The sequence below is a fragment of the Rattus norvegicus genome, assembly GCF_036323735.1.
Source record: "Rattus norvegicus strain BN/NHsdMcwi chromosome Y unlocalized genomic scaffold, GRCr8 chrY_unlocalized_41, whole genome shotgun sequence".
Classification (NCBI taxonomy): Eukaryota; Metazoa; Chordata; class Mammalia; order Rodentia; family Muridae; genus Rattus; species Rattus norvegicus.
This window is the reverse complement of record NW_026947402.1, coordinates 45,490-189,668: the sequence shown is the minus strand read 5'-3', so window position 1 is coordinate 189,668 and position 144,179 is coordinate 45,490. Positions and strand designations below refer to the sequence as shown.

Here is a 144,179-nt window from a genome sequence, read left to right as displayed (position 1 = left end):
CTTCAGTCAACATACCTGCTCAAGATGTTTTGCAGGTAGGCCATGGCAGGTCTCAGTGACATCATCATTAGGCCCTCCTGGAAAAATCTCTTGTATCCTGGAGGGCTCTAGCTTCTTCTGTGATGTTACAGGTGTTGTCGTGAAAGCAACTGCCTCTCAGATATTCATTCATTACCTCTAGGGTTTACTAAATGGCCTTTGATTCAGAGCAAACAGCCATTTGGGAGGGAGAAGAAAGAGGATGAAGATATCAGAGATGGGGAGAAGAAGCTGGCCTTCTGCCTTGGTATAAAAAAAATGAAGAAATATCTTGTCCATGGTAAAGCTCAGTGAATCTTGTGTAGGGTTTAGTTGGTTTGATGAAAAGATAACATTGATCAGAGCCTTCCTCATATGGGAATCAGGAGCTGGGAGCCTCTCAGCAGCTGGACTTCCCTGCTTGTTATGGTTCCTGGATGTCAGAGAGTTTATAACATTAACTTGTTTATCCCAAATCTGAGTGTTGGGAAGGGTACAGTAGTTTTCTTGAGAACTCATGGCTTTTGTTCTTTTTGCCCAGAAGAAAATGTCCTAAGGAAAATGGAAATATAAGCATTGTGTCCTAAGCTCGGTATAAACTCCTCCATGCTTTGGATTCCTATAGTGCAGTTTGTGTCTGACACTGATATCTGGGAGAGAGAAGTGCTTCTAGTTGAGACTTCACCATCTCAGTCTTTCACTAGTATTACTCTACTACCCTTCCCTGATAGTGATCCTCTAGATTTCCGAGTTAATGGATGTGATTATCTGGCAGTTCTCTTTTCTTCAATTTCTTCCATTTTTTTTTATTTTTTAGCAAATTTTATTGCTTTTTTTAACTGGATGTTTCTATATTTACATTTAAAATGTTTTTTTTTCCTTTCCCAGTTTCCTGCCCATAAGATCCCTACCTGTTCCCTTCCCCTAATCCCCCTTAAGTCCTTCCTTTAATCCCCCTTAAGTCCACTTGGCATGCCCTTGAACTAGGAGAGAATCCTAGGGAGGACCAAGGGCTTCTCCTTCCATTGGTGCACAACAAGGCCATCCTCAGCCACATATGCAGTTGTAACCATAGGTCTGTCAATGCACATTCTTTGAATATTGGTCTAGTACCAGAAAGATCTAGTTTTTTGGCATTGTTGTTTTCATGGTGTTGAAAGCACCTTCAGCTCTTCTAATCCTTTTTCAAAATCTTCCAACAAGAGGTCTGTTTCAGTACACTGTTTGCCACTAGCATTCTTATATAGAGTTGAACGGCTCTAGATATGTCTTTCAGGAAATATCTACATCTGGTTCCTGGCAGAATGCACTTCTTAGCTTCATCAATCTTCTCTAGTTTTGGTGGCATATATATATATATATATATATATATATATATATATATATATATATATATATATATATACACACACAAACACACTTTTGGTTTCTCCTACAACTATGAGGGTAGGTGGAATGTTGACATGGATTCTGCATAACTTTGTCAAGAATGTAGAATCCACAAATGACAATGCCAAATAGACTACCTCCTGTTCTTATGAACCTATTGAACTTGAGGTTTCACTGGACCTCAAGCCATTCCTCTCCCTGTACATCCTCCTGAATCTTATGATTGGCCTGAAGTAAGATCATGGTAGAACATCCAAAACCCTCAAGTCTGGCCATGGGAACACAGGAAGATACATTTTTGAGAACTGATATCTAATGGGACTACAGAACCACATTCTGTAGTCCATGTTGTCCTTTGCTTTACTGATGTCTGAGAAATTTTGGATAAAATGAGGATTTGGGAGTTTATCATTTGAAGTAGATACACAATTTTAAACTTATATTCACTCTAAAGCTGGGCCTTCTTTGAAGCCAAAATCATTGCAAAAAATTGAATTGGAAAACAGAATTTTTGAATACACATTCAGGAATATATGTAAAGTCCACTATCAAGGAATGTACAGTAAGAAAATGTAATACAATATACTTTCAATTAAAGGTCTGTTGGGAGAATACTGCCCTTTGAGAAACAGAAAACCCCTAGGAAACTGAATTGTCTTTCACAGGAATGGTCCAGTGAATAAAATTATTATCCAGAAGATTCTCCTCCACTCCAAGTTCCTAGTTCTTTTCTACCCATGCCAAGCCCCTAACTAATTTTCACCATTCAGAGCATGTAACCACTAATGATGCAAAGAGAGGTCTCTTTCTTTATGGAGATGGAGTATGTAAAGATTTCCACTGTTTCAAACGACACACTCCTGGAAAAGACACCCTCTAATCTTGGCAATGTAAGGAAAGCTGCTCAGCAGGAGGCCATGGCAATTCTCAGTTACATCATAATTAGGCCCTCCCTGAAAAATCACTTGTGTCAGGAGAGCCCTACCTTCTCCTGTGATGTCACAAGTTTTGTTGTGTCTGCAAATACCTCTCAGATATTCTTTCAATACCTATAGGGTTAACTAATTGGCCTCTAGTTCAGAGCAAACAGCAATTTGGGAATGAGAACAAAGAGGGTGAAGAGCTCAGCGATGGGGAGAACAAAGATGGCCTTCTGTCTTGGTAGAAAAAAAATGAAGAAATATGTCGACCCTGGAAAATTTCACTGAGTCTTTGGTAGGAGTTGAGTAGGTAAGTTGAAGAGATAGAATTGATCTGAGCCTTCCACATATGGGATCAGGTGTTCAGACTCGGTCAGAAGAATCTGGACTTCCCTGCTTCTAGTGATTCCTGTAAGTCAGGGAGTTTATATCATTAATATCTTTATAACAAAAGCCATTTGTTGGGAAGGGGGCTGTCCTTTTCCTTAGAGCTCATGGCTTTTATTTTTTTGCCCAAAAGAAAAAAGTCCTAAGGAAGAAGTGAAAGACAAGTATTATGTCCTTATCTCAGAATAATCTCCTCGATTATTTGGATAACCTTACTTCAGTTTGTGTCTGATACTGGTATTTGGGAGTGAGACATGTTTTTAGTTCATCATATCAGTCTTTTCAATAATATTTCTCTGACTCCTGATCGTGACCCCTTAGATTTCTCAGTCAATATGTGTTTAAATGGCAGTTTTCTTATCTTTAACTTATTTATTTTTTTATTTTTTAGCATTTTTTTGCTTTATTAATTTGATTTGTCCATATTTCATTTCAAATATTTTTGCCTTTCCCTGTTTCCTGCCCATAAGATCCCTAACCGGTCCCCCTACCTTTTTTGTATAATCACTCTTACTGCATTTTGACATTCCCTTGAATTGGTAATAAAACCTCATTTAGACCAAGGGCATCTCCTTCCATTGGGGCCGAACAAAACCAGTCTCTGCTACATATGCAGTTCGAGCCATAGGGCTATCCATGTACAATCCTTCAATATCCATATAGTACCAGAAAACTCTGTTTCGTTGGCATTGATTTTCTTTATTTTTTTTGTTTGTTTGTTTGTTTGTTTGTTTTGTGGTATTTATTTCCCTACTTTTCTTTCTTTTTTTTTTATTAACTTGAGTATTTCTTATATACATTTCAAGTGTTATTCCCTTTCCCGGTTTCCGGGCAAAAGTCCCCCTCCCCCCTCCCCTTCCTTATGGGTGCCCCCCTCCCTACCCTCCCCCCTTTGCCGCCCTCCTCCCATAGTCTAGTTCACTGGGGGTTCAGTCTTAGCAGGACCCAGGGCTTCCCCTTCCACTGGTGCTCTTACTAGGATATTCATTGCTACCTATGGGGTCAGAGTCTAGGGTCAGTCCATGTATAGTATTTAGGTAGTGGCTTAGTCCCTGGAAGCTCTGGTTGCTTGACATTGTTGTACTTTTGGAGTCTCGAGCCCCTTCAAGCTCTTCCAGTTCTTTCTCTGATTCCTTCAATGGAGGACCTATTCTCAGTTCAGTGGTTTGCTGCTGGCATTCGCCTCTGTATTTGCTGTATTCTGGCTCTGTCTCTCAGGAGCGATCTACATCCGGCTTCTGTCAGTCTGCACTTCTTTGCTTCATCCATCTTGTCTAATTGGGTGGCTGTATATGTATGGGCCACATGTGGGGCAGGCTCTGAATGGGTATTCCTTCTGTGTCTGTTTTAATCTTTGCCTCTCCCTTCCCTGCCAAGGGTATTCTTTTTCCTCATTTAAAGAAGGAGTGAAGCATTCACATTTTGATCATCTGTCTTGAGCTTTGTTTGTTCTAGGGATCTAGGGTAATTCAAGCATTTGGGCTAATAGCCACTTATCAATGAGTGCATACCATGTATGTCTTTCTGTGATTGGGTTAGCTCACTCAGGATGATATTTTCCACTTCCAACCATTTGCGTACGAATTTCATAAACTCGTTGATTTTGATAGCTGAGTAATATTCAATTGTGTAGATGTACCACATTTTCTGTATCCATTCCTCTGTTGAAGGGCATCTGGGTTCTTTCCATTTTCTGGCTATTATAAATAAGGCTGCGATGAACATAGTGGAGCACGTGTCTCTTTTATATGTTGAGGCATCTTTTGGGTATATGCCCAAGAGAGGTATAGCTGGATCCTCAGGCAGTACAGTGTCCAATTTTCTGAGGAACCTCCAGACTGATTTCCAGAATGGTTTTACCAGTCTGCAATCCCACCAACAATGGAGGAGTGTTCCTCTTTCTCCACATCCTCGCCAGCATCTGCTGTCACCTGAGTTTTTGATCTTAGCCATTCTCACTGGTGTGAGGTGAAATCTCATGGTTGTTTTGATTTGCATTTCCCTTATGACTAAAGATGTTGAACATTTCTTTAGGTGTTTCTCAGCCATTTGGCATTCCTCAGCTGTGAATTCTTTGTTTAGCTCTGAACCCCATTTTTTAATAGGGTTATTTGTTTCCCTGCGGTCAAACTTCTTGAGTTCTTTGTATATTTTGTATATAAGGCCTCTATCTGTTGTAGGATTGGTAAAGACCTTTTCCCAATCTGTTGGTTGCCGTTTTGTCCTAACCAAAGTGTCCTTTGCCTTACAGAAGATTTGCAGTTTTATGAGATCCCATTTGCCGATTCTTGATCTTAGAGCGTAAGCCATTGGTGTTTTCTTCAGTAAATTTTTTCCAGCGCCCATGTGTTCAAGATGCTTCCCTAGTTTTTCTTCTATTAGTTTGAGTGTGTCTGGTTTGATGTGGAGGTCATTGATCCACTTGGACTTAAGCTTTGTACAGGGTGATAAGCATGGATCGATCTGCATTCTTCTACATGTTGACCTCCAGTTGAACCAGCACCATTTGCTGAAAATGCTATCATTTTTCCATTGGATGGTTTTGGCTCCTTTGTCAAAAATCAAGTGACCATAGGTGTGTGGATTCATTTCTGGGTTTTCAATTGTATTCCATTCGTCTGGCTGTCTGTATCTGTACCAATACCATGCAGTTTTTATCACTATTGCTCTGTAATACTGCTTGAGTTCAGGGATAGTGATTCCCACTGAAGTCCTTTTATTGTTGAGGATAGTTTTAGCAATCCTGGGTTTTTTGTTTTTCCAGATGAATTTGCAAATTGTTCTGTCTAACTCTTTGAAGAATTGGATTGGTATTTTGATGGGGATTGCATTGAATCTGTAGGGCGCTTTGGTAAAATGGCCATTTTTACTATATTAATCCTGCCAATCCATGAGCATGGGAGATCTTTCCATCTTCTGAGGTCTTCTTCAATTTCTTTCTTCAGTGTCTTGAAGTTCTTATTGTACAGATCTTTTACTTGCTTGGTTAAAGTCACACCGAGGTACTTTATATTATTTAGGTCTATTATGAAGGCTGTCGTTTCCCTAATATCTTTCTCGGCTTGTTTCTCTTTTGTATAGAGGAAGGCAATTGATTTATTTGAGTTAATTTTATACCCAGCCACTTTTCTGAAGTTGTTTATCAGATTTAGTAGTTCTCTGGTGGAACTTATGGTATCACTTAAATATACTATCATGTCATCTGCAAATAGTGATATTTTGACCTCTTCTTTTCCGATCCGTATTCCCTTGATCCCCTTTTGTTGTCTGATTGCTCTGGCTAGAACTTCAAGAACTATATTGAATAAGTAGGGAGAGAGTGGGCAGCCTTGTCTAGTCCCGGATTTTAGTGGGATTGTTTCAAGTTTCTCTCCATTTAGTTTAATGTTAGCAACTGGTTTGCTGTATATGGCTTTTACTATGTTTAGGTATGGGCCTTGAATTCCTATTCTTTCCAGGACTTTTATCATGAAGGGGTGTTGAATTTTGTCAAATGCTTTCTCAGCATCTAATGAAATGATCATGTGGTTTTGTTCTTTCAGTTTGTTTATATAATTGATCACGTTGATGGTTTTCCGTATATTAAACCATCCCTGCATGCCTGGGATGAAGCCTACTTGATCATGGTGGATGATTGTTTTGATGTGCTCTTGAATTCGGTTTGCCAGAATTTTATTGAGTATTTTAGCGTCGATATTCATAAGGGAAATTGGTCTGAAGTTCTCTTTCTTTGTTGTGTCTTTGTGTGCTTTAGGTATAAGAGTAATTGTGGCTTTGTAGAAGGTATTCGGTAGTGATACATCTGTTTCAATTTTGGGGAATAGTTTGATAATATTGGTATGAGGTCTTCTATGAAGGTTTGATAGAATTCTGCTCTAAACCCGTCTGGACCTGGGCTCTTTTTGGTTGGGAGACCTTTAATGACTGCTTCTATTTCCTTAGGAGTTATAGGGTTGTTTAACTGGTTTATCTGTTCCTGCTTTAACTTCGGTTCCTGTTATCTTTCTAGTCCATTTCCTGATGATTTTCAGTTTTGTTGAATATAGGTTTTTATAGTAAGATCTGATGATTTTTTTAATTTCCTCTGAATTTGTAGTTATGTCTCCCCTTTCATTTCTGATTTTGTTAACTTGGACGCACTCTCTGTGTCCTCTCTTTAGTGTGGCTAAGGGTTTATCTATCTTGTTGATTTAATCAAAGAACCAAGTTTTGGTACTGTTGATTCTTTCTATGGTCCTTTTTGTTTCTACTTGTTTCTACTTCAGATTTCAGCTCTGAGTTTGATTACTTCCTGCCTTCTACTCCTCCTGGGTGTATTTGCATCTTTTTGTTCTAGGGCTTTTAGGTGTGCTGTCAAGCTGCTGACATATGCTCTTTCCTGTATCTTTCTGCAGGCACTCAGCGCTATGAGTTTTCCTCTTAGCCCAGCTTTCATTGTGTCCCATAAGTTTGGGTATGTTGTACCTTCATTTTCATTAAATTCTAAAAAGCTTTTAATTTCTCTCTTTATTTCTTCCTTGACCAGGTTATCATTGAGTAGAGCATTGTTCAATTTCCATGTTAATGTGGGCATTCTTCCCTTATTGTTATTGAAGACCAGTTTTAGGCCGTGGTGGTCAGATAGCACGCATGGGACTATTTCTATCCTTCTGTACCTGTTGAGGCCCGTTTTTTGACCAATTATATGGTCAATTTTGGAGAAAGTACCATGAGGAGCTGAGAAGAAGGTATATCCTTTTCCTTTAGGATAGAATATTCTATAAATATCCGTTAAGTCCATTTGACTCATGACTTCTCTTAGTCTGTCGACATCACTGTTTAATTTCTGTTTCCATGATCTGTCCATTGATGAGAGTGGGGTGTTGAAATCTCCCACTATTATTGTGTGAGGTGCAATGTGTGTTTTGAGCTTTAGTAAGGTTTCTTTTATGTATGTAGGTGCCCTTATATTTGGGGCATAGATATTTAGGATTGAGAGTTCATCTTGGTGGATATTCCCGTTGATGAATATGATGTCCTTCCTTATCTTTTTTCATGAGTTTTAGTTGAAAATTGATTTTATTTGATATTAGAATGGCTACTCCAGCTTGCTTCTTCTGACCATTTTCTTGGAAAGTTGTTTTCCAGCCTTTCACTCTGAGGTAATGTCTGTCTTTGTCTCTGAGGTGTGTTTCCTGTAGGCAGCAGAATGCAGGGTCCTCCTTGCATATCCAGTTTGTTAATCTATTTCTTTTTATTGGGGAGTTGAGGCCATTGATGTTGAGAGATATTAAGGAATAGTGATTATTGCTTCCCTTTATATTCATTTTTGGATGTGAGGTTATGTTTGTGTGCTTTCATTCTCTTTGTTTTGTTGCCAAGACGATTAGTTTCTTGCTTCTTCTAGGGTATAGCTTGCCCCCTTATGTTGGGCTTTACCATTTAATATCCTTTGTACTGCTAGATTTGTAGAAAGATATTGTGTAAATTTGGTTTTGTCATGGAATATCTTGGTTTCTCCATCTATGATAATTGAGAGTTTTGCAGGATACAGTAACCTGGGCTGGCATTTGTGTTCTCTTAGGGTCTGTATGACATCAGTCCAGGATCTTCTGGACTTCATAGTTTCTGGCAAGAAGTCTGGTGTGATTCTGATAGGTCTGCCTTTATATGTTACTTGACTTTTTTCCCTTACTGCTTTTAATATTATTTCTTTATTTTGTGCGTTTGGTGTTTTGACAATTATGTGACAGGAGGTGTTTCTTTTCTTGTCCAATCTATTTGGAGTTCTGTAGGCTTTTTGTATGTCTATGCGTATCTCTTTTTTTAGGTTAGGGAAGTTTTCTTCTATGTTTTTTTGAAGATATTTACTGGTCCTTTGAGCTGGGAGTCTTCACTCTCTTCTATACCTATTATCCTTAGATTTTGTCTTCTCATTGAGTCCTGGATTTCCTGTATGTTTTGGACCAGTAGCTTTTTCTGCTTTACATTATCTTTGACAGTTGAGTCAATGATTTCTATGGAATCTTCTGCTCCTGAGATTCTCTCTTCCATCTCTTGTATTCTGTTGGTGAAGCTTGTATCTACAGCTCCTTGTCTCTTCTTTTTGTTTTCTATATCCAGGGTTTTTTTCCATGTGTTCTTTCTTGATTGCTTCTATTTCCATTTTTAATTCCTTCAACTGTTTGATTGTGCTTTCCTGGAACTCTTTCAGGGATTTTTGTATCCTCTCTATGGGCATCTACTTGTTTATTTATGTTTTCCTGGAATTCTTTCAGGGATTTTTGTGATTCCTTTCTGTAGGCTTCTACTTGTTTATTAATGTTTTCCTGTGTTTCTCTAAGGGAGTTCTTTACGTCTTTCTTGAAGTCTTCCAGCATCATGATCAAATATGATTTTGAAACTAGATCTTGCTTTTCTGGTGTGTTTGGATTTTCCATGTTTTTTTTTTTTTTTGGTGAGAGAATTGGACTCCGATCATGCCATGTAGTCTTTGTTTCTGTTGCTTGGGTTCTTGCGCTTGCCTCTCGGCATCAGATTATCTCTAGTGTTACTTTGTTCTGCTATTTCTGACAGTGGCTAGACTGTCCTATAAGCCTGTGTGTCAGGAGTGCTGTAGACCTGTTTTCCTCTCTTTCAGTCAGTTATGGTGACAGAGTGTTCTGCTTTTGGGCATGTAGTTTTTCCTCTGTACATGTCTACAGCTGTTCATGTGGGCCTGTGTCTTGATTTCACCAGGCAGGTCACTTGCAGCAGAAAGTTTGTCTTACCTGTGGTCCTGAGGCTCAAGTTCACTCACAGGGTGCTGCCCACGGGCTCTCTGTGACGGCAGCAACCAGGAAGATCTACGCCACCCTTTCCGGGAGCTTCAGTGCATCAGGGTTCCAGATGGCCTTTTGTTTTTACCTCTTGCTTCCGAGATGTATGTGCAGAGAGCAGTCTATTCTGGTTTCCCAGGCTTGTCTGCCTATCTGAACGTTTAGCTCTCCCTCCCACAGGTTTCGGGTGAAGAGAACTGTTTATCCAGTCTGTTTCCTTCAGGTTCTGGTGGTGTCTCAGGCAGGGGTCCTGCCGCTCCTGGGCCCTCCCTCACGGGAGCCCAGAGGCCTTATACAATTTCCTCTTGGGCCAGGGATGTGGGCAGGGGTGGGCAGTGTTGGTGGTCTCTTCAGCTCTGCAGCCTCAGGAATGCCCACCTGACCAGGCGGTTGGGTCTCTCTCTCACGGGGTCTGGGAGCAGAGTCACAATTACATTCTTACACAAACACACACACACACACACACACACACACACTCACACACACACACATGCATACATTCTCATAATTGCATACTTACACAGACATCAATACTTACATATGCATATGGTGCAAAAGACCAAGGACCAGTACAGAAAGATGAACTCCAATCTTTATTACAGAGAGAAAGAAATCGCTTCTACCCTTTTAATGCTAAGTGATTTAAACCCAAGTTTGTAAAAGAAAAGGCCTGTTCCTTTTAACAAGACTAATTTTGCATTGCTATTAAGAAATGTCCTTTTCTGTCCCAAGATAAGGAGAAACCTGCCTGCACCTTCTATTCTTTCCAGCTTCTTCTTTTGTCCTCTTTTCACCTGCATTCTCTAGATTGCTCTCTTATGTTACATAAGTTATTCCTCTCTACATTACTTCTCAGCCCAGATCTTTTTGTCTTAGTTCTACTTACCTTTGTTCTCCTTATCTCAAACTGGTCTTTTCAGGTCATCCCCTCTCCTGCTCTGTCCATCTGTCTCTGTCCTTCCAGTTCAGACCCTCTGTCTCAGTCCTTCTGTGTGTCTTCTCTTTGTCTTCAGCACCTAAAAATCTTTCAGAATACATGATCAGGTGTTAAATTGTTCACCACAAGTACATATGAAAGATCAAAGCATAAATAGAAATACAAGTTTACAACCGAGAATGTTTACATGGATATCCATCAGGAGTAATTATCTGGCTAAACATTCATCACCAGTGTCAGCTCTACAGGTTCACTGAATGTCTAAAACCATAGTTGTTAGTGAAGTTATTTACAGATAAACACAGTCAATATCTTATCCCCTGTCCTTGCACCTGTAACAAATCGTTTATGACACTTGATAACTGTTTTTGCAACTTCTTGAATTGTGTTCTGAGTAGGAGAAAGTCTGTTTACTGTCTCAGAATAATTAACTGGTGACACCTGGGAGACTGGAGTTGTCACTGGAATTCTGACTATTAGAAAGAGACTTGTAGGAGTTCCACTATATAAGAGCTTAATAACCATTCATATAATTTTAGGAATTATTGTAGGATCATTATTAAGACTAAAGAATTCATCTATTTGTATGAATAGCATCACTACGGGACAGTGCAACTTCGTAGGCCTGCAGAGATCTGCTCCAAAGGGGTGTGCTCTTACTCAATGATTGCTATATATGTCTAATAATAATAACACGAATAGCATTTCAATAGCAGGAAACTTTCCAAAAATGAATCTCTTACAACCTTGCTTAATAAGGGCAAACCAGTTGTGGATTATAAAATAATCCAAGGCTGTCCATCTGAGGATGATCACCTGTTAGTTATGAGCTTGTCCTGATATGGCTCCTGACACTTTCTTCTCAGTCCTACATGGTACCTTCTACAAAACTGGTAATATGATCCATCACAAAAAAGGCCTCAAAAGATGCAAGAAGATTGAATTAATTCCATGCAAACTATGAAATCACTAAGAATGGTCTTCAATAACAACAAGAACAACCAAAGTCCCACATATACATGGTAGCGTAAGAATGATTTACTTGATGAGAACTTGTTCAAGGAAGAAATAAAGAAAAAAATTAAAGACTTTCTAGAATTTAATGAAAATGAATGCATAAATTGGGAACACAAAAAAGCAATGCTAAGAGGAAAACTCATAGCTCTGAGAGCCTCCACAAAGAAACAGGAGCTATGATACACTCGCAGTTTGTCCGAACACCTGAAATCTCAGAACCAATAAAAATCCAAATACACCAAGAGTACTAGACAGCAGGAAATAATCAAACTCCGTACTGAAATCAACCAAGTAGAAACAAAAGGTATTATGTAGAGAATCAACAAAACCAGGAGCTGGTTCTTTGAAAAATCCAGAAGATAGGTAAATCCTTTGTATTCAAATTAAAAATAACAAAATCAGAAGTGAAATAGAGATATAACCATAGAAAATGAGGAAGCTCAAAAAAATATCAGATCCTACTATAAAAGCATATACTTAACAAAACAGGAAAGCAAGGATCAAATGGATAATTTTCTAGACAGATACAAGATACCAAAGTATCTTGAATGACGATCAGATAAACCATCTAAATACTCCCATTACTTGTAAAGTAGTAGAAGCAGTCATTAAATGTCTCCTAACCAAGAGATCCCAGGATGAGGAAGGTTTAGTACAGAATTCTCTCAGACCTTCATAGAACACCTAATACCAATATTCTCCAAACTCTTCCACAAACTAGAAATAGAAGGAACACTACAGTCTTATTACTTTTCTGACACCAGAGTTATGGTAGATTTTGAGAAAGAATTACAAGAGCTGATGGTGAGTTCAACCACATAAGAACAACAATGTCAATGAACCAGTATGTTCTGGATCTAAAACAATAATCAAAGACTATTCGTGGACAAACCTATGGTTCCAAATGCTTATGTTGCAGAGGAAGGCCTTTTTGGGCACTATTGGAATGAGAAGCCTTTAGTCCTCTCTAGGTTTGACTGTTAGTTCAAGGGACAGTAAGGCAGACCAGTTAGGGATCTTATGGACAGAAAAGTGGGAAAGGAAATAACATTTGAAATGTAAATATAGAAATATCCAAATAAAAAAGCAATGTATTTTTTTAAAATATTAAAAAAAATGAAAGAAATAAAAGAAAAGAGAACTTCCAGCTAATCACATCTATGGACTCAGAAATCAAATGGGTCACTGTCAGGGAATGGCAGTCAGAGTAATACTAGTCGAAATATTGAGATGATGAAGTCTGAATTAGAAGCACTTCTCTCTCCCAGATATCAGTGTCAGACACAAACTGCACAATAGGTATCCAAAGCATGGAGGAGTTTACTCTGAGCTGAGGACACAATACTTGTCTGTCTCTTCTTCCTTAGGAGGTTTTTCTTCTGGGCAAAAAGCGTAAAAGCCATGAGCTGTCAGGAAAACCAGTGTGCCAAGATGAAAACCTGTCTTTTGGAATAAAGAAAGTAATAATATAAAATCTCTGACTTCCAGGAACCATAAAAACCAGGGAAGTCCAGATGCTTCTGAGAGGCTACAATCTCTTTATTCCTATATGTGGAAGGCTCAGGTCTAGGCTATCTCTTCAGCGATTCCACTCAACTCCTACACAGGACTCACTGAGCTTTCCAATGGGCCACGTATTTCTTCCTTTTTTTAATAACAAGACAGAAGGCCAGGTTCCTTTTCCCCATCTCTGATCTCTTCATCATCTTTGTTCTCCTTCCCAAAGGCTGTTTACTCTGAAGTAGAGGCCACTATACAAATCCTAGACGTAAGGAAAGAATATCTGAGAGGCAGGATACAAGAGATTATTCAGGGAGGGACTGATGCTGATGTCACTGAAAGCTGCCATGGCCTACCTGCTGAACAACTTTCCTGACCAGATTCAAGGGAGCCCTTTCCAGGAGTGACACCTGGTACACAGTGGAAACCTTCATTTACTACATCTCCCTAAAGCTAGAGACTTCTCTGTGCTTTATTAGTTGTTACATGCTCGGAATGTAGAATGTTAGTCAGGGGCTTGGCATGGGTAGAAATGATTTAGGAACATGGAGTGGAGGAGATTCTTCCAGATAATATTTTTATTCCCAGTTTTATTACTGTGACATACAGTTCAAATTTCTAGGTCTTCTCTGTTTCCCAAAGGCCATTATTTTGCATACAGACCTTTAATTGGATGAATATGTATTTCACTTTTTTATTGTACAATCCTTGATTGGGGACTTTATAAATATTCCTCAATGTGTACTCAAAAATTCAGTTCTCCAATTCCATTTTCTGCAATGGTTTTGGCAACAAAGTGGGCCCAGCTCTAGAGTGAGCATAACAGTGTAAACATTGTGTACCTACTTCAAATGATAAACTCCCAAATCCTTAATTTATCCAAAGATTACTAGATACTAGACATCAATACTGCAAAGGATCACATGGACTATAGAATTCAGTTCTCTATTCCCATTTGATATCAGTACTACAATAGCAACCTTAATGTGTTCCTGTGCAGGACTTGAGGGTTGGATGTTTTACGATGATTCTTTGTTAAGGCCAAACATAAGATAATGGAGGATGAGCAGGGAGAAGAACGGCTAGAGGACCAGTGAAACCTCATCTTCCATAGGTTCAAAGAACAGGAGGGAGTCTATTTGACATTGTCATTTGTGGATTCTACATTCTTGACCTAGTTGCTCACAATCCAAATTAAAATTCCACATGATGTCACAGCTGTAGGAACCAACAAATTATATATATATATATATATATATATATATATATATATATATATATATATATATATACTAAACCAATATTCAAAGACTATACATGGGTAGACCTCGGACTCAATTGCATCTGTAGCAGAGGATGACCTGTTTGGGTCCCAATAAAAAGAGAGGCCCTTGGTCCTCCCTAGTTTTGATCCCAGTTAACGGGAATGTGAAGGCGCAGTAAGTGAGCCTATAGAAGAAGGAGAGTGGGACCGATTAGGGATCTTATGGGCAAGAAATAGGGAAAACAAATAATATTTTAAATGGAAATATATAAATATCCAATTAAAAGAGCAATATAATTTGTTAAAAAATGATAAAAAATGAAAGAAATAAAAGAAGAGAATCTGCCAGCTAATTAGAACTATTCATTCAGAAATCTAAAATGTCGTTGTCAGGGAATGGTAGAGTAATACTAGTGGAAAGACTGAGATGATGAAATCTCAGGTAGAAGCACTTGTCTCTTCCAGATATCAGTGACAGACACAAACTGCACTATAGGAATACAAAGCATGAAAGAGTTTACTCTGAGCTCAGGACACAATTCTTGTCTTTCCCTTCTTCCTAAGGAACTTTTCCTCCTGGCCCAAAAGGACAAAGGCCATGAGCTCTCAGAAAAACAACTTTGCCCTTTCCAACACTTGGCTTTTGGGATATGGAAATTAATGATATAAACTATCAGACTTTCAAGAAAAATAACAACAAGGGAAGTCCAGATGCTTCTGAGAGGCTCCCTGCTCCATATTCCCATATGTGGAAGGGTCAGATAAAGGCTTTCTCTTCAGTTATCCCACTCAACGCCTACCCATGTCTCACTGAGCTATCCCATAAACCACATCTTCCTTCCTTTCTTTATACAAGACAGAAGGCCAGCTTCCTTTGCCCATCTCTTATCTCTTCATTCTCTTTGTTCTCCTTCTCAAATGGCTGTTTACTCTGAATTTGAGGCCAATTAGTAAACCCTAGAGGTACTGAAAGAATATCTGAGAGGCAGTTGCAGTCACAACAACACTTGTGACATCACAGAAGAAGCTAAGGCTCTCCAGGTTACAAGAGATTTTTCAGGGAGGGCCTAATGATGATGTTACTGAGAACTGCCATGGCCTACCTGCTGAACAGATTTCCTTACATTGACCAGATTTGGAGGTGCCCTTTCCTGGAGTGTCTCCTGTGACATAGTGGAAACCTTTACATGCTACATCTCTCTAAGCTAGGGACTTCTCTCTGCTTCATTAGTGGTTACATGCTCTGAATGGAGAAGTTCGTCAGGGGCTTGGCAAGGTTAGAAAAGTAATAGGAACAAGGAGTGAAGGAGATTCTTCTGGCGAATAATTTTATTCCCCGGTCCAATCCTGTGACATTCAGTTCTATTCCCTAGGTTTCCTCAGTTTTCATGTGCCAGTATTTTCCCTACAGACCCTTAATTGAGTGAACATTGTTTTGCATTATCTGATTGTACATTCATTGACAGGGGACATTATATATATTCCTGCATGTGTACTCAAAATTTCATTTTTCCAATTCCCTTTTTTTTTTTTTTTTTTGCAATGAATTCGGCAACAAACTTGGCCTGGCTATTGAGTCAATATAGCAGTGGAAATATTCGTACATAATTCTAATGATCAACACACAAATCCTTATTTTATCCAAAAATTACCAGACATCAATAAAACAAAGGACCATATTGACTATAAATTCCGACCTCTAGTCACATTTGATATTTGTACGACACTATCTACCTTCCTGTGTTCCCATGGCCAGACTTGAAGGTTTTAGATATTTTACCATGATTCTTTCTTAAAGCAAAATATAAGAAACAGGAGGATGGGCAGGGTTAAGAAAGCTTGAGGAACAGTGAAACCTGAACTTCAAGTAAAGGAGAGAGTCTATTTAACATTGTCATTGTAAACTCTACATTCTTGACCTAGTTGCACAGAATCCATGTTAACATTCCACCTAACCAAATAGCTGTAGGCACCAAAAGTGTGTGTGTGTATATATATATATATATATATATATATATATATATATATATATATATATCTGTCACCAATTATAATTGATGAAGCTAAGAAGTGCATTCTGCCAGAAAACTGATATAGCTATGTTGTGAGAGACACAGCTAGAGCATGTCAAATGCAAAAGTGTATGCTATTGGCAAATCTGTGAACTGAAAATGGACCTCTTGTTGGTAGATTTTGAGAAAGGCTAACAAGAGCTGAGGGGACTTTCAACACCATAAGAACAACATTGCTAATGAATCAAAGTTTTCTGGTATGAGACTAATATTGAAAGACTAAACGTGAACAGACCTATGTCTCCAACTGCATATGTAGCAGAAAACGGCCTTGTTGGGCACCAATGGAAGAAGAACCACTTGATCCTCCCTTGGTTTGATTCACAGTTAAAGAGAATTAGAAGGGACAGTAAGGGAGTTATAGAAGAAGTGGAGAGGGACCAGTTAGTGATCTTATGGGAGGAAACTCTTAAAGGAAATAATATTATAAAGGTGAATATTGAAATATACATTAAAAAAACAAATAAAATTTGTAAAAAAAATAAAAAAAATATAAGAAATAAATGAAAAGAAAACTGCCAGCTAAACACAGCTGTTGACTGAGAAATCTAATGTGTCAATGTCAGGGAATGGTAGTCAGAGAAATAATATTGGAAATAGTGAGATGGTGAAGTCTCAATTAGAAGCACCTCTTACTCCCAGATATTGGCAACAAAGGGGGTAGAGCTATAGAGTGAACAGAACAGTGAAAATATTGTGTGCCTACTTCAAATAATGAACTCTAAATGCATATTTAATCCAAAAATTATGAGACATCTGTAAAGCAAAGGACAACATGGACTTTAGAAAGCAGATCTGTAGTCCCAATAGATATAAGTTCTATAAATCTACCTTTGGTTTTCCCAGGGCCAGACTTGAGGTTTTTGGATATTTTATCATGGTTCTTTCTTCAGACAAAACATAAGATTCATTTGGATGGGCAGGGAGAGGAATGGCTTGAGGTACAGTTAAACCTCAACTTAATATGTTCATAAGAACAGGATGGAGTTTATTTGGCATTGTCATTTGTGGATTCTACATTCTTGAACTACTTGCTCAGAATCCAGGCTAAAATTCTACTTAACCTCATTGCTGTAGGAGACACTGTATATATATATATATATATATACATATATATATATATATATATATATATATATATATATATATATATATCACCAAAACTAGATATGATTGATGAATGAAGTACATGCTTCCAGGTACCGGATATAGATCTTTCCTGGGAGACACAGCTAAACTTATCAAATACAGAAGTTAATGCTAGTGGCAAACTAGTTTACTGACAACTGATCTGTTGAGATTTTGAGAAAGGATTACAAATGCTGTGTAAGTGAGCGTTCTGAAGGTACCTGGAAGAGAATGTGGGACAAAGGACGCAAGAAGGATGCCAAGACAAGAGCCTGAAAAAGGCATCGATTTTATTTTTCTCCAAGGCTGAATTTATAACATCACAGGGGTTACAGAGGGAGGGGGAACTAGGAAACATTTACGCAGGGCAAGAACACAGGATTCATTTGGTTATGGAACTGATGTTGAAAGGACGTCAGAAAGTTCACAGGTTTGTCGTATTATTAATCAGCAGGACAACATTATCATATTATTATTTTTCTTGACCACCAGATTTGTATTAGTCTTCTTCAGCTGGCTGGGGATTTTTCATGAACCTAGTTAATTGTTAACTAGGTTAACATGAACCTATTGTTAATTCTAACAATAATAATAACATCTACACAATGGAGGGCTTCAAGGGCATTGCAATGGGTTTCTAGAGGGTCCTCTAGATTCCTTTCTCCTCCTAGAGCACCCTCTAGGTCCTATGGCCTGTGAAAACTAGCAAGTCGTCCTGTCACAGCCGTAAGCCCCTAACAGGACCAATAGCGACTACCAAGTGGACTCTCAATCCTCTCCAGTGGTGACTCAAACACTTCAGCCATCAGAGGCAGACAACACAAGTCAACATGAAACAAAAACCAGACATGACACAGAGACAAAACAGAAGGTAACACAGAACACAAAACACAGATTTGCTTGAGCTTACCTCTGATCTCTTCGCCAATTGTGGTCTGGAGGGAACAGAGTTCCCTGTGATGGACCAAAATGTTGTAAGACCCCATAGTGGACCACTTCTGGAGCACAATCACGGAGCACAGATTGACAAAGTGAACACTGAAGTAGCATGAGGGTATAAGGTTTTAAATCCACGTACGTGAGGTTGCTCATCCATACAAGGAGAGCCAACCTTGTACCCATAAACCACACAACTTTTATTCATTACAGGGGGTAGACTTCAGTAAAAGGGTTAGCCCATCCATTAAACAATCACTAACTCTGTACTATCTTTTGAATCAACTGTTCCCTCCTGGGGGAACTATGGACAAATATTTTTACAAAATCTAAGATTTTTTTTTAAATTTTAACCCTATTTGTGTCCTGAGTGACTCCCTGAGACATGTCACAAAAGATGACTGTAGAATGCTTGTTCCATCACTCAGCAAAAGCTCTGGGATGGGACGGGGGTGGGAGCAAAAGCTCCAAGGGGGAACGAAGGCTTCCACAAACAAAAAGACAGACCAGCCTATTCACAGTGACAGACGTTCTCCTCAAGAACATCTTCAAAGAGCTGCACATTGGTAGCCATTTGTAAGTGAGAGGTCTGAGGGTGCCTGGAATAGAATTGGGGACAAGGGTCGCAAAGAAGGACGTTAAGATAAGAGTCTGATCAAGGCAAAAATTTTATTTTCCTCCAAGGATGAATTGATACCATAACAGGGGTAACAGAGGGAGGGGAGAAGTATGAAACTTTTACTCAGGCCAAAGATACAGTATTGGTGTGGTCAGGGAGTCAGCTGATATTGACATAATATCAGAAATGTCACAGGTTTGTCATATTATTAGTCAGCAGGACAACTTTGAAATATTATTATTTTTCTTGACCACCAGATGTGTATTAGTATTTTGCAGCTGGGTGGGGATTTTCCATGAAAATAGTCATACTTAATTCTAACCATAATAATAACATAAACATTGGAGGACGTCAAGGACATCACTCCAAAGAAATTGAAGGGGCTTTCAACTCCATACTAAAAGCAATTCCAAAGAAACAGAGATTTCTGTTACTATACCAATATTCTGTGCATGGACAAAACTATGGCTCTAATATCATATGTTACAGAGGATGGCCCTATTGTGCACCAATGGAAGGAGAAGAACTTGGTCCTTCCCAGGTTTGACTCCCAGTTCAAAGAATGTCAAGGTGCAGTAAGGGAGGTTATAGAAGAAGGGTAGTGGGACCAGTTAGGGGTCTTATTGACAGGAAACTGTGAAAGAAAATAACATTTGAAATGTAAATATAGAAATATCCAATTAAATAAGCAATAAAATTTGCTAAAAATGAAAAAAATGGAAGAAATAAAAGAAAAGAAACTGCTAGCTTATCGCACCTATTGACTCAGAAATGTAAAAGGTCACTGTAAGGAAATGGTAGTTAGAGTCATACTAGTGAAAGACTGAGATGATGAAATCCCAACTAGAAGAACTTCTCTATCCCAGATATCAGTGTCAGACACAAATAGCACTATAGGGATCCAAAGCCTGGAGGAGTTTACTCTGAGCTGAAAATACAATACTTGTTCATCCCTTCTTTCTTAGGACCTTTATCTTCATGACAAAAAGAATAAAAGTCACGAGCTCTCAGGAAACAACTGTGCCCTTCCCAATATTGGCTTGTGGAATAAAGAAATGAATGATATAAACACTCTGACTTCCAGGAACCATAAGAACAGGGAAGTCCAGATGCTCCTGAGAGGCTCCCATCTCTTCTAAACCATCAAAAAAATCAATCTGGTTCTATGACTCTTCCTGGGAAACATTTACCATCACCAACAGAATCTCCAGGACCATCAAAATCTAAAAAGGGGTATCTAGAATATTTATCATCTGCCCAAAGGTCTTTAGGATGTTCAGCAACTTCTCCATGATCTTGGTTAAGCCATAGAACTAAAGAACTAAAGCCATCTTCCCAGGGTGTTTTCACAAGAACCACACGAAATTTCAGTGTAAAATACTGTTTCGACCAGTTCAGATCCAGGTGCAGTTTGGACTGCAGGGCTCCTGCAGCTTGACTGCTCCTATATTCATGTGTCTAGAGGCACTATGCAGTTTCCTCTTGTTCTTGGGCTAATGGAATGAATATTTGAAACTCTGCGGGACAGAGAGATGATCACTCAGGAGAGTGGGGAATACTGAGACTTCAGGTAAGGAGAGACTGCCAAAGTGTGTTGGAGAAGACCCCTCTGGTCAAGGGGAGGTACAACAGGCCCCATCAGACAAAGAGGACTGCATAACTTCTCTTAAATGAAATCTCAGTGATTTCTCATATTCCACAAATAGATTAAGTCATGCCCTCTCTCCATATGAGACTTTGGTAACTTTGCCAACTGGCAAAGCAGGGCAGAGAGCTATGTTCACTCACAAAGACAGACAAAGATGTCCCCCATCTCCACCATAGTAACTTATGCAAACTGCTTCGTGTAAAATGAGTTTGAAAACTGATTCTGCTGACAAAGGGGATTTCAAAACTTCCCTATTAAACCAAAAGGACCTTTAAAGTCCTCCACTATTAAAAATGGGCTTAAATCATCACTTATGGACCAAGGGGGATAAATCCCCAAGTGAACCTCATAATACAGAAAACAGTCCAAACAGAGACAAAATTTTTTGCATGTATACCATAAGTTCAAGGATCATTGCCAGCTTCAGAAGGGGCTCTTGAGAGTTCCACACCCACGCATGATGTGGTAGAAAATTCTTAGTCCACCCAAGGAACTCTTGTGCCTTCTGCACATAAAAACTGTGATCTACTACATTCACCATATCCCCCAGTGATTCCAATGTCCCTATACAACAGAGAATTATTCACATATCACTATCACTGAAAAGGACCCTCCTGCCTTGTCATCAGGCCCAAAAGAGTCAAGTTTATCACAACACACAGTCAATGAGCTTTGCAAACTCCATATTGATACAATGTGCAATGATGATAAAACATTCCATACCTACTTACAGGACTCTAGGACATTCTGTCCAAAAGGAGAGGCTCCAAAATTTTCACATATACATCAGAGAAGCTAGAATTTTCCAAAACTAAGCAGGATTCTCTGAGTAGTACTCTATCTCATTAAGAGACGGTGGGACAAGAAACATCTACTAAAGGCATTTTACCCACAGCCATCACTTAGAAATGGCTGGTAGATCTGCACATATACAAAAGATTTTCTTGGACATATTCCATCTGTAGAAAACATTATGGATCAAACCGTATGTGAACCAGGAGTGGTGGAACATGAAATGCAAACACTAGTGGCTGTAGCATCCTTGATATCTGAGGAAATTGATTCCTTCTTTTCCATTTGTGCAAAAGAATGCATATGACCTCTGCAGGATTAACAGGGGACTATTTGAACTTCCTTATCTCCTCAAGATCAGGCCATCTTCCCCAAATTCAGAAGATGCTACGCACTCTTCCAAATATGCACAAATGGTTGCCAGTCCTTTTTTATACCCACAAGCGGGCCCAAAACATCTGCAAAGTACATCAAAGTCTTTGGATTTTACCTTATATTATGAAGGGGCCTTGGACCCTGTTTTGCCTACCAGTCAGGCTTTGGAACCTCCCACTTCTACACGGAACTCTATTTCCACTTCTCCAGCAGAAGAAATTTTTTTGGAACTTCCTCAATTACGCAAAAATATCTAGAAACATCCTTATCTGATCTTGAGGCTCACAGCCCTCTCACATATGTCCATGATGCTCTAGGAGAGGTCACATCTTCTGAGGTAGTTCTAATACCTACCCCCCATTCTGATATCACAGTCAGCATTTCTAAACATATACACAGTACATTAAGACCTTCTTCATCTGAGAAGGATGTCTTAGGATCTACTGCATCTGAAAACCATGCTTTACAACTATCTCCATCTACCCAAGTAGATTTATTTCACATGTCCACTCTGGGGAGAAATAGTCAACATTCTCCCTCTACCAAAATGGACCACAGGCATCCAGTTTCTAGAAACAAAGGGTTAAGATTTGAACCTTCTGATGGACTCTTGAGAAATTTCTCCTCTAAGGAAGACAGTTTCAACATTACCCCTTCTGCCAAAAGGGATCCTTTGCCATCTTCTGCTGCCAAAGAGACACCAAAAGCTAGAATATTCCTCACGTGAGTCCCACACGTTCTCCATCTGTCCAAAGGGTCTTGAAATTTTCCAAAAATGATGAAGGAATTGTGGAAAGCTGCCAATCCTTACAAGGGCATGCTGGATATACCATATTGTCCCAGGATGCTCAAGTACCTCCGCCTTCTACCAAAAAGGCATGTTCACCAATCTGCCCTAGGGTTTCAGGGAATTTCTTCACCCCTCTCTAGGGTTCCAGAAAGTGTTCTCCATCCTCAAAGTAATTTGTCATTGTGAAAATTAGACTCCAAAATACAATAACACTTTTTATATTTCCAAAGGTATGATGGAAAGTCCACATCGAAAAAAAAATCATTTATACCTTGTGAAATTAGCCCAAGTATATCAGAAAAATTCCATGTCCTCTAAAGCATCAAAAAAATCAATCTGGTTCTATGACTCTTCCTGGGAAACATTTACCATCAGCAATAGAATCCCCAGGACCATCAAAATCTAAAAAGGGGTATCTAGAATATTTATCATCTGCCCAAAGGTCTTTAGGATGTTCAGCAACTTCTCCATGAGCTTGGTTAAGCCATAGAACTAAAGAACTAAAGCCATCTTCCCAGGGTGTTTTCACAAGAACCACATAGTTTTTCTTTTCTTTTATGCCAAGACATAAGGCCAGCTTCCTTCTCCCCATCTCTATTCTCTTGACCCTCTTTCTTCTCCCTCCCAAATGGCTGTTTACTCTAAATTAGAGGCCAATTAGTAAACCCTAGAGGTACTGAAGGAATATCCGAGAGACAGTTGCTGTCAGGACAATGTTAGAAACATCACAGAACCAGTTAGGGCTCTCCAGGATACAAGAATATTTCAGGCAGGACCCAGTGATGATGTCAGTGAGAACTTCCATGGCCTACCTGATAAACAGCTTCCTTACATTGACCAATTTCGAGGGTGTCCTTTCCATGACTGTCTCCTGTGACACAGTGGAAACCTTTACATACTACATCTCTCCAATGCTAAGTACTTCTATTGTTTCATTAGGGGTTACATTCTCTGAATGTAGAAAGTTAGTCAGGGTCCTGGTATGGGTAGAAATGATCTGGGAACTTGGAGAGGAGGACTTAATTCCAGGTCCATTCCTGTGATATACTGTTCAATTTTCTAGTTTTCTCTGCCTTGTATAGCCCAGTATATTCCCTACAGACCTTTAGGTGATTGAATATTGTATTTCACTTATCATTTGTACATTCCTTGATAGGGGACTTTATAAATATTCCTGAATGTGTACTCAAAAATCCTGTTTTACTATTCCATTTTCTGCAATGATTTTGGCAATGGCGTGGGCCCAGCTATAGAGTGAGTATAACAGTGTAAATATTGTGTACCTATTTCAAATGATAAAGTCCCAAATCCTTATTTTATCCAAAGAGTACCAGACATCAATAAAGCAAATGTCCACATGGACTATACATTTCTGTTCTCTAGTCATATTTGATATCGGTACTACACAATCTACCTTCCTGTGTTCCCATGGCCAGACCTGAAGGCTGTAGATGTGTTAACATGATTCTTTCTTAAGGAAAATATAAGAAACAGGAGAATGTGCAGGGTGAAGAAAGGCTTGAGGAACAGTGAAAGCTCAACTTCAATACCTTCATAAGTACAGGAGGGATTCTATTTGACATTTTCATTTGTAAATTCTAAATTCTTGATCTCATTCCACATAATCCATGTTAAAATTCTACATAACCACCTAACAAATAGCTGTAGGAGGGAACAAAAATATATATATATGTGTGTGTGTGTGTGTGTGTGTGTGTGTGTGTGTGTGTGTGTGTGTATATATATATATATATATATATATATATATATATATATATATATATATATATATATATACATCAGCCACAAAAACTAGATAAGAGTGATGAATCTAAGAAGTGCATTCTGCCAGGAAACAGATATAGATATGTCCTGAGGGAAACAGCTAGAGCATGTCAAATAAAGAAGTGAATGCTAGTGGCAAAGCAGTGACTTGAAATGGACCTCTTGTTGGTAGATTCTGAGAAAGGATAACAAGAGCTTAAGGAACTTTGAACCCCATAAGAACAAATATGCCAAAAACAGGAGATTTCTCGTACTAAACCAATATTCAAAGACTGTACTTGAACCGACCTATGCCTTCAACTGCATATGTAGCAGAGGATGGCCTTGTTGGGCACCAATGGAAATAGAAGGCCTTGGTCTTCCCTTGGTTTGACTCGCAGTTAAAGGAAATGTGAAGGGAGGGTAAGGTGGTTTTTAGGAGAAGTGGAGGGGAACCAGTTAGGGATCATATTCGTGGAAACTCTTACTGGATATAGTATTTTAAATGTAAATATAGAAATTTAAATGTTTAAAAACAAATAAAATTTGTAAAAAATAAAAAATATGAGAAATAAATGATATAATAGTGGAAAGAGTGAGATGGTGAAGTCTCCACTAGAAGCCCTTCTCCCTCCCAGATATTAGTGTCAGACACCAACTGCACAAAAGATATATAAAGCATGGAGGAGTTTACTCTGAGCAAGAGACACAATACTTTTCCTTCCTTTCTTCCTTAGGTCCTTTTTCTTCTTGTGAAAAAGAATAAAGGTCATTCGCTCTCAGGAAAACAACAGTGCCCTTCCCATCACTTGGCTTTTGCAATAAAGAAATGAATGATATAAACTCTCTGAATTCCAGGAACCATAAGAACAGAGAAGTCCGGATGCTTCTGAGAGGACCCCAGTTGCTGATTCCCATATGTGGGAGGCTCAGATCGATGCTATCTGTTAAGCAATACCACTCAAAACCTACCGTGGCATCACTGGGCTTTCCCAAGCACACATATTTCTTCCTTTTTTTTTTTGACCAAGACAGAAGGGCAGCTTTCTTCTCCCCATTTCTGATCTCTTCATCATCTTTGTTCTAACTCCCAGATGGCTGTTTACTTTGAATTAGATGCCAATTACTAAACCCTAAAGGTACTGAAGGAATACCAGAGAGGCAGATGCAGACTTGACAACACTAGAGACACCAAAGAAGAAGATAAAGCTCTCCAGGTTACAAGAGATTTTTCAGGCAGGGCCTAATGATGATGTCTCTGAGAACTGCCTTGGCCTACCTGCTGAACAGCTTTCCTTACATTGATCAGATTTGAGGGTGCCCTTTCCTGTTATGTCTCCTGAGATTCAGTGGAAATCTTTATGTACTCCATCTCTCTAAAGCTAGACACTTCTCTTTGCTTTATTAGTGGATACATGCTGTGAATGGAAAAAGTTAGTCAAGGGCTTGGAATGGGTAGAAAAGATTTTGTAACATGGAGTGGAGGAGATTCTTCTGGATAGTAACTTTATTCCCAGGTACAATCTTTGAAATACAGTACAATTTTGTAGGTTTTCTCTATTTCCCAAAGGCCAGTATTTTCCCTACTGACCTTCAATTGAATGAATATTGTATTTCACTTTCTTAATGTACATTTATCGATATGGGACTTAATATATATTGCTGAATGTGTACTCAAAAATTGTTTTCCAATTCCATTTTCTGCAAAGATTTTGGCAAGAAAGGTGGCCCAGTTATAGAATGAGTATAACAGTGTAAATGTTGTGTAGCTACTTGAAATGATAAACTCCCAAGTCCTTATGATATCCCAAAATTACCAGATATCAGTAAAGCGAAGGCCAACATGGACTATAGAATTAGGTTCTCTAGTCCCATTTGATATCTGTTCTGTATTATCTACCTCACTGTTTTCCCATGGCCAGACTAGAGGGTTGTGGATGTTTTACCATGATTCTTTCTTGAGGAATAATAAGATAGAAGAGGAAGGACTGTGAGAGGAATGGCTTGAGGTCCAGTGAAACCTCAAATTCAATAGGTTCATAAGAACAGGAGGGAATCTATTTGGCATTGTCCTTTGTGGATTCTACATTCTTGACTTAGTTACAAAGAATCCATATGAAAATTCCCCCTACCCAAGCAGCAGAAGGAGCCACCTACATATATATCACCAAAACCTGATAAGATTGATGAATCTAAGAAGTGCTTTCTGCCAGGAAACAAATATAGATTTTTCCTCAGAAACACAGCTAGAGCATATTATATACGGAAGTGACTGTATTCTTGTAAAACTATAAAAATAAAAAGTAAATATTTGTTTTATCCTGCTAACTCTGGCACCGAAGTGTCTGAAATTCTCTGCTAGATATCTTGGCATAAACACCTTCCCACTCCTCAGCTTCACAGTGTTTCATGCCGTCACACACTCTCCCATACTCAAACCCTCACATAAAAAACACACAGCACAATAATCTTTGATTTAGTTGATTAGATATAATTGCCCACTTAAACACACCACGTAGGGTACTACCCATCCCTTATGAATATTAAAAACGACTTGTAAATACACAGAGCAGAATCTTAAATTCACCTGCCATGGCTTCTCACTCTGTCATCTTACAATCCTCCTTTTTCCTCTAGTGTCCTCCTCTTCCTTCAAACATCTCTACTGACCATTCTTCCTTCTCCTCACAAATTAACCCTCCTTTCTGTCCTGTTCCTGCCACTCACTTATACTTTACACATTCAATGGGGAGGTAGTTCTTGTGAAGTAACCTGAGTTCTGAGTACAGGACTATGCACCTGACTTTGGGGCAGTTGAATTAGCATCAAACACAGAAAACTGCAGGGAGAACCACAACATGAACCCTAGTGGCAAACCAGTGAACTGAAAACGAACTTCTTGTTGGTAGATTTTGAGAAAGATTTAGAAGAGTTGAAGGTGCTTTCAAACCCATAAGAACAACAATGCCAATGAAACAGAGCTTTCTGATAGTTGACCAATATTTAAAGAATGAACATGAACAATCCTATGGCTCTTACTGCATATGTTGCAGAGGATGGCCTTGTTGGGTGATAATGGAAGGAGAACCCGTGGTTCTGCCTAGCTTTGACTCCCAGTTCAAGGGAATATCCAGGGGCAGTAAGGGTGGTTATAAGAGAAGTGTAGGAGGACCGGTAAGGGATATTTCAGTCAGAAAACTGGGAATGGAAATATTTTAAATGAACATTTAGATATATCCAATTAAAAAAGCAATAAAATTAGTTAAAAATTTAAAAAAAATGAAAGACATTAAAGAAAAGAAATCTTCCAGCTATTCACACCTATTGACTCAGAATTTTAAGGGGTCACTGTCAGGGAATGATAGTCAGAGTATTACTAGTTGAAAGACTTATATGATGAAGTCTCATCTAGAAGCACTTCTCCCTTCCAGATATCAGTGCCAGACACAAACTGCATTATTAGAATACAATGCATGGAGGAATTTACTCTGTGCAGAAGACAAAATACTTGCCTTACCTTTTCTGTTAGGACCTTTTCCTTTTTGACAAAAGGATAAAAGCTATGAGCTCTCAGGAAAAACTAGAGTGCCCTTCCCAAAACCTGGCATTTGGGGATAAAGAAATGAATTATATACACTAACTGACTACCAAGAAAAATAACAAGCAGGGAAGTCCAGATGCTTCTGAGGGGCTCCCAGCTCACTATTCCCATATGTGGAAAGCTCAGATCAAGGCTATCTCTTCAGTGAACCTACTCAACACCTACCCAAGACTCAAGGATCTTTCCCATTGACCACGTGTTTCTTCTTTTTATACCTAGACAGAAGGTCACCTTCTACACCCCATGTCTGATCACTTCATCCTCTATGTTTGCCCTCCCAAATGGCTATTTACAATGCATTAGATGCCAATTTGAAGACCCAAAGGTACTGAAGCAATATCTGATAGGCAGTTGCAGTCAGTACAACAATGGTGACATCACAGAAGAAGCGAGGTCTCTCCAGGATACAAGAGATTTTTCTGGGAGTCCTAATGATGATGTCACTGAGAACTGCCATGGCCTACCTGCTAAACAGCTTTCCTTACATTGAACAGATTTGGAGTGCAATTTCCAGGAGTTTCTCCTGTCTAACAGTGGAAACCTTTACATACTCCATCTCTTTAAAGCTAGAGATTTCTCTTTGCTTCATTAGAGGTTACATATTCTGAATGGACAAAGTTAGTCAGGGGCTTAGCACGGCTTGAAACAAATTAGGAATATAGAGTGGAGGAGATTCTTCTAGATAATTTTTGTTTCCCAGGTTCATTCCTGTGATACACAGTTCATATCCCAAGATTTCTCTATTTCCCAAAGGAAAGAATTTTGCCTACAGACCTTAACTGAATGAATATTGTATTTCACTTTCTCATTGTACATTCAATGATAAGATACTTTATTAATATTCCTGTATGTGTACTCAAAACTTCTGTGTCCAATTTAATTTTCAAAAAAGCAAAGGACAAAACAACTATGGAATTCAGTTTCTAGTACTTTTTGATATCGGTACTACACGATCTACCTTTTTGTGTTCCCATTGCTAGACTTGAGGGTCATACATTTTACCATTATTTCTCTGAAGGCCAAACATAAGATACTGGAGGATGGGCAGAAACAAGAATGGCTTGAGAGCAAGTGAAACCTCAACTTCAATTGGTTCATAAGAACAGGAGGGAGTTTATTTGGCACTGTCGTTTCTGAACTCTATATTCTTGACCTAGTTGCTCAGAATCCATGTTGCCTCCACCCAACCACATAGTTCTTGGAGCCACCTAAAAGAGGATATATGTATATGTATATATCCTCCAAAACTAGATAAGATTGATGTCGCTAAAAAGTGCAATCTGCCAGCAACTGGACATAGATATTTCCTGAGAGACACAGGTAGATCATGTCACCTACAGAAGTTAATGCTAGAGCAAACCAGTGAACTGAAACAGACTTCTTGCTGGCAGATTTTGAGAAAGGATTACAAGAGGTGAAGGAGCTTAAAATCCCGTAAGAACAACAATGTCAATGAACCAGAACTTTCTGATACTAGACCAACATTCAGTGAATGTACACGGACAGAACTATGGATCAAACTGCATGTGGCAGAGGATGACCTTGTTCATCATGAATGGAAGCCGAAGCTATTGGTCCTCTCTAGGTTTGTCTCCAAGTTCAAGGGAATGTGAAGGCACAGTTGGGGGTGGGGGTTAGAGAAGAAAGGGGAAGGATACGGGTAGGAACCTTTTGGGTAGGAAAATGGGAAATGAAATAACATTAAATGTAAATATAGAAATATCAAGTTAAAAAAAGCAATAAAATTGCTAAAACATAAAAAAATGAAAGAAATAAAAGAAGAAAAAACTGACAGCTAATCATACCTATTGACTCAGAAAAGTAAAGTGGTGGTCAGTGGAAATATTAGTGGGAAGACTGAGATGATGATGTGTCACCTAATAGCAATGCTGCTTCTCAGACTGCACTATAGATATGCAAACATGGAGGTGTTTATTCTGAGCTAGAGACACTACATCTGTCTCTACCTTTTTCCTTAGGACTTTTTTCTTCTTGTCAAAAAGAGTAAAGGCCATGAGCTGTCAGGAAAACAACTGTGCCCTTCACAACACTTGGCCTATTGAATAAAGAAATTAATGACATAAACTCTCTGACTTCCAGGAACAATAAAAACAGGCAAGTCCAGATGCTTCTGAGAGGCTCCCAACTCCTGATTCCCATAGGTGGGAGGCTCAGATCAAGGCAGTCTCTTTCTCAATCCCACTAAATCCCTACCAAGTACTCACTGAGCTGTTCCAAGGACCACTTATTTCTTTTCTTTTTTTATACCAAGACAGAAGGCCAGCTTCCTTTTTTCTTCCCATATCAGATCTTTTCATCCTCTTTGTTCTCCCTCCCAAAAGGCTGTTTACTCTGAATTAGAGGCCAATTAGTAAACCCTAGAGGTCCTGAAGGAATATCTGAGAGGCAGTGGCAGACACAACAACACTTGTGACATCACAGGAGAAGATAGGGATCTCCTGGTTACAAGAGATTTTGGAGGGAGGGATTAATGATGATGTCACTGAGAACTGCCGTGGCCTACCTGCTAGACAGCTTTCCTAACAGTGACCAGTTTTGAGACTGCCTTTTCTAGAAGTGTCTCCTATGACACAGGGGAATGTTTTATGTACTCTACCTCTTTAAAGCTACAGACTTCTTTTTCCTACATTAGTGTTTTCATGCATTGAATGGAGAAAGTTAGTCAGGCACATGGCATGGGTAGAAATGATCTAGGAACATGGGGTGGAGGAGTTTATTCTGGATAAGAATTCTATTTCCAGGTCCATTCCTGTGACATACACTCAATTTCCTAGGATTTCTCTGTTTCCCAAAGGCCATTATTTTCCCTACAGACCTTTAATTGATTGAGCATTGTATTTTATTTTCGTATTGTACTTTCCTTTATAGGAGAATTTATATATACATACATATATATATATATACACATAGTTGTAGGAGACACCAAATATATATATATATATATATATATATATATATATATATATTCCTGAATGTATACTCAATAATTCTGTTTTGCAATTCCATTTTTTGCAATAAATTAGCAACAAAGCGTGACCAGTTATAGAGTGAATATAACTGTCAATATTGTGTTCCTACTTCAAATAATACTCCCAAATCCTTATTTTATCCAAAAATTATGAGACATCAGTAAAGCACAGGCCATCATGTACTATAGAAGGCAGATCTCTACTCCTATTAGATATCAGTTCTATAACATGTACTTTCCTGTGTTCCCAGGGCCAGACAAAAGGGTTTAGGAGATTTTACCACTATTCTTTCTCAGGTGAAACACAAGACTCAGAAGGATGGACAGGAAGAGGAATGGCTTGATGTCCAGGGAAACCTCAACTTCAATAGGTCCATAATAACAGGAAGGAGTTTGATTGGCATTTCTACATTTTTGACCTAGTTCTACAGAATCCATTCTAAAAATCCACCAAACCACATAGCTGTAGGAGCGACCAAATATATACATATATACATATATATATATATATATATATATATATATATATACATACATATATTTAGATATATATATATATATACATATATTTAGATAGATATAGTATAGATATATTTAGATATATATATATATAGATATAGATATAGATTAAGATATATAAATATAAATATAGATAAAGATATACATAAAGATATAGATATAGATAACAAGAGACAGATATAGAGGTAGATAGATAGATAGATGATAGATAGATAGATAGATAGATAGATAGATAGATAGATAGATGGATAGATAGATCTGCCACAAAACTACATAAGATTGATGACGCTAAGGAGTGCATGCTGCCAGGAAATGGATATAGATCTTTCCTGAGAGACACAGGTAGAGCATGCCAATTACAGATGTGAAGGTTATTGGCACACCAGTGGAATGCAAACAAACCTCTTGTTTGTAAATTTGGAGAAAGGATTACCAGGACTGAATGGGCTTTCAAGCCCATAACAACAATGCCAACGACCCATAGCTTTCTGGTACTAAACCAATATTCAAAGACTGTACATGGACAGAACTATGGCTTCAAATGTATATGTGGTAGAGGATGGCTTTGTTGGATATCAATGGAAGGAGAGGCTCTTAGGCCTACCAAAGCTGGAACCCCCAGTGTAGGGGAATGTCACGGGTGCTGGGAAAGTGAGTGGTTGGTGAGGGGAACACCTTTATAGAAGAACTGGTTGGGGAAAGGATAGGAGTCTTATGACTGGAAAACTAGAAAAGTGAATAATATTTGAAATTAAACAAAATATCCCATTTTTATAAAAGGAAAAATAAAATTTTAACCAACTGAACGGCCAAAGAGGAATCTCAATCCCACTTGAACGGGAGAAGAAATGAACCTCAGGAGGGAAGAGTGAGGGGCCTGTGTGAGAAAGGAGTCAGTAAGGGAGAGGGGAACATGTTCAAGTGTTGGTGGGGAGTTTGACTGAAGTCTTGAGTGCCAGCAGAATGAATGAAAAGAGTCAACCTCATGAACTAAAAGGATGGAGGTGGGGGTGGCTCTAGAATATTCCAGAGACCTGAGATGTAAGAGACTATCAGGACTCAGTGAAATGTCCAGGAGTAGGTAGAGGGAACTTGTAGAGACTAACTCCATGAGGAAGAGAGAGCATCAAGTGAGGGATAAGGTTGCCATCCACAAATCAAAACTCTGACCCATATTTGTTGCTGTCTGAAAGAATTTAAGGGACAAAACCAGAGAGGAGCCTGAGTAAAAGGAATTCCAGTGACCCGCGATATCTGGGAACCAGATTAAGTAGAGGCCCCCAAGGCCTGACACTATTACTCATGCTTTGTCATGTTCACAAAACGGACCTGACATGACTGCATTAGCAAAGAAAAAACAAGCAGCTGAAAGAGTCAGATGCAGACATTTACACTCAGCCAATGAACAGAAGCTGCTAAGCCCTGTGGTTGAATTGGGGAAAAGCTGAGGAAGCTGAGTAGGGGAGCAACGCAGTCGGAGGACCAGCAGTGTTAACTAACCTGGACCTCAGTGATTTTTCAGACACTGAGCCATCAATGCGGCATCATGCACCAGCTAGTATGAGGCCTCTAAGATTGGAGTGCTGGTTCTGGACACAACAAGAGAAGATGCACTTAACCCTCAAGACACTTGAGTTCCCAGGTAGTGGAGAGGTCTGGTAGACTGAGGGTGGAGTGGGAGACAGCTTCATTCAGTTGGGAATGCGGGGAGAAGGTATGGGATGTAGAACAGAATATGGGCTTTGAGAGGAATGAAATCTGAACTCTAAAATTTTATTAAGTAAAATTTTAAAAGAGAAAATATAAACTATAATAAACACTTTCTTCCCCAACTTGCTTTTTTCCCTCCTTGGTCATGGTATTTCGTAAAAGTAATGGAAACTCTGGCTAAGACACAGTATTATGGGCAAAATTGTGCAAATGCTAGTTAGAGAAGTATGACATCTCTGTGGAGTCAAGTTAGTTTATCTGATTCAAACTTCCTTATTCAGAGATAGCAACTAACAGAGAATTTCTAAGACTAAGTTTATTATCATGCCGTAGTGAACATTTTTAACCAAAGCATTATGGGATCTGTGATATCCAAAAAGAAATCAAGAGACTGGGAATACTAAAAGGAGAGAATCTTGTTTAAACATTCTTGGAAGAAATGAAATTCATATCTATTAGATTACCATAAAGGGATTGATGCTTTGGATTGTGGCCTGCTACCAAACACAATCCATATTCTCTTTTATTACTTCCAAAGTAATAATAGATTAATTAATAAGATGTGAACTTAACTCCAAAGATATTACTGTATGTATGGGTGTATTTTGTTTACTACATTTATTATAAAAATAATTTGTGTAAGAATGTCAATTGGAATTGCTTGGAAAAGTTCCTTGAGTTTACAGATATGGATTTACTTAAATGAGATTTTACTCTAGCAGTGAATTCCATTTGTTTATATCATGGTTCCTTCTACATATACTGATGGAAATGACAATAGTTAGATTATTTCTGAAACACCTGGATAAAATTTCACTTACCTAAGGAAATGATTATTGAAGAAGTGCAGCAATTATCTTTCTCACTACTGATGTACTCTCTTCATGTACATTGCTATTGGCTTCTGGAAAAAGAAAGCAAAATTCATTTTTTAATGTCTCAAGTTACCAAAGTACTTTAGAAAAAAGTCTATCTTGTCTTATAAATGAGATATTTATCTAATGCTAAATAAGATTAAAAAGAATAGCTTTTGGGTTCTTTTTTAACTGTCCTACAAGAAATAAAATAAAATGCTTTTAATATACCATTTTTGTATAGTGCTCAGCATCTCTGGTGTGTGTCTCTCACTCCCTCTCTTATCCAGATCTCTTTTAGTTTATGGAGCTGAGATGCCATGCATAGTAAACATCTTCATTCTCTCTCCCCCCAGGCTCCAAACCTCCTGCTTATTACCAGTGTTGAAAAAAACTTTATATTCACTGATATATGCAGGACCAGAAAATACCTGTCTTTTTGCGGTTAACTTGGCATTCTCAGGGTCCTTCCATGCAGGATACACCAAATGCTTGAGTGATATTACACCCCAAGGAGAGCCCACAGCTGATATCTCTTCAAACTAAAACTTTGTTTTTTCCAAATATCAATATTTGCTGATGCCTCTTAAAAGCTTTAACATCCTTTGTAGCCCTCCTCCCATGCAAGTTAAAAAAAGAAGGATGGAAGCATTGGGTTTAGTGGTGGTGGCCCTGTTTAAATAGGTTCATTGGAGCAACTCCCATCTGTGTTGTCTGGATAGCAGAATTACATTACACAGTTTAGCAGAGGCAGCTTGTTCCATTAGCAAACATTTCATGAATACACTAGTAGTTCAATTTTGCAGAGTTGTCATAACAGAGAGGAAACAGCAGCAGTGGCAGAACCTAGTAGAACAGCCAGGCTTCTGTACGTAGCCTGGACAGAGAGAAGTTCTATGCTGTGATTCTCTCAGGGAATTGAAATCAGCAGAGACTCAAGATCCACAAACATTGTTGCTGCTGCTTCATTTGTTTGCCATAGTCTGTGTAGCCAACTTTCCCTTGGAAGAAATAGCATATGTTTGAAATGTTTGCTGCTGCTACAAATACATTACTGTAGCTGAGTAATCCTGTACATTATTTTCTCTTCAGAGTGATTGACACTATCCAAATCCTTTACAGTTATTGCTGCTAATTTTGAAACGGGTAATCCAATATGTGATCAGTTGAGAAAATTCAAAACAGTGTACCTGCTTTGACCATGTTTCCAATATAAAAATTTAAAAACACTTACAACCTATGAGCTGTAATGGTACTGGAAACCCTTAACAACCATCTCAATAGCAGTTACATATTCTTACTCTTGTATAAAAAATAGAATTAATTGGCAAAAGGTGATAACAATTTGTTTTTAAATGGGCTAGCCTGTCGGTGATTTTGGTCAAGATGATAATTATCAAAAGCATGATTTCAAGCAAGTTTATAAAATAATGTGTTTAAGATATGGAGCTCATTTGCAAATTTTCCTATCCTGTTTGGCCAAATGCACATGCCATCTAGTTGTAGGGATTAATCTGGTTTATATTGTAGAAACTCAACCTAAATATACATGTTTTTTCATGCATCTACCAGCAGGGTCACAAACCCACAGTATTATTTCAATTGTCATCTATAAAATTCCATCTGTTACAAACAACTCTCCCATGGTTGTTGGGAATCGGTGGTAGAGTTTTTATTTTTTTTTTTCTAGTTCTATGTTAAATGTAAAGATATGAAAGGTAATAAGTGTGTGGAAAAACAATTTGGAATTGTATCTAAATAATATATTTCCCTTGGATTTTACTTTGTTTTATGTTTTATTAAGAAAATTATTGAACTTGGTGACTCAAGACAGCAAGTATAATACTTTTTTTTCTGTTTTCTTTTTTTCGGAGCTGGGGACCGAACCAAGGGCCTTCCGCTTGCTAGGCAAGTGCTCTACTACTGAGCTAAATCCCCAACCCCATATAATACATTTTTAAAAATGATTTTAAGCAATATATTATGTGAACTTGAATTTTAACTCCAGTACTCCTGATTCTCAAGGGGACTTTTTCACACTTTTCTTTCTTGAATTTGAAAAATGAAGTGTACTTATACCTAAATCGAGTTTTAGAGGAGCAAAATGATATAATTTGAAGGAAATACTTAGAGTAGATTATAGGATTAATAAATAATGATATTTGACTATATCCTCCCTAGATGGTGAAGCCCTTGAAGGAAAGCAGAAACTTCATTTTTTTATAAACCTATTTTCTAGACATGTACTGGAAACATAATAAGTAATCACTTATTTTTGGAGTAAGAGTTTGAATGAGTTAGAGTAGTACATATAATCTCCAATTACCAAAAGTCAGATTTGTAGAACCATCATCATGTTAAAAAAGAAGAAATGAATACTCAAACAGAGTCATTTGACAATAACATCATTTTTCTCTTATTTGACTAAACCATATACATTATGCCTAGGCAATTTCTTTCAAAAGCAAAGTTTTTGGTTAGTAAAGAATGTATGTATGTATATATGTATATGTGTATACATTTGTATATGTGTATGTGTACATAGGGACACACACACACACACACACACACACACACACACACACACACATATATATATATATATATATATAATTGTGTATGTGTACTTAAGGGCATATGTATATATGTTTATATGTATATATGTATATACGTGTAGGTGGACACATTTATATATATATATATATATATATTTGTTTGTATGTGTATATGTGTTTATATATATATTTATGTAACATAAAATGCACTCTACTTTCTAACTTTATGAAACTTTTCACAGCTATACATTAGTACTCAAGATTTTTAAAAGCTGTTTCATAAATTTTGATTCATTGTAAAGTTACAGTTCAGAAAAGAGATTCAAGGTAGCTAATTAATTTTTATAATATCAAATTTCCTCATCTATTTCATAAAACACAAAGATTTAGTTTGGTAATGTGACTGTATTTGGGTTTTAGCATGAGACATATCTAATTAACTTTTCCATCATGTGATGTAATTTCAGGATACTAAAGGACCTATGTGAGTTAGAAAATATAACAAATGGACTGCTATATGTGATAGATCAGAATGATAGAAAGATACATACATACATACATATTTACATACATGAAAGATCACAGATAAGTAGAATAATATCACATACTCAGAATCATCAATCATGAAATAATTATTAAATGTGAAATATCTTCTTATATGAAGCACAATTTTAAATGTGAATTATGTTCATATCTTAATACCTAAAGGAACATTTATCAGCCGTAATTTTAAAATAAAATGTCTATTTAACACTTCCACTCAGGTAATTAACAGAGATGAAATACTTAGATTCCTTTACATTAATCTGTCAAATTCTCCCATCATCTCGTCTTTGTTACTTAAAGGCATAACATCATACTTTGTCTCTATTTGCAAATCTTCAGCTACTTTCCACCCTGCTCTGCATTCTACCTCAAATCTTATCACTATGTTTAAGTCTCTAAGAGATCCTCATGTGCTATCATGAAATTTAATCATGATCCATCATTTTTTATCTTTACTAACATTGCTATCATACGGGTAATTATTATTTCTCTGTCACAAATGAGATCACTACCGCTTCCGTGTTTTCAGTACTATTTTCAACATCAACCATTTTATAATTGCTCTTTAAATGAGATAATAAAATGATCTATTTCCCCCCAATAAATTTTCCACCAACAGTTTGTTCCATTGAATCTTTAGACAAGAAAAACAAAGTTGTTACAAAGTTCTAGTTCTACTCAGATTTAAAACAGAAAGCTGGCTATGTGACAAGAATCATAGGAAGAATACTTCTGGAAGAGAAAGCAGAGCTTGGAGAAGACCTCATGCAGAGAAGTGCTTCATGCAATTTTAAACAAAAAGTGTGAAAGACCTGAACTTGCATATTGAATATTATTTGTTGAATAATATTTACAAGTGATTCTGAGTGGACTACATAAGCATGTTTATTTATAAATCCATGGTAAATGCTAAAAAAAAATGACATCGACGTGTAATAGAGCAGAAAAGGAAATAAAGTGGAAATTTGGTACAGGTTACATTATGGATGTTATCAGTTTAAACATGCTGATTTCATGTGATGAATATCACAGATATACTAACAGTATTGCATGACTCTATAGTGAAATTACACAGAGTGAGAACACTAACAATAACCTGTGACAAAAATGGCTATATTCTTTAATATTTCTTTTTGAAAACATTCATTTCAATTAAGAAAATTCAATAAAGGAACCAAAGATAACTCTTTTCATCTTTTGCATATCCAATCTTTAAACAGACAGGAGTATACTGGATGAATTTTCTTCAAGCATTTTGCTACTCCAGTTATTATTAATTTAAAACAATATGCAGATCAGGGTGTCATACTTGTGGGTATTGGTTACTAAGACCCAATAATCTCCTCAGAAGGACATCCATATAAAGGAATCTAAAATAATTTCCATTTAAATATTAAAAATCTTAAATATGAAGACTGCTTATCATTTTCACAATACATACACCATTTGTAATTACTTCATTTTTACGTATCAGTATCAGTCACTCTACCTCTCTTATTTTGATATATGACAAGCTTAACAAAGAGCAGACCCTATGTTTCTCAGCAAGCCTCACATTTCACCCATTTTCCACTGCATCTGGGCCATATTACAATCAATATAATTAATATTTTCAAGTAAATGATAATGGGATGCAAATGCATATTTTGATATTTCCTACAGTAAAACAAGTAAAAAGATCCAATAAAAGAATAGGTACAGAATTTGTTTATATGAAAACAGTAGGTTAATAATACCTTATAATATCCACCCTAATTCATATTGAGTCAGTGCTGAAGTATATGTGTCAATGTTTATGAAAAGATTAAATATCTTTTATGTATCTTTCTAAAAACAATTGGACATAGTCAATAAAAAAGTGTCAGGCTCAGATAAGGTTTAGAAATAATTAAAATAAGTTCCAAAAAATATTCTAAAAGACAGTTATACAACATATAAGTTTAATTCTCAGGCTCCATAACTAGATAATATAGTACTGAGCAATTGTATTCAATTTGCACATACAATTTTAATTTACATAGGAAATAAATGTTTAAAATCTCAAAAGCTATATTTATTCAACAGTAAGATTTCAGAAGTGTAAGTTTATTCTTTTTTTTTCATTTTCATTAAATAGGGTATTTCTCATTTGTATTTCAAATGTTTTTATCTTTCCTGGGTTCCTCTTCATCACCCCTAGTCTCTCCCACTCCCTCATTTTAGTGATTGTCTCCTCCACATGGACACTCCCTTCCTTACTGTCCCAGACAACCAAATATCCAAACTTTTAAAATGGGTTAGAGAGCTAAACCAAGAATCCTTAACTGATGTAACTCAATATCTGAGAAACATATCAAGAAATGTTCAACATCCAGAGTTATGAGAAAAAAGGAAATCAAAATGAAACAGAGATTCTACATTACACCAATCAGAATGACTAAGATAAAAAACTGATGCAGTAGCAGAGTGGTCTAGGATGTGGAACACTCCTCCACTGCTGGTGGGATTAATAGCTCTATAGCCACTTTGGATATCAAGGTGGAGGGTCAGAGAAAATTGCAAATAGCTTTACTGAAGACCCAGCTTTACCACTCACTTCAACACATATGCCCACACTTGATCCACATATAACAAGGACATGTGCTTGAACATGTTCAAAGCAGACTTACTCATATTAGTCAAATGCTGGAACCAATCGTGAAATATGTCATCCCCACTGAGGAATAAATAGAGAACGTGTGCTATAATAAAACAAAGGAACACGACTCAGGTATTAAAAATGAGGACCCCAAGAACACTGTACACAAAGGGAAGAAACTGGAAAATAGTGAAGTAACAGAGTACAAAAAGGTCATATCATGGAATGTACTTAGGGACAATTGGGTGTTAGCCACAAAGTTAAGAATACCCAGTATTCAAATCCTTTATCACATGGAGGGTAACATGAAAGAAATCCAATTATGGATGCTTGCAACAAACTTAGAAGGCAGAGGGATGAAGGGACCTAGGTAGAGGTAGAGAAGGATGGACAAAGTGGGGAGGGGGATAGCAACAATGAAAAGAGACAAGAGAGAAATCCAGAGGAAAAGTGGAATAAATAACAATAATCATCAATGGTGGGTGGTGAACTTGGGTATCCCCAGGAAAGTCCCAGATTTCAAAAATGCAAAAGGCTCCTATACACCTACTGGGATGATAGTAGTTTAAATACTAAGCAGCAAAGAGATAGAACAACTAGAGACTGCCTCTTGTAGCTACAAATGACCCAAGTGAAGGGTGCTACCCATGCAGCTCAAAATTTTTAACCTATAAATATGCAAGGCCTAAAAAAAAAGTAAAAGAAAAGAGCAGAGAATGAAGAAAGCCCCTTCAGAGACTACCTCACCATAAGAATCATTTCATCCACAGACCTTAAATCCTCGCACTATTCCTGATGTCAAGATGTGCTTGCAGATAAGACCCTAATATGTCTGTCCTCTGAGGGGCTCTGCCCTCACCTGACTGAGACAGATGCTGATACAGCTAAACATTTGACAGAAAACTGACAGCCACATAAGATGAGTTAGTCTAATGCCTAAAGGATCTTAAGGGGATTGGAAACAAATATGAAACGCAAGAGTATCAATTAAGTTTATCCTTCAGAGTCTCAGGAAATTTACCAACGAGAGTGTACTTGGCCAGTACATGGTTACTGCTATATAGATAGCAAAGCATATGGAGAAGACAACTGTCCAATCTTTAATCTCTGGAAAGGAAGGCAATCGGTCTTGTGGAAATGTCATATCCAGAGAAGGTGGATGTTAGATGGCTAAAGTGAAGTGGGCATGTAGATGGAGGAGCACCATCATAGAAACAAAGAGCATCGGAAAGGCTTGGGGGATTCAAGAAAGAAAGAAGAGTTTGGGAAATGACTTTGAAATGTAAACAAATACATAGATTATTTTGCACTTCCAATGTTTATAATATAAGATATGTATGTTTCCAACAGAGATGTTCACATCTCTCTCCTTAATGACTATACAGTCAGTATTTGTAACATAGGTTTACTGAAAGTTGAAATCCAAAATTGTTGTGACTTACTTATTATTCGAATTTCACATAGATAAACCCATTCACTATTTTATCTTCTGCCCATGTAACTATAGCAAATATTTAGTTACTTGATAGAAAATTGAAAAAAAAATTGTCTTTCTACTCCATTAGTTTTCCATTCAATGCCTCAAATGTCTCTCAATTTAACTGTATGTACTACATTCCCTTCATTGTTGCTCTTTTCCCTGTCTCTTCACAGTTGATATTCCTGTTCCTGACTGTGTCCTTCAGCAATACATAAGTACACTTGCACTTCTCAAAATATATACAGTCTGTTTCACTAGACTCTTACACAAAATGATCATACAGATACACAGTTTAGAGAATTAACATTCAGATTAAAGTGAATATGTAACTCATTTTTTACTTTTTGATCTGGATTAACTCATCTAGGATGGCATTCACAAGAGGAATTCTGATTTATTTTCATTGATATTGGGTTTAAAATACTTGTGCATTATATACTTCCTACCTTGGATTAGTCCGACATACCACACACAGAACAGAACAAATCAATTAATTGTAGGATATGTGCATGTATGTGTCTAGGTCATTCCACAGTAACTCATGCTAAATGTTTGAGAAGCAAATCTGTTCAAAGATAGAATGACCTCCCTTTTTTGCATGTTTCTTAAACATACCAAATCACCTCACATTGCACCAATTATTTATACCTCTGGGCTACAGATTAAATTCATTATATCTACCATTAATCTCTCCATAGGGATTAAGAGCTTATTGATAAATAATTTTGTAGTCTTTAGATTAGAATTTTGTCCCAAAACTCATTAAGTATTTATTGTTCTGTAAATTCAAACCTAAGTGGTATTTCGGAAATTTGAGTTTCATGGTCAGACTTCGTCAGCTAAATGCACTCTGTCCATTGTTGGCAAGTTCAAGCTATGCTTCCTGATTGTCATGTTTGCTGTGGCTACCTAGTTGTACAGTCATGGGATAAGCAAGTGAGTTCTCATATAGTTTTCTCAATACTAAATTGATCTGATCAGAATCTGTGAAGTGACGAATCAATCTCTTTGTGCTGAATGTAGGTTGCCAAACTCCCTCTGGATAATTTTTGAATAGCATCTTGTACTTATGCATATGCTTTTTAGGTGGTTTCTCATTATCTATTAACACTCCACATAGATCTGGAGCATTATATTATTGTAAGTTTCCAAGCCAAGTGATTACCTGTCCTGGATTAGAATCGTCTGTGAGTTTCTAGATCAATGTGTGTAATCCTAAGGGATTCTTCTTGATATATTATCATCTATGGATGGTGTAATATCTACAACGTTTGATACACAGCCTTTGATACACCTTCCTTCTGCTGTGTAAAATAAAATTATTTACAGCAATGGGATCCTGTAATATTTAGGCTACTACATGAATCCTTTAGTAAAATATGTCTATGCATGCTTATTCATGCCCAAAAAGATCCATGGGGAGACCAACCTGGCTAAAAATGTCAATTGCTACTCAGATGTCCACTATGTATACAGTCTGAGGAAGAGTCAGTTCAGTTCAGGTGTGGAACTGAAGAATACTCAGCCATTTTCCAAACGAAAAAAAAAATCAAGTGACTAAGATAAGGATTGTGGGAATGCTTTCATCTATGTAGAACATTAATTTTAGACTCACATACAAATGTGTGATGTGCAGTATTATCAACACTTTATTTCAGTAGGAATTATATACTTTTGGGTATGGTCTCTCTGGACTATTGTATGATATCAATATGGTTTGCTGTGACAGATTTTCAAGTAAATATGAAATATGAGGACTCCAGCAGAGTAACTCTTGCTCAAGTAATACCCTTCATGTTATTTGTGACCCTCACTGGGAACACTTACTGCTATGTATCAGAGTTCTGATTCAATTTTAAGTCTTTTTTTTTTGTTCTCATGCTAACTTTTGATGTTTCCTTTCTCCAATAGAATAGTTAGTCAATGAGCCTGTATACCAGACATCAGATGCAGTATCAAGCATTGGTTGCAGCTTGCCCCTCTGCTGAATTCACAGCTATGAGGAAGTGTTTCTTATGAGAAGTAATTGATCTCTACAATGTAGATTATTGTTGTCTGTGTTTTTCTCTGACTTCCTCAGTACTCTTAAGGGTCATATGAGGGAAGAAATCACAATGAGAGTGAGAAGCGATCTTTCTGGATCCCAGGATAGACAAAATACACCAAAGTTTCCTTGCAAGATATAAGAACATAGTGGACAGGGTTTGTATTCAACTTAGTCAATGAAATGCTCTCCCTTTATACCCTGTATATGTACAAACATTTACACAATTGGATTGGCTTGTTAGCTATGCCTACTTACCCAGCCTGCCCAGTTTTCAGGCTGTGAAGAGGAGACTTTGTTCTCAGCAAGGGATCACCTGGTGGACAAACATCTTACTCTTGCTCACTGTTTCCCTGTTCCTCCAAGTTAAGCAGCTTCTTTCAAATGGATCTCCATTGTCCATATTATCCCTGACTTCAGGTCTGAAGCTATGAGCCCAGTCAACAAGAAAATCTCCATAGCTAAGAAAAAGTAAAATTTTTCATTATTTAGTGCTGAGGTCGAGGGGCAGATACTATAGTGACTTTCTTTATTCTAAGATCTTCTTGAGACAGGGAAGGGGGAAGAGCATTGCAGGAGGGTAAGTTTTGATATATCTAGGGTTGCTTAACAATAATAGTAATAATAATAATAATAATAATAATAATAAGTAGTTGTAGTAGTAGTAGTAGTAGTAGTAGTAGTAGTAGTAGTAGTAGTAGTAGTAGTAGTAGTAGTAGTAGTTTAGACTAGGAAGATTATTCAGCATTTCAGAACACTGCCTGTCTTTCCAAAGGTCATGAGTTCAATTCCAAGTGTACTCATCGTGGCATCCAAACATCTATAATGTCATCTGATGCCCTCTTCTGGTGAGTCTGACAGGTACAGTATACTCATAAAAATCAAATAAAATAAATCTTTAAAATAAATAAAAAACAAAAGTTTACTTATCTAAGTTTAAGTTACTGTGCTTCTGTAGCTGACCAACTTTTTGTGTTCCTCTGAGGACAGAAAATGCATCTCTCTCTATTAAAATCCAGGATGAGAGCTCACACACTGCTTGCCATATCTCGTCTGTTATTCAAACACAGCTTCTGCTTTTCTGAGAAATGAAATAGCTTCCATTACACTCCTATCCTACCTTCAAGTTCTACTTTTGAGAGGCACATCAGAAAAGTGTGTTTGTGCATGAGGACGTTGGAGTTGCAGTTTCTTCTGATGTGAGAATACTGGGTTTAACACAGAGGGGTCAAGACGATCAAGGAATGACTGGGTGTAATAACTATCTTTTGTTCAAATTCTGCTGATGCCATGGGTCAGTATTCCTGGAAGTTTACCCAACTCACAGGTTTTCTTCTTGAGCTCAATAGTCAGTTTCTCCTACTTCTTAATCTGCTGAACTTGCTCATTGATGGTGGAAGGTTGGCATGATGCCTTCCCAGCAGACCCTGTAGATAAACACAAGGGAACATGCATATTAATGGCCCAGTCAGAGGAGAGACCATTCTGAGTCCCCCAACAAAGCATGAGGAAAGGGGAAATCTACAGACACTTTGAAGCACTGAGAGAGTAAGAAAGCTCTTTTCAAGTTGGACCTATTAGCTACTCTCCTGCCTCCAACGATGATTGCTAGACATATGCAGGTAAGTTCTGTAGTCCATAGTTCTTAGGACCACCAAGCCCTAATCATGTATGTTCAAGAAAAATGAGTCTGAAATCTTGATACATTTCCAGGGGAGTATCCCTCTCTCTCTCCTTGTCACAACATGTCAATGAATGTACAATAATCGTCTGTAGATGAAGTCCTATACTCTACCCTGAGAGTAGAAGATTTATCTGTGTGGCTCCTATTGGATATCTTTCTCATTCAGAGTGAAATTAAGGAAATCATAGCAAACTAACTGCATGCTTGTCAATTTCTGGCTGTCTGCCAAATATTCATCAGATATTCTTGACGCTTGGTCCCTTCTTTAAAAGTCCAGATGTTTCAGACCATAAGTCCTGCTCCTAGAAGGTCTGACCCAAGCACAGCTTCTCCAGGAAGTTCCCCAGTACTGGCTCAGGGCTTACTCTCTCTGCTTTACACCAGATTATTTATTTTGCATATTTATAACAAGAAAGAAGTCCTAATATCATTTTTTTCTCTCTCATCTCTCCATGCACTCTGTTTTTCCTGTAAATAACTCGATAATCCTAGAAAACATGTCTGTGTCTAAAACAATAAGCATTAACAAAATACCACAAGGGCAGCTTCTGTTTCCATAACACTAGTGACATCACAAAGAATACCACGGAATTCCAGGCATGCAAAAGTGTACCAGAGGAGTGTCCCCTTCAACAGTACATAACTATCCATTAACCAGATATTCTCCAAATCAACAAGCCAAGTTGGCCTTTCCAGTACCTTTGCTGAGACACAAGGGAAGACTTTCCATCACTCTACCTTCTAAAAATGGAGATATGACTGATTAATTGAATTTTATCCCACCTTCATGTACAGATATTGAAGCCTAAACTTGCAAACAAAGCCCAGAAATTGTTCATCCCGACCTTACTATGCACACTGAAAATGACAATGAAGAAAGGAAGTTGAGAACTTAGGTCAGTATGATTGTCATTTATGCAACGATTCTAAACAGTTAATCACTCTAAGCGGACATCTTCTTTAGCTAAATGATCATTTTATCCAATTTCCTCATCCATTGCTCCTCCTAACTAATGCTGGAGAGTTGGGATTATGCCTTCCTTGTAGAGCTGGTACATAGATAAATACAAGTAAGCAAAGACTTTGGAAAGATCCACAGAGAAGTACAGTTTAGTTGAGGGAGTAAAAAAATTGGAATAATTATGTAAATTCAGGCAAAAACATTGTTCAGAGCCTCAAAAATAACATGTTTAGTCATGAGGTTCTTTATGATGTGAGCAGCAGTTCACAGATCAGGCTACAGGGGCATTGCTTAAGATAGGTGCAATTTGAGACCTCAAAAACAGAGGAAGCATGATGAGTCAACCTTGGAATGCAATTAAGAAGTCATGCTGTACTATGGAGAGGTATCCTGCGGAGGAAAGAGACAGACAGAGACAAAGACAGACAGACAGACAGACACAGACACAGACACAGACACACACACACACTCACACACACACACACACACACACACCAAAACAAAGCATCAGTCATGGGGACAATTATGTTGTAGATCAATCATAAGGAGCTTCACCCATAGAATAAAAGTCAAATTCTTCTGTTGGGTGCCACATGTGACAACGTCTATACTCTTGAAAGGGTGTCACTACTACATTTCTGGAAAGCATCTATTAGAAACATACAGACAGGGAATGGTAAAGTAGGGTAGAGTCTAGGTATTATTAAACTATACATGTTTATTAAAGCCCCATGTAACCTTTGTCATGATGCTGGCAGTCCCACCAAAGAGAAGCCTGACATGCATTTCTTGAATATCTAAAAATTTTCTTTTTATACATGTGTATTGGACTCTATGCTTGTTGGGGGTTGTTGAATATTCTGCATCTTCACAGTTGTTCTTGTCTAGTAGATTTGGAAGTCAACTCTATTTCTAATTGTGGTTCTCCAGAGGACTCCAAGTTCAGATTAATCTGGGGTTTATGAGATAAGGAAGGGCATAAACTGGAAAGAAATACATTAACATTAGTAAAGACTGTTGTAGGATAGAGGAAAAAAATATGACAGAGAGGCAGAGAGAGAGACACATAGAGAGAATGAAAGAATATGCCTTAAGTACATGAAGCCAGAAAAGAATTTGTGAATCTAGAAGACAAGGTATGATAGACTGCCTGTAAATCCCAGTAACTAAGAAAGGACCTTGGATCCAGTTTTGATATTGAGGCTTCATACAGCTTGGCCTTTGCCAATGTGAGACACACGATTTCAATGAGCAAATCCATAGACTGGAAAATGTAGTTATGGTGGTCCAGAAAAAAAAAAAAAACAGAATTGTCCCCTCTGTCTGCTTCTCATTACTCTGGTCTCCCGTGTCACAGGAGGCTGAATGGTCTTCCACATACCCTCAGATGCTGCTCACAAGGAAGAGCAAATTTCTTCAACAATACTTCATCTGAGCCTACCCTTTGCTTGTGGATGGTACTCAGGAAGTGAACTGATAGGTTATACTTTTCCTAGCTGGGTGTTAAAGTTCAGACTTGAGCATCCCACTCTGTGATTTTTCAACAGTTACATGTATCCATTGGGATGGCAGTGTCACAATGACTGCAACTGTCTTGTCACGCCTTTCACATGCTTCATGTGACCGAGTTGAAAGTCTGTCTTAGCTTATTTACAGATCCACGGGATGCAGCTCGGCTTCAAAGGCCACAAGTGTGACCACAGAAAACAAGAAAACAATGACACAGTACACAGTTATAATGTAGACATGTCGGGGTATTTCCTCCAAATTTTGTTTAAAAGCGGATTTTTTTTTCTTTATTATCTTGAGCATTTCTTATTTACATTTCAATTGTTATTCCCTTTCCCGGTTTCCTGGCCAACATTCCCCTATCCCTGCTTTTTTACCCCTAAACCCCTTTGTATATGGGTGTCCCCATCCCTATCCTCCCCCAAATACCGCCCTCCCCCCAACAATCACGTTCACTGGGGGTTCAGTGTTAGCAGGAACAAGGGTTTGCCCTTCCACTGGTGCTCATACAAGGTTATTCATTGCTCCCTATGAGGTGGGAGCCCAGGATCAGTCCACGTATAGTCTTTAGGTAGTGGCTTAGTACCTGGAAGCTCTGGTTCCTTGGCATTGTTGTTTCTATTGGGTCTCAAGCCCCTTCAAGCCTTTCCAAGCCTGTCTCTCATTCCTTCAACGGGATTCTCGTTCTCAGTTTAGTGGTTTGCTGCTGGCATTTGCCTGTGTATTTGCTGTATTTCGCCTGTGTCTCTCAGGAGAGATCTACATCAAGTTCCTGTCAGTCTGCACTTCTTTGTCAAGCATATTCTTTTACTGAAGATTATGCTACTCTTTCTAGAAGGCCACTTTATGGCAGAACATTTGGATTATGCCCCATCCACACTTTATAGATTTCTTACATAGACTTCTTTCAGTGACAAGGTTTCTGTAAATTTCATACAAACTAACCATTTAAGGACACAAACACAAACACATACACACAAAAGATACACAGGTACACAATGACACACACACACACACACACACAGTGTGCAGGGATAATAGAGATGTGCATGTTTAAAAAGTTAGGACAGTGGATCTAGAATATAAAATGTGAAGGGTTCCACTAAAATCTAAGACCATAGGATGGAGGATGGGAAAAAATTGTGAGGTGTGCTTTCCCTACAACTTGAATACATTAGCAATGAAATATGAGGCATCAGAACTGCATGGTCAAACAAAGACCAGAAATATACACAGTCAAATGAATGCAAATACAGCTCATCTCTCTGATCTCTAATGGAAGAGTTCAGGTGTTTCCCACACATCTCCTGCATAGTATTTATTTGCAGTCCAATTCTAGAACACCAAAGGATATTCAAGAACATATAAAGAGCTGAAGCCAGAATGTCAGCATTCCCAGAGATCAGAAGAGAAGGGAGTTCTGTTTTCCTCTGCTTCCCTTAACTATGCTTCAGAAAACCAAGGAGACAGCCTCCTCAGGCATATGCACATCTGCAGAGGTTGTAGTTTGGCTTTAGAACATCTTAGCCTGTAGTTACACAAGCCAGGATGAAAACTACAAACTACATCAGCATACAGTTGATGTGCCCAGGATCACTCCTAAGTCTCTCTAGACCTACAAGTGTAGATAAACATGCCTTATAGGAATAGAACATGGTTGTTTAGTTCCCTCAATTACTGTTCAGGACACGTACAGAAGACAGGAAGGAGCCAGTCCCTCTTCTATTTCTCTAATTGATATTTCTTCAATGTAGTATAAAACTGCCTGCCAAGGAGACTGTCTTTAGGACAAAACAGCAGGGAAAAGATTGGGAAAAGTTCTACACCAATCCTACATCTGACAGAGGGCTATTACCTAATAAACACAAAGAACTAAAGAAATAATGATTCAGAGAGAAAATAATCCTATTAAAATTGTGCTACAGGACTAAGCAAAGATTTCTCAACTGAGGAATATCAAATATCTGAGAAGGATCTAAAGAAATGTTCATCATATTTAGTCATTAAGGAAATGTAAATGAAAACAACTCTGAGATTCCACCACATACATGTAAGTATTGCTGAAATAAAAATTCAGGAGACAGCAGAAGTTGATAAGGATCTCAAGTGAGAGGAATGCTCCTTTTTTTGGTGGCACAAAGAACTGGTTCAACCACTCCTGAAATCAGTCTGGAGATTCCTCAAAAAATTGGAAATTGCAGTGCTTGAGGAACCAGATATACATCTTTTGGCATATAACCAAAAGATGCTCCAACATACAAAAAGACACATCCTCAATTATGTTCATAGCTGCCTTATTTATAATACCCAGAAGCTAGAAGAAACCCTAATGGCATTCATCAGAGGAATTGTTATGGAAAATGTGGTACATTTACACAATGGTGTACTACTCGGCTATCAAAACCAATTATCTCAAGAAAGTCATAGACAAATGGAATGATCTAGAAAATATCATACTGATTGAGGTTACCGAATCACAGAATGGTATGAAATCACACATGGTATGAAATCACCGAAAGTGAATATAGGCACAAAAGCTCAAATTACCCAAGATGCGGTCCTCAGACAACTGGAAGCTCAAGAGAGGACATACAAAATGTGCATGCTCTACTCCTTTTTAAAAGGTGGAACAATAATATATATAAATTTAGAGCAGAGACTGAGGGAATCCCATTCAGAGCATGCCATACATGTGGAAAAATATATACACATCAGTCACCAAAACTAGAAAAGATTGATAGAGCTAAGAAGTGCATGCTGCCAGGGACTGTATATAGATCTTCCCTGTGAGACACAGCTAGAGTATATCAAATACAGAAGTGAATTCTAGAGGCAAATATGTGAACTGAAAACGGATAGTAAGGGGAGTTATAGAAAAAGAGGAGTGGGGCCGGTTAGGGATCATATGGGCAAGTAATAGGGAAAGGAAATAACATTTGAAATGTAAATATAGAAATACCCAAATAAAAAGGAATAAAATTTGCTAAAACTAAAAAAATTAAAGAAATTAAAGAAAATAACAGTGCCAGGTATTCACAGCTATTGACTCAGAAATGTAAAGCTCATTGTCAGGGAATGAGAGCAGAGTAATACTAGTGGAAAGACAGAGATGATGAAGACTCAAGTAGAAACACTTCTCTCTCCCAGATATCAGTGTCAGACACAAACTGCACTATAGGGATCCAAAGCATGGAAGAGTATACTCTGAGTGGAGTACACAATACTTGTCTTTCCCTTCTTTGTTAGGACCTTATTCTTCTTGACATAAAGAATAAAGGTTATGAGCTATCAGGAAATCAACTATGCTCTGCCCATCACTTGGTTTTGGAATACAAAAAAAAAAAAAAAAGGATATAAACACTCTGACTCCCAGGAACGATGAGAACAGGGAAGTCCAGATGCTTTTGAGCTCCCAGCTCCTGATTCCCATATGTGTAAGGCTCACATCAAGGCAAACTCTTTAAATATCCCACTCAATTCCTACTAAGGACTCTCTGAGCTATCCCAAGTATAACATACTTCTTCCTTTTTTTATACAAAGACAGAAGGCCAGCTTCCTTCTCCCCTTCACTGTTGTCATTATCCTCTTTGTTCTCCCTCCCATATGGGTGTTTACTCTGAATTACAGGTCAATTAGTAAACCCTAGAGGGACTGCAGGAATATCTGAGAGGCTGTTCCAGCCACAACAACACTTGTGACATCGCAGAAGAAGTTAGGGGAGTCCAGGTTACAAGATATACTTGAGGGAGAGCCTAATGATGATGTCACTGTGAACGGCCATGTCCTACCTGCTAAACAGATTTCCTTACATTGATCAGACTTGGCGTGCCCTCTCCAGGTATCTCTCTTGTGACTCTGTGGAAACCTTTATGTTGTCCGTCTCTCTAAAGCTGTAGAAATCTCTTTGCTTCATTAGTGGTTACATGCTTTGAATGGAGAAAGTTAGCCAGGGGCTTGGCATGGGTATAAAAGATTTAGGAAGATGGAGTGGGGGAGATTCTTCTAGATAATAATTTTTCCCAGGATCATTCCTGTGACATACAGAAAAATTTTGTAGGTTTTCTGTTTCCCAAAGGCCAGTATTCTCCCTACAGACATTTAATTGAATGAATATTGTGCTTCACTTTCTTACTGTACATTCCTTGATAGGGGACTTTATAAATATTCCAGAATGTGTACTCAAAAATTCTGTTTTACGATTCCATTTTTTTGCAATGATTTTGGCAACAAAGAGGGCCCAACATTAGAGTGAATATAACAGTGTAAATATTGTGAACCTACCTCAAATGATAAACTCCCAAATCCTTATTTTATCCAAAAATTAAGAGACATCAGTAAAGGAAAGGACAACATCTACTCTAGAATGTGGTTCTGTAGTCCCAAAAGATAATCAGTTCTCTGATATCTACATTCCTTATTTCCAAGGTTCAGACTTGAGGGTTGAGAGTGTTTTGCCATGATTCTTTATTCAGGCCATACGTGAGGTTCAGGAGGATGGGCAGGGAGAGGAATGTCTTGAGGTCCAGGGAAAGCTTATCTTCAATAGTTTCATAAGTACAGAAGGGAATCTTTTTGGCATTGTCAATTGTAGATTCTACATTCTTGACCTAGTTGTGTATAATCCATGTTAAAATTCCACCTAACCTCATAGGTGTAGGAGACACGAGAACTACATAAGATTGGTGAAGCTAAGAGGTGCATGCTGCCAAGAACTGGAGAAAGATCGTTCCAGAGAGACACAGTTAGAGCATGTTAAATACAGAAGTGAGTGCTAGTGGGAAACCAGATGTTCATGATGCTTCCCCACTTTTCTTCTATTAGTTTGAGTGTATCTGGTTTAATGTGGTGGTACTTGATCCAGTTGGACTAAAGGTTTCTACAAGGCAGTAAGAATGGATCAATTTGCCTTCTTCTACATAATGACCTCCAGTTGAAGCAGCACCATATGCTGAAAATGCTATCTTTTTTTCCATTGGATGGTTTTGGGTCCTTTCTCAAAAATTAAGTGACCATGGGTGTATGGGTTCATTTCTGGTCTGTAGTTCAGTTCCACTGGTTTATTTGCCTGCCACTGTCACAATGCCACACAGTTTTTATCACTGTTGCTCTGTAATACTGCTTAAGTTCAGGGATAGTGATTCCCAAGGAAGTCCTTTTATTGTTGAGGAGAGTTTTAGCTATTCTGAGTTTTTCTTATTCCAGATGAATTTATGAATTGTTCTGTCTAACTCTATGAAGAATTGGATTGGAAATTTGATGGGGATAGGAATGAATCCTTAGGTTGCTTTTGGTATTATGGCCATTTTTACAGTATTAATCCTGCCAATCCATGAGCATGGGAGATCTTTCCATCTTCTGAAATCTCCTTCAGTTTCTTCAGAGACTTGAAGTTCTGCTCATATGCTCATATCTTTTACTTGCTTGGATAAAGTCACCCGAGTTATTTTGTATTATTTAGGGGTATTGTGAAGGGCGTCGTATCCCTAGTTTCTTTCTCCACTTGTTTAGCTTTTGTTCAGTGTTATATTTATACCCAGCCACTTTGCTGATATTGTTTATCAGGCTTAGTAATTCTCTGGTGGTACTTTTGAGGTCTCTCAGTATACTTTCATATCGTCTAAAACAGTGCTATTTTGAATTCCTCCTTTCCAATCCAATCTAAGCAGACTCCTTTAGTGTATGCTTGCTCTGGCTAAGATGTCTAGAACCATATTGAATAAGTTGTGAGAGAGTGGGCAGCCTGGTCTACTCCATGGTTTCAGTGTGATTGCTTTAAGTTTCTCTCCACTTAGTTTAATGTTAGCTATGGATTTGCTGTATATGTTTAGGAATGGGCCTTAAATTCCTGTAATTTCCAGGACCTTTATCATGAAGGGGTGTTGAATTTTATCAAATGCCTTCTCAGCATCTAATGAAATGATCATTGGGTTTTTATCTTTGAGTGTGATTACATAATGGATTACGTTGATGGTTTCCATATACAAAATCATCCCTGCATGCCTGGGATAAAGCCTACTTGATCATGATGGATGATTATTTTGATGTGTTCTTGGATTCAGTTTGCAAGACTTATATAGTATTTTTGCATCGATATTCATAAGGGAAATTGGTCTGAAGTTTTCTTTCTTTGCTGGGTCTTTGTGTGGTTTAGGTATAAGAGTAATTGTGGCTTCATGAAAGGAATTAGGTAGTGCACTGTCTCATTTTTGTGGAATAGTTTGCAAAGTACTAGTATGAAATTTTCTATGAATTTTGGATAGATTTCTTCACTAAATCGATCTGATCCTGGACTCTTTTTGATTGGGAGGCGTTTATTGATTTCTTCTATTTCTATAGAAGTTTCTGGTTGTTTAAATGGTTTTTCTGTTCCTGGTTTAGCTTTGGTACCTGACATTCAACAAGAAAATTGTCCTTTTCTCCAGATTTTCAAATTTTGTTGAAATTAGGATTTTGTAGGATGATCTGATGACTTTTTTAATTTGTTCTAATTCTGCTGTTTTGTCTCCCTCTTCATTTCTTATTTTGTTAATTTGGACACACTCTGTGTGCCCTCTGATTAGTCTGGCTATGGGTTAATGTAATCAGTTGATTTTCTTAAAGATCCAGCTTTTAGATCTGTTCATTCTTTGTATGATCCCCATTTTTCTACTTGGTTGATTTCACCTCTGAGTTTGATTATTTCCTGCCTTCTACTACTCCTGCATGTATTTGGTTCTTTTTGTTCTAAAGGTTTTAGGTGTACTGTCAAGCTGCTGTTGTATGCTCTCTCCAGTTTCTTTCTGCAGGCATTCAGAGGTATGAGTTTTCCTTTTAGCACAGCTTTCATTGTGTTCCAAAATTTTGGGTATATTGTTCTTTCATTTTCATTAAATTCTAAGAAGTCTTTAATTTCTTTCTTCATTTCTTCCTTGACAAAGTTATCATTGAGTAGAGCATTGTTCAACTTTCATGTATATGTGGGTGTGCTCTCCTCATTGTTATTGAAGAACAGCCTTAGCCCATGGTGGTCTCATAGAATGCATTGGATTATTTCTATCGTTCTGTATCATTTGAGGCCTGCTTTTTGACTGATTATATGATAAAATTCGGAGAAAATGCCATGAAGTGGTGAGAAGAAGTTATATCCTTTTGTTTTATGATAGAATTTTCTAAAGTATCTGTTAAGACCATTTGGTTTATAACTTCTGTTAGTCTGACTATGTCTCTGTTTAATTTCTCTTTCCATGATCTGTCTTGTGATGAGAGTAGGGAGTTGAAATCCCCTGCTATTATTATTTCCGGTGCCATATGTTCTTTGAGCTTTAGTAAGGTTTCTATGTAGGTGCCCTTGTATTTGGCGCATAGATATTTTAGTTTTCGAGCTCATCTTTGTGGATTTTTGCTTTGATGAATATGAAGTGTCCTTCCTTAGGGTTTTTGATGACATTTCATTGAAAGTCGATTTTATATGATATTAGAATGGCTACTCCAGCTTGTTTCTTGCGAAATTTTGCTTGGAAATTATTTTTCCATCCTTTTACTCTGAGGTAGTGTTTCTTTTTGTCTCTGAAGTGTGTTTCCTGTAGTGCAAAATGCTGTGTCCGCATTACATATCCAGTGTGTCAATCTGTGTATTTTTAGTGGGGAATTGAGTCCATTGATGTTGAGAGATATTAAGGAATAGCGATGATCACTTTCTCTTATTTTCATAATTGGAGGATAGTTAATGTTTGTGTGCTTCCCTTCTCTTTATTTTGTTGTGAAAAGATTAATTCTTGCTTTATGATTTTACTTGCCTCCTTTTTGGGGATTTTCCAGTTAGTGTCCTTGGAATTACTGGATATTTAGAAAGATATTGTGTAAATTTGGGTTTGTCATGGAATATCTTGGTTTCTCCATCTATGTTAATTGAGAATTTTGCTGGATAAAGTAGCCTTGGATGGCGTTTCTGTTCTCTTAGGGTCTGTATGATATCTGTCCAGGATCTTCCAGCTTTCATAGTCTAGTGAAAATTCTGGCGTAATTCTGATAGGTTTGCCTTTATATGTTATTTATACATATACTTACTGCTTTTAATATTTTTATTTGTTTTGTGTATTTACTGTTTTTACTATTATGTGATGGGAGGGTTTCCTTTTCTGGTCCAGTCTATTTGTAGTTCTGTAGGCTTTGTGTATGTTTATGGGCATCTCTTTCTTCGGATTAGGGAAGTTTTATTCTATAATTTTGTTGAAGATATTACTGTCCCTTGATGTTAGCAGTCTTCACCCTCTTCTATACCTGTTATCCTTAGGTTTGATCTTCTTGCTGTATCCTTGATTTCCTGTATGTTTTGGGCTAGGAGTTTTTTTTTTTCTTTTTTACATTACCTTTGACAGTTGTGTCAATGTTTTCTAAGGAATCTTCTGCTCCTTAGATTATGTCTTCCATCTCTTTTATCCTGTTGGTGACGCTCACATCTATGACTCCTGGTTTCTTTTTTAGGTTTTCCATCTCCATCGTTGTCTTCCTTTGTGCTTACCTTATAGTTTCTTTTCCATTTTTAACTCCTGGATTTTTTGTTCATTTTCTTCTCCTGCTTTTTTTTTTCATTAGTTCTTTAAGGTACTTTTGTGTTCCCTCTTTCTGGGATTCTACTTGTTTACTTCTGAATTTTCTGTTGTCCTGTATTTTCTTAAGGGAGTTAATTTTGACCTCCTTAACATCCTCCATGATCATGATAAAATGTGAACTTAAATCTAGATCTTGCTTTTCTGGTGTGTTTGGATATCCAGTGTTTGCATTGTTGGGAGATTTGGACTCTGATGAGGCCAAGTAGACTTGATTTCTGTTGTTTGAATTCCTGTTATTGCCTCTAGCCATCAGGTTGTCTCTGGAGTTAGCGTGTCTTACTCTTTCTGACAGTGGCTTGACCGTCCTGTAGGCTCATGTGTCAGGACTGCTGTAGACATGTTTTCCTATTTTGTTTTTACCCAGTTATGGGAACAGAGTATTCTTCCTCATGCATGCAGTTTTTCCTGTCCACTGGCTTTCAGCTGTCCCTGTGGGCTGGAACCAGAAGGAACTTCACATATTTCTCTTATATCCTTCTGTGAGGGGGGAGGGATCACAGAAGGCACAAGGTGTTTTCCTATTGAGTCAGGAATCTGGGCAGAGAGTAGTCTCCTCTGGTTTCCCAGGAATGCCCGCTCCTCTGAAGTTCTAGTTCTTCCACCTCCAGGATTTGTGTGCAGGGAGCTGTTTGACCAGTTCTGTTCAGATCCAGGCACACTCTGGAAAATGGTGCTCCTGCAGTTTTACTCCTCCAATATCCCTGGGTCCAGAGGCACTATGCTGCTTTGTCTTCGGCCAGAGATGTGGGTAATGGAGGGCAGAAGTTGCGGTCTCTGTGCCTTGTATGCTCAGTATTGCCCAGACTCCTGGGTGATCAGCTCTCTCTCCCACATCGTCTAGGAGCAGGGAGCTCTGGGCCAGGATCAGCAAGGTTCAGGAGCCAGCTAGAAACTGGAAGTGCCTGGTCCCAGAGGAGTTCTGCTTTTGCATGTCCTGAATCCACTAGTCAGGTCACTTAGTGCAGAATAGTTGTATTCACCTCTGGTCTCAGACCTGAAGTTGCTTCTTGGGCAGCCATTCAGCTCTCAATGAGAGTTGCAACCAGAAATGTCTACTAGGTCACTATGAACAGGAGGCCCAGATGGAGCTAGGTGTTTTTTTTTTTTGTCAGGAATGTGAGCAGAGATCTCAGGAGTTTCTGCCCTTCTGATGGTCTAAGTGTTCGCCACCAAACAGAAGATTTGTGTGTAGGATATTGTTTGGACCAGTTCCGATCCATATGCCATTTGTACTGCAGGACTCCTGCAGCTTGACTGCTCTTATATTCATGTGTCCAGCGGCACTATGCAGTTTCCTCTTGGGCTAGGGATGTGGGACCAGGTGGGCAGAAGTGGCAGTCTCGCCATCCCTGAAGTCTAAGTACTGTCCAGTCTTCTGGGTGATCAGCTATCTGTCAGACAGAGTTTCCAAAGGAGTTTCAAATGTTCATTCCCTATACTACAGGTCTCCAGTCTTTCCAATTCTCCTCCAAATGTTTTGGAGAAGACATCTCTTGTCAAGACGAGGTACAAAAAGCCCCATCAGACAAAGAGGGCTGCAAAATTTCTACTTTTAAAGGTAATCTCAATGATTTCTCATATTCCACAAATGGATTAAATCCTGCCCCCTCTCCACATGTGACTTTAATACCTTCGCCAGCTGCAAAACATGGGAGAAAGCTATGTCCACTCACAAAGACAGTCAAAGATGTCCCCCATCTCCCCCAAAGTGCCTTATGCAAACTGCTTCTGGTTAAAAGCATTTGAAACCTGATTCTGCTAACAAAGGGGATTTCATAACTTCTCTATTAAACCAAGAGAACGTTCAGACTTCTCCACTGTTAAAAATGGCTTAAATCATCACTTATGGTCCGAGGGGGACAAAATGCAGTCACAAATACCCAAGTGAACCTCATAACACACATAACACCCCAAGCATTGACAAAACTTTCTGCATGTACACCATTAGATCAAGGACAATTGTCAATTTCAGAATGGGTCTTGAGAGTTCCACCCCCATGCAGGATGTGGTAGAAAATTCTGAGTCCAACCAGGAGACTCTTGTGCCTTCTGCACATAAAATAATGTAATCTAGCACACTCAACATCTCCCCCCATACTTCAAATGTCCCTATACATCAAAGAATTATTCAAATATCCTCTACCACTGAAAAGGACCCTCCTGACTTGTCATCAGGACATAAAGAGACAAGTTTGTCAGAACACAGTCAATGAGCCATGCAGACTCCATATTTATACAACGTGCAGAGAAGATAAAACATCACCTATCTCCTCAGGGGACTCTAGGTCATTCTGTCCTGTAAGGAAGGGTTCCAAAATTTTCCACATATACATCAGAGGTGCTAGAATTTCTCAAAACTGTGAAGGATTCTCTGAGTAGTAATTTATCTCATAAAGAGACTGTGGGACAAGAAACATCTACAGAAGGAGTTCTACCCGCAGCCACATCTTGAGAAATGTCTTGTGGATGTGACACATGTACAAAAAATGTTCTAGGAAATATTCCATCTGTAGAGAATGTTATGGATCCAACTATATGTGAAGCAGGAGTGGTGTAACATGATTTGCAAACACCAGTGTCTGTAGCATCCTCGACATCTGAGGAAACGGATTCCTTGTATTTCATTAGTGAAAAAGAATGCATACGACCTCCTCAAACTTCACAGGAGGCTATAGGAATTTCCTTATCTCCTGAAGATCAGCCATTTTCCCCAACTACAGAAGATGCTACACGCTCTTCCAAATATGCACAAAGGGTTGCCAGTCCTTCTTTATACACAAAAGCAGACCAGAACATCTGCCAAATACCTCAAAAGCTCTGGGTTTTACTTCATCTTCTGAAGGGGCCTTGGAACCTGTTTTGACTCTCAAGCAGGCTAGGGAACCTGACACATCTGTACAAAAGTTGGTTTCCACTTCTGCAGAAGAAGAATTTTCTTTTGGAACTTCCACAATTACACAACAATATCTACAAACATCCTTATCTGCTCATGAGGCTCTCAGATCTCTCAAATATGTCCATGATGCTCTAGGAGAAGTCACATCTTCAGACATAGTTCTAATAACTTACTGCAATTCTGACGTCAAGCAGGATATCTACACATATATATGGTACATTAAGACCTTCCTCATCTGAGAAGGAAATCTTAGGATCTACTGCATCTGAACAGCATGCTTTACAACTATCCCCAGCTACCCAAGTAGATTTATTTCACATATCCACTCTGGGGAGAAATAGTAGACATTCTCCCTCTACCAAAGTGGACCACAGGCATCCAATTTCTAGAAAAACGTGTTAAGATTTGATCCTTCTGATGGAGTCTTGAGAAATTTCTCCTCTAAGGAAGACACTTTCAACCTTCCCCGTTCTGCCAGAAGGGATCTTGTGCCATCTTCTGCTGCCAAAGAGACACCAAAACTACAACTACTCCTCAGGTGAGTCCCACACCTCCATCTGAACAAAGGTCCTTGGAATTTTCAAAAAATGACAAAGGAATTATGACAAATTGCCAATCCTTACAAGGGCATGCTGGACATTACATTTTGTCCCAAGATGCTCAAGTACCTCCTCCTTCTACCCACAAGTCATGTTCACCCTCAACCCTAGGTTTTCAGGCAATTCCATCACCCCTCTCTGGGGCTCCATAAAGTGATCTCCATGCTCAAAGTGATTTGTAATTGTGCAAATTAGACTTCAAAAATACAAAACCTTTTTTTTTCCAAAGGTCTGAGGGATAGTCCACAGCGAAAAAAAATCATTTAGACCTTGTGCCATTACTCCAAGTATATCTGAAAAATTCCATGTCTTCTAATGCATCTAAAAATCAATCTGGCTCTAGCACTCTTCCTGGGAAACATTTACAATCAGCCATATAATCCCCGGGACCATCAAAATCTAAAAAGGGTTATGTAGAAACTTAACCATCTGCCCAAAGGTCTTTAGGATGTTCAGCAACTTCTCCATGAGCTTGGTTAATCCAGAGAACGAAAGAACTAAAGCCATCTTCCCAGGGTGTTTTCCCAAGAACCACATATTTCTTCTTTTCTTTTATGCCAAGACAGAGGCCAGCTTCCTTCTCCCCATCTCTGATCTCTTCATCCTATTTGTTCTCTCTCCCAAATGGCTCTTTACTCTGAATTTGAGTCCAATTATTAAACCATAGATATATGGAAGGAATATCTGAGAGGCAGTTGCTGTGAAGACAACACTTGTGACATCACAGAAGAAGCTAGGGCTCATCAGGATACAAGAGATTTTTATGGAGGGCCTAATGATGATGTCACTGAGAATTGCCATAGCCTACCTATAAACACCTACTCTTACATTGGTCAGATTTGGAGGTGCCATTTCTAGGAGTGTCTTCTGTGACACAGTGGAAACTTTACATGCTACATCTCTCTAAAGCTAGAGACTTCTCTCTGCTTCATGAGTGGTTGCATGTTCTGAATGAAGAAAGTTAGTCAGGGGCTTGTCATGGTAGAAAAGATCTAGGAAACAGAAGGAAAGAGATTCTTCTGGAGATTAATTTTATTCCCAGGTCCAATCCTGTGAGATAAAGTTCAATTCCCTAGGTTTTCTCTGTTTCCCATGTCCCTGTATTTTCCCTACAGACCTTTAATTGAATGAATATTGTGCTATATTTTCTCATTGTAAATTCATTGACAGGGGACATTATATATGTTCCTGCATGTGTACTCAAAATTTCATTTTTCCATTCCATTTTTTACAATGAATTTGGTAACAAACGGGGTGCAGCTATAGAGGGAATATAAGAGTAAATATTGTGTACCTCCTTCAAACGATGAACTCCCAAATCCATATTTATCCATAAATTACCAGACATCAGTAAAGCAAATGAAAACACGGAGTATAGAATTTGGTTCTGAAGTTCTATTAGATATCAGTTATCTAATATTTACCTTCCTGTGTTACCAGGGAAAGACTTGAGGGTTTTGGATGTATTGCCATGATTCTTCTTCGGGCCAAACATTAGTTCCTGAGTGATGGGCAGCGAGAGGTATGCTTGAGGTCCAGTGAAAACTCAACTTCAATAGGTTACAAGAAAAGGAGAGAGTCTATTTGGCATTGTCATTTGTGGATCCTATACTCTTGACCTAGTTACCCAGAATCCATATCCATGTAAATATTCCATCAATTACATAGTTGTATAAGCCATATATATATATATATATATATATATATATATATATATATATATATATATATATATAGAGAGAGAGAGAGAGAGAGAGAGAGAGAGAGAAAGAGAGAGATAAATATAGATATAGACTTAGATATAGATAACATAGATATAGATATATTAGGCACAAAAATTATACAAGATTGTTGAAGCTAAGAAGAGCATGCTGCCAGGAACTGGATATAGAACTTTCATTTGAGACACAGCTAGAGCATGACAAATACAGAAATGAATGCTAGTGGCAAACCAGAGATCTAAAAATGGTCCTCATGTTTGTAGATGTTGAGAACGGATTACAAGAGCTGAATGGACTTTCAACCCCATAAGAACACCAATTCAACTAAGCAGAGCTTTCTGGTACTACACCAACATTTAAAGAGTGTGTATGGACAAACATATGGCTCCAACTGCATATGTGGCAAGTATGGTGGTTTGGGGCATCAATGGAAGGAGAAGCCCTTGGTTCTCCCTTGTTTTTACTGCTAGTTCAAGGGATTGTCTAGGATTCTTTAGGGTGTTATAAAAGTAGGGTAAGGGGAGCGGTTAGGAATCTTATGGACAGGAAACGTGGAAATGAACAAAACATTTGAAATGTAAATATAGAAATATCCAATTAAAAAGAGCTATAAAACATGTGAAAAATTAAAAAAAAAAGAAATAAAGAAACGAAAATTGGCAGCTAACCAGACCTATTGATTCAGAAATATAAAGAGTCTCTGTCAGGTAATTGTAGTCAGAATACTACTGGTGGAAAGACTGAGATGATGAAGTCCACATTTGAAGTACTTCTCTTTCCCAGATATCAGTCTCAGACACAAACTGCACTATTGGATTCCAAATCGTGGAGGAGTTTACCCTGAGCTGAAGACAGATTACTTGTCTTTCCCTTGTTCCTTAGCACATTTCTCTTCTGGGAAAAGAAATCAAAGCCATGAACTCTCAGGAAAACAACTGGTCCCTTTCCAATACCTGGCTTTTGGGATAAAGATATTAGTGATATAAACTCTCAGCTCTTGATTCTCATATGTTGAGGCACAGATAAAGGCTATCTCTTCAGCAACCCACTCAACCACTAAACAGGACACACTGAGCTTTCCAATGGACCAAGTATTTCTTCCGTTTTTTATACAAACACGGAAGGCCACTTCAATTTCCTAGGTTTTCGCTGTTTCTCAAAGGCAAGTATTTTCCTTAAAGACCTTCAATTGGATGATTATTGTTTTAATTTTTTTCTACATTACTTGAGAGGGTACATTTTATATATGTTCCTGAATGTGTAATCAAAAACTGTTTTCCAATTCAATTTTTTGCAATGATCTTGGCAGTAAAGGGGGCACAGCTCTAGAGTGAATATGAAAGTGTAAATATTGTGTACCTTCTTCAAAACTACCATATTCTTATTTTATCCAAAAATTACAAGGCTTCATTAAAGCAAAGGACAGCATGAACTATAGAATGCGTTTCTGTAGTCCCATTAGATATCAGTTCTCTAATATCTACCTTCCGGCGAAGAGACTTGAGGGTTTTGGATGTTTTACCATGATTCTTTCTTCAGGTGAAACATAAGATTCAGGAGGATGGGCAGGGAGAGGAATAGCTTGAGATCCTGTGAAACCTCAGCTTCATTAGGTTTGTAAGAGCACAAGTGAGTCTATTTGGCACTGTCATTTGTGGATACTACATTCTTGACCTTGTTTCCCAAAATCCATGTTAAAATTCCATCTAACCTCATAGCTATATATATATATATATATATATATATATATATATATATATATATATATATATGTGTGTGTGTGTGTGTGTGTGTGTGTGTGTGTGTGTGTGTGTGTGTTTATAGACAAATCACTCACCAAAATTAGATAACAATGATGAAGCATAGAATTGTATGATTAGAAGAAAGGGATATAAGTCTTTCCTGAGAGACACAGCTAGAGTATGTCAAATACAGAAGAGAATAGTAGTGGCAAACCAGTGAACTGAAAACAGATCTCTTGTTGGTAGATTTTGAGAAAGAATGACAAGAGCTGAAAGAGCTTTCAATCCGATAAGAAAAACAATGCCAACGAACCAGAGTTCCCTGGTACTATACGAATATTCAAAGATTGTTCATGGATAGACCTATGGCTACAACTGCATATGTAGCAGAGAATGGACTTATTGGCCACGAATGGAAGGAGATTCCCTTGGTCTAAACTAGGTTTCATTACCAAATTAAGGGAATGTCAAAGGGCAGTAAGGGGGATTATACAAGAAAGGTAGGGGGACTGGTTAGGGATCTTATAGGCAGGAAACTGGGAAAGGCAAAAATATTTGAAATGTAAATATGAAAAAATCAAATTAATAAAGCAAAAAAATTGCTAAAAAGAAAAAAAAATAAGGTAAAGATAAGACTGCCGTCTATTCACACACATTGACTGAGAAATATTAAGGGTCACTATCAGGCAAAGGGAGTCAGAGTACTACTAGTGGAAAGACTGATATGATGAAATAAAAACATGTCTCTCTCCTAAACACTGGTATCAGACACAAACTGCACTATAGGTAGCCAAATAATCAAGGAGTTTATTCTGAGCTGTGGACACAATACTTGTCATTAACTTCTTCCTTAGGACCTATTTCTTCTGGGCAAAAAAAAATAATAAAAGCCATGAGCTCTAAGGAAAGAACAGTGCCCTTCCAAACACCTGCCCTTTGGGATAAAGATATTAATGATATAAACTCTCTGACTTACAGGATCCACTAGAAGCAGGGAAGTCCAGATGCTTCTGACAGGCTCTGAGCTCCTGATTCCAGGTGTGGAAGGTTCAGATCAATTCTATCTCTTCTTCTTACCTACTCAACAACTACCAAGGACTCAATGACATTCCCCAGGGTTGCCATATTTCTTCCTTTTTTTTTATACCAAGACAGAAGGCCATCTTCGTTCTCAACATCTCTGAGCTTTACATTCTCTTTGTTCTCAATCCCAAATTGATGTTTCCTCTGAACTAGAGGCCAATTAGTAAACCCTATATTATACTGAATGAATATACAAGAGGCATTTGCAGACACGACAACATTTGTGACAACACAGGAGAAAATAGGGCTCTCCAGGATACAAGAGATTTTTCATGGAAGGCCTAATGATGATATCACTGAGAACCACCATGGCCTACCTACAAACAGCTTTCTTTACACTGACCAGATGTGAGAGTGCCTTTTCCAGGTATGTCTCCTGTGACACAGGAAAAACCTTTATGTACTCTATCTCTCGAAAGCTAGAGACTTCTCTTCGCTTCAACAGTGTTTACATGCTCTGAATGGAGAAAGTTATTCAGGGTCCTGGCATGGGTAGAAATGATCTAGGAACGTGGAGAAGAGAAGATTCTTCTGGATAATATTTTTATTCCCAGGTCCAATCCTGTGACATACCGTTCAATTTTCTAGGTTTTCTCTCTCTTGTAAAGGCCAGTATTTTCCTTTCAGACCTTTAGATGAAGGAATATTGTATTTCTCTCTTTTATAGTACATTCTTTGATAGGTGACTTTATAAATATTCCTGAATATGTACTCAAAAATTATGTTTCGAATTCTATTTTCTGCTATGTTTTTGGAAACAAATGGGCCCCAGCTATAGAGAGAGTATAAGAGTGTAAATACTGTGTACCTACTTCAAATGATAAACTCCCAAATCCTTATTTTATCCAAAGATTACCAGACATCAATAAAGCAAAGGACCACATGACTATACATTTCAGTACTCTAGTCTTATTTGATATCTGTACGACACTATCTACCTTCCTGAATTCTCATGACCTGACTTAAAGATTTAGATGTGTTTCTGTGATTGTTTCTTAAGACCAAATATAAGAAACAGGAGGATAGGCAGGGAGAAGAAAGACTTGAGGAATGGTGAATCCTCAACTTCAATACCTTCATAAGTACAGGGGGGAATCTATTTGACATTGTCATTTCTAAATTATACATTCTTGACCTATTTGTGCAGAATCCATGTTAACATTCAACCTAACCACCTATGCAAATAGTTGTAGGAGCTACCAAAATACATATATATATATATATATATATATATATAATGTTCATATATATATGTTCATATATATATATGTTCATACACACACACACACACACACACACACATCAGCCGCCAAAACTAGATAAGTGTGATGAAGCTAAGAAGTGCATTCTGCCAGGAATCAGATATAGGTATATCCTGAGAGACACACCTAGATCATGTCAAATAAAGAAGTGTATGTTAGTGGCAATCCAGTGAACTGTAAAGGACCTCTTGTTTGTAGATTCTGAGAAAGGATAACAAGAGCAGAAGGGGCTTTTAACCCCATAAGAACAAAGTCAATGAACCAGAGCTTTCTGGTACTAAACCAATATTCAAAGACTGTACTTTGACAGACCTATGCATCCAACTGCATATATAGCAGAGGAAGGCCTTGTTGGTCATTAATGGAAGTAGAAGCCCTTGGTTTGACTCGCAGTTAACGAAAATGTGAAGGGAGAGAAGAAATGGAGAGGGATCAGTTCGGGATCTTATGGGAGGAACTCTTAAAGGAAATAATATTTTAATATGAATATAGAAATTAGTTTGTTTAATAAAACAAATAAAATTTGTAATATATATATATGTATATATATATATATATATATATATATATATATATATATATGAAGTAAATAAAAAAAAAACTGCCAGCTAAAAACAGCTGTTTACTCAGTAATGTAATGTGTCACTGTCAGAAAATGGTAGTCAGAGACATAATAGTGGAAACAGTGAGATGGTGATGTCTCAACTAGAAGCACTTCTCTCTTGCAGATATCACTGTCAGACACAAACTGCACAATAGATATCTAAAGCATGGAGGAGTTTACTCTGAGCTACGGATATAATACTTGTCCTTCCTTTCTTCCTTAGGGCCTTTTTCTTCTTGTCAAAAAGAATAAAGGCCATGTGCTCTCAGGAAAACAACTGTGCCCTTCCCATTACTTGGCATTTGAAATAATGAAATGAATGGTATAAACTCTCTGACTTCCAGAAACCATAAGAACAGAGAAGTCCAGAAGCTTCTGAGAGGACCCCAGCTCCTGATTCCCATATGTGGAAGGCTCAGATCAATGCTGTCTGTTCAGCAGTACCACTCAGCCCCTACCAAGGAGTCACTGAACTTTCACAAGCACAAATATTTCTTCCTTTTTTTAGACAAGGACAGAAGGGCCTCTTCCTTTTCCACACTTCTGATCTCATCATCCTCTTTGTTCTCACTCCCAAATAGCTGTTTTCTCTGAATTAGATGCCAATTACTAAACACTAGAGGTACTAAAAGAATACCTGAGAGGAAATGCAGTCATGACAACACTTGTGACATCAAAGAAGAAGATAAAGCTCTCCCGGTTACAAGAGATTTTTCAGGCAGGACCTCGTGTTGATGTTACTGAGAAATGTCATGGCCTCCCTGCTAAACAGCTTTCCTTACATTGACCAGATTTGAGCTTGCCCTTTCCACGTATGTCTCCTGTGATTCATTGGAAACCTTTATGTACTCCATCTCTCTAAATCTAGAGACTTCTCTTTGCTTTATTAGTGGTTACATGCTCTGAATGGAAAAAAAGTTAGTCAAGGGCTGAGAATGGGTAGAAAAGTTCTTGTAACATGGAGTGGAAGACATTCTTCTGGATATTAATTTTATTCTCAGGTACATTTCATGAAATACAGTTCAATTTTGTAGGTTTTCTCTGTTTCCCAAAGGTCAGTATTTACCCTACAGATCTTCATTCGAATGAAAATTGTATTTCACTTTCTTATTGTGCATTCCTCAATATGGGACTTTGCAAATATTGCTGAATGTGTACTCAAAAATTCTGTTTTCCAATTCCATATTCTGAAATGATTTTGGCAACAAATGTGCCCAGCTATAGAATGAGTATAACAGTGTAAATATGGTGTACCTACTTGAAATGATAAACACACAGATCCTTACTTCATCCCAAAATTACCAGACATCAGCAATGCAAAGGACAACATGGACTATGGAATTCACTGGTTCTCTAATCCCATTTGATATCAGTTTGGATTATCTACCTTATTGTGTTCCAGTAAAGAGACTTGAGGGTTTTGGATGTTTTACCATGATTCTTTCTTCAGGCCAAACATAAGATTCAGGAGGATGTGGAGGATGAGGAATAGCTTGAGGTCCAGTGAAACCTCAGCTTCATTAGGTTCATAAGAACTGGAGAGAGTCTATTTGGCACTGTCATTTGTGGATTCTACTTTCTTGACGTTGTTTCCCAGAACCCATGTTAAAATTCCATCCAAGCTCATAGCTATAGGATATAGATATAGATATAGATATAGATATAGATGATATAGATATAGATATAGATATAGATATAGATATAGATATAGATATAGATATAGATATAGATATAGATATAGATATAGATATATTTAGATAGATATAGATATAGATATAGATATAGATATAGGTATAGATATAGATATATTTAGATAGATATAGATAGATATAGATATAGATATAGATATAGATATAGATAGAGATTGAGATAGAGATAGAGATAGAGAAGGAGATAGAGATATAGATATAGATATAGATATGCATGTGCATATGCATATGCATATACATATACATCATATACATATACATCATATACATATACATATACATATACATATACATATACATATACATATACATATACATATACATATACATATACATATACATATACATATACATATACATATACATATACATATACATATACATATACATATACATATACATATACATATACATATACATATACATATACATATACATATACATATACATATACATATACATATACATATACATATACATATACATATACATATACATATACATATACATATACATATACATATACATATACATATACATATACATATACATATACATATACATATACATATACGATAGATATATTAGCCACCAAAACTAGATAAGATTGAGGAATCTTAGAAGTGCATGATTAGAAGAAACATATATAGGTATTTCCTGAGAGACACAGCTAGAGCATGTCAAATACGGAAGTGAATGATCGTGGCAAAGCAGTGAACTGTAAACAGATCTCTTGTTGGTAGATTTTGGGGAAGGATAACAAGAGCTGAAGGGGCTTTTAATCTGATAAGAAAAACAATGCCAAAATCCAGTTTTCTGGTACTAAACGAATATTGAAAGATTGAACATGGATCGCCTATGGCTTCAACTGCATCTGTAGCAGAGAATGGCCTTGTTGGGCACCAATGGAACGAGATGTCCTTGGTCTGTACTAGGTTTTATTACCAATTCAAGGGAATGTCAAAGGGCAGTAACGGGGATTATACAGAAGAGTAGGGGAACCGGTTAGGGATCTTATGGACAGGAAACTGGGAAAGGCAAAAATATTTGTAATGTAAATATGCAAAAATCAAATAAAAATTGCTAAAAATAAAACAAATAAGTTATAGATAAGAAAAGTGCCATATAATCAAACCTATTGACTGAGAAATCTAAAGGGTCACAATCAGGCAATGGGATTCAGCAATACTATCGGAAAGACTGATATGATGAACTAGAAACACGTCTCTCTCCTAAATAACAGTATCAGACACAAACTGCACTATAGGTATCCAAATAATCAAGGAGTTTACCCTGAGATGAGTACAGAATACTTATCTTTCACTTCTTCCTTAGGACCTTTTTCTTCTGAGCAAAAAAAAATAAAAGTCACGAGTTCTAAGGAAAAGAACAGTGCCCTTCCCAACACCTGGCTTTTGGAATTAAGATATTAATGATATAAACTCTCTGACTTACAGGAACCACTAGAAGCAGTGGGGTCCAGATGCTTCTGACAGTCTCTGAGCTCCTGATTCCATGTGTGGAAGGCTCAGATTAATTTTATTTCTTCTAAGTACCTACTCAACTCCTACCGAGGACTCAGTGAGATTTCTTGGTGTTCACATATTTTTTTCCTTTTTTTTTATACCAAGACATGGCTGAGTTTTACATCCCCTTCATTCTCACTCCCAAATGGCTGTTTGCTGTGAACTAGAGGCCAATTAGTAAACCCTGTAGGTACTGAAGGAATATCTGAGAGTTACTTGCAGATAGGACAACACTTGTGACATCACAGGAGAGGCTAGGGCCCTCCAGGATACAAGAGATTTTTCATGGAAGGCCTAATGATGATGTCTGTGAGAACTGCAATGGCCTCCCTGCAAACAGCTTTCCTTACATTGACCAGTTTCTAGAGTGCTTTTTCCAGGTATGTTTCCTGTGACACGGGGGAAACCTTTATGTACTCCTTCTCTTTAAAGCTAGAGACTTCTCTTTACTTCACTTGTGGTTACATGCTCTGAATGGAGAAAGTTCGTCAGGTTCCTGGCATGGGTAGAAATGATCTAGGAACTTGAAGTGGAGGAGATTCTTCTGTATAATATTTTTATTCCCAGGTTCATTCCCATGACATACATTTCAATTATCTAGGTTTTCTCTGATTTGTAAAGGCCAGAATTTTCCGACCTGTCCTTTTTGTAAATGAATATGGTATTCCACTTTCTTATTGTATATTCCTTGATAGAAGACTTTGTAAATATTCCTGAATGTGTACTCAAAAATTCTGTTTTCCAATTTCACTTCCTGCTATGATTTTGGCATCAAAGGGGGCCAACCAATAGAATGAGTATAAAAGTGTAAATACTGTGTACCTATTTCAAATGATAAACTCCGTAATCCTTATTTTATCCAAAGATTACCAGACCTCAATAAAGCAAAGGACCACATGGACTATACATTTCTGTTCTCTAGTCACATTTGATATCTGTACTACACTATCTACCTTTCTGTGTTCCCATGGCCAGACTTGAAGACTTTAGATGTGTGACCATGATTCTCTCTTAAGACAAATATAAGAAGCAGGAAGTTGGGCAGAGAGATAAAAGGCTTGAAGAGTGAATCCTCAACTTCAATACCTTCATAAGTACAGGAGGGAGTCTATTTGACATTGTTATTTGTAAATTGTACATTTCTGACCTAGATGCGTAGAATCCATGTTAACATTCCACCTAACCAAACCAAATAGCTCTAGGAGGCACCAAAAGTATATATATATGCACATACTTATGTGTGTATGTACACACAAACACACACACACACAAACACACACACACACACACACATATATATATACATATATATATATATATATATATATATATATATATATATGTATATATATATCAGCCACGAAAACTAGATAAGAGTGATGAAGCTAAGAAGTGCAGAATTTCTCTGTTTCCCAAAGGCCAATATTTTCCCTACAGACCTTTAATTGATTGAATATTGTACTTCATTTTTGTATTGTACTTTTCTTTATAGGAGACATTATATTTATATATTCCTGAATATGTACTCAAAAATTCTGTTTTGCAATTCCATTTTTTGCAATGAATTAGCAATAAAGCCTGCCCAGCTATAGAGGGAATATAGCAGTATCAATATTGTGTACAAAATTCAAATGATAATTCCCAAATCCTTATTTTATCCAGATATTATGAGACATCAGTAAACAAAGGACATCATGGACTATATAATGCAGATACCTAGTCCCATTAGATATCAGTTTTATAATATCTACCTTCCTGTGTTCTCAGCACCAGACTTAAGGGTTTTGGAGTTTTTACCAGGATTCTTTCTTCATGCCAAACACAAGAATCAGGAGGATGGGCAGGAAGAGGAATAGCTTGATGGCCAGAGAATCCTCAACTTCAATAGGTTCATAATAACAGGAGGGAGTCTGTCTGGAATTGACATTTCCTGATTCCACTTTTTTTTTTACCTAGTTTCACAGAATCCATCCTAAAATTCAACCTAACCACATAGCTGTAGGAACCACCAAATACATACAAATTATATATATATATATATATATATATATATATATATATATATATATATATATATATATATATAGAGAGAGAGAGAGAGAGAGAGAGAGATAGACAGATTGATAGATTAAGATAGAAAGATGGGGATAGAGATACATAGATAGATAGATAGATAGATAGATAGATAGATAGATAGATAGATAGAAAGAACAATCTGCCACAAAACTACATAACACTGATGACGCTAAGAAGTGCATGCTACCAGGAAATGGATCTAGATCTTTTTTGAGAGACCCAGGTAGACCATGCCAATTACAGAAGTGAAGGTTATTGGCAAACCAGTGGAATGCAAACGAACCTCTTGTTAGTAAATTTGGAGAAAGGATTACCAGGACTGAATGGGCTTCAAGCACATAAGAACAACAATGCCAATGACCTATAATTTTCGGTTGCTAAACCAATAATCAAAGAATGTATATGGACACAACTACTGGGCCAACTGCATATGTAGCAGAGAATGGCCTGGTTATACGTCAATGGGAGGAGAAGCTCTGAGGCCTACCAAAGCTGGAACCCCAGTGGAGGGGAATGTCAGGGGGTGATGGAAAAGAGATGGTTATGAGGGGGAACACCTTTATAGAAGAACTGGTGGGGAAAGGAATAGGTTTCTTATGACTGGAAAACTGGGAAAGTGAATAATATTTGAAATGTAAACAAACATATCTGATTTTTATAAAAGGAAAAATAAAAGTTTTACAAGCTGAACAGCAAAAGTGAGGAATGTCAATCCCACTTTAGAGGGAGAAGAAATGAACCTCAGGAGGGAAGAGTGAGGGACCTGGGTGAGAAAGGAGACAGTAATGGAAAGAGGGGAACATGGTCAGTTATTGGTGGAGAGTAGGACTGAAACCCTGAGTGTCAGCAGAATGAATGGTAACAGGCAACCTCAGGAGCTCAGGTGTTGGAGGTAGGTGGTGGCTCTAGAATATTCCAGAGACCTGAGAGGTAAGAGACTATCAGGACTCAGTGAAATGTCCGGGAGTGGGTAGAGGGAACTTGAAGAGTCTACCTCCATGAGGAAATGAGATCATAAAGTGAGGGATAAGGTGGCCATCCACAAATCAATTCTCTGACACATATTTGTTCCTGTCTGAAAGACCTTCAGGGACAAAACCAGAGAAGAGCCTGAGTAAAAGGAATCCCAGTGACCAGCCATATCTGGGAACCAAATTAAGTAGAGGCCCCTAAGGCCTGACACTATTACTCATGCTTTGCCATGTTCACAAAATGGAACTGACATGACCACCTTCTGAAATACCTAACAAGCAGCTGAAAGAGTCAGATGCAGACAATTACACTCAGTCAATGAACACAAGCTGCCAAGCCCTGTGGTCAAACTAGGGAAAAGCACGAGGAAGCTGAGGAAGGGAGCAACCCTGTAGGAAGACCAGCAGTGTTAACTAACCTGGACCACAGTGTTTTTTTTTTTTTTCAGACACTGTGTCATCAATGAGGCATCATGCACCAGCTAATATGAGGCCTCTAAGAAAGGAGTTCTGTTTCTGGACACAACAAGAGAAGATGCACATAACAGTCAAGAGACTTGAGTTCCCAGGGAGTGTAGAGGGCTGGTAGACTAGGGGTGGAGTGGGAAACATCTTCATTCAGATGGGCTTCTGGGTAGTAGGTATGGGATGTAGAACAGTCAGAATATGGGCTGGGAGAGGGATGAGATCTGGATTGTAAAATTCTATTAAATAAATTTTAAAAAAGAAAAGGGAAACTAAAATAAACACTTTCTTTCCCAACTTTTTTTTTTCCTTTTGGTCATGGTATTTCATAACAGCAATAGAAACTCTGGCTAAGACATGGTATTTTGGACAAAAGTGTGCAAATGCTAACTAGAGAAGAATGACATCTCTGTGGCGTCAAGTTGCATGATCTGATTAAAACATCCTTATTCAGAGGTAGCAACTAACAGGGAATTTCTAAGGCTAAGTTTCCTATCATGACAGTGAATCCTTTTTAATCCAACCATTATGGGATCCGTGATATCTGGAAACAAATCAAAAGACTGGGAATATAAAAGGAAAGTATCTTGGTGAAACATTCATGGAAGATTCCCACAAACTGGTTGATACTTATAAGTTCTTGTTATATGAGATAATAAAATGATCTTTTTTTTTTCGGAACTGTGGACCAAACCCAGGGCCTTGCGCTTGCTAGGCAAGCACTCTACCAATGAGCTAAATTCCCAAACCCAAAATTATCTATTTTTGCCCTAATAAATTGTGTGCCAACAGTTTGTTCCAATGAAACTTTAGACAAGAAAAACAAAGTTGTTACAAAGTGCTAGTTCTATTCAGATCTAAAATTGAAAGCTGTCTATGTGACAGGAAGCATAGGAGGAAAACTTGTGAAAAAGAAAGGAGAGTTTGTAGAAGACCTCATGCAGGTAAGTGCTTCATGCATTTGTAAAAAAAAATAGTGTAAAGGTCCTGAACTTTCATATTGAGTGAAAGTTGTTGAAGAATATTTACAAGTGACTCTGAGTGGATTACATAAGCAGGTTTATTTAAAAATCCATGGTAAATACTAGAAAAAATGGCACCAAAGTGTAATAGAGAAGAAAAGAAAATAAAGTTGAATTTTGGTACAGGTTACCATATGGATATTTTTAACTTGAACATTCTGAAGGTTATTGGATGATTTAATGTGATGAATGACTCAGATAAACTAACAATATTGCACGACTCTTTAATGAAATTGCTCTATACTGAGAACAAAACAATTATCTGTGATAAAAATCTATTCAATTATGGTTATATTTTTTAATATTTCTTTTTGAAAACATTCATTTAATTAAATAAAATTCAATAAGGAAGCAAAGATAACCCTTTTCATCTCTGACATTTCCAATCTCTAAACAGGGGTATAGTGCATGAAACTTCATACAGCATTTGCCTACTCCAGGTATCATTAATTTAAAATAATAAGCATAGCAGGGTATCATATTTGTAGGCATTTGTTACTAAGATCTAATAATCTCCTCAGAAAGACATCCAATAAAACAATCTAAAATAACTTGCCCATGTAAACATTAAAAATCTTAAATATGAAGCTTGCTTATCTTTTTCAAAACATATAAACCATTTGTTATTATTTCATTTTTACATATGACTTTTAGTCACTCTACCCTTCTGATTTTGATATATGGCAAGCTTCACAAGGAGGAGACTGAACGCTTCTCAGCAGTCCTCATTTTTCCTCCCATTTTCCACTGCATCTGGGCCATATTACAATCAATGAAATTAATATTTTAAATAAATGATAATGGGATGCAAATGTAGATTTTGATATTTCATACAATAAAACAGATAAAAAGAGGCAATAAACAACCAGGTACAGATTTTGCTTTTATATGAAATAAATAAGTTAATAATATCTTATAATATCAACCCTAATTCATATTGAGTCAGTGCTGAAATATATGGGACAATTTTTGCGAAAAGATTAAGTAACTTTTCTGTATCTTTCTAAAAACAATTGGACATATTCAACAAAGAACTGTAGGCTCAGTTATTTTGTAGAAATAATTAAAAAAAACACTCATCAAAATATTCTAATAGGTAGATCTAGAACACAAGTTTAATTCTCAGGCTCCAGATAACCAGCTCACATAGTGCTGAGCACTAGCCTTCCCTGTGCATATACAATTTTACTTTCCATAGGAAATAATTTTTTTTAAATCTCAAAAGCTATATTTACTTAACAGTAAGATTACTTTTTCCATTTTTATTAAATTGGGTATTTATTTGCATTTCAATTGTTTTTATCTTTCCTGTCCACACGCCTAACCTCTTCCCCTCACCTTTTATTGTGGTTGTCCCCTCCATATTGATATCCCCTTCCTTACTGTCCCAGACAACCAAATATCCAAACTTTTATAATTGGGTAGAGAGCCAAATCAAGAATTCTCAACTGAGGTCTCTATAGCTGAGAAAGACATCAAGAAATGTTCAGCATCCATAGTTCTCATAAAAAGGCAAATCAAAATTAGCCAGAGATTCTATATTACACCAATCAGAATGACTAAGATAAAAAAACTGATGCAGTAGCACAGTAGGCTAGGATGTAGACAAAGTGGAACACTCCTCCACTTGGATATAAATGTGGAGGTTCAGAGAAAATTGTAAATAGCTTCACCTGAAGACCCAGCTTTACCACTCACTTCACCACATACACACAAACTTGATCCACATACAACAAGACATGTGGTTGAACAGGTTCACAGCAGCCTTTCTTACAATAGTCGAATGCTGGAAACAAGCGTGATTTACCTCAACTCCACTGAGGAATAAATAGAGAAAAAAATTGTGCTTTATTTAAACAAAGGAACACTACTCAGGTATTAAAAATGAGGACACCAAGAACTTTGTAGGCAAAGGGATGTAGCTGGAAATTAGTGAAGTAACAGAGATCAAAAGGGAAATAACATGGGATGAACTCAGTGACAAATCGATTTTAACCCCATATCTCAGAAGGCCCACTATACAGAGCATTTATCATATGAAGGGTAACATGTTAGAAGGTCAAATTGTGGATGCTTGCAACCAACTTAGAAGGGAGAACAAAATAATCATGAAAGGCAGAGGGATGGCGGGTAGAGAATGATGAACAAAGTTAGGTTAGTTGCAACAATGAAAAGAGAAACGAGAGGATTCCAGAGGAAAAGTGGAATAAATGACAATAAGTATATCAGTGGTGGGTGGTGAACTTGGGTATCCCCAGGAAAGTCCCAGGTGCCAGAAATGCAAGAGGTTCCCATAAACCTAATGGGATAATGGTAGTTGAAATACCAAGCAGCAAAGAGGTAGAACCACTAGAGACTGCCTCCTATAGCTAGACATGCACACCTGTGAAGGAATGGTGCTGCACACACAGTTCAAAATCTTTATCCTATAAATATCCAAGGCCTACAAGAATGCAAATACAAAAACAGAGCAAAGACTGAAGGGAAGACCCTTAGGAGACCTCCGCACCATAAGAACCATTTAATCCACAGCCTCTAAATCCTGGCCTTTTACTGATTTCAAGATGTGCTTGCAGATAATACCCTAATATGTATGTCCTCTGAGGGGCTCCACCATCACCTGACCATGACAGATGTAGATACAGCTAACCTTTGGAAAGAACCTGACAGCCAGAAATGAATAGTTAGGGGAATGCCTGAAGGATCTGAAGGGGATTGAGCCTAAAATGAATAACAACAGGATCATTAAGTTTACACTTTCGAGGCTCAGGAAATTTATTACCAAATAGAATATACTAGGGTCAGTCATAGGGTTCTGCTACATAGGTCGTAGAGCATATGGAGAAGACAACTGCCTCATTTGCCATATCTGGGAAGGGAGGCAATTGGTCCTGTGGAGACATCATATCCCAGAGAAGGGGGATGTTGGAGGGCTAAAGTGAAGTGGCAAGGAGATGGGGGAGCACCATATTAGAAACGCAAAGGCTCAGAATGGGGAATCAAGAAAAAGACCAGTTTGAGCAATGACATTCAAAATATAAAAAAAAAAACGAAGAGATTATATTACACACATACTGTTTATAATATAAGATATTTATGTTTACAATAGAGATGTTCAAATCTGTTCTCCTTAAGGATTATATATTTATTATCTGTACTGTTTCAGGTTTACTGAAAGTTGAAATCCATAATTTTCATAAATTACTTAGTATTGAAATTTCACAAAGATAAACAAAATTAAAGTTTTATCTTTTGTCCTTATAGCTATAAATCTTTAGTTACCTCGATGTTAAATTAAAAAAAAAAACAAACATATTTTGTATTTCTATCCCATTAGGTTTCCATTCCATGCCTCAAATGTCTCTCAGTCTTTGCTGTACTTCTCTATATTCCCTCCATTGTCACCCTCTGTTTCTTCACATTTGACATTCCTGTTCCTGACTGTGTCCCTCAGCAATCCATAAGTTCATTTGTACTTCCCAAAATGGAGACAGTCTGGACCATGTCCCTTGACACTTACACTAAACTGGTCATACAGATACACAGTTTGGAGAATTAACATTCAGATTATAGCGAATTTGTATCCCATTTTTCCTTTTTGATCTGGATTACCTCATCTATGATGACTTTTACAAGATCCATTCCTATCCTGAAAATTCCATGCTTTCCTTATTCCGATCTGTAAAAGCATCCATTTTCTTTATGTCTTCATTTGTTAAGGAAGAACTTGAATATTTCCACATTATGAAGGGTCTCTATATAGGATGAATCAACATTTGGATTTATACCCTCGAGTTATATCATTAGGCGTATCCATTTCCATATTCCTGAAGAATCATCATATTGGTTTCAAAAGTTGTTATAGAATTTTGCCTTCCCACCAGGAGAATAGGAATGCTCCCCTCTCTCCATTATACAGTAAAGATAAGTTGGCTCATGTGTTATTAACCAAGGTTTTCTGAAATGATGAAAAAAATCTCAGAATAATTTTGTTTTGCATTTCCATAATGTATATGGATGGTACATATTTGCTATTAGATTCTTATTGATTTCAGTTCTTCAATTGTGAATTTTTTGTTTAGATATGTAGCCCAATTTAATTCAATTTCCTTGATATATAGTTCTTTAGTTTTTTATTTTGGTTTATAGAAGCTCATTGCTCAACGTGTACATGTAAACAATGCTTAGTATTTTTGAAGATAGCCACTTTAATTTAAATTTGCTAAGGTCAAATCATATAATGTGCTCCCATTAAACTCACAGAATTGGCAGATCTGTTGTAGCTAAGAAAATTCATTAAGGTCACTTTATGAAACATCCCTATATCAGAAAACATACTCTATGTACATAATATTGTAGAATATACTTTAATTTTTTAATTTTCTGAGAATTTCCACCAAAGTATTTTGAGGACAATTTACCCATTTATTTTGTCAACATCACTCTATTTCTTTGAATCCTACTTTTCTGTAACTTCTACATTAAAATACTGTTTAATAATCCCATGATAATCCCTTACAAAAAATTTTTCAATCCTCCAACAAAAGCCACTAACTGTCCAGAGTGTGTCAGTTAGGAGGAACAGCTTTCAGGCATTTATACTGCATTTTGGACTGTGACTGGCTTGAAGCTGTGCAGGAAACCACAGCTGCTATGTGACATGAGAGTATCACTTCTTGTATCCAGACGACGCTCTTTATGTCTGATCCCACCCACAATTTGGGCACCTACAGTCTCTTAGCACCTTGTTTCAGGATGGCTTTTTAGCCTTGGGGTATAACATGCATATCCAACTCATTATGGCTGAATTCAATAAAATGTAGACAAGTATATAATGAATGAAAGGAAGAGGTCACTCCTGGAAAGTATTAACAAGATTGTCATAACCTCTGGCCATGTTAGGTAATGAAAGGTTTGAATTAATAAAATGAAAGAGAATATAGGAAACATGCAGAAAACACAGATTATTTAGATTTACAGTCCCAAATCTAGAATATATTTTAAAGCATTCGTGATTTACTGTGGGGAGCGGGTGTAGCGGCAATCCCAAGATGGAGCCGGGACTGCTGCCAAGTCTCAAGACTAGCACCTGAAATTAAGCCACGCCCAATCGTGAGAGCTGCGCAGGCGCACGATGACGATAGATCAGGCCATGTGACGTGGACCTATGAATGGAGGTTACGCAGACTGGACCATTGAGGTGGTTGAGGGAGGATATAAGGGAGTGGGCTCGGGGGCTGGATGGAGGCATTGTTCCTGCTTGCAGACAAAAGGGTTCCTGAATAAACTGCTTTGAGAAGAATGTGGGGTGTCACTCCTTTCCTGCTGGTCGGGGTTGGAAGTGACAATAAATACTAGATGTATTCGATTTATCAATATTAAATCAGCTCATTTTTTATAATTTAAACAGATCTATACTAAACAATTACATAGAATCGGTATTTAATTTCTCCCACCTCAAATATCATAGGACCACATGTATTCAGTTGAAAAGAAATGAATATACATTTAAATAGCATTTAAAGTGTCTAAGACTATTTCATAAAGTAGAGAAAAGGATTGAATACATTAAAATTATATTTTTGAATCTGATATTATCTAACAATGACAGAGAAAATAAGGAGAGAGAGTGAGACAGGGGGACAATGAGGCAAAAGGGAAGGTAATGAGAGAGGGAGAAAAAGTTACAGACGACTGACACAAAGAGAGGAAGAGACAGTATTACACAATAATTTACACCTATACACACATATTCTCAAAAAATACTTGTGAACAGATTCAAGTCAACATTATAAATAATCTTCAACCAGATAAGCTTTTTTCAAATCCCAGACATACAAGTTTGATTAGTCCTGGGGAAGCTGTAGGTATGGAGGATATAGTTCAACATAATAAAGGCAAGGTACAAGAAGCCAACCAAAATCATCTTGCTAAAGAGAGAAAAATCAAATGCAGTTCCACTACAAGCAGGAGAAGACAAGCATATACACTGGTTTCATACCTATGTATTATAGTATTTGTAATTTTAGTTAGAACAATATGACAACTGAAGAAGATCCAGGGAATACAAATGAAAAACGAAGGAATCAAAATGTTCTCATTTGCAGATGTTGTGATACCATTTTAAAAACTCTAAAAATGTATCAGTCTCTTAAGACTGAGAAATAGGGTCATAAAAGCAGAACATCATACGAACACACAAAATTCCTTAGCTTTACTTTTTGCCAATACAAACCATACTGTGAGAAAATATGGGTAAAATTCTCCTCACAATAATCTGAAAATATAAAATTAAATATTGTGGATAAAAATATTTAAAATGCTAAGACCACTATGAATTAGATAGAAGTGATCCTGAATAGAGACAATTGTTCTCTAAAAGATTAAGTTTCTTAAAGTTGAAAATACATTCATAAATAGTAGAATTCAAAGTGAATACTCAGAACACACTATCTTTACTGTTTTCCAATTTTAAGCAATGGGAGAAAAATCAGGGAAATATTCCACTTGAAAGACTCTTAAAATACATAACAAAATACCCTGGATTAGCAAAGTTATAAAGCATACTATTAATTAGAAGACATATGAAGTAATGAAGATCCATCCAGAATATATATGGAAATGTTCCAGCTGATGTTCTGAAGGACCTTAAAGACTTGAATAAATCAAAGCTTTTATAGTTTTAAGTGTAAGTAGATAATATAATAATGTCAATTGTTAATTAATTAATAAAGCTGTTGAAATAAATATTGATTAGAAAATTTTACTACAATAAATCACCCACTTATATGAAACTCAAGAATTTGACTATAATTATTCTACTATAGGGCAGAGGACAACTTTAAAGTGCAAAGTGCTAGCATGTTTAGGGAGATAATTTTAAAGAGAAACAAAGAGGGAGGAAAAATATCATGAGATTAAAAAATGTAAGGGTTACATACACAGTGTGATGTTGTTGGCAGAGTGAATATTTCAAAGGATTGGAGCGTCCAGGATTAATTTATTGATTAAAAAGTTGAGGTTACATACCAACAGGAGTCTAGACTATCAGATCAGATCTCCAGAAAATGCCAAATGTTCCTGTTAGTACTACTATGTTATAGTAATCATAAAAGTGCCAAGGTGGGAAATTGAAGGTTTTTTTCACCTCACAAGTTACAGTTCATAATGGAATACAAGAAAAGGACACACGGAAGCAGCATGAAAATTAAGAGGAACTCTGCTTACTAATCTGCTCAGCTACCTTTTCTCTATAACCTCCTCAGATTACTAGTGTTGGTACCATCCACAGTGTGCAATATCCCCAAATATCATGTAGCCATCAAGAAAATGCAAAATACTGATGCCTACAAGCCAATCTGATGGAGTCAGTTGCTCAATAATGCATCATTTAGACAGCCACAATAAGCAATCACAGCAAGCCATAAAAGGAAAATAGAAAACTTAGCCAACAAAAGATAAGAGTACCCCTTCATGAATGGAATTTGAGATCAAAAGTGAAGTTCTATATGAGGAAAAATTAGACGGATTATGCCAGAAATCACACTTTATTTAAAATAAAAAATGACAACAAGACAAAGCCACAAATAAAATATTGTGAAGTTTGACATTTTGAAACCTCTTCTGGAGATTGCAGGGTAGACTCAGGACATGGTTTTTGGTTGGCAACAACATTGACGATCCAGTGTTTTGGTGGAGGATTTTCCATCAGATGCCTTAGCTTTACTACAAATGCTAGGTCCAAATTACAAATCATAGTCAGTCAAGTGTTTGCCACATCTTGTGCTCCAAAGACAAGGAGCAGTTCATTTAGTGATGATTTTGTGATGACTCTAACTCATATCAGAGTCATAGATATTGCCAGCATATAGAAAACCTCAAGACCCGTTGTCAAACACGTATTCTCCGCATTGCCCACAGTCACCATAGTAATATCAGTGGTGAGCTCTACAGTATGATTTGTTTCTGTTTCCTGTTTTTGCATCGTATAAACCTTGTTTCTTTGTCAAACAGAGAAGATTCAAATAAAATAATGAATAATTTTTGCATTGAAAGCTATTGCTGGCTTGTAGTTGTAGTTGAAAATGAGAGCCTCAAACAATCTTCACTCGATCCTCTTTTTTTAGAAATGGGGTTGATTTGCTTTTGCTTTTGCTTTTTGTTACATTTTGTTGATTTTTTATTTTATTTTGTTTTCTTTTTATTCTTTTCTACATGCAGAGATCAATAATTGGTCGAAAGAATTTCAAGTACAAATTCAGATGGCCGGAAAAAGCCCAGCCTTTCTGACAGGTCCACATTGTTGGCTGTAGTATGTTTTTTGTTTGTTTGTTTTTGTTTTTGTTTTGTCTTTTGCCTTTAATGTTACCCATTTACACTTTCTTGGATCCTTTTTTCCTGGCATAACTAATGCTACATATATATTATAATTATTTGAATTTCAACTCTGAAATTCTAACTGCTCTATCTCCCTTCCAAAACCGGAGACATGTATTGAGTATTGTATGGTCTCGTTTTGATTCTTAGATCAGGAATCATCCTGCGAACACTGAAGGTCCTGTTCCCAAATTGATTCTGTATACTTCAATAAAGATGCTCTTGGCCAACCAGTTGTGTGGATATCTAGTATTCCTGCAGTCAGGTTAGTAGACACAAGGGTGGAGAAAGTATTTAGTACTTCAGATGGAGTAAGAGCTACCAGTCATGTGAGACCTAGTATGGAGTGGCAATTGGTGTAGCAGGCAGGATGTTAGAAACACAGTAAGATGAGAGCATACTTGGGGTGGTGAGCAATGACTAATGTCAACTGAGCAACTGAGCTAGGACAGATTTAGAGGTGTTGAGTAGGGAGTAAAAATGGTAGCCTGCTGTTTGGTAGAGGCTTAAAAAAAACTGAAAATAGAGCTAAAGCACATCAAAAGTTCCTCAGCGTATTTGGCTTTCAAGTGCATTCTAAGGGAACCTGATCAGCTCTGGTGGCTTGGTCTTCCTGGAGCTTAAAGTGAGGCAGTAGGAACAACCTTCTGCAGAGTCTTATGAGAGCAATCCATGACCATAATGAGTGTGTCCAAAGTCACCTAGACCATGAGAGTTAGAGCTGAACCACATGTATCTTTTGATTATAACCATTTCTTCTTTGTGATCTTTTAGTGTTCCATTTGCTCAAAACTATTAGTGAAGAGGGTAAAATGATTCTAAAGGCTATTCTTGGTTGTCAATTATTCATGTGAGATTAATTAAACTCCAAGGACAGAGGGAATATGTGTCAAATTTCTGCATAAAGTCAAGGTCAAATGTATTTCTTATATGGATCTTTGGAGTAGGATGTTGCATCTTTAACCTAGAACTTTATCAAGACCTAATTGTTATATTTATTTTTTCAGGCATCTGCAGATACATTCATTTGAGGAATGAATCCTTCTCACTGGAGACCATAGAGGGGACCTGCATATCAATAATAAACATCACTTCAAGACATCAAAGCAAAATATCAAAGTGAGAATGTAATAAATTTATTAGGACAGTGTTTTGCAAACAACTTCTTTCACAAACAGTCCTGGAAGGAGAGCTCTGAAATTTTGCATTTCATATTTGACCTTGCTGGTACTCTGACAGAATCAACTCACAACTTTTTGGGACTTTATGGGCAATTAAACACTACAAACAGAGCTGAATGCATCATATGCTCTGCCGTCTGTGTTAATATGGGTACAGTGAAGAACAACTATAATAAATCTATTCATCTGTTTTTCAAACAGCATCCTCATACAATTGTGGACTTCTGTGGGTTGTAGGATGGCTGAGAGCTGCAAATGCAGAAGTGGGATGGTACATGCTTTGGGTGTGAAAGGCCTGTGTGTAGATCATAAACAACTTCACAATATTCATTCCTTTAATAATTACTAGGAAGTGGACTTCTGTAAAATGACTTCAGCAGATCAGCATGGTAGAGAAACAGTAACTGATTCTCTGTAGATTTAAATGCATTGGATTGTGGAACATAGACTTAGAGGTAGAGACATGTCAGCACATGTAGACTGAATAATCAAACCTCTGTTGCCCCTTAAATTTCCCTACCACAATTTTTGACGCAAACAGCAACCGATTTTTGCCCTGAGTAATAGAATAAAAGCCAATTTGTTGAAAATGTCAATCATAAGAAAATGCTGACATCTTCTGTGATGCACATCAACTCTCTGCCTGGCTGCAGGATGGCTGAATGTCTCCTGTCAGCATGGGCTTTTACTGCCACCCCTTTTATAAGTGCAGAGCTCCAATCTGCTTCAGGCACATCATCAGCTCCCCATTCTGTTGCAGGTAGATTAGATCACTGTGTCTGCCTATGCAGTCTTTGTCTACATATAAAGACCCAAGGAACTATTCTCACTCCAGTGAGCTGTTGTAAGTAATCTTGAATCCCATTGGTGTTGTTAGTAGATGTAATGTCTTCAAATCTCAGAAGACCATGTTTGCAAAGGAGTTGATTGAGGAAGTCTTGGATATTTCTGTAATAAGGGCAATTGGGATTGATGAACAGGACTGCCTTCCCACACAAGATCTTCCAGTTCACATACACATGAGCCATGCTGACAGGGTGCATCTTCCCAGAAAAGAATGTTTAGTTGAAGATACTGGTCTGTTTGAGAATGGCAATCCCTATGTATTCTTAACCATGCATTCTATTTGAATCCCCATAGAAAACATGGAAGAAAGAAGCTTTCACCTTTTCCTGCTTGCAGTCACATTGCTACCAAACCCTCACAGACATTAGAACCTACATACTGAAGATTTATCAATATACCAATGACCAGATGAGACATCTAGCCTATTGGACTAATAAACTAATGAAACATTCTAGGACTTTACAAATAGTCAGCCATTGTTAAATTATGTGGTCCATAGTCTGTGATCATTGTGACTAGTCTGATTCCTCTGTAGAGAGATATTCATCCTTTAGTATCTGTTGGGGAACAACAACTACTACACCAGGTATCTATAGAAGACCTTCTACAGCAGTTTGTCTCTAGTAAGAGTTTCAGCTCAGTTACAAATATCCAATGGCCACATTCCCTTAATCTGATTTTCATATGATTCTTTGATACAGTCATTCTTATTTTCTATAGTTCTTGGCAAGAGAATTAAAATAGCAATAATAACCTATCAGTGAAATCCACAGTAATTTATTTGCATGAGTGCATCAGATAGAAGGATTATAGGATAAACAAGAATTGGAAAACAAGATGTCTTTCCTTCTGAGGACCAAGCCCATGAAACTTGAACTAAATACAAATCTGAGACACATTGTCTGAAGTTTGTTCTTTCCTTCAATCATGGGGCTCCTAGTGAAGGAGCTCAGGTCTCAAGAGTTGGCAAAAATTACCTTTATTGCTGAGTCAGGTCAACTGCTGAATACCTAATTCATGGACCTGAAGAAACTCTGTGTCCATCCTGTTATAATGTGTGTATATCTACGTATCATTCATAGAATGGACACTTTACTGTTGGTTTGAAAGCAACAGTTTGTCCCTGGAGAGACACAGATTTCTTCTTTAACACATTATTTGACAGGCTAATGGTGGGTCTCATAAGTTCATTCCGGGAGTTGCTTTACAATAATCATTCATTTATCTGGAAGAAACACTTTTTAATGTTGTGAGATCTACTAGAACAATATCAACCATAATTTTTCCTTCCCAGTTTAGTACTGAATCATACTCCACTAAAGGTCTGTTGTCTCTGATGAAGGCAGCATCTCCCCAGACTAGACTGAATATTGCTCTTGGCACTGCATTTATGATACATCAATGTGATTTCCTTACCACTTTCATCATCAGGAGAGTTTTTTAATTCTTCATTTCATCTAATGGGTCTAATCTACATCGCCACCCAGGATGAGATTTGAGAGTTTTGCTAAAAAAATATTTAAAAAATTAAAGAAATAAAAGAAAGGAAAACTGCAAGCTTATCTCACCAATTGACTGAGAAATCTAAAGGGTTAGTCAGTGTAAATAGTAGTGGAAAGGCTGAGTTGTTGAAATCTCAACTAGAAGCACTTCTTTCTCCCAGACATTAGTATAAGAAACAAACTGCACTATTGGCATCCGAAGCATAGAGAAGTTTACACTGACCAGAGGACACAATACTTGTCTTCCCCTTCTTATTTAGGACTTTTTTATAATTGACAGAATGAATGAATGCCATGAGCTCTCAAGAAATCATCTGTTATCTTTCAAACACTTGGCTTTTGGAATAAAGAAATGAATGATATAAAATCTCTGACTTCCAGAAGCCATAGGAACTGAGAAGTCTAGATGCTTCTGAGAGGCTCGCAGCTCTTGATGTGGAAGACTCAGGTCAAGGCTATCTCTTCCGCATTCCCATTCAATCTATACCAAGGTCTCACTGAGTTTTCCCATGGACCATGTATTTCTTCCTTTTTTTTTAGACCAAGACAGAAGACCAACTTCCTTCTCCCCTTCTCTTATCTTTTCATGTTCTTTGTTCTCCCTCTCAAATGGCTGTTTACTCTGAATTACAGGATTATTTGTAAACGCTAGAGGTCCTGAAGGAATATCTGAAAGGGAGTTTCATTAGAAACAACACTTCGGACATCACAGAAAAAGCTAGGGATCTCCAGGTTACAATAGAGTATTCAAGGAGGGCGTAATGATGATGTCACTGACACCATCCATAGCCTAAATGCTGAACAGCTTTCCTTACATGGACCAGATACAAGGGTGCCCTTTCCTGGTATGTCTCCTGAGATTCAGTGGAAACCTTTATGTACTCCATCTCTCTAAAGAACATGTTATTCAAGGGCTTGGAATGGATAGAAAAGATCTTGTAACATGGAGTAGAGGAGATTCTTCTGAATAATAATTTTATTCCCAGGTACTTTTCATGAAATACAGTTCAATTTTGTAGGTTTTCTCTGTTTTCCAATGGCAAGTTTTTCCCAACAGACCTTCAACTGAATGAATACTGTATTTTACTTTCTTATTGTACATTCCTTGGTATGGGACTTTATAAATATTCCTGAATGTGTACTCAAAATTTCTGTTTTCCAATTCCATTTTCTGCAATGATTTTGGCAACAAATGTTGCCCAGCTATAGAATGAATATAACAGTCCAAATATTATGTACCTACTTGAAATGATAAACACCTAAATCCCTATTTAATCCCAAAATTACCAGACATCAGTAAAGCAGAGGACAACATGAACTATAGAATACAGTTCTCTAACTATTTGATATCAGTTCTGCTTTATCTACCATACGGTGTTCCCGTGGCCAGACTTGAATGTTGTGGATCTTATACTATGATTCATTCTTCAGGAATAATAAGATCCTAGACGAAGACAGGGAGAGGTATGGCTTGAGCTCCAGGGAAACCTCAACATCAATATGTTCACAAGAACAGGAGGGAGTCTATTTGTTATTGTCCTTTGTGGATTCTACACTCTTGACTTAGTTGTGCAGAATCCATGTGAAAATCCACGTAGCGGTAGGATCCACCCAAAAGGTATATATATCACAAAAATTAGGTAAGTTTGATGAAGCTAAGAAGTGCATTCTGCCAGGAACCAGATATTGATATTTCCTGAGAGACACAGCTAGAGCATATTACATACAGAAGTGAATGTGTTCTTGTAAAATATAAAAATAAAAAATAAATTTTCTTTTACCCTGCTAACTCTGGCACCAAAGTGTCTCATATTCTCTGCTAGATATCTTGGCAGAAACACCTCACTCCTCGGCTGCGCAATGTTTCATGCCACCGCACATTTTCCAATACTCAAACCTTCACATAAAAAAACACACAACACAATACTCTTTGATCCAGTTGATTCGATATAATTGTCCACTTAAACATACAAACCAGGTACCATCCATTCCTTAGGAACATTAATAATGACCTGTAATTAAACAAAGCACAATCTTAAATTCTCCTAACATTGCTTCTCACTCTGTCATCTTCCTTTCACTCTTTTTTTTTCCTCTAGTCTCCTCCTCTCCCTTCAAACTTCTCTCTCGCTCATTCTGCCTTCTCCTCCCATGATAACCCTCCTTCTATCTTGTTCCTGACACTCACATATACTTTACAAATTCAATGGAGTCGTGGTTCTGCTGAAGTAACCTTAGTTCTGAGTACAGGACTATGCAGCTGACCTTGGGGCAGTGGAATTAGCATCAAATACAGATAACTTCAAGGCAAACCACAACATGAACAATAGTGTCAAACCAGTGAACTGAAAACAGACTTATTTTGGTAGATGTTGAGAAAGGATTAGAAGAGTTGAAGGTGCTTTTAACCCTGTAAGAACAACAATGCCAATGAAACAGAGCTTTCTAGTAGTAGACCAATATTCAAAGAATGTACATGAACAGACCTATGTCTCCAACTGCATATGTTGTAGAGGATGGCCTTGTTGGGTAACAATGGAAATAGAACCCTTGGTCCTGTCTAGGTTTGACTCCCAGTTCAAGTGAATGTCCAGGGGCAGAAAGAGGGGTTATAATGAAAAGGTTAAGGGGACTGGTAAGAGATATTATAGTCAGGAAACTGGGAAAGGAATTAATATTTTAAATGTAAATTTAGAAATATCCATTAAAAAAGCAATAAAATTTGTTAAAAATAAAAAAAAATTATGAAAGAAATAAAAGAAAAGAAATCTTCCGGTTAATCACAACTATTGACTCAGAATTTTAAGGGGTTACTGTCAGGTAATGGTATTCAGAGTAATACTAGTGGAAAGACTGATATGATGAAGTCTCATCTAGAATCACTTGTTCCTCCCACATATTAGTGACAGACACAAACTACATTATTAGAATTCAATGCATGGAGGTGTTTTCTCTGTGCTGAGGACACAATACTTGACTTATCTTTCTTCCTTAGGACGTTTTCCTTCAAGGTAAAATGGTAAAAGCTATGAGCTCTCAGGAAAAATTATAGTGCCCCTCCCAACACCTGGCTTTTGGGATAAAGAAATGAATTATATAAAGTATCTGACTTCCAAGAAAAATAACAAGTTATTTTTCAGATCTTCTGAGAAGCATCTCAGATGCTTCTGAGAGACTCCGAGCTCCTGATTCCATATGTGGAAATCTCAGATCAAGGCTATATCTTCAGTGAACCTACTCGACCTCTACCCAAGACTCAAGGACCTTTCCCACTGACCACGTATTTCTTCCATTTTTATACCAAGACAGAAGGCCAGCTTCATATTCCCCATGTCTGATAACTTCATCCTCTGTTTCTCCCTCCCAAATTGCTGTATACAATGCATTAAAGGACAATTAATAAACCCTAGATGTACTGAAGGGATATCTGAGAGTCAGTTGCAGTCAGGACAACACTTGTGACATCACAGAAGAAGCTCAGGCTTCCAGAATACAAGAGATTTTTCAAGGAGGGCCTAATGATGATGTCACTGAGAACTGCCGTAGACTACCTGCTGTACAGATTTCCTTACATTGACCAGATTTGAGGGTGACACTTTCAGAAGAGTCTCCTGTTTAAGAGTGGAAACCTTTACATACTAAATCTCTCTAAAGGTAGAGACTTCTCTTTGTTTCATTAGGGTTTACATGCTCTCAATGGACAAAGTTAGTTAGGGGTTTAGCATGGCTAGAAAAGATTTAGCAACATAGAGAGAAGAAGATTCTTATAGATAATATTTTATTCCCAGGTTCATTCCTGTGACATAGAGTGCAATATCCCAGGTTTCCTCTATTTCCAAAGGCCAGTATTTTACCTACAGACCTTAATTGAATGAATATTGTATTTCACTTTCTCATTGTCCATTCCATGATAAGAGATTTTATTAATATTCCTGTATGCGTACTCAAAAATTCTGTTTCCAGTTTTATTTTCAGCAAAGCAAATGACATAATGACTATAGAATTCAGTTCTCTAGTCCTATTTGATATCAGTACTATACTATCTTCTTTCCTGTGCTCCCATTGCTAGACTTGAGGGTTGGATGTTTTACAATGATTCTCACTGAAAGCCAAACATAAGATATCGGAGGATGGGCAGAAAGAAGGATGGCTTGAGGACCAGTGAAACCTCAACTTCAATAGGTTCATAATAACTTGAGGGAGTCTATTTGGCACTGTCATTTCTGAACTCTACATTCTTGACCTACTTGCTCAGAATCCGTGTCACAATTCCACCTAACCACATAGCTGTAGGAGCCACAAAAGTATATATATATATACATCAGCCACCAAAACTAGATAATATTGATGTAGCTAAAAAGTGCCTTCTGCCAGCAACCTGATAAAGATATTTCCTGAGAGACACAGGTAGATCATGTCAACTACAGAAATTAATGCTAGTGGCAAATCAGTGAACTGAAACAGACCTCTTGTTGGCAGATTTTGAGAAAGGAATTCAAGAGGTGAAGGAGCTTTCAATCCCATAAGAACAACAATGTCAATGACCCAGAGCTTTCTGGTACTAGACCAATATTCAATGAATGTAGATGGACAGAGCTATGGCTCAAACTGCATGTGGTAGAGGATGACCTTGTTCATCACGAATGGAAGCAGAAGCTATTGGCCCACTCTAGGTTTGTCTCCCAGTTCAAGGGAATGTGAATGCACAGTCAGAGGGGTTAAAGTAGAAGGGGAAGGATATGGGTAGGAATCTTATGGGCAGTTAAATGGGAAACGAAATATCATTAAATGTAAATATAGAAACATCAAGTTAAAAAAATCAATACAAATAAAGCTAAAACATAAAAAAATGAAAGGAATAAACGAAGAGAAAACTGACAGCTAATCATACCTAGTGACTCAGAGAAGTAAAGTGGTAATCAGTGGAAATATTAGTGGAAAGAGTGAGATGATGAAATCTCAACTAATAGCACTGCTGCTTCCCAGACTGCACTATAGATATCCAAAACATGGAGGAATTTACTCTGAGCTAGGGACACAATACCTGTCTCTCCCTTTTACCTTAGGACATGTTTTTTCTTATCAAAAAGAGTAAAGGTCATGAGCTCTCAGGAAAACAACTGTGCCCTTCCCAACACTTGACTTTTGGAATAAAGAAATTAATGATATAAACTCTCTGATTTCCAGGAACCATAAAATCAGGGAAGTCCAGATTCTTCTGAGAGCATCCCATCTCCTGATTCCCATAGGTGGGAGGCTCAGATAAAGGCTATCTCTTTAGCATTCCCACTAAATCACTACCAAGTACTCACTGAGCTATACCGAGGACCATGTATTCCTTCCTTTTTTGTACCAAGACAGATGGCCAGCTTTCTTCGTTCTCCCCATATCTGATCTTTTCATCCTTTTTATTCTCCCTCCCAAATGGCTGTTTACTCTGAATTAGAGGCCAATTAGTAAGTACTAGAGGTACTGAAGGAATATATGAGAGGCAATTGCAGTCACGACAACACTTGTGACAACACAGAAGAAGATAGGGATCTCCAGGTTGCAAGATATTTTTCAGGCAGGTCCTAATGATGATGTCTCTGAGAACTGCCATGGCCTACCTTCTGAACAGATTTCCTTACATTGACCAGATTTGAGAGTGCCTTTTCCAGGTATCTCTCCTGTAACACAGGGGAAACCTTTATGTATTCCATCTCCAAACCTAGTGAGTTTTTTTCCTTCATTAATGGTTTCATGCTCTGAATGGAGAAAGTTAATCAGGCATTTGGCATGGGTAGAAAAAGTCTAGGAACATGGAGTGGAGGAGATTATTCTGGATAATAATTCTATTCCAAGGTCCATTCCTGTGACATACACTTCAATTTCCTAGGTTTTCTTTGTTTCCCAAAGGCCAGTATTTTCCCTCCAGACCTTTAATTGATTGAGTATTGTATTTCATTTTCGTATTGTACTTTCCTTATAGGAGACTTTATATATATATATATATATATATATATTCCAGATTGTGTACACAAAAATTCTGTTTTGCAATTCCATTTTTGCAATTAATAAGCAACAAAGCATGCCAATATATAGAGTGAATATAACAGTGTAAATATTGTATACCTACTTGAAATGATGAAGTCCAAATCCTTATTTAATCCAAAAATTAGGAGACAGCATTAAAGCAAAAGGACATCATAGATTATAGAATGTGGATGTCTAGTCCCATTAGATGTCAGTTCTATAATATCTACCTTCCTGTTCCCAGGGCCAAACTTAAGGGTTTTGGAGGTTTTACCATGATTCTTTATTCAGGCCAAACACAAGACTCAGCAGGATGGGCAGGAAGAAGAATGTCTTGATGTCCAGAGATACCTCAACTTCAATAGGTTCAAAAATAACAGGAGGGAGTCTGATTGGCATTGGCCTTTGCTAATTCTACATTTTTGAACTAGTTGCACAGAATCTATCCTAAAATTCCAACTAACCATATAGTTGTAGGAGCCACCAAATATATACATAAATACATATATATATATATATATATATATATATATATATATATATATATATGTGTGTGTGTGTGTGTGTGTGTGTGTATGTATATATGTATAAGTATGTATATGTATATATATATATATATATATATATATATATATATGATAGAGATAGATAGATAAATAGATAGATAGATAGATAGATAGATAGATAGATAGATAGATAGATCTGCCACAAACTACATAAGATTGATGATGCTAAGAAGTGCATGCTGCCAGGAAACAGATATAGATCTTTCCTGAGAGACACAGGTAGAGCATGCCGATTATAGAAATGAAGGTTATTGGCAGACCAATGGAATGTAAACGAATCTCTTGTTAGTAAATTTGGAGAAAGGATTACCAGAAGTGAATGGGCTTTCAATCCCATAAAAACAACAATACCAATGACCCATAGCTTTTTGGTACTAAAACAATATTCAAAAACTGTACATAGACAGAACTATGTCTGCAGCTGCATATGTAGCCTTGTTGGACATCAATGGGGGGAGAAGCTCTTAACCTACCAAAGCTAGTACCCCAGTGTAGGGGAATGTCAGGGTGTGCTGGGAAAGGGAGTGGTTGTTGAGGGGGAACACCTTTATAGAAGAACTGATGGGGAAAGTGATAGGACTCTTATGACCGGAAAACTGGGAAAGTGAATAATATTTGATATGTAAACAAAAATATCTAATATTTATAAAAGAAATAATAAAAGTTTAACAAGTTGAACAGCCAAAGTGAAGAGTCTCAATCCCACTAGAGAGGGAGAAGAAATGAACCTCAGGAGGGAAGAGTGAGGGACCTGGGTGAGAAAGGAGACAGTAAGGGAAAGAGGGGAACATGGTCAGTTATTGGCGGGGAGTAGGACTGAAACCCTGACTTTCAGCAGAATGAATGGAAACAGGCAATCTCAGGAGCTAAAATGTTGGAGGTAGTTGGTGGCTCTAGAATATTCCAGAGACCTGAGAGGTATGAGACTATCAGGACTCAGTAAAATGCCGGGAGTGTGTAGAGGGACCTTGTAGAGACTACCTCCATGTGGAAGAGAGAGCATGGGTCTTCTTAGTGGGGAATTGAGTCCATTGAAGTTGAGAGATATTAAGGATTAGTGATGGTCACTTTCTCTTATTTTCATAATTGGAGGTTAGTTTATGCTTGTGTGCTTCTGTTTCTTTTGTTGTAAAGATTAATTTCTTGCTTTATCTATGATTTTACTTGCCTCCTTGTGTTGGGGCTTGCCAGTTAGTGTCCTTTTTATTAATGGATATGCAGAAAATTATTTTATATCAGAAAAATTCCATGTCTTCTAAAACATCTAAAAATCAGTCTGACTCTCAAACTCTTCCTGGGAAACATTTACCATCAGTCATGCAATCCCCAGGACCATCGAAATCTAAAAACGGGTATCTAGAAACTTAACCGTCGGCCCAAAGGTCTTTAGGATGTTCAGCAATTTCTCCAAGAGCTTGGTGCACCTAGAGAACAAAAGAACTAAAGCCATCTTCCCAGGGTGTTTTCCCAAGAACCACATATTTCTTCTTTCCTTTTATACCAAGACAGAAGCCCAGCTTCCTTTTCCACATCTCTGATCTCTTCATCCTATTTGTTCTCCCTCCAAAATGGCTGTTTACTCTGAATTATAGGCCAATTAGCAAACCCTAGATATAAGGAAGGAATATCTGTGAGGCATTTGCTGTCAAGACGACACTTGTGACATCACAGAAGAAACTAGGGCTCTCCAGGATACAAGAGATTTTTCAGGCATTGCCTAATGATGATGTCACTTAGAACTGACATGGCTACCTGCTGAACAGCTTTCCTTATATTGACCAGATTCAAGGGTGTCCTTTCCGGGCCTGTCTCCTGTGACACAGTAGAAACTTTTATTTGCTACATCTCTTTAAAGTTACAGACTTCTCTCTGCTTCACTAGTGGTTACATGATCTGAATGGAGAAAGCTAGTCAAGGGCTGAGAAAGATCTAGGAACTCAGAGAGAAGGAGATTCTTCTGAAGATTAATTTTATTCCCAGGTCCAATCCCGTGACATAAAGTTCAATTCCCAAGGTGTTCTCTGTTTCCCAGGTGCCAGTATTTTCCCTACAGACCTTTAATTGAGTGAAAATTGTGCTACATTTTTTGATTTTACATTCATTGATAGGGGACATTACATATGTTCCTGCATGTGTACTCAAAATTTTCATTTTTCCAATTCAATTTTTTGCAATAAAAATTTTTGGCTACAAATTGGGCCGAGTTATAGAGTGAATATAACAGTGTAAATATTGTGTACCTTTTTCAAATGTTGAACTTCCAAATACTTATTTTGTCCATAAATTACCAGACATCAGTTAAGCAAAGGACAACATGGACTATAGAATGCGGTTTTGTAGTTCTTTTAGATCAATTCTCTAATATCGACCTGCCTGTGGTCCCAGGGCAAGACTTGAGGGTTTTGGTTGTATTAACACGATTCTTTCTTCAGGCCAAACATCAATTTCTGGGTGATGGTCAGCAAGAAGATTGGCTTGAGGTCCAGTGAAACCTCAACTTCCATAGGTTATAAGAACAGGAGGGAGTCTATTTGGCATTGTCATTTGTGAATCCTATATTCTTGACCTAGTTACACAGAATCTAAGTATATCTTCCATCAAATTCTTAGTAGTAGAAGCCACCAAAAGTATATATATATATATATATATATATATATATATATATATATATATATATATATATATATATATAATCTGGCACCAAAACTAGATGGATTTTTGAAGCTAAGAAGAGAATGCTGCCAGCAACTGGACATAGATTTTTACTGAGAGACACAGCTAGAGCACGTCAAATACAGAAGTGAGTGCTAGTGGAAAACCAGAGAACTGAAAATGGACCTCATGTTTGTAGATGTTTAGAAAAGATTACAAGAACTGAATGGACTTTCAACCCCATAAGAACAACAATTCAACTAAGCAGAGCTTTCTGGTACTAAACCAATATTCAAAGACTGTGTACGGACAGACCTATGCCTCCAACTGCATAGGTAGCAGAGAATGGCCTTGTTGGGCCGCAATGGAAGGAGAAGCCCTTCCTCCTCCTTAGGTTTGACTACAAGTTCAAGGGAATGTCAACGTGCAGTAACGGGGGTTATAGAAGTAGGTTAGTGGCACTGCTTAGGAATCTCATGGACAGGAACCTGGGAAATAATATTTGAAATGTAAATATAAAAATATACAATTAGAAAAGTAATAAATATTGCTAAAAAATAAAAAAGAGAGAGAAAAAGAAAAGTTAACTGCAAGCAAATCACACCTATTGACTCAGAAATCTAAAGGGTAACTTTCAGGGAATGGTAGTCAGAGTAATACTAGTGGAAAGACTGAGATGATGAAGTCTCAAATAGAAGCACTTCTCTCTCCCAGATATCACTGTTTAACACATACTGCACTATAGGAATCCAAAGCAAGGAGGAGTGTACTCTGAGCTGAGGACACAATACTTGTCTTTCCCTCCTTCCTTAGGATCTTTCTCTTCTTGGAAAAGTTATAAAAGCCATGAGCTCTCAGGAAACAACTGGGCCCTTTCCAATACCTGGCTTTTGGAATAAAGAAATTAATGATATAAGCTCTCTGATTTCAAGGAGCAGGGAAGTCCAGATTTTTCTGGGAGACTCTCAGTTCTTAAGTCCTATATGTTGAAGGCTGAGATAGAGGATATCTCTTCAGCAAACCCACTCAACCCCTAACCAGGAAACACTGAGCTTTCCAATGGACCAAGTGTTTCTTCCTTTTTTATACAAATACAGAAGGCCAACTTCTTTCTCCCCATCACTGTTCTTTTTACCCTCTTTCTTCTCACTCCCAAATGGCTATTGACTCTGAATTAGAGACCAATTAGTAAACCCTAGAGGTACTGAAGGAATATCTGAGCGGCAGTTGCAGACACAACAACACTTGTGACATCACAGAAGAAGATAGGGATCTCCAGGATAGAAGAGATTTTTCAGGCATGGCCTAATGGTGATGTCACTGAGAGCTGCATGGACTACCTGCTAAACAGCTTTCCTTACATTGAACAGATTCGAAAGTGGCTTTTCAAGGAGTTTCTCCTGAGGCACAGTGGAAAACTTTACATACTACATCTCTCTAAAGCTAGATACTTCTCTTTGCTTCATTAGTGGTTATGTTGTCTGAATGGAGAAAGTTAGTCAGGGACTTGGAATGGGAGAAAAGGTCTAGGAACATGGAGAAGAGGAGATTCTTTGAATAATAATTTTATTCCCAGGTCCATTCCTGTGACATACACTTCAATTTCCCAGGTTTGCTCTGTTTCTTAAGGCAAGTATTTTCCCTACAGACCTTCAATTGATGAAATATTGTATTAATATTTTTTCTACATTCCTTGAGAGGGGAAATATATATTCCTGAATGTGTACTCAAAAATTGTTTTCCAATTCAATTTTTTGCAATGATTTTGGCAAAAAAGGGGCATAGGTACAGAGTGAGTAAAACAGTGTAAATATTGTGTACCTACTTCAAATAGTAAACTCCCAAGTCCTTATTTATTTCAAAAATTTTCAGACATCAGTAAATCAAAGGACCACATGGAGTATCAAATTTGTTTCTCTAGAACTTTTTGATATCAGTACTACAGTATCAACCTTCCAGTGTCCCAGTGACAGATTTGAGGGTTTTGGATGCTTTTCCATGATTCATTCTTCAGGCCAAACAGAAGATTCAGGAGGATGGGCAGGGAGAAGAATGACTGAAGTCCAGGGAACACTGTACTTCAGGAGGTTCATAAGGAAAGGAGTGACTCTATTTTCCATTTTCATTTGTGTTTTCTACATTCTTTTTTTTTTCTTCTTTCAGAGCTGGGGACCGAACACAGGTCCTTGGGCTTACTAGACAAGCGCTCTTCCACTGAGCCAAATCTCCTACCCGGATTCTACATTCTTGACCTAGTTGAGCAGAATCCATGTTAAAATTCAACCTTACCTCCTCACTGCAGGAGCCATCGAACTGTATATATATTGTATATATATGAATGCCACAAAAACTCGATAATATTGATGAAGCTAAGAAGTGCATTCTGTCAGTAACCAGATATAGATCTTTCCTTAGAAAAAATTCATAAATGAGTGCTAGTGGCAAACCAGTGAACTTAAAATGGACCTCTTGTTGGTAGATTTTGGGGAAGTATTACAAGAGGTGAAGGGGTTTAACCTCATATGAAAAACAATGCAAATGAATCAGTGCTCTCTGGTACTAAACCAATATTCAATGTAGGTACAGAGACACAACTATGGCTGGTTATGTCCTCCTTAAGCATCAATGGAAGGACAACCCATTTGTTCTCCCTGGGTTAGACTCACAGATCATTGGAACGTAAAGGGGCAGTATGGGGCATAATAGAACTAGAGCAGGAGCATGGTTAGGGATCTTATGGGCAGAAAACTGGGAAACGAAATAACATTTCAATATAAATATAGAAATATCCAATTAATAATAAGGAATAAAATATGGTAAAAAATAAAAAAATGAAAGAAATTAAAGAAAAGAGTACAACCAACTAATAACACCTATTTACTCAGAAATCTAAAAAGTCATTGACAGGGAATGGTAGGCAGAGAAATACTAGTGAAAAGAAGGGGACAATGAAGTGGCGAATAGGATCACTTCTCTCTCCCAGATAACAGGGTCAGACACAAACTGCACTAAATGAATCCAAATCATGGAGTAATTTACTGTGAGCTGAGGACACAATACCTGTATTTCCCTCTTCCTTAGAAACTTTTTCCTCTGTGACAAAAAGAATAAGTGTCATGAGCTCTCAGGTAAACAACTATTCCCTTCCTAACTCTTGAATTTTGTAAGAAATTAATGGTATAAACTCTCTAATGTACAGGAACCATAACAAGCAGGGAAGTCCAGATGCTTCTGAAAGGCTCCCAACTACTAATACCCATATGTGGAAGGCTCAGGTCAAGGATATGTCTTCAGCGAATCCACTAAACACTTGTGCAGGCCTCACCGAGCTTTCCTATAGACCACATATTTCTTCCATTTTTTATACAAAGACAGAAGGGCAGCTTCCTCCTCCCCATCCCTGATATCATCTTCCTCTTTGTTCTCCCTTGCAAATAGCTCTTTACTCTGAATTTGGAGCGAATTAGTAAACCCTAGAGGTACTGAAGGAATATCATCAATTCAATTGCAGTCAGGACAACACTTGTGACATCACAAAAGAAGCTAGGCCTCTGCAGGATAAAAGAGCTTTTTCAGGGAAGGCCTAATGATGATATCAGTGAGAATTGCAATAGCCTACCTGCTGAACACCTTTCCTTACATTGACCAGATTCGAGTTTGCACTTTCCTGGTATGTCTCCTGTTACACAATAAAAACCTATACATAACCCATCTCTCTAAAGCTAGAGACTTCTCTCTGCTTCACTAGTGGTTACATGCTTTCAATGGAGAAAATTAGACAGGGACTTGGCATGGGTAGAAAAGATTTAGGAACATGGAGTGTAGGAGATAATTCTAGATAATATTTTTATTCCCAGTTTCATTCCTGTGATATACAGTTCAATTTTCTCTGTTTTCTCTGTCTGCCAAAGGCCAGTATTTTCCCTACAGACCTTTAATTGAATGAATATTGTATTTCAATTCCTTATGGTTAATTCCTTGACAGGGGATATTGTAAATATTCCTCAATGTGTACTCGATAATTCTGTTTTCCAATTCCATTTTCTGCAATGATTTTGGTCACAAAGGGTGCCCAGCTATAGAGTGAGCATAACAGTTTAAATACTGTGTACATCCTTCAAATGATAAACTCCCAAATCCTTATTTTAACAAAAAATTACCAGACATCAGGAAAGCAAAGGACATCATGTGTTATTGGATTTGGTTATCTAGTCCCATTTGATATCAGTACTACGCGATCTGTCTTCCAGTGTTCCCATGGTCAGACTTGAGGGTTTAGGATGTTTTACCATGATTCTTTATTAAAACCAAAAGTAAGATACCAGATGATGGGCAGGAAGAAGAATGGCTTGAGGACCAGTTATACGACTACTTCAATAGGTTCATATAAACAGGGCAGAGTCTATTTGCGTTGGCATTTTTTAATTCTACATTCTTGACATAGTTGGGCAAAATCCATGTGAACATTCCACTTGACGAAAGAGGTGTAAGACCCACCAAATCTATATTTGTACTCTTCAGACAACCAAACTAGATAGGAATGATGAAGGTAAGAAGTGCATTCTGCCAGGAGCCAGATATAAATATTTACTGAGAGACACAGATACAGCATGTCAAATACAGAAGTGAATGCTGGGACCAAACCAGTGATCTGAAAACGGACCTCTTGTTGGTAAATTTTGAAAAAGGATTCGAAGAGCTGAGGTGCTTTCAACACTAGAAGAACAACAATGCCAGTGAACCAGCGCTTTCTCATAATAGACCAATATAAAAAGAAAGTACATGGACTAACCTATGCCTTCAAATGCATATGTGGCAGAAGATGGCCATTTTGGGCAACATTGGAAAGAGAAGCCCTTGTATTCCCTACTTTGTCTCCAAGTTCAAGGGAATGCATTGCGGCAGAAAGGCTGATTTGAAAGAAGGAAATGGATTGGGTAGTAACCTTATGGGCAGGAAACTGGGAAAAGAAATAATATTTTAAAAGTAAGTATAGAAACATTCAGTTAAAAAATCAAATTTTGGTAAAAAATAAAAAAGAATGATATAAAAGAAAGAGAGTTGCCAAGTAAGACATATTCATGCAGAAATATGAAGTGTTATTCAGAATAATACAAGTGGAAAGACTGAGATGATGAAGTCTCAACTACAAGTACTTCCCTTTCCCAGATATCAGTGTCAGACACAAACTGCATTATAGGTATCCAAAGCATGGAGGAGTTTACTCAGAGCTAGATACTTCTTTTTCACTTCTTCCTTAGGACCTTTTATACTTGACAAAAAGAGTGAAGGTCATGATGCCTAATGATGATGTCACTGAAAACTCTCATGGACTACCTGATGAACAACTTTCCTTACATTGACAAGATTCAAGTTTGCACTTTAAAGGTATGTCTCCTGTGACACAGTGGAAACCATTATATATTCCTTCTCTCTAATTCACTAGTGGTTCTCGCTGATTCACTAATGGTTACATGCTGTGGCGCTTGACATGGTTGAAAAAGATTTAGGAACATGGAGAGTAGGAGATTCTCCTATATAATATTTTTATTCCTAGGTTCATTCTTGTGACATACAGTTGAATTTTCTAGGTTTTCTCTGTTTCCCAATGACCAGTATTTTCCCTACAGACGTAAAATTGAATGAATATTGTATTTCAATTTCTTTTTTTTTATTAACTTGATTATTTCTTGTATACATTTCCAGTGTTAGTCCCTTTCCCAGTTTCCGGGTAACATCCCCCTCCCCCCTACCCTTCTTAATTGGTGCTCCCCTTCCCATCCACACCCCATTGCCACCATCCCCCCAACTATCTAGTTCACTGGGGGTTCAATCTTAGCAGGACCCAGGGCTTCCCCTTCCACTGGTGCTCTTACCAGCTCTGGAAAAAAAAAGAACTTAAATATCCTGTATTTCAATTTCTTATTGTAAATTCCTTGTTAGGGGACTTTGTAAATATTTCTCAATACACACAAAAATTCTGTTTCCAATACCATTTTCTGCAATGATATGGTCACAAATGGGGCCCAGCTATAGAGTAACTATAATAGTGTACATTCTGTGTACTTACCTTAAATGCTAATCTCCCAAATTCTTATTTTATCGAAAAATTACCAGACATCAGGAAAGCAAAGGACAACATGGACTATTGAATTCTGTTTCTTGTCCCATTTGATATCTGTACTACCCTATCTAGCTTCCAATGTTCCCATGGCCAGACATGAGGGTTTAGGATGATTTACATGATTCTTTCTTCAGGCCAAACGTAAGATATCATATGATGTGCAGGGAAAAGGATGGTTTGAGGACCAGTTATACGTCTACTTCAGGGTTGGGGATTTAGCTCAGTGGTAGAGCGCTTGCCTAGCAATACAAGGCCCTGGGTTCAGTCCCCAGCTCCGAAAAAAGGAGAAAAAATAAAGTTTACTTCAGTAGGTTCATAAAAACAGGGTGAGTCTCTTTGAAATTGTCATTTTTGAATTCTATATTCTTGACATAGTTGTTCAGAATCCATGTTAACTTTCCAATTAACTTCATAGGTTTAAGAGGCACCAAAGTACATATGTATACATCAGACAAAAAACCTAGATAAGATTGATGAAGGTAGGAAATACATTCTGCAAGGAACTGGGTACAGATATTTACTGAGAGACACAGATACAGCATGTCAAATACAGAAGTGAATGCTAGTAGCAAACCAGTGATCTGAAAACGGACCTCTTTTTGGTAAATTTTGAAAAAGGATTAGAAGAGCTGAAGGTGCTTTCAACCCCATAAGAACAACGATGCCAGTGAACCAGATCTTTTTAATACTAGACCAATGTACATAGAAAGTACATGGACTGACTTATGGATACAAATGCATATGTTGCAGAGGATGGCTTTTTTCGGCAACATTGGAAAGAGAAGCTCTTGTCATTCTTAGTTTGTCTCCCAGTTAAAGGCAATATCATGAGGCAGAAAGGTTGGTTAGAGTAGAAGGAAATGGAAAAGTTAGCAATCTTATGTGCAGGAAACTGGGAAGGGAAATAATATTCAAAATGTATATATAGAAACATCTCGGAAATCTGAAGTGGTAGTCAGAGTAATAGTAGTGGAACGACTGAGTTATTGAAGTCTCCACTAGAATCACTTCTCTCTCTCAAATATCAGTGTCAGACCCAAACTTCACTATAGGTATCCAAAGCATGGAGGAGTTTACCGTGAGTTAGGGACACAATACTTGTTTTTCCCTTCTTCCTTAGGACCTTTTCTTCATGAAAAAAAGAGAGGAAGCCCCAGGTCCTGCTTAGATTGATCCCCCAGTGAACTAGATTGTTGGGGAGAGGGCTGCAATGGAGGAAGGATGGGCAGGGGAACACCCAAAAAGAAGGGGAGGGAGAGGGGTTAGGGGGATGTTTGCCGGAAATCGGAAAAGGGAATAACAATCGAAATGTATATAAGAAATAGTCAAGTTAAAAAAAAAAGAAAAAAAAAGAAAAAAAGAAAAGAAAAAAAAGAAAAGAAGAGTAAAGGTCATGACCTCTCAGGAAAACAACCGTGCCCTTCACAACACTTGGGTTTTGGAATAAAGGAATGAAGGATATAAACTCTCTAATTTCCAGGAACCATAAGAACAGGGAAGTTCATTTGCTTCTGAGAGCCTCACAGTTCCTTAGTCCCTTATGTAGAATGCTCAGATCAAGGCTATCTCTTCAGCGATACCACTCAACCCTTACCAAGGACTAACTGAGCTTTCCAAAGGACCATGTATTTCTTCCCTGTTCTTTATACCAAGATAGAAGGCCAGCTTCCTCCCCATTTTGAATCTCTTCATCCTCTTCATTCTTCCTCCGACACTAAGATTTACGGAACCAATGAGGATAAACAAGGAGAAAGGGCAAAGAAAAATGCTTGAATTTCACTCAGAAGGAGGAATAAACTAATTAGAGGAGGCAGATGGAAGGAAAGGATTGGGTGCCTAAGGGGATGGGAAGGGAAATGTGGTTTGAGAATCATTTCTTGGGAGAGACGAGCAAGAGGGACAGAGGGCCAAGAGAATAAAGAGAAATCAGAGACAGTCCAGGGTGGGCGCTATCTCTGATTTACCAGCAATCTGGGATGGGTGAGGCTACACTGGTGTCCATGAGGGTGACTTTAGCTGAGACTCGTAACAGTGGGGATACAGATACTGAAATGGTCACTTTCTGTAGCCACAGAGGACCCAAGGTGGAAGGATAAGGACCCAAACCCACCCCCAAAATTTTGACCCAGAAATTGCCCTCTGTGTAAGAAACACAGAGACTGAGATGGAAGAGGAAATGAGGGAATGGCCAAAGGATAAGTGGCCGGATGTGAGACTTATCCTATGAGCAAACGACAAACACTGACATTATTAATGGTCCTTTCTTATGTTTGCATTTTATGTTTATTTTCCTCTGCGAGGCTCCACCAAGGGACGACTGACACTGAAGCAGACGCGCATGGTCAAATATCAGATGGAGCTCAGTGAGTCTCACTGAAGAACTGAAGGAAGGACTGAGAGAGGTAGAGAAGCACAATGGTCACCACGTGGGTTCACTAAACCCGTTGCCTGTCTGTGGATCCTGTTCTCCTACCCGGGCTGCGTTTTCAGGACCTGCTGGGAGACAATGAATCTAGTCTTGCACAGACTTGATGTGCCCGAGGAGGGGATGTACCCAGAGTGGTCCTCTGCTTATTCAGTGTAGAATGGGAGAGGATAGGAAGAGGTACTATAAATGGTGGGAGCCTGGAGGAGTGTGGTTGACAGGGCAGCATTAAGAATGTTACCTGGTGAATATGTACAAACACTTTAGCAAGGGGCAAAGGCATGACATCATGGGGACGGGGGCATGGCATCATGGGGGTTTGGCATGACATCATAGGTTTGGGCATGATATCATAGGGGTGGGTGAATGACATCATTGTGGTCGAGGCATGATATCATGAAGCTTAAGAGAAAATAGATGAAACTAGAAAAAAAAATCAGCCCAAGAGGGAACTGAGACCTAGAGACACTAACATGGAAGGCCTTTACCTATGCATAGTATCAGCTGTGAGATTAATCATATTATATCTACAATCCACAAATGCAGAGAGAACAAAGGAAAGGAGAAGGCCCGTGAGGGGAAAAGCATAAACCTATCTGAAAGGAAAACTGGAACAGATTATGTGAGTGAGTGACGGCGACTGAGGACAGAAGCGGAGGGTCAGCGGGGAAGATGGAGGGAAAGCGCGGTGCAGAGAGAAACAGCCAGAAATAGAGAACATACGAGTTAATGTGGAAACTCGATGAAAACACTGGTTAATTCATGGTGTCTAGAGGGCCACGTTCCTGAGGATTTAATCTGACAGAGAATGCAGAGTACGAACCTGCAATCCTTTGAAATCGAGCAAGTAGGACTTCAGGGTCGGGGATGGGGCACATTCAGTGGAGTCAATTTCTGAGGAGGTAAAATGGAGATCCCTGAACAACAGACTGATGCTGGGAAAGAGATTATAAAGATATAGCAAATGAGGGCTTCCTGGTACCTTAAACCTGCAACTGATGTAAATGCATAGGAAAACCCTTCATGCACTCTAAGGTTTGTTTAGCCGTTGTTCACCCTGAGAAATTATACACACAATGATAGCGTGTCCCTGAATACCTTCTAACAGAACTGTGACACTGAAATCCTTGGAAGAAACCATAATTCACTTTCACGCAGACCAATCTTCTGCTGGCTGACTGTTTCCTGGGTCCACTCCATCCTTTCACACTTTGTGCACCTGGACACTCTAGGAAGGAGACAAGAGATGAGTGTATGTCTGTGTGTGTGTGTGTGTGTATGTGTGTTTGTGTGTGTGTGTGTATCTGTATATTGGTTATCGTTTGTGTGTCTGTATTTGTGTATATGTGTGTGTATGTGTGTGTGTGTGTCTCTGTGTGTGTCTGTATGTGTTTTTGTGTCTCTCTGTGTGTGTATATGAGTATGTGTCTGTGTGTTTGTGTATGTGTGTGTGTGTCTGTGTCTGTGTGTTTGTCTGTGTCTGTCTGTGTCTGTGTGTATGTCAGTTTGTCTGTCTATGTCTTTTACTGTGTTTCTCTGTGTATCTGTGTGCGTTACATGTGTGTGTGTGTTTGTTTGTGTGTGTGTGTGTGTGTGTGTGTGTCTGTCATGCATAAGCTAACCATCCTCACACAGACTGTCTGGATTGCTTTTATATTAAGGAGGTTGGCGAATGTTTCTCTTGTCCTAAAAGACCACTCTGGTTCTCAACTCTCTCTGTGAAGCCATGACAGGTTGAGTAATTTTCATGTGTGAGGAGTCTGTCCTATTGAAACTTGCTTTCTTGGATACAATATCACTTGAAAAACACATCTCAACATTTACTATCCTTATTCCGTGATCCCTTGAGGGGATTATTCCATTATTATTATTATTATTATTATTATTATTATTATTATTATTATTATTATTACAGGATTATTCCATCATATTGCTCTCTGCATTGTTACCAGTGTGCTAAAGTTCATTGACGTTAGGAAGAAAGATTTTGTTTCAAATGGGTCACAATGGATGGCCATGTCTTTGTTCTTGGAACTGAAAGATTTATTTGCATGCTCCCAGGATCAAATATATTAAAGTACAGAAAGTTCCTTGGTCCTCTACATGAGAGTGACACCAAATTATGGAGGAGTAAGACAGTTTTCACAATGTTTCAGGCTTTGGGGATTGGTAGACGTTACATAGCCATCCTTTTATTCAAAGCAAGAATAGTCAAAATTATTAATAGAAGGCAGAAAATTTTAACAACATATTTTTGCTGGCTAATTTAAATTCCTGTATTGTATCTCTAAAGCATTATACATTCTCTCTCAGGTTCTTCTTGAAATTGTTTGAAGAAGTGAAAACTGGTATGTGTTTATTTGTTCACATTCATAAAGATGGCCATTGCTCTAGTGATGGACAGATGGCACAACTTTTAAGAGGCAAACTGACTTTCTTCCCAAAGAAATAAATCTTCAACATCATGGAGGCAGTTTCATTCTTAGGTACAAATGTTTAAAATCCCCTGAGAATGCTTCCTACAGCTATCATTTCCTGTATATTGTAATATCCTCGGAAATGGGTTTTCTCTTTGCATTTTGTTTCAAGTATTAAGATCTACAAGAAAGTTTTGATTGCGTGTATCATTTGGAGATGTTGTCTTTTTTTCTTTCCTATAGATGGATTCTGGGTTGTAGACTCTCAGGCATTTTATGATCCATCTCTCACAATAGGGGCTGCAAATGACATGAGTCTTCATCAGGAATAAAGGAAAGAAGACAGGTAAAGTAATAGAGAACTCCCTGATGTATTTATCGCCTCTGAGTCTGAGATGACTGTTGTCATTAACCTGTATATATAAACTTTAACTTTGAAACAAAGTACACTCCCATGAGTTTCAGCCTTTGTACTTTCATTGTGTAAATATTTGCAATAAAGAGAGCATTAAAAGTAATAAAGTTGTGTGATGTGTATAACTCTTTTAACAGTTTCCCTTGTATAACTTAATAGAATATATAAATGCTTTTCCTTCATGGTAAATGTAATGAAGACAATGTCTCTTCTAACAATATATGTAGTAATTTTGACCTCTATAAAATTTAATATGTGCATAACTTGCCTAAACATCCACCGCAAATACTTATGGGATACTTTCTATACTTACTCAGTGTTTTTTCCTAAATATTGTGTTAAAATGCATTTAGCAGAATAGATATTGTGGTGGATGCAGGGAGGAAGGAAACTGAATGGGACGGGAAGTAGAGAAAGTAATGGGTAGGAGGAAATAGGTATAGTGGTTTTGCAGGAATCAGGTATAGTGGGTTTGGAGGGATTACGTACAGTGAATCCAGGGAAAAGGGAATGGAAAACACAAGTGTTGGGTGGGCATCTCTAGGAAGTGCCAGAGACCTGGGAAAGGCAAATCCCCAGGGTTCTATTGATGTGACTCTAGCACTGGGGATACAGATCCTTAATATGCCACTTCTGTAGACAGGCATGACTCCCAGTGGTGTGACAAGGAAAAAAAAAACACCCACAAAACCTTCAATCCACCATGAACACCGCCTACAACATCTTCAGAGACAAAGATAGATACAGCAGACATGGAAGGAACATTCAACCAATGATTAGCACAGATTGAGACCTACCCCGTGGGCAAACACTGATCCCTGACACATTAAAGATACTCTATCATGCTTACAGACAGATTCCTAGCATAACTGTCCTCTGAGTGACTCCACCCAACAGCTGAGAGAAAGAAGTGTAAAGATTCACCACCAAACATTAGCTGGAGCTTGGGGAGTCTTTAAAAAAATAAAAAACAGGTGAAGAATTGATGCCCAGTTGATATGAGCGACTCAACAGAAAGACCATTAGAGTCAACTCACCGGGACTCTTGGGGATTGCCAAAGACTGAACCACCAACCAGAGAGTGAACATGGACTGACATTGAGCCCCCAGGACATAGGTAGGAAATGTGTAGCTTTGTCTTTTCACGGGTTTTCCCGACAATGCGTGTTGGCGTACCTGGAAGATGGAGCACCGATATTGGGATGTAAAGTGAGTAAATAAATAAATGAATTTTAAAGGCACAGATATCCCATCTACAGACAACTTGTTTTGGGAAAGCCCAATTCTAGTTGTTCGGTACCCACATGAAGACAAAGCCTATGGAGTGCCATGCCCTTAGAGTCCATAATCCTTTTCATTCTCTTCTTCCATCAGAGTCCCCGAGCTCCACCTGTGGTTTTGCTAGTGGATGTCTGCTTCTGTCTGAGTCAGCAGCTTAGTGGAGTCTCTCAGAGGGAAGCCATGATAGTCTCCTTTCTCCAAGCATAACAGAGTGTCTTTAATAGTGTCACGAATTGGTGCTCATCCATGGGGTGGGCCTTAATCTGCACTAACCATTGGATTATCATTCCTCACTCTGTGCTCTATGCACGGCCCTTTCATTTCTTGTGGTCAGAATAAATTTTGGGCCAAAAGTTGGTGTCTCTATCACTCCATTTTGTTTGCTCTCTGGCTACAGGAGATGACTTCTGCAGGTCCATATCACTGAGGCGTTGAGTCTCAGCTAAGGAAACACCCACTGATTCATGGGCATCTCTTACCCCAGCTCTCTGCCTCTTTCTCGATATTACCTCTACCTCCCCACCCCTATCCATCTAGGCTGCTGTGTCTGGCCTCAGATTCAGATGATGTGATTACAGAGACTAGATATGCAAGGTGAGGAGATACCAGAGGGTTCCCCTCCTGCTCAGAGGAGAAAGTGCTGGGGAAAGAATTGTGAGAGGGGTGAATGGGGGGGCAGTGTGCAACATGTAAAGTGAATAAATAAACAAATTAAAGTGAAAATAACTAAATCTACTTGAAGATTAGAAGCAGGTGTGTGTGTGTGTGTGTGTGTGTGTAAGAAAGTAAGTAAGTGTGTAAGTAAACTTGAAGGTAAGAGCAGTTGTGCATGTGTCTCTGTGTGTAACTGTGTGTGTGATTCTGTGTGTATGTGTGTTTGTGTGAATATATATATATATATATATATATATATATATATATATATATATATGAAGGTAAGAAGCAACTGGATGTGTGTTTAATATAAAATTATCACATTTGAGAAAACAGTTGTCTATGCAGAAGACAGGACACCTTAGGCACTATATTTACAAAGAAATGGTGTTTGCTGAAAATTAAGAAACGATTCGGTGATTAATAGCACTATCTGTTCTTCCAGAGAACCCAGGACCGAACCCTAGCTCCCGAGTGAGAGTTCACAAGTGGCTGTAATTTCAGCATCACAGAATCTCACAACCTCTTCAACCTCCTGGACATTAGGCATGGATGTGTTGCACACGGGAAAAAGCAGGTAAACCTCTTACATTTGTACAACAAAAAATTGAAAACAAAGAGCAGTTCCTGGTTCACATAATTTGATTTTGTTGAATATTCATAGTGATAATCACAGTCAAAAAAACACTTTATTGATCAGTAATGCATTAAAAGTCACTAAAGTTAATGATCACATGAGTAGCTTAAAATCTATTTATTTAAAAATTTGCAATAAAAATTTGCAGTCATTAAATTAATATTTTATTAATACACAAATTAATAAACATTTATATTCTCATATAGAGCTGAAAATAATACTTCCACATATTTGTTTGGCATTTATAAATATTGCAGCTTCTAGTTAGTTTGTTGTTGGCTTTCGTAGGAGTTCATTTCCAGGTATTAGCCCATAAACTCTATAAACTCATACAGAATATACTACAGGAACTTATGCCCTCTTGTGTTGAATCCAGGAAGGTTGCTATCTGTTTTCCTTTTTGTCTGATCAATTTTCTCTATGTACATTACAAGGATATTTTTGTTCTTGGATTCTTCCAGTTTTGTCAAGCCGATAGCTGATAACTTTGGAATATTTAATTTTTGAATATCATTTATGATGCTTTTTCCTGATATCTGCATTATCACTGTTGTAGATTTTCAAATGGATGGCCAAATGAACAGGTATTCAGGGACTGAACATGCCTTATAACTACTGTTGTTTTGACTTTTTGAAAGAAGAAATCAGAAAGGCATGGTGTTTTGGGTAAGGTACTCTGTCGGGGAAAACAGGAAGGAGGACAGAATTTGAGACATAAATAAATTAAAAAAATAAATAAATACAAAAATAAAGCAGAATTCAAACTATACAGGAAAATCGGATTTAATTGACAGGAAACAGTGTGGTTTTACATCGAAACCTAATTACTAAATTTTATATACTTTAATCAATCTAATGACTAATTCTCAAAGAATTAGAAAATTGAAAAAAAAATGTTAAAAGTAACTTTGTAGGTTTACCAAATCATAGCAATAATGTTTCTAGAACGGTACACTTTCTATGCAATTATCCAATCCAGAAATCCAGTTGACATTTAGTTATTACATATCTTATGTCATTCTATTCTGTGATAATTCATTACTTTTTTTTATCTTCTGTGGCCACACCTTTGAAGATAAATAATAACTTTGCAAGAATATCTCTAAATTTGGATTTGCCTAGTGGTTTTTCTCTTTTAGGTTGAGATTATACGTACTTGACACAGATACCAAAAAGTGTTTCTTGCTTTGCTTAACGCAGTTAATCATTAGGAGGATGCCTGTCATCTTATCAACACCCAATTATCGAGCAATGAAATTATTTTAAATAATTTTCCTCTCATAGTTAAAATATTTTAATATATTTTTCTTTTGTATTTCCTTTTAAAGTAATAGAAGTTAAAAGAGAATTACTTAATGCCTATGGAAAGACTGTGTGTCTCTTCAATACTTTATGCATAGCTTTCAACATCTCGTCATTTTTTTACCAACATTTTGACCTGAGTTGTACTTACTGCATGTAAGTAGACTCAGAACAATGAGTCAGAGGAGAATATAATTATTGTCTTTCTGTTTGGGTGACTCATGCCTAAAACAATACTGTAGTTTTAGTGTCATGGTTATTTTTTAAGACTTCCATATTTTCAGCACACTTAAATGGAATTTTATTTTTCTTTAATTATATTCATAAGACTCAATATTATAATTTTATATTATTTTATTTTCTTGTTAAATAGCAACCTGAATCTAATTATCTAACACTAGCTAACTTTTATATATGCATCCTGTCACTTGTAAACCCACTTCAATTCCTATATAATGTGTGCATGCTTGCTTGTTTAAGTGTGTGTGTGTGTGTGTGTGTGTTTGTGTGTGTGTTTGTGTGTGTGTGTGTGTGTGTGTGTGTGTGTGTGTGTGTGTGTTTACCTGAAATAATGTTGAGAATCACCTGGCTGAAATTATTTTCCACCGCCCTATAGAAATCAAAAGGTGGAGGAAAGACTACTCCTGTTCCAAAATTGTAGGCTCTGGGTGCCCAGAGCTGAAGTGTGGACTGACCAAATGGTACAAAGAGCAGAGTCTAACAATTCAATGTCCTGAAAACTACTCAGCAGTTCCAGTCCAATGCAATAAATTTACATATACTGAGCAATATAGAATTGTAACATAACGAGCTGACATCATTTACAAACAATTTCTGGAAGACTACCAAGTAGGTAAAAATAGATACAGAGAAATTTCAAGGTCCCTGAGACATCAGCATGTGGTTTAAACACGGCCCAGATGAAAATGTTTAAGTAATAGACTAATCTACTAAAGTAATTTAATAGCAAGCATACTTTACAATTGTTTGAAATTAAGCATGATGGTGAATAAAGACAACACTCTAAAACAATGTTATGTTTCTTGAAGTTTGTTTCAAGACATCAAGAAAGAGCACAGTGGTTTTGTTTTCTTTCTTTCACAGATGTTGCCCCTTTTGGAAAGAGCACTTTGGGATCCTTAATTACCTATTTATTATCAGAACTTTCTTCAGACCCAGAGTTCTTCTCAGTGGTGCCTTGACCTCTTGGTTCATTAAGCTATAAATGATAGAGTTCAGCATCGATACCACTGTGGTATGGAAGATGACCAAGAATTTATCAACTCCTTGTGGGTGGTTAGATTAGGGTCTCAATTAGTTTTTTCCCAACCCTGCAAGGCAACCTATTCCCAATGAAACAATTGCCAAAGGGGCACATACTCATGACACATTTGGGTTGCATAGTGAAGCACGGCCATACAGTGGCCAAAGGCCATGGTTGCCAATAGGCAGCACTCAGTTATACCAAAAAGTGTGAAGAACAACTTCTGTGTGGCACGTCCCTCCTGAGAGATTCCTCAGATCTCACTTACACGGCTCTCCATATCTTGGGTATGACAGAGCCAGTGTAATCAATTTCCAGGTTACATAAGTACGCCAGAAGAAGTACATGGGGGTGTGTAGAGATGGAGTAGTATAGATAGCAAAGGCTATGAAAGCAGAATGAGGTAAAACAGGAGGAAGCATTCTCCAGGAACCTAAAAGTTATTGGCAATTGCAAAACATTTTACAGACAAGCCCTTTTCCTGCCACAAAGAGCAGTTGACACAATTGACACTCATCTGGAAGACAGAGCAGTAAGCCATTAGAAGGATTCTTGCAGATGAGAGATATTGATTTTTTAACACTTGTAGACACTCAGTTACATCAGAGTCAAAGCCTTTCTCTGTAATCACAAAAATCAAAGCATAGAAGTGATTTATTCTCACATATTTTCATATCTAATACTTTCCAAAGTGTGCCAAGCATGGAGCCAAGTGTCCAAATATTTACAAAGCTGGTGCAAACTTGTAGTCCTGGCACTAATGAAGCTCAGGCAGAAGGTTTATCATGGGTCTGAGTTCAGTTTCACATGCTGTATAAGCAATCATTCAAATTAAGTACAAGAAAACCCTGACTGTATTTCAATTTTTTACCCATTCTTATCATTATGTAGTTTTCAATGTTTTGCAGAAAAACAGATCAAACGAATCACTTCTATGCTTTCATGTTGCCACAGGTCATGTGTTTCACCATTAGGTTACTTATAAACATGGCTAAGAAAAAATGTATTCCTCTTAATTTTTCTTCTGTGTGAATAAGTTAATTTCCCAAATCACTTAAGTTGATCGGGTGCGGAATGCTTGTCAGCTACATGGGTCATGAGCATTTGTGCATGTCTACCCACAAACACTTTAGATTTATCTTTCTGTACACTCTATTTTGGGGGAATTTCTCACCATAATACATAATTTTCTTTTCTATTTGCTAATTGATCACTAGATTAATTTTCTCTTTCTGATAATGAAAAACACAGCTCCCCAAAAAAACAAGAACAACAAAAAAAGAAAAACAATACATGGTTTTCTCATGGGGGCAAGGGATATAGTCAGGTATAATAGCTTATTACATATATTATATTAGATCAGACCCATTCAAACAAAAGTTATAAAAATGTAAGTGTAGAGAACATAGGATAGACTTAAAGCTCTGACAAATATGAAGGATGAGTGCTATTGTACATACTTGATCATTCAGTGGACTCTGCTTTGTAGAAAAAATGCTGGAATGCATAGGATTCTATTGTGATGCATTTCACACTTTTTTGGTGTACTATAAATATTTCTCCACGTTAAATTAAAACAAACAAACAAACAAACAAAAACAAATAAACAACCTTACCACAGTCAGCACAGAATAATGACTACTTTTTCAATTTGAAATATTTCTAAAGCAACTTCTTTTCATTAGTACGTTCAGTATTTGTATAGGTAGCTCTCTATTTAGAGAGTGAGGCCTTGCCTCTTCTAGTTAAATTTCCAGAATATCAACTCAAGAAACAGAATGCTATATTTACATTTGAATTTGTGCAATAAAAATGATTCATGAGAAATCCTGAGGTTTCACAAAAAAAACCTTACTAAAGCTAAAAGCACACATTGCACCTGACATGATAATAGTAGGAGATTTCAACAACCCACCCTGATTTTTGGAGAGATCTTGGAAACAAAAATTAAGCAGAGATGTAGAGGAAGTAATAGAAGTTATGAACCAAATGGATTTAACAGATATTTAAAGAACATTCCATCCTAAAATATAAGGATGTACATTCTTCTCATAACCTCAGGGAACCTTCTTTAAAATTAAACACATAATCGGCCCCTCAACAAACCTTAACAGATTCAGGAAGATAGATATAATCCAATGCATTCTATCAGATCACCACACACTAAGACTGGTCTGCAACAATAACGATAATAACAGAAAGCCCACATATACATTGAAGTTTAAAAATGCTTTACTCCATGACAACTTGGTCAAGGAAGAAATGAAGAAAGAAATTAAAGATTTCTTAGAAATTAATGAAAATGAAGATACAACATTCCCAAACATATGTGACATAATGAAAGCAGAGCTAAGAGGAAAACTTATAGACCTAAGTGCTAGTGAAAAGAAACTGGAGAGAGCATATGTCAGGAGCTTGATAGCACATGTAAAAGCTCTAGAAAAAAAGAACTAATTAAAGCCAAGACGGGTAGAAATCAGGAAATTATCAAACTCAGATCTGAAATCAAGGAAGTAGAAATGAAAGGACAATACAAAGAATCAACAAAACCAGGAGCTGTTTCTTTGAGAAAAACAATAAGATAGATAAACACTTAGCCAAACTTATCAGAGTTCAAAGAGAATGTATCCAAATAAAAAAAATCAGAAATGAAAAGGGAGACATAACAGAATGTGAAGAAATATAAAAAAATCAGATTCTACTATAAAAAATCAGATTCTACAAAAGTGTAAAATATAGAGGAAATGGACAATTTTGTAGACAGATACCAGGTAACAAAGTTAAATCAGGAAGAAATAAACTATCTAATTAACTCCATAACTCCTGAAGAAATAGAAACAGATATTAAAATCTCCCAACCAAACAAAGCCCAGGTCAAGATGGGTTTAGTCCAGAATTCTATCAGACCTTCTTAGAAGATCTCATACTAATATTGTCCAAATTATTCCACAAAATTGGAGAGACTGAGCACTATCACATTCCTTATATGAATCCTCAATTACTCTTATACCAAACCCCACAAAAAATCATCACAGAAAGAGGACTTCTGACCAATTTCCTTTATGAATATTGAAGAAATAATACTCAATAAAATTCTTGCAAACCAAATCTAATTACACATAAAAAAATCATCCAACAGGATCAAGTAGACTTGAACCCAGGGATGGAGGGATGGTTTAATATAGGAAAATTCATAAATGTAATCCATCATGTAAACATACTCAAAGATAAGGAGCACATGATCATTTCATTAGATGGTGAGAAAGCATTTGAAAAAAATTCAACAACCCTTGTGGATAAAAGTTCTGGAAAAATCACGAATTGAAGGCTCATTTAAAACATACTGTAAAAAATATACAGCAAACCTGTAGCTAACATCAAACTAAATGGAAAGAAACATAAACCAATCCAACTAAAATCAGGGACTAGACAAGCCTGCCCAACTCTCTTCCTACTTATTCAATACTGGACTCCATGTCATAGTCAGAGAAACCAGACAACAAAAAGGAGTCAGACGGATACAAATTGGAAGGGAAGATATGAAAATATTGCTATTTGCAGATGATAGGATAGTATATACTTAAGTAACCCCAAAAGTTCCACCAGAGAACTTCTTAACCTGATAAATAACTTCAGCAAAGTGTCAGGATATAAAATTAACTCAAACATACCAGGAGCCTTACTCTCCTCAATGGATAAACAGGCTGAGAAAGAAAATAATGAAATCACATGCTCCACAAAAATTTCAAATAATATAAAATGTCTTGGTGTAAGTTTAACCAAGCAAGTAAATGATCTGTATGACAAGAAGTTCAAATGTCTGAAGAAAGAAACTGAGGAAGATCTCAGAAGATAGATAGAGCTTCCATGCTCATGGATTGACAGGATTAATATAGTAAAGAAGACCATTTTGCCAAATGCAATGAACACATTCAATGCAATCTCCATCAAAATTCCTACTCACTTCTTTAATAGAGATAGAAAGAGCAATTTGCAAATTCATTCAGAATAAGAAAAAGCCAGGATAGCTAAAACTATCCTCAACAATAAAAGAACTCCTGGGGGAATCATCACCCCTGGACCCAAGCAGTATTACAGAGCAATAGTGGTAAAAACTACATGGTATTGGTACAGAGTCAGATGGATAGACCAGTGGAATAGAATTGAAGACCCAGAAATGAACCCACATACCTATCATTTGATATTTGACAAAGGAGATAAAACCATCCAAAGGAAGAAACATAGCATTTTCCAAAAATAGTGCTGGTTCAACTAGAAGTCATCATGTAGAAGAATGCAAATTATCCCATTTTTATGACCATGTACAAAGCTTAAGTACAAGTGAATCCAGGACCTACACATCAAACCAGATACACTCAAACTAACAGAAGAAAAGGTGGGGAAGAGTCTTGAACACTTTGCCACTGGAGACAATTTGCTGAAAAATTACCATTAACTTATGCTCTAAGATCAAGAATTGACAAATAGGACCTCATAAACCAGCAAAATTTCTGTAAGCCAAAAGACACTGTGATTAGGACAAAACTGTAATCAAAATATTGGGAAAAAATTTTTACCAATCCTATATCTGAGAGTGTTAATATCCAAAATATAAAATGAACTTCAGAAGTTAGACACTAGAAAGCAAAAATATCCTATTAAAAATGGGGTACAGTGAGTTAGAAAACATTCTCAGCTGAATGTTATCGAATGGCCAAGAAACAACTAAATAAATATTCAACATACTTAGTCTTCAGGGAAATTCAAATCAAAAGAAATCTGAGAATCCACCTTACACGAGTCAGAATGGCTAACATATAAATCTCAGGTGACAGCAGATGCTGGCAAGGATATGGAGGAAGAGTAAGACTCCTCCATTGTTGGTGGAATTGCAGACTGGTACAACCCTTTGGTAAATCAGTCTGAGGGTTCCTCAGAATATTTGACATTCCATGAACTTAGGACCCAGCTATACCTCTCTTGGGCATATACCCAAAAGATGGTCCAATGTACAACAGAGAAATATATTCAACTATGTTCATAGCAGTCTTATTTAAAATAGCCAGAATCTGGAAAGAACCCAGATGCCCTTCAACAGAGGAATGGATACAGAAATGTGGTGCATCTACACTACAGAATATTACTCAGCCATCAAAACAATGACTTCATGAAATTCATAGGCAAATTGAATGAACTAGAAAATATCATCCTGAGTGAGATTCTTCAATCACGAAAAACACACTTGGATGCTTTCATTGATTAGTAGATATTATCCAAAAACCTTGAATTACCCATCATGTAATATGCAGACCACATGAAACTCAAGAAGGATGACCAAATGCAGATGCTTCACTCCTTCTTTAAAAGGGGAACCAAAATTCCCATGGGAGGGGATAAGGAGGGAAAGTTTATAACAGAAACTGAAGGAACTGCCATTCAGTGCCTGGCCCATATATAGCTCATACATATAGAGCACCAAATGTAGATAAGATGGATGAAGCTAAGAAGTGCAGGCTGACAATGACTGGATATTGATCCCTCCTGAGAGACACAGCCAGAATATGTCAAATACAGAGACAATGCATCATCAAACCACTGAACCAAGAATCAGACCCCAGTTGTAGGAATTAGAGAAAGGATTGAAAGTCCTGAAGGGATTTGCAACCCCATAATAATGACAATGCTAACTAACCTGAGCTTCCAGGGACCAAACCACAACAGAAAGACTATACATGGACTGTCCAATGGTTCCAACTGCATGTAGCAAAGGATGGTCTTGCTGAGAAACAATTGAATGAGAAACACTTTTTTCTGACAAGGTTGGAATACTAGTGTAGGGGAAAGTGGGGAGGTGTGGGGAGGCCGTGGGTGGAGATGTGTACTCCCTTATAGAAGGGTAGGGGGAAAGGTTAAGGGGCTTATGGACTGGAAACCTGGAAAAGGGAATAACATTCGAAATGTAAACAGGAAATATCCAACAATGAGACAGAGAGAGAGAGAGAGAGAGAGAGAGAGAGAGAGAGAGAGAGAGAGAAAGAAAGAAAGAGAGGTGGAGGAGGAGGAGGAAGAGGAGGAAGAAGAGGAGGAAGAGAAGGAAGAAGAGGAGGAAGAGGAAGAAGAGGAGGAAGAGGAAGAGGAAGAAGAGGAGGAAGAGAAGGAAGAAGAGGAGGAAGAGGAAGAAGAAGGAGGGAGGAGGAGGAGGAGGGGGAGGAGGAAGAGGAGGAGGAGGAATTGAAACAGAAAGAAAACTAAACTTCCATTCTTCCCCATTCCCTCTCTTCCTCAGCTGTTGTTTAGGCAGTCATGTTAGTGATATGCTATAAGTTTAATTTCTGGTGTTACTTTGAGACACCATCTCATAGTAAACTTTAGTCTCTTGCAATCTTCTTGCCCCCTCTTCTGTAATGTTCCTCAAACTTGAATCAAGTGACATTTTGTAGATAGAGCCATTGAGACTGGGCTTGAAATTTCTATCCTGCATTTTGAATGGCTGAGATTTTTACTGTGATCTTTGTTTCAGAGACTGTAATTAATTCTGTATATAAGGACACATGGCTTTGATTGTTGTTAGGTATGATACTGGCTTAAGGAAGTAAGGGGCTGTATATTCTCCCCCATAACCACAGGTTCAATAGCCTTATATATGGGGCTAAATTACCAGTACCATCCATGTTCATTGATCAGGACTTAAACAAAATTAGATAGCTGTTGGCTATCATCAAGCTATTTTTGCCACTGCACTGCCCTTATGGTTATCCTGACATATTGTTCATTTTGTTTTACAGGCATGATATTAACAATTACTTGAAAATGACAAGACTGGTGATTGTAATTACATGATATACTAGAAATTTGACCTGTGCCTGGCACATCTTCTTGTATATGAATGTTGACTTTCTGATAGGCAGGAGGATGTAAAAGTTAAATTTAGTCTTAACTAAAAAAAGGAAATTAAAATTTTCCTGCTATAGCACGTTTAATTAATTGAAGCAAAATAAAATCTATTTAGTTGATTTTGGGGAAATATCATTTAACAATATAATCCTAAATCCTTTTAAGTCATTAAATGTCACAGATAGTTATTAGCTGTCATACTACGTAAAATTGGCATCAGGATTCTGATGATGAAATATTCTCTGTTTTATGCAAATGCATAGTAATAGTGAACAAAGTTATGTACCAAACTTCATGCTTCAGGTAACTAATTGCATGTATAAATTATATGTAAGATAATTTCATATTACCTAGGTATCAAGTGCATAATAATTATGAGTAAATTATTAATTAAATATTAAAATAAGAATACTAGAGTTACCAAATGGACATGGAAAATAAAATATATTAGAATAATGAAATATATTTATTAAAAGCCAAATGATGAAAACATTGTGTATATAAAAGCAGCCTGGAGCTACATGTCACCTTAAACTGTTATATTGTGTTCCAGTGAGGTGGTTTAGCAGATAAAATTTCATGCAATAAAGAACCAAGAAATTAATTTGATACCTACACGTAAATGTTTGGAAGAATCCTATATTTACTACATGACCAGAACACATAAAAGGTTACACATAATATTAATAATGAGACTAATGAGAACAATTATAATAGGAAAAAGAAAAAAACAAAACTCTAGGAACATTTTAAAGAATAATGTATTGACATTAAAATAGAAAATTCAACACATTTTCTTAGTACATTAAGTATTCAAAGAAAAACTAAAAGGCTTTTACTTCATTCTATATGAAAGCAAAAACACAGCAGATGGATTGTGTAAAGAAAGAGAGAACTGCAAACTGTAAAATTAATATAGTCATTCCAGAGGAAAGAAACAGACACTAACCCAACGTTCTATAAGTAAACATTTGAAGGATTTAGTGCATAATAATAACATATTTAATCGAACACATCTTACGATGATAAAGAAAGCTGCAAAAATAATGCCTGAATGTATTCATATCACTTAAAATGTGGCAAGATGTCTCAAATTCAAAGATACCCTTAAATACATCACACAATTATAAATAATTTGATTTTACTATGGAATAAGTAATGTAGTATTTGCTTAGTGTTTAAGAGCACTTACTGCTTTTAAGAGCAAACACGTTCATTTTCCAACATCGATCAAGCCACTTCCAACCTGCTGTGAAAGCAGCTCCAGGTTATCTGACATCTTCTGGTCTCACCAGGTGCCTGTGGTCATGTGCACAAATCTATACATAGACATTCACACATAACATACTATTAAAATAAAAAGATTCATATATGTATTTTCTGCACAAATTATGAATAGTAAGCCTCCTACATATGCAAACACAATTGTTGCAATGTAATAAGAAAGGAGAAAATTCGCAAATAGGATGAAGAGTAAATTTACCATTAATGCTTACACAGTTCAGTAAGCAAAAACACTAAACATCACGATTGAAATGCAATGTAGATGTTAAAAAGAATCTAGCATTTGAATTTATGAGTGAAACTATTTATAATATATTTATTACATATATATATATATATATATATATATATATATATATATATATATATATATATTCCTTCCATTGTACACTCTCCTGGTCCCCTCCCACCATTCCTCATCCCATTCCACCCCTTCTTTCCCTGACTCCAAGAGGATGTTCCCCAGATCCTAATTGCCTTTCAGAGTTTAGCTAATTAATATAAAGTGATCATGTTCAGAGTTCAATTCCTGGCTGTCAGGACCAAAGCCCATGGATTTTAGATCTTGATGTCCTAGGATTTTAAATATTAATGACATAATTGATGGCAATGCACAACCCTAAAAGTCTTACCATATAAGTCACAAAGACACCATAATATATGCTGGGCATCAGGTTAGAACTTTTATGTTTAAATGTATTCAGAGTTTCAAAAAGTGAAATGGTTGAGATTAAGAAAGGCCATTTTTCGGTTTGCTTTTATATCTCCAGTGTGCAGTTTGATTTTGGTGGATCATTACACAGTGTTTCATTTTATTTTATTTGAACAGGTGATATAAGGTAACTGTACAGATTAATGAGCCTCAGTTTGATATATCCATAATGGAGATAGCATGCACTGACTAATGTAACTACATTCTTACACTGACTTTTTTGCAATTTACTACAAGTTAGGATACTCTATTCTACTTTTAGGGAAAAATGACTTACATAGGATATAAAAATCCATAATATATTTTCAGAACTGTTTTTTTATTTTGGAATTTTTATTTATTATTCACACATGTATATAATGTACCTTGATCACACCAATCATTAACTTGGTTCTTCTCTCTCTGGATAAATTCCCTTTCTAGCTTCATGTTCTTTATATTTTCCTGTTTTATTTTCTTTATAATCCATTGGTTCACTGAGTACTGCCTGCTGGGATCTTCCCTAATTCATTGTCTTAATTGTGTACAAGACTTGTGCATTCTACTGTAGATGCAGTGAGTCCATAATTCCAATAACTGTGTCATAACTAGATGTCATGATTACATCCTCTCTCCTCAAGTTCTGTCTTCTCCTTTTCTGCAATGTTTCCCCAGCCTTATGCTCAGCTTTCTACTTCTCACGGTCTTAGCACTTATACCAGTTACACAGAACTACAGTAATTGCTGCCCAGTACACCTATACATTTCTCTGACCACAGGCCATAAAAGCAGTAATGTATGGACAAAAACAATGAGAATTGGAACGCAGTTTGACAACATGGCCATTTAGCAAAACAGGAGTAGTAGGATCCTCTCTGTGACCATGTGAGCCATGTGAAAACTGTCAATGTTTATAACATGACATCTGACTTTCCTTCTATAGAAGAGGCTTCAAATTCAAACAAACAGCAGTTGCCCACTTTCATAAGATTTAGATAATTGTCTTCATACTTCTGAACTTTCAACTTGCAAAATGAAGTCTAGTTTCATCAATATCCATGCCAAGGATAAAATTTTGCTATTTGATGATTAAATAAAGGTCTAGTGCCTATATAATTTATTTTTCCAATTTTGTAACATGGATATTGTGAACAGTGAGAAGGTAAAGACATTTATGGAGTTATAACTGGAGTAGACAGATTCCATCAGGTACATATTCCTTAGGTGGTACTATTGAATCACAAATAATTTCACTGACATTTGTATTTGTACTTCAACAAAGATTTGTGGGTTTAGTATTTAGTATTTTTCATGTAATTTTTGATAATTACTGTGCCATTATTTTAAGCATTTATTCAAATATATAGCATATTTAATTCCATTACTTTATTTCTGATGAATAAGGTATTTTGTGTCTTATAGATATGATCCATGTCATATAAAGAGCCAGTAAAGTTTTCTTTTCTCCATCGTTATTAACTTAGTATCTCTTAATGACACTAAATTGTGTAGATATGCCATATTTCCTGTATCCATTCCTCTGTTGAAAAGCTTCTAGGCTCTTTCCACCTTCTGGCTATAATAAATGAGGCTGCTATGAACATAGTGGAGCACGTGTCTTTGTTATATGTTGGGGCATCTTTTGGGTATATGCCCAAGCGAGGAGTAGCTGGGACTTCAGATAACTCAATGTCGAATTTTCTGAGGAACCTCAAGACTGATTTTCAGAATGGTTGTACCAGTCTGCAATCCAACCAACAATGGAGGGGTGTTCCTCTTTCTCCACATCCTCACCAGCATGTGGCCTGATTTTGCTGTCACATGAGTTTTTGATCCTAGCCTTTCTGACTGGTGTGAGGTGAAATCTCAAGGTTGTTTTGATTTGCATTTCCCTTATGACTAAAGATGTTGAACAGTTCTTTAAGTGTTTCACTGCCATTCGATTGTGAATTCTTTGTTTGGCTCTGAACCCTATTTTTCAATATGGTTATTTGTCTCCCTGTAGTCTAACTTCATGATTTCTTTGTATATTTTGGGTATTGGCCCTCTATCTGTTTTAGGATTGGTAAAGATCTTTTCCCAAACTGTTGGTTGCCATTTTGTCCTAACAACAGTGTCCTCTGCCGTACAGAAGCTCTGGAGTTTTGTGAGTTCGCATTTGTTGATTCTTGATCTTAGAGCATGAGCCATTCCTGTTTTGTTAAGGAAATTTTCTCCACTGGCCATGTGTTCTAGATGCTTTCCCACTTTTTCTTATGTTAGTATGCGTTTATCTGGTTTGATGTGGAGGTCCTTGATCCAGTTGTACTTCAGCTTTCTACAGGGCAGTAAGAATGGATCAATTTGCCTTCTTCTATATGCTGACCTCCAGTTGAACCAGCACCATTTGCTGAAAATGCTCTTTTTTTCCCATTGTATGGTTTTGTCTCCTTTCTCAAAAATTAAGTGACCAAGGGTGTATGGGTTCATTTCTGGGTCTTCAGTTCTATTCCACTGGTTTATTTGCTGATTCTGTCTCAATATCATACAGTTTTTTTATCACCGTTGCTCTGTAATACTTCTTAAGTACAGGAATTGTGATTCCTAGGGAAGTCCTTTTATTGTTGGGGACAGTTTTAGCTATTATGTGTTTTTTGTTATTCAAAATGAATTCATGAATTGTTCTGTCTAACTCTATGAAGAATTGGATTTGAATTTTGATGGGGATTGGAATGAATCTGTAGGTTGCTCTTGGTGCAATGGCCGTTTCTACTATATTAATCCTGGCAGTCCATGGAAATAGGAGATCTTTCCATCTTCTGAAATCTCCTTCAGTTTCTTCAGAGACTTGAGGTTCTACTCATATGCTCATATTTTTTACTTGCTTGGATAAAGTCACCCCGAGATATTTTATATTATTTGGGGCTATTGTGAAGGGTGTCATATCCCTAGTTTATTTCTCCACCTGTTTAGTTTTTGTGCACAGTTATTTTTATACCCAGCACTTTGCTGAAATTGTATATCAAGCTTAGTACTTCTTTTGTGAAACCTTTGGTGTCACTAAGTATACTATCATATCATCTACATACAGTGTTATTTTGACTTCTTCCTTTCCAAACTATATCCCTTTGACTTCCTTCAGTGTCTGATTGCTGTGGCTAAGATGTATAGAACTATATTGAATAAGTTTTGTGAGAGTGGGTAGCCTTGTCCATTCCCTGATTACAGTGTGATTGCTTTAAGTTTCTTTCCACTTAGTTTAATGTTAGCTACGTATTTGCTGTATATGTTTAGGTGTGGGCCTTAAATTCCTCTACTTTCCAGGACTTTTATCATGAAGTGATGTTGAATTTTGTCAAAATTTTCCCAGCATCTAATGAAAGGATCATGTGGTTTTCATCTTTGAGTTTGTTAATATAGTGGATTACGTTGTTGGTTTTCTATACATTAAAGCATCCCTGCAAGACTGGGATGATTCCTACTTAATCATAATGGATGATTGTTTAATGTGTTGTAGGACTAGGTTTGCAAGAATTTCATTGAGTATTTTTGTGCCGATATTGATAAGGGATATTGGTCTGAAATTTTCTTTCTTTGTTGGCTCTTTCTGTGTTTTAGTTATAAGAGTAATTGTGGCTTCATTAAAGCAACTTGGTAGTACTCCATCTGTTTCAATTTTATGGAATGGTTTGGACAGTATTGTTTTGAAATTTTCAATGAATTTGGATGGATATATGCACTAAACCCATCTGTTCCTGGACTCTTTTTGGTTGGGAGAGTTTTGATGATTGCTTGTATAACTTTGGGAGTTATGGGTTGTTTAAATGGTTTAACATTTCCTGATTTAGTTTTTGTCTCTTGTATTTGTCTAGAAAATTGTCCGCTTTCTCCAGATCTTCAAGTTTTGTTGAACATAGGTTTTTGTTATACAATGATTTCTTTTAATTTCCTCTGATTCTGCTGTTTTGTCTCCCTTTTTTTTTCCTTTTTTTCCGAAGCTGGGGAACGAACCCAGGGCCTTGCGCATCCTAGGCAAGCGTTCTACCACTGAGCTAAATCCCCAACCCCCTTGTCTTACTTTTTAATATTTGATTTTGTTAATTTTACACACTCTCTGTATCCACTGGTGAGTCTGGCTATGGGTTAATGTATCTTGTTGATTTTCTCACAGAACCAGGTATTGGTTGTGTTGATTCTTTGTATAGTCCCTTTTTTCTACTTGGTAGAATTCAGCTCTGAGTTTGATTATTTCCTGCCTACTACTAGTCCTGCAGTTATTTGCTTCTTTTTGTTCTATATGATTTAGGTTTGCTCTCAAGCTGCTGATGTATGCTCTCTCCTATTTCTTTCTGCAGGCACTCAGAGCTATGAGTTTTTGTCTTAGCACAGCTTTCATTGTGTTCCAAGAGTTTTGGGTATGTTGTACCTTCATTTTCATTGAATTCTAAGAACTCTTTAATTTTTTCCTTGACCAAGTTATCATTGAGTAGAGCATTGTTCAACTTCCATGTATATGTGGGTGTTCTTTCCTAATTGTTATTGAAGAACAGCCTTAGCCCATGGTGGTGTGAAAGATGCCTTGGATTATTTCTATCTTTCTGTGTCATTTGTGGACTGCTTTTTGACTGATTGTATGATCAATGTTGGAGAATGTGCCAAGAGATGGTGAGAAGGAGGTATATCCTTTTGTTTTAGGATAGAATGTTCTCTAAATAAGTCCATTTGGTTTATACCTTCTGTTAGTCTGTCTATGACTCTTTTTAAATTCTCTTTCTGTGATCTGTCTAGTGATGAGAATATGGAGTTGAAATCTACTGCTATTATTGTTTGAGGTGCAATATTTTCTTTGAGCTTTAGTAAGGTTTCTTTTTTGTATGTAGGTACCCCTGTATTTGGAGCATAGATATTTATAATTTCAAGTTCATTTTGGTGGATTTTTCCTTTGATGATTATGAAGTGTCCTTCCTTATGATTTGTGATAACTTTTGGATGAAAGTGGATTTTATATGATATTAGAATGGCTACTCCCACTTGCTTCTTTAGATCATTTGCTTGAAAAGTTTTTAACAAGCCTTTTACTCTGTGGTAGTTTCTATCTTTGTTTCTGAAATGAGTTTCCTGTAGTGCAAAACGTGGGGTCCTCATTACATATCCAGAGTGTCAGTCTGTGTTTTTTTAGTGGGGAATTGAGTCCATTGATATTGAGAGATCTTAAGGAATAGTGATGATAACTTTGTCTTATTTTCATAACTGGAGGTTAGTTTATGTTTGTGTGCTTCTCTTCTCTTTGTTTTGTTGTGAAAAGATTAATTTCTTGCTTTATCTATGATTTTACTTGCCTCCTTATGTTGGGGTTTTCCAGTTAATGTCCTTTGTATGACTGGATATGTAGAAAGATATTGTGTAAATTTGGTTTAATCATGGAATATCTTGGTTTCTCCATCAACGTTAGTACAGAGTTTTGCTGGATACAGTAGTGTGGGCTGGCATTTTTGTTACCTTAATGTCTGTATGACATCTGTCCAGGATCTTTTGGCTTTCATAGTCTCTTTTGAGAATTCTGGTGTAATTCTGATACGTTTGCCTTTATATGTTACTTGACTTTTTCCCTTACTGCTTTTAATATTTTTATTTGTTTTTCGCATTTGGTGTTTTGATTATTATGTGATGGGAGGATTTCCTTTTCTGGTCCAATCTATTTGGAGTTCTGTAGGCTTTGAATATGTTTATGGGGATCTCTTTCTTTAGATTATGGAAGTTTTATTCTATACTTTTGTTGAAGATATTACTGTCCCTAGATTTGGCAGTCTTCACCCTCTTCTATATCTGTTAAGCTTAGGTTTGATCTTCTCATTGTGTCCTGGATTTCATGTATGTTTTGGGCTAGGTGCTTTTCAGTTTTACCTTATATTTGACAGTTGTGTCAATGATTTCTATGCAAACTTCTGCTCCTTAGATTATGTCTTCTATATCTTTTATCCTGTTGGTGATTCTCACATCTATGACTCCTGGTCTCTTTTCTAGGTTTTTCATTTCCAGGGTTGTCTTCCTTTGTGCTTCCTTAGTTATTTCTATTTCCATTTTTAATTCCTGGGTGGTTTTGTTCATTTCCTTTTCATGTTTTGCTGTTCTTCCCGTAGTTCTTTAAGGTAGTTTTGTGTCTCTCTTTATGGGATTCTACTTGTTTACTTCTGTATTTTCTGTTGTCCTGTATTTTCTTAAGGGAGTTATTTATGACCTTCCTAACATCCTCCTTCGTCATGATAAAATGTGAATTTAAAACTAGATCTTCCTTTTCTGGTGTGTTTAGATATCCAGTGTGTGTTTTGTTGGGAGAAAGGGGTTCTGATGACTCCAAGTAGTCTTGATTTCTGTTGCTTGTGATTCTGTGCTTGCCTCTAGCCATCAGGTTGTCTCTGGAGTTAGATTGGCTTGTTCTTTCTGACAGTGGCTTGACTGTCTTGTAGGCTCATGTGTCCGTACTGCTGTAGACTTGTTTTCCTGTTTTCTTGTACCCAGTTATGAGAACAGTGTATTCTGATCTAGGCATGTAATTGCTCTTTTCCACTGACTTTCAGCTGTCCCTGTGGGCTAGAACCAGAGCGAAATTCCCGTACTTCTCCTAGGTCCCTCTGTTGGGGGAGGGGGAACAGATGGCACAAGATTTTTTCCTCTTGAGTCAGGATTATGGGCAGAGAGTAGTCTCCTCTGGTTTCCCAGGAGTGTCTGCTTCTCTGAAGGTCTAGTTGCCCCAACTTCAGGATTTGGGTACAGGGATCTGTTTGACCAGTTCTGTTCAGTTTTGGCACTGTCTGGAACATGGTGCTCCAGTAGCTTTACTCCTCCTATATTCCTGTGTCCAGAAGCACTATGCAGTTTTGTCTTGGGACAGAGACCTGGGCAATGCTGGGCAGAAGTAGGAGTCTCTGTGCCTACATTAAAGAGCCAGCTAAAAACTGGAAATGCTTATTCCCAGAGGAGTTCTGCCTTTGCGTATCCTGAGTCCACCAGTCAGCTCACCTCGAGCAGAAATGTTGAATTCACCTCTTGTCTCAGGCCTGAGCTCACTTTTTGTGCTGACTTTCAGCTTACCATGAGGGCTGCAACCAGAAATGTCCTTCCCCTACTGCTCCTATGTACCTATGCAGAAGAGGCCCAGATGGAGCTAGGTTTTTTTTTTTCTTGAGTCATAATGTGAGCAGAGATCTCAGAGGTTTCTGCCCCTCTGATGGTCTTAGCAGGGCACAGAGCTATGTCCACTCACAAAGAAACTCAAGATATCCCCACTCTCCAACAAAGTGCCTTATGCAATCTGCTTTGGGTAAAATGAGTTTGAAACCTGTTTCTGCTGACAAAGTGGTTTTCAGAACTTCCATATCAAACCAAAAGGGCCTTCAAAGTCCTCCACTATTAAAAATGGGCTTAAATCATCACTATGGTCAAAGGGGACAAAATAAAGTCAAAATTCCGCAAACTGAATCTCATAACACACATACCAGCCCAAGTAAGACAAAACTTTCTTCCTGTACACCATTAGATTAAGGACCATTTACAGTTTCAGAAGGGGTTCTTGAGAGTTCCACACCCATGCAAGATGTGGTAGAAAATTTTGATTCTACCCAAGTGACTCTTGGGCCTTCTGCACATAAATATTGTGATCTTGCACCCTCACCATCTCCCCCAGTGGTTCCTATGTCCCTATACATCAGAAGTTACTCAAATATCCTCTATCACACAAAAGGACCCCCTGACTTGTCATAAGCACAAAAACAACCAAGTTTATCACAAGACACAGTCAATGAGCCATGCAGGCCCCATATTTGTACAATTTCCAGAGAAGATAAAACATCCCTTTCCCCCTCAGGGGACTCTAGGTTGTTCTGTCCTGAAAGGAGAGGCTCCAAAATTTTCCACATATACATCAGAGATGCTAGAATTTCCCAAATCTGAGCAGGATTCTCTGAGTAGTACTCTATCTCATAAAGAGACTGTGGGACAAGAAACATCTACAAAAGTAGTTCTAACCACAGCCACATCTTTAGAGATGGCTTATGGATGTGACACATGTACAAAAGATGTTCTTGGACATATTCCATCTGTAGAGAAGGTTATGGATACAACCATATGTGAATGAGGGGTGGGGGAACATGATATGCAAACACCAGTGTCTGTAGCATCCTCGTTATCTGAGGAAAGAGATTCCTTGGATTCCATTTGTGCAAAAGAATGCATATGACCTCAGCAAACTTCACAGGAGGCTATAGGAACTTCTTTATCTCCTCAAGATCAACAATTTTCCCCAACTACAGAAGATGCTACACACTCTTCCAAATATGCACAAATGGTTGTGAGTCCTTCTTTATACCCACAAGCAGACCCAGAACATCTGCCAAATACCTCAAAGGCTTTGGATTTTACTATATCTTCTGAAGGGGTCTTGGAACCTGTTTTGCCTATCAAGCAACCTAGGAAACCTGACACTTCTATTCAAAAGTCTGTTTTCACTTCTCCAGCCTAAGAATTTTTTTTGGAACTTCCACAATTACACAACAATATCTAGAAACATCCTTATATGCTCATGAGTCTCTCAGACCTCTAACATTTGTCTAGGATGCTCTAGGAGAGGTCACAACTTCAGAGGTAGTTCTAATACCTTCCCCCCATTATGATGTTGCATTCAGTATTTCCACACATATACACTGTACAATAAGACCTTCCTCATCTGAGAAGGATGTCTTAGTATCTACTGCATCTGATCAGCATGCTTTAAACTGTCCCCATCTACCCAAGTAGATTTATTTACATTTCCACTCTGGGGAGAAATAGTCGACATTCTCCCTCCACCACAGTAGACCACAGGCACCCAGTTTCTAGAAACAAAGTCTTATGATTTGATTATTCTGATACAGTCTTGAGAAATTTCTCCTCAAAGGAAGACAGTTTCAACCTTCTCCCTTCTGCCAAAAGAGACCTTGTGCCATCTTCTGCTGCCAAAGAGACAACAAAAGCTACAACTATTCCTCAGGTGAGACCCACACCTTCTCCATCTGTCCAAAGGAACCTGGAATTTTCCAAAAAATGACCAAGGAATTGTGGAAAGTTGCCATTCCTTACAAGGGCATGCTGGCCATTCCATATTGTCCCAAGATGCTCAAGTAACTCCTTTTTATACCAAAAAGGCATGTTCCTCGTCTTCCCAGGGTTTCAGGGAATTTCTTCACCCCTCTCTAGTGTCATCTCCATGAGGAGTAAATAGAGAAAGTGTGCTATAATTAAACAAAGAACACTACTCAGGTATTAAAAATGAGGAGACCAAGAACACTGTAGGCAAAGAGATGGAACTGGAAAATAGTGAATTAACAGAGATTGAAAAGGTCCTATCATGGGATGTACTTAGGGACATTTGGATGTTAGCCACAAAGTACAGAATACCCACAATTAAAATCCTTCATCACATGCATGGTAACATGAAAGAAAACCAATTGTGGATGCTTGCAACAAACTTAGAAGGAGGAGGGAAAATGGGTCCTAGCTACAGGTACAGAAGGATAGACAAAGTCGGGGGAGCAGCAACAATGAAAAGACAGAAGAGAGAAACCCAGAGGAAAAGTGGAATAAATAACAATAATCATCATTGATGGGTGGTGAACTTGGGTATTCCCAGGGAAATCCCCGATTTCAAGAATCCAAAAGGCTCCCATACACCTACTGGGATGATGTTAGTTGAAATACAAAGCAGCAAAGAGATAGAACGACTGCAGACTGCCCCTTGTAGCTAAACATGACCCTATTGAATGGATGGTGCTGCCACGCAGATCAAAATTTTAACGTATAAATATCCAAGGCTTAAAAAATGTAAAAAAAAGAGCAGAGAATGAAGAAAGGCCCTCCAGAGACCACCACACCATAAGAATCATTTCATCCACAGACCGTAAATCCTCGCACTATTCCTGATGTAAAGATGTGCTTGCAGATTAGACCCTAATATGTCTGTCCTCTGAGGGGCTCTGCCATCACCTGACTGAGACAGATGGTGATACAGCTAAACATTTGAAAGAAAATGACAGCCACATAAGATGAGTTAGTCGAATGCCTAAAGGATCTTAAAAGGATTGGAAACCAATATGAAAAACAACAGTATCAATTAAGTTTACCTTTCAGAGTCTCACGAAATTTACCAACAAGAGTATACTTGGCCAGTACATGGATACTGCTATGCAGACAGTAAAGCATAGGGAGAAGACAACTGCCTCATCTGCCATCTCTGGAAAGGAAGGCAATTGGTTTTGTGGAAACATCATAACCCAGAGAAGGAGGGTGTTAGATGGCTAAAGTGGAAGTGGCCATGTAGATGGAGGAGCACCATCATAGAAACAAAGAGAATCGGAAAGGCTTGGAGGATTCAATAAAGAAAGAAGAGTTTGGGAAATGTCTTTGAAATGTAAACAAATACATAGATTATTTTACACTTCCAATGTTTATAATATAAAATATGTATGTTTCCAACAATATAAGATATGTATGTTAACATCTCTCTCCTTAATGACTATACAGTCAGTATTTGTAACATAGGTTTACTAAAAATTGAAATCCAAAATTGTTGTGACTAATTATTCGAATTTCACATAGATAAACCCATTCAATATTTTATCTTCTGCCCTTGTAACTATAGCAAATGTTTAATTACTTGATAAAAATTTAAAAAAATTTTTTTCTACTCCATTAGTTTTCCATTCAATGCCTCAAATGTCTCTCAATTTAACTGTATGTACTACATTCCCTTCATTGTTGCTCTTTTCCCTGTCTCTTCACATTTGATATTCCTGTTCCTGACTGTGTCTTTCAGCAATACATAAGTACACTTGCACTTTTCAAAATAAGGACGGTCTGGTTCATACTAGACACTTACACAAAATGATCATACAGATACACAGTTTAGAGAATTAACATTTAGATTAAAGTGAATATGTAACTCATTTTTTACTTTTTGATCTGGATTAACTCATCTAGGATGGCATTCACAAGAGGAATTCTGATTTATTTTCATTGATATTGGTTTTAAAATACTTGTGCATTATATACTTCCTACCTTGGATTAGTCCGGCATACCACACACAGAACAGAACAAATCAATTAATTGTAGGATATGTGCATGTATGTGTCTAGGTCATTCCACAGTAACTCATGCTAAATGTTTGAGAAGCAAATCTGTTCAAAGATAGAATGACCTCCCTTTTTTGCATGTTTCTTAAACATACCAAATCACCTCACATTGCACCAATTATTTATACCTCTGGGCTACAGATTAAATTCATTATATCTACCATTAATCTCTCCATAGGGATTAAGAGCTTATTGATAAATAATTTTGTAGTCTTTAGATTAGAATTTTGTCCCAAAACTCATTAAGTATTTATTGTTCTGTAAATCCAAACCTAAGTGGTATTTCGGAAATTTGAGTTTCATGGTCAGACTTCGTCAGCTAAATGCACTCTGTCCATTGTTGGCAAGTTCAAGCTATGCTTCCTGAATGTCATGTTTGCTGTGACTACCTAGTTGTACAGTCATGGGATACGCAAGTGAGTTCTCATATAGTTTTCTCAATACTAAATTGATCTGATCAGAATCTGTGAAGTGACGAATCAATCTCTTTGTGCTGAATGTAGGTTGCCAAACTCCCTCTGGATAATTTTTGAATAGCATCTTGTACTTATGCATATGCTTTTTAGGTGGTTTCTCATTATCTATTAACACTCCACATAGATCTGGAGCATTATATTATTGTAAGTTTCCAAGTCAAGTGATTACCTGTCCTGGATTAGAATCGTCTGTGAGTTTCTAGATCAATGTGTGTAATCCTAAGGGATTATTCTTGATATATTATCATCTATGGATGGTGTAATATCTACAACGTTTGATACACAGCCTTTGATACACCTTCCTTCTGCCGTGTAAAATAAAATTATTTACAGCAATGGGATCCTGTAATATTTAGGCTACTACATGAATCCTTTAGTAAAATATGTCTATGCATGCTTATTCATGCCCAAAAAGATCCATGGGGAGACCAACCTGGCTAAAAATGTCAATTGCTACTCAGATGTCCACTATGTATACAGTCTGAGGAAGAGTCAGTTCAGTTCAGGTGTGGAACTGAAGAATACTCAGCCATTTTCCAAACGAAAAAAAAATCAAGTGACTAAGATAAGGATTGTGGGAATGCTTTCATCTATGTAGAACATTAATTTTAGACTCACATACAAATGTGTGATGTGCAGTATTATCAACACTTTATTTCAGTAGGAATTATATACTTTTGGGTATGGTCTCTCTGGACTATTGTATGATATCAATATGGTCTGCTGTGACAGATTTTCAAGTAAATATGAAATATGAGGACTCCAGCAGAGTAACTCTTGCTCAAGTAATACCCTTCATGTTATTTGTGACCCTCACTGGGAACACTTACTGCTATGTATCAGTGTTCTGATTATATTTTAAGTCTTTTTTTTTTTGTTCTCATGCTAACTTTTGATGTTTCCTTTCTCCAATAGAATAGTTAGTCAATGAGCCTGTATACCAGACTTCAGATGCAGTATCAAGCATTGGTTGCAGCTTGCCCCTCTGCTGAATTCACAGCTATGAGGAAGTGTTTCTTATGAGAAGTAATTGATCTCTACAATGTAGATTATTGTTGTCTGTGTTTTTCTCTGACTTCCTCAGTACTCTTAAGGGTCATATGAGGGAAGAAATCACAATGAGAGTGAGAAGCGATCTTTCTGGATCCCAGGATAGACAAAATACACCAAAGTTACCTTGCAAGATATAAGAACATAGTGGACAGGGTTTGTATTCAACTTAGTCAATGAAATGCTCTCCCTTTATACCCTGTATATGTACAAATATTTACACAATTGGATTGGCTTGTTAGCTATGCCTACTTACCCAGCCTGCCCAGTTTTCAGGCTGTGAAGAGGAGACTTTGTTCTCAGCAAGGGATCACCTGGTGGACAAACATCTTACTCTTGCTCACTGTTTCCCTGTTCCTCCAAGTTAAGCAGCTTCTTTCAAATGGATCTCCATTGTCCATAATATCCCTGACTTCAGGTCTGAAGCTATGGGCCCAGTCAACAAGAAAATCTCCATAGCTAAGAAAAAGTAAAATTTTTCATTATTTAATGCTGAGGTCGAGGGGCAGATATTATGGTGACTTTCTTTATTCTAAGATCTTCTTCAAACAGGGAAGGGGGAAGAACATTAGAGGAGGGTAAGTTTTGATCTATCTAGGGTTGCTTAACAATAATAGTAATAATAATAATAATAATAATAATAATAATAATAATAAGTAGTAGTAGTAGTAGTAGTTTAGACTAGGAAGTTTTTTCAGCATTTAAGAACACTGCCTGTCTTTCCAAATGTCATGAGTTCAATTCCAAGTGTACTCATCGTGGCATCCAACCATTCATAATGACAGGTGAGTCTGGTGAGTCTGACAGGTACAGTATACTCATAAAAATCAAATAAAATAAATCTTTAAAATAAATAAAAAAACAAAAGTTTACTTATCTAAGTTTAAGTTACTGTGCTTCTGTAGCTGACCAACTTTCTGTGTTCCTCTGAGGACAGAAAATGCATCTCTCTCTATTAAAATCCAGGATGAGAGCTCACACACTGCTTGCCATATCTCGTCTGTTATTCAAACACAGCTTCTGCTTTTCTGAGAAATGAAATAGCTTCCATTACACTCCTATCCTACCTTCAAGTTCTACTTTTGAGAGGCACATCAGAAAAGTGTGTTTGTGCATGAGGACGTTGGAGTTGCAGTTTCTTCTGATGTGAGAATACTGGGGTTAACACAGAGGGGTCAAGACGGTCAAGGAATGACTGGGTGTAATAACTATCTTTTGTTCAAATTCTGCTGATGCCATGGGTCAGTATTCCTGGAAGTTTACCCAACTCACAGGTTTTCTTCTTGAGCTCAATAGTCAGTTTCTCCTACTTCTTAATCTGCTGAACATGCTCATTGATGGTGGAAGGTTGGCATGATGCCTTCCCAGCAGACCCTGTAGATAAACACAAGGGAACATGCATATTAATGGCCCAGTCACAGGAGAGACCATTCTGAGTCCCCCAACAAAGCATGAGGAAAGGGGAAATCTACAGACACTTTGAAGCACTGAGAGAGTAAGAAAGCTCTTTTCAAGTTGGACCTATTAGCTACTCTCCTGCCTCCAACGATGATTGCTAGACATATGCAGGTAAGTTCTGTAGTCCATACTGCTTAGGACCACAAAGCCCTAAACATGTATGTTCAAGAAAAATGAGTCTGAGATTTTGATACATGTCCAGGGCAGTATCTCTCTCTTATTATCACAACATGTCAATGACATGTACAGGAATCCTGTGAAGATGAAGTCCAATACTCTACCCTGAGTGGCGAAGCTTTATCTATGTGGCTCCTATTGGATATCTTTCTCATTCGGAGTGAAAATAAGGAACTCATAGCAAACCAACAGCATGCTTGTCAATTACTGGTGGTCTGCCCAACATTCATCAGATATTCTTGACGCTTGGTCCCTTCTTTTAGAATCTAGAGGTTTCAGACCACAAGTCCTGCTCCTAAGAGGTCTGACCCAAGCACAGCTTCTCTAGGAAGCTTCCCAGCAGTGGCTCAGGGCTTACTCTCTCTGCTTTACACCAGATTATTTATTTTGCACTTTTATAACACGAAAGAAGTCCTAATTATTTTGTCTCTCTCTCATCTCACCATGCATTCTGTTTTCCCTGTAAATAACTTGATAATCCTAAAAAACATGTCTGTGTGTAAACCAATATGCACTAACTAAATACCACAAGGGCAGCTTCTGTTTCCATAACACTAGTGATATCACAGAGAATACCACAGAATTTCAGGTATACAATAGTGTATCCAGAGGAGTGTCCCCTTCAACATCACATAACTACACATTAACTAGATCTTCTCCAAATCAACAAGCCAAGTTGCCCTTTCCAGTACCTTTGCCTGAGACACAAGCGAAGACTTTCCATCACTCTCCCTTCTAAAATGGAGATATGACTGATTTATTGAATTCTTTCCCACCATCATGTACAGATATTGAAGCCTAAATTTTCAAACAAAGCCCAGAATTTGTCTTCCCCACCTTATGTTGCAGGCTGAAAATGACAAGGAAGACAGGAAGTTGAGAACTTAGGTCAGGATGATTTTCGTTGATGCAACGATTCTACACAGTTAATCCCTCTAAGAGGACATCTTCTGGAGCTAAATGATCATTTTTTCCAATTTCCTCATCCATTGCTCCTCCTAACTAATGCTGGAGAGTTGGGATTATGCCTTCTTTGTAGAGTTGGCACATAGATAAATACAAGTAACCAAAGATTTTGGAAAGATCCACAGAGTAGTACAGTTTGGGTGGGGGAGTAAAAAACTAGTAATAATTGTGTAAATTTGGACAAAAACATTGTTCAGAGCCTCAAAAATAACATGTTTTAGACATGGGGCTGTTTATGATGTGAGCAGCAGTTCACAGGTCAGGCTACAGGTGCATTGGTTAACATAGGTGCAATTTGAGACCTCAAAAACAGTCAGAGAAAGCATGGTGGGTCAACCTGGAATGAGCAATTAAGAAGTCATGCTATACTATGGAGAGTTATTATATGAAGGAAAGATACAGACAGAGACAAAGACAGGCAGACAGACAGACAGACAGACAGACACACACACACACACACACACACACACACACACACACACACACACCAAAACAAAGCATCAGTCATGGGGACAAATATGTAGATCAATGATAAGGAGCTTCAACCAGGGAAGAAAAGTCAAATTCTTCTGTTGGGTGCCACATGTGACAACGTCTATACTCCTGAAAGGGTGTCACTACTACATTTATGGACAGCATCCATTAGAAACCTACAGACAGGGAATGGTAAAGTAAGTGTAGAGTCTAGGTATTATTAAACTATACATGTTTATTAGAGCCCCATGTAACTTTTGTCATGATCCTGGCAGTCCCAGCAAAGAGAAGCAAGCCCATGGTCAGCCTGCCATGCACTTCTTGGATCTCTGAAAATTTACCTTCCATACATGCTTATTGGGCCCTAAGCTTGTTGGGAGTTGTTGAATATTCTGCATCTTCACAGGTGTTTAAGTACTAGTCTAGTAGAGTTGGATGTCAACTCTATTTCTAATTGTGGTTCTCCAGAGGACACCTAGTTCAGATCACACTAGGGTTTATAAGATAAGGAAGTGCTTAAACTGGCAAGAAATATGTTATCATTAGTAAAGACTGTTCTAGGATAGAGGAAAAAATATGACAGAGACGCAGAGAGACACACACACACAGAGAGAATGAAAGAATATGCCTTATGTACATGAAGCCAGAAAAGAATTTGTGAATCTAGAAGACAAGGTATGAAGGACTACCTGTAAATCCCAGGTAACTAAGAAAGAACCTTGGACACAGTTTTGATATTGAGGCTTCATACAGCTTGGCCTTTACCAATGTGAGACACTACATTTCCATGAGCAAATCCTTAGCCTGGAAAACGTAGTTATGGTGGCCCCCCCAAAAAACAAAACAAAACAAAACACAGAATTGTCCCCTTTGTCTGTTTCTCATTACTCTGATCTCCCATGTCAGAAGAGGCTGAGTGGTCTTCCACATACCCTCACATGCAGCTCACAAGGAACAGCACCTATCTTCATCAGTACTTCATCTGAGCCTACCCTTGGCCTTTGGATGGTACTCAGGAACTGAACTGGCAGGTTACATATTCCTAGCTGGGTGTCAAAGTTCAGACATGAGAATCCCACTCTGTGATTGTCAACAGTTCCATGTATCCATTGGGATGGCAGTGTCACAATGGCTGCACCTGTCTTTTCATGCATTTCACATGCTTTATGTGCCGAGTTGAAAGTCTCTCTCAGATTATTTACAGATCCACAGGATGCAGCTTGGCTTCAAAGGCCACATGTCTGACTACAGAAGCCACGAAAACAATGTCACAGTTCACAGCTATAATGTAGACATGTCAGGGTATTTCCTCCAAGTTTTGCTTTGAAGCATATTCTTTTTTTTCTTTATTAACTTGAGTATTTCTTATTTACATTTCAATTGTTATTGCCTTTCCCGGTTTCTGGGCCAACATCTCCCTAACCCCACTCTCTAACCCCTAAGCCCATTGTATATGGTTGTTCCCATCCCCATTCTCCCCCCATTACCGCCCTTGCCCCAAAAATCACGTTCACTGGGGATTCAATGTTAGCAGGACTAAGGGATTGCCCTTCCACTGGTGCTCCTACTAGGCTATTCATTGTTCCCTATGAGGTTGGAGCCCACGATCAGTCCATGTATAATCTTTAGGGAGTGGCTTAGTCCCTGGAACCTCTAGTTCCTTGGCATTGTTGTTCATATGGGTTCTCAAGCCCCTTCAAGTACTTCCAGTCCTGTCTCTGTTTCCTTCAACGGGGGTCCCGTTCTCAGTTCAATGGTTTGCTGCTGGCATTCCCCTATGTATTTGCTGTATTCTGGCTGTTTCTCTCAGGTGAAATCTACATCCAGTTCCTGTCAGCCTGCCCTTACTTGTCAAGCGTATTCTTTTATTACAGATAATGCTAATCTTTCTAGAAGGCCACATTGTGGGAGACCATTTGGATTATGCCCCATCCACAGTTTATAGATTTTTTACAGAGAATTCTTTCAGTGAAAATGGTTTCTGTAAATTGCATACAAACTAACTATTTAAGGACACAAACACACACACATAGACACAAAAGGTACACAGATACACACAGACACACACAGACACAAACAGACACACACAGTGTGCAGGGATAATAGAGATGTGTATGTTAAAAAGAAGTTAGGATAGTGTATCGATAATATAAAATATGAAGGGTTACACTAAAATCTAAGACACTAGGATGGAGGATGGGAAGCAATTGTGAGGTATGCTTTCCCACAACTTGGACACATGAAAAAATGAAGTAGGAGACATCAGAACTGCATTGTCAAACAAAGACAAGAAACGTACACAATCAATTGAATGCAAATACAGCTCATCTTGCTGATCTCTAATGGAAGAGTTCAGGTGTTTCCCACACCTCTCCAGCATAGTATTTCATTGCAGTCCAATGCTAGAACACCAAAGGATATTCAAGAACATATAAGGAGATGAAGCCAGAATGACAGCATTCCCAGAGATCAGTTGAGCAGGGAGTTCTGTTTTCCTATGTCTACCTTAGCTATGCTTCAGAAAACCAAGGAGACAGTCTCCTCAAGCATATCCACATCTTTACTGGGTGTAATTTGTCTTCAGAACATCTTTGGCTGTAGTTACAGAAGCCAGGATGAAAACTACAAACTATGTCAGCATAAAGTTGATGTGCATATGGCCAGGATCACTGCTAAGTCTCTCTAGACCTACGAGTGTAGATAGACATGCCTTATAGGAATAGAACATGGTTGTTTAGTTCCAGCAATTACTGTTCAGGACACGTACAGAAGTCATGAAGAACCCAGTCCCTCTTCTATTTCACTAATTGATATTTCTTCAATATAGTAGAAAACTGTGGTTCTCAACTCACTCTTGAAGCCGTGAAAGGGTGATCCCATTGGACGGCCATGTTTTGTTGTTGGAACTGAAATTTTATTTATATGCTCACAAGAGCAAATAAATGCAAGTATGGAAAGTTCCTTGGTCCTCTACATGAGAGTGACATCCTCACGTAGTCCTCTGATCTACTTGAGAAACAAAGAATTTAGATGGGCAATGAAAAGGATGCTGACCAAAGACCCACATTATTATTATTATTATTATTATTATTATTATTATTATTATTCCAGGATTATTCCTTTATATTATAGTCTGTGTTGTTACCAGTGTGCTAAAGTTTTTAACAATGTTTCAGGCTTTCGGGATCGGTAGACATTACACAACCGTCTTATCATTTGTATAGGAATACTCAGAATTATTAAATAACAGAAAGCAGAAAATTTTCAAAACATATTTATGCTGGCTAATTTAAATTCCTGTTTTTGCCTCTGGAATATTATATATTCTCTTTCAGGTTCTTCTTGAAATTATGAAGAAGTGAAAAATCGGTATGGGTTTATCTGATTACATTCTTTAACGAGTATTTCTTATTTACATTTCGACTGTTATTCACCTTCCCGGTTTCCAGACCAACATCCCCCTAACCCTACCCTGTCCCCTTCTTTGGGTGTTCCCTTCCTCATCCTCCCCACATTACAGCCCTCCCTCCAACAATCAAGTTCACTGGGGGTTCAGCCTTTGCAGGACCCAGGGCTTCCCCTTCCACTGGTGCTCTTACTAGGATATTCATTGCTACCTATGTGGTTGGAGCCCAGGTCAGTCCATGTATAGTCTTTGGGTAGTGGCTTAGTCCCTGGAAGCTCTGGTTGGTTGGCATTGTTGTTCAAATGGGGTGCAGAGCCCCTTCCAGTCCTTTCTCTGATTCCTTCAGGGGTTTGCTCCTGGCATTTGCCTATGTATTTGCTGTATTCTGGCTGTGTCTCTCAGAAGAGATCTACATCCGACTCCTGTTGGCAAGCAGCTCTTTACTTCATCCACGTATCTAGTTTGGTGGCTGAATATGTATGGGCCACATGTGGCTCAGGCTCTGAATGGGCATTCCTACTGCCTCTGTTCTAATCTTTGCCTCCCTATTAACTCCCAAGGGCATTCTTGTTCCCCTTTTAAAGAAGGACTGAAGCATTCACATTTTGATCATCTGTCTTAAGTTTCATGTGTTCTGTGCATCTAGGGTAATTCGACAATGTGGACTAATACCCACTTATCAATGAGTGCATACCTTATGTGTTTTTCTGTCATTGGTTTACCTCAGTCAGGATGATATTTTCCATTCCATCCATTTGCTTATGAACTTCATAAAGTCATTGCTCTTGATAGTTGAGTAATATTCCTTTGGGTAGACGTACCACATTTCTGCATTCATTCCTACGTTGAAGGGCATTTGGGTTCTTTCCAGCTTCTGGCTATTATGAATAAGAAATTCTGCACTAAAAACATCTCGACCCAGACTTTTTTCATTTGGGAGACCTTTAATGACTGCCTCTATTTCTTTAGGAGTTATGGGGATGTTTAAAAGGTTTATCTGTTCCTGATTTAATTTTGGCACCTGATATCTGTCTAGGAAATTGTCCATTTCCTGCAGATTTTTAAATTTTGTTGAACATAGGCTTTTGTAGTAAGATCTGAAGATTTTTTTTTATTTCCTCTGATTTGGTAGTTATGTCTCCCTTTTCATTTCTGACTTTGTCAATTTGGACACACTCTCTGTGTCCTCTCGTTAGTCTGGCTAAGGCTTTATCTATCTTGTTGATTTTTCAAAGAACCAACCTTTGGTTGTGTTGATTCTTTCTATGATTATCTTTGATTCTACTTGGTTGATTTCAGCTCTGAGTTTGATCATTTCTTGCCTTTTACTCTTCCTGGGTGTATTTCATTCTTTTTGTTCTAGACTTTTTAGGTGTGCTGTCAAGATGCTGACATATTCTCTTTCCTGTTTCTTTCTGCAGGCACTCAGCACTATGAGTTTTCCCCTTAGCACAGGTTTCATTGTGTCCAATAAATTTGGGTACGTTGTACCTTCATTTTCATTAAATTCTAAGAAGTCTGTAATTTCTTTATTTTTTTCCTTTACCAGGTTATCACTGAGTAGAGCATTGTTTAACTTCCACGTATATGTGGGCGTTCTTCCCTTATTGTCATTGAAGACCAGCTTTATCCCGTGGTGGACTGATATGATGCATGGGATTATTTCTATCTTTCTGTATCTGTTGAAGCCTGTTTTATGACCAATTATATTGCCAATTTTGGAGAAAGTGCCATGAGGTGGTGAGAAGAATGTATATCCATTTGATTTAGGATAGAATCTTCTATAATTATCTGTTAAGTCCATTTGGTTCATGACATCTCTTAGTCTATCTACATCTCTGTTTAGTTTCTGTTTTCCATGACCTGTCCATTGATGAGAGTGGGGAGTTGAAATCTCCTACTCTTATTGTGTTTGGTGCAGTGTGTGCTTTGAGATTTAGTAAGGTGTCTTTTATGTATGTAGATCCCTGTTATGGGAACAGAGTTTTCTCCTTTCAGGTGGATAGTTTTCCTGTCCACTGGCTTTCAGCTGTCCCTGTGGGTAGGAATCAGAAGGACCTGCACCTACGTCTCCTATGTTCCTCTGTGGGAGGGGGGGATGCACAAATGGCACAAGGTGTTTTCCTGTTGAGTCAGGAATCTGGGCAGAGAATTGTCTCCTCTGGTTTCCCAGGAGTGTTCTATTCCCCCCACCATCAGCTTTTGGGTGCAGGGAGCTGTTTGATCAGGTCAATTCGGATCCAGGCACAGTCTGGAACATGGTGGTCCTGCAGTTTTACTCCGCTATATTCCTGGGCCAGAAGCACTATGCTGTTTTGTCTTGGGCCAGAGATGTGTATAACGGTGCGCAGACCTGGAAGTCTCAGTTTCTTGTAGGCTCAGTATTGTCCACACTCCTGGGTGATCAGCATTCTGTCTCTGCATCTAGGAGCAGGGAGCTCTGCGCTGGGATCACGAGGTTCAGGAGCCAGCTAGAAACCGGAAGTTCCTGGTCCCAGAGGATTTCTGCCTTTGCTTGTCCTGAGTCCACCAGTCAGGTCACTTAGAGCAGAAAAGTTTGATTCACCTCTGGTCTCAGGTCTGATGTCGCTCCTCCGGTTGACTTTCAGGTTTCTATGAGAGCCGCAATCAGAAATGTCCTGCCCCTACTGTTCCTAAGTCCCTATGAACAGGAGGCCCAGATGGAACTAGGTGTTTTTTTCTTGAGTCAGGAATGTGAGAAGAGTTTTCAGGGGTTTCTGCCCCTCTGATGGTATAAGTCTTCCCCACCCCACAAGAGATTTGGGTGTAGAATGCTTTTTGGACCAATTCAGATCCAGGTGCAGTTTGGAATGCAGGAATCCTGCAGCTTGACTGCTCCTATATTCATGCGTTCAGACACACTCTGCAGTTTCGTCTGTGGCAAGGGATGTGGGCCCGGGTGGGCAGAATTGGCAGTCTCTCCTTCCCTGAGGTCTCAGTATTGCCCAGTCTTCTGTGTGATCAGCTTTCTGTCCCACAGAGTTTCCAAAGGAGTTTCAAATGTTCATTCCCTATCTTACAGTTCTCCAATCTTTCCAATTCTCCTCCAAAATTTGTTGGAGAAGACCCCTCTGATCAAGGGGAGGTACAACAGGCCCCATCAAACAAAGATGGCTGCAAAATTTCTGTGTTCATATAAGAAATGGAACTATTATTTCAATGATTTTTCTTGAAAAACATAAAATGCTATAGTCTCCTGACCCTTGCCTTTCATACATAACTAAAATGCTTTAATCTTTGACTTATACCAGCATCTAGAAGCTCTCTCACTCTTTTGAGTTAAGCGTCCTGTAACTTTCTACCTCATTTCCTTCTTTTTTAATTGAATATTTTATGTATTTACATTTCAAATTTTATACCCTTTTCTGGTTCCCGTCTCTTCCATCCACCCTCCCCCTGCTTCTTTGAGATTGCTACCAATCATGCCTGCATATTCACACCTCAACATTCTGGCATCCCCTACACTAGAAAAACCAGACTTTATAGGACAAGGCATTTCCTCCTATTGATGCCAGACAATGCCATCCTCTTCTATATATGTGGCTGGAGCCATGGATCCCTACCTGTGAACTCTTTGATTTGTAGTTTAGTCCCTCAATTCCTTCTTCTGTAACTGGACAAGAGCTCATTATGATTCACTGCTGTCAGTGCTGTCCTTGCAGCAGGAATACAATGGTTAGAGAGCCTGGACCTCAGGAAGCTGAATGTTCACACAAATGACTAAAAACTTGTACCGACTGAAAAAAAAATAGCGTGCAAATATTTTCAACATATTGCACAATGAACACTTACCATGGGATTCAATGCAGTTTCAAAATATTATCGCCAAGTTTACTTTGTGCCCAGCTCCATGAGTGAGTGGGTCATCATTGATTTTAGATTATTTATTTAGTGTTGAATATTGAGAGCCTCCGACAAAGTTCTTCCAGTGAATCTTTATTCACACTCATAGTTCTTTGTTTTTTTTTTTGTTTGTTTGTTTTCTTTGGTTTGGTTTGAAATCAAAATATATACAGCAGAAAAGTTAGCTCTTTGCTATTATTGGTATAGTGCACAGCATGTCTGGTGTGTGTCTGTCACTCCCTCTCTAACCCAGCTTTATTTGAATTTATGAAGCTGAGATGCCATGGATTTTGCACACAGGAACCATCTTTGTTCTCCCTCCACCAGACCTCAAACCTACTGTTTCTTGCCACTACTTATGATAATTTTATATTCACTGATACATACAGAACCAGAGAATCCCAGCCATTTTGTAGTAACTTGGTATCCTCAGGGTCCTGCCATGCAGCATACATCAAATGCCTGAGTAATATTCCACTCCAAGGAAAGCCCACAGCTGATAACTCTTCAAATTATACTTTATTTTTTTCCACATATCTATGTTTGATGATGACTCTTAAAAGCTTTACCCTCCTTTATAGCCCTCCACCCACACAAGGCAAAAGAAAGAATGGGGGGCTTTGATGGGTGTGCTGGTGGCCCTGCTTAGAAAGGTTCACTGGAGGGGTTGGGGATTTAGCTCAGCAGTAGAGCACTTGCCTAGCGAGCACAAGGCCCTGGGTTCGGTCCCCAGCTCCAAAGAAAAAGAAAAAAGAAAAAAAAAAGAAAGAAAGGTTCACTGGAGCAACTCCCATCTGTGTTGTCTGGAAAGCAGAATATCAGTTCACAGTTTAGCAGAGGCAGTCTGTTCCAATAGAAAGTATTTCATGAATACACTAGTAGTCCAGTTTTGTAGAGTTGTCATAACAAACAGGAAATAACAGCAGTTGCACAACATACTAGAAACAACC

At 37.7% G+C, this 144,179-nt stretch overlaps 2 long non-coding RNA genes across 5 annotated transcripts; one reads left to right on the top strand and one right to left on the bottom strand.

Moving 5' to 3' along the window:
* Nucleotides 1–33,672: 33,672 nt before the first annotated feature.
* On the bottom strand, nucleotides 33,673–134,463 carry LOC134484743 (uncharacterized). Of its 4 annotated transcripts, XR_010062482.1 has the most exons (5): nucleotides 134,157–134,463; nucleotides 133,141–133,343; nucleotides 44,594–44,695; nucleotides 43,527–43,729; nucleotides 33,673–34,076 (listed from the first exon to the last, which is right to left on the bottom strand). It is a non-coding gene; the product is annotated as an uncharacterized LOC134484743 (long non-coding RNA). The 4 variants fall into 4 exon arrangements; XR_010062483.1 differs by lacking the exon at nucleotides 33,673–34,076 and having other exon boundaries at nucleotides 42,153–43,729; nucleotides 44,389–44,695; XR_010062480.1 differs by lacking the exon at nucleotides 33,673–34,076 and having other exon boundaries at nucleotides 42,153–43,729.
* Nucleotides 89,117–103,290, top strand: LOC134484744 (uncharacterized). Its single transcript, XR_010062484.1, has 3 exons — nucleotides 89,117–89,249; nucleotides 100,090–100,216; nucleotides 103,253–103,290. It is a non-coding gene; the product is annotated as an uncharacterized LOC134484744 (long non-coding RNA).
* Nucleotides 134,464–144,179: the final 9,716 nt, after the last annotated feature.